The following is a 144179-nucleotide window of genomic DNA, read 5'->3' as shown; positions in this document are numbered from 1 at the left end:
ATACATTATCCCACCGCACACCATATTCCCGGTAATAGGTGTCACGCTGGGAATGGGGAGAACCCAGCGTAAAATGACGGGAAAGGGAAAGAAGCCCTAAATCTAGGGAAGGGGAGAGTGGAGACCCCTAAACAGAACTAATGACAAACCCTAACTGCCCTATCGACCCTAAATAGGTTCGCCGAGCAGGATACCTAGCCCTAGCAGACCCTAAGTCTAGGCCCTAGGAAGGGAGCGGGAGGGATGAGCACTAAGTCGGCCCCACTAAAGACTAAAGAACACACAGGGGATACTCACAGGGGAATACACTTAGCTCCAAGATGACACAGGAGAAAGCATGGCAACAATCCACGAAGAAACTCCAAGGTAATTCTAGTCGACCACTAGAATCCAAAGCCTGAATAGGTATAACATGCTATCACCAGCAACACTCTGAGAATCTGAGTGTATTTGAGGAAACAGAAAGGAAATGCTGACTAACAGCAGAAAGGTGAGGATAAAGCAGGGTCCTAAAGGGAAAGGTATAATCCCCAAGCAAGGTGAGGGTCACTGCTGGGTCCTAAAGAGAAAGGTATAGTAAAAAGATCATGGAGACGTTAGTAAAGCCAAACGCAGCAACCTTCTACCGTTGGACACCGCAAGACTGTTAGTTAACCCTGACACACTCGTGACAGTAGGACATCTTCATGCCATCACCCACATGGTTTCCAGACAAATCTACAGCTATCTCATTGTGTCTACGACAAAAGCGAGACTCATTGTTGAAGAGAATAGGTCTCCATTCCAGCCTCTAGTGCAGTTTTTCTCTGCATCAAGATAGCCTTCAAGAGCGGCGTAGTGAGTTCAATGGACCATCCATAGCTGGTCATCTAGCTTGTAGCTTAATGTCGTGCAAACGGGAGGTGATCATTTGATCGCTTCTATAATGCTTCAGAATACTTTACACTGACAGGCAAACTATTAGCCCACATATAGTCATCTACGGGGTTAACTGATCGGAGACCAATTCTATTGGGCTTTATGCCCAGCGCTGTTAATAGCAGCCTGTGTGCTATCATTTTGCAGCACATATTTTTCTAATGCGCTACCATAAAGAGGCAACAGTTAAATTATTATACAGCGGTCATTAAGGAGGAATTCTATCTATACTTAAAGCTTAACAATCCCCGATATTACTGACTCCTTCCAAAACCTACGGTAATCTGGCCATGCACCTTAGATAACTGTTGGCTTAACACACTGATCCTGACTCCCCCAAAAGCAGGAACATTTGGCTAGGCCGTGAGTTCCTGTGCTCTTCATGACTTGAGTAGAGTAAGTCCCTGCAGAATCATGTGGCAGCGGGTTATCTTCCCACAGAACTAAAGTATTGGGCAATTATATTCCAACCATCTGATCCTTTTATCCCCTGACTTAGCCTGTTACGTTAAAGCCAGGAGTCCCCCAATATAATAGATATAATTTGCGGGTTGAGCCACCTTTTAACTAATGAGTATTGTCCGGTCATACCAAGAAGCAACCCACTTCTCTATTTAACGGGACTCCCTCATAAAATTGTAAAGTACTTATTCAAACATGCAACTTTATTATTGGGATTTTTAATTCTATAGTTTACAGCTCATTGCCCAAAGTACTGGCCACCTAGGCAAGATCAGCTATAGAGCTTGTGAGCACTGCTCTGAAGCTGGCCGTATTACTGGATTACACCAGATCCAGCCTCCGTGCACTCTGTCGCTGCTGCAGAGGAAAAGCTACCTCTACTAGCAGCATCAGAGAAACCAGGTAACCCTCTAGTCACACCTGGGAACTTTAGGCCAATAGCCTTTCTAAACTGGGATCTGAATATTTTTTTCTAAATTGTTCACTAAATAGTTCCATCACAGAAAAAGAAACAGCCTTACCAACACCAGGTCAGAATACCAATGCACTAACAGGATGCAGCAGACCCCCATGATAAAGGCAGTATTCCTATCCCTAATGCCGAAAAGGCCTTTGATACGGTTTACTGGGCTACTTAGACAAAGTACTCATCAAATTTGGTTTGACTGGCTTTATCAAATCGTTTATAACGTCCCTATATTCCAACCCCAACGCCATGGTTCTTTCTTCCATTTCCTTATCATCCAACTTGAAAAGCTCGAATGGAACCAGCCAGGTCAACCCCAATAATTTTTGCGTTAATTATGGAGCACCTGGCAGAGTCCATTCGTCCCAATTCAGACATTTCTGGTCTTAGCGTTGGTAACTTTAAAACATGTTAGCTGATGACTTAATTACAGTTATATGAAAAAGTTTGGGCTCCCTTATTAATCTTAAGCTTAATGTTTTCTTAAAATTGGTGTTTTTGCAACAGCTATTTCAGTTTGATATATGTAATAACTGTTGGACACAGTAATGTTTCTGCCTTGAAATGAGGTTTATTGTACTAACAGAAAATGTGCAATCTGGATTCAAACAAAATTTGACAGGTGCATAAGTATGGGTACCCTTATCATTTTCTTGTTTTAAATACTCCTACCTACTTTTTACTGACTTACTAAAGCACTTTTTTTGGTTTTGTAACCTCATTGAGCTTTGAACTTCATAGCCAGGTGTATGCAATCATGAGAAAAGCTACTTAAAGTGGCCACTTGCAAGTTGTTCTCCTGTTTGAATCTCCTCTGAAGAGTGGCATCATGGGCTCCTCAAAACAACTGTCAAATGATCTGAAAACAAAGATTATTCAACATAGTTGTTCAGGGGAAAGTTACAAAAAGCTGTCTCAGAGATTTAACCTGTCAGTTTCCACTGTGAGGAACATAGTAAGGAAATAGAAGAACACAGGGACAGTTCTTGTTAAGGCCAGAAGTGGCAGGCCAAGAAAAACATCAGAAAGGCAGAGAAGAAGAATGGTGAGATCAGTCAAGGACAATCCTCAGACCACCTCCAGAGAGCTGCAGCATCAACTTGCTGCAGATGGTGTCACTGTGCATCGGTCAACTATACAACGCACTTTGCACAAGGAGAAGCTGTATGGGAGAGTGATGCGAAAGAAGCTGTTTCTGCAAGCACGTCACAAACAGAGTTGGCTGAGGTATGCAAAAGCACATTTGTAGAAGCCAATTTCTTTTTGGAAGAAGGTCCTGTGGACTGATGAAACCAAGATTGAGTTGTTTGGTCATACAAAAAGGCGTTATGCATGGCGGCAAAAAAACACAGCATTCCAAGAAAAACACTTGCTACCCACAGTAAAATTTGGTGGAGGTTCCATCATGCTTTGGGGCTGTGTGGCCAATGCCGGCACCGGGAATCTTGTTAAAGTTGAGGGACGCATGGATTCCACTCAGTATCAGCAGATTCTTGACAATAATGTTCAAGAATCAGTGATAAAGTTGAAGATACGCAGGGGATGGATCTTTCAGCGAGACAATGATCCAAAACACTGCTCCAAATCTACTCATGCATTCATGCAGAGGAACAATTACAAAGTTCTGGAATGGCCATCCCAGTCACCAGACCTGAATATCTTTGAACATCTGTGGGATCATTTGAAGAGGGCTGTCCATGCTCGGCGACCATCAAACTTAACTGAACTGGAATTGTTTTGTAAAGAGGAATGGTCAAAAATACCTTCATCCGGGATCCAGGAACTCATTAAAAGCTTCAGGAAGCGACTAGAGGCTGTTATTTTTGCAAAAGGAGGATCTACTAAATATTAATGTCACTTTTCTGGTGAGGAGCCCATACTTATGCAGCTGTCAAATTTTGTTTGAATGCAGATTGCACATTTTCTGTTAGTACAATAAACCTCATTTCAAGGCAGAAACATTACTGTGTCCAACAGTTATTACATATATCAAACTGAAATAGCTGTTGCAAAAACACCAATTTTTATAAAACATTAAGCTTCAGATTAATAGGGGTGCCCAAACTTTTTCATATAACTGTATCTACTCCACAGATATAGAAATTTCTCTTCATGCCGTCATCTTCTATAATCTTTTGCTGACATTTCATTTTATAAACTAAATGGCAATAAACCTTAAAAATTATATGGTGACCTTTCCGCTTGTGATCAACACAAGATTGCCAATTTTGCCAATGTACAAATGATAATTTACATTGATTTATATATTTACATCTTGTCACAACAACCGTGACTTTATTGGGTCACAGCTGTTTTATTTACCGTATTTTTCGGACTATAAGACGCACCGGGCCATAAGACGCACCCCAAATTTTAGGGTGGAAAATAGGAAAAAAAAAATTTTTTATAAGATGGGGGTCCATCTTATAGTCTGAATAGGTATCTTACTTGGGGGGGCGGTGGAGCTGGGGTCACAGAAGGCAGGGTCGTTGAGGAAGCCGGCGGAAGTGGAGGCATGCTGGTACCTGGTGGCTGGGGGCCTGGCGCTGGGGGCTTGGTTCCCTGGTACCTGGGGGCCTGGTGCCCTGGTATCTGGGTTGCTGGGGGCCTGGTGCTGGTGCCTGGTGCTGGGGGCCAGGGTGCTGGTGGCCTGGTACCTGGGGTGCTGGTGGACTGGTGCCTAGTACCTGGAGTGCTGGTGGCCTGGTACCTGGGGTGTGGCCATTTTCCTGTAGAGCACAGCTTCAGGAACATGGCCGCGGCCACCGGAAGCCGCTCACTCTGCTCTGCAAACTTTGCTCACAGAAATACACCAGCCCCGGTACCCGGCCAGGCCCAGCCCCCAGCCAAATACCGGCCCGCCTCACCTCTTCTACCGCCGCTGCCCTGCGATCCCGCTCCAGCACCACCGGTAAGTTGTGTTCGGACCATAAGACGCACCCCCCATTTTCCTCCCAAATTTGGGGGGAAAAAAGTGAGTCTTATGGTCTGAAAAATACGGTATACCATAACATTTATACAGCAGTGATCAAAATTATACCCTTATCTGGGTGTATGATACTTTAATATATAATCATATTTTATACAAAACAATAAAAGTTACATTTTATTCACAAACTTTATTCCCCTCCTCTCCTCTTTTCCTTATTAATCTATAGTCTTATAGGGGTGTACACTAATATGAATAAATGTCCGATGAGATTTGACAATAAACTTATTGCAAATTTGAGACAACATCGTCACATTGGGCACACTATGGCAACCACACTCCATTTTCCACACCACCTCTACTTTAACAAATCCTACCTCTTGTATTTGATCTGACTCCCTCTCCGGCACCTATCTCTTCCTTCCCCTCTTTCTTCCTCCTTATTGCTTTCCTCACTATTTTCATCTCTATATTTTATATAAGTCAAACATTTGTATGAATTTTTTTTTAAATACTATTGCATCATTTATCTTTTGAAACTTTAACAAAAATTTACAGTTTAAAAGAAAAAAAATTCCACAAGGCCTTAAAAAAGTTGTCCAGTACTTTATATTACCCCCCCAATGAATCCCCCCAGGGCCCCTAAGGATTTTTGTAAATACCTTACGTTGCTGTTTCTGCCTGTGAGCGGGGCTATCCTTGGCCGCTCACAAGCATCACGTGACCCCATGATGACGTCACGACAAATGAGGCGTGACTTAGCGCTGGGGTCCCCACGGTGGCTGCTGAGTTGTGGGCTGGGTTACCCCCCGCATCACACCCAGCATCCAACGCTTTCCCAATGAATGGGGAATGGCAGAGCGCAGTGGATGCCGGGTGTGACGTGGGGGAGTAACCCCGCCCAAAGCCTGGCATCCACCGTGGAACGCAGAGGACAGAGACCCCCGGCTGCTGCCAGCACTTGTCATGACGTCAGCGGATGTCAGAGTCAGCTACAGCCGGGGGTCACGTGATGCCTGTGAGCAGCCAGTGATAGCGCCGCTCACAGGCAGTATCTGCAGTGTAAGGTAATTACAAATATCCTTAGGCGCCCCAGGGGGATACATTGCGGGGGTAATATAAAGTACTGGACAACCCCTTTAATTCTCCCTATCAATGTTCAGGCTCATAATAAATTGAAACTTGAATCGCTTTTCCTATTTAGGTGGTCGGAAGAAGTCATTCCATACTTGGGGATTATACTATCAGCTTCTCCCATGATTATTAAGAAACATTTCTACCATCTTTATCATTCACATGAATCTGAACTGGACAGGTTCTCACACCTAGCCCTTTCTTGCCTAGCAATAATCCAATCCTTATCAAATTAATCTCACAGATGGATGCAGTTTGAAAACTTTTTTGCTAAATTTGGTTTCGCCAGGCGGACTCTTCAGTCTGAATACATCAAACCTACCTCCTGTTCCCCTATACTCCCAATTATGTTATCTACTGTTTCCCTTTGGAGAACCTGGGAAATGTGTCCTCTATGTGAGATCTCAATTAGAGAATTAGAGCCCCATATCCCTTATCAATTCTGTCTACATGGGAGGTAAGCAGTCTGAGGACTTGGCAGATATTAGCAAGGATTCCTTGTTTCTTTAGTTAGACACAATTATTAAAAAGTAATAGCGCCAACGTGGATCTTTCTATCCATACTTGCAGATCAGACACATCTTATTGGCCTTCTATTATCAACACACATCCCCTCTTTCACCCTTCCACCATTACCTCCTTATTGAGGATACGTCTGAAAAAGTTTTGTAAACCTTCTATAAGATACTGAATTCCCATTTTCACCATGAAAGTGTTCTCACTACCAATATCCATTCAAGAGTCATGGTTCATCAGGACTGGTCCCTGTGGTCCCCTCCCCCCCTAGTGGTCCCTATTATTATGCTGTAATGTCCTATCCCCACCTTCTCCGCATCTCTCCCCCTCCTATTATTTCCACTTTTTCACATGCTGGATGTTTTCATCACTCAATGTTGTGGTAACTTTCATCTATAATTTGTCTACACTTTTGCGTTCTCTGTTCATTGTTTGTATATTTTTCTTTGTTTAGAAAAATCAATAAAAACTTATTGGAGAAAGAAGCGCTCCAAGCTAACGTTTCCCTAATCCATCCTAAATATCTATGTGATGGAGGCAGATTAAAATACTCACCAATCACCGTCTTCTCCCTTCCTCTCTTCTCTCCCTCACTGCTCCTATACTCATGTATGCCTGATTCAGCCGAGCATGCATGTGCTTTCCATGGGAGGATAATGGGCCTGTCCCACAAAATTCAGTCAATTCAGATGATTTTCCTTTAATGTGAATGGGCACTAAAGAGCTGGACCACATGACCGCTATGGGGCCCATGAACAGGAGGAGCCTAGTGCCGAATGCTTATACCGTATATGTACATTATAAGTTATGATGGCTTATAAGGAGTAGACTCACATGCTGAGACCACTCCATACCCAGTGGGTGCCGGCTGTTTTACACAGCAGACAGCCACTCGTAATTGCTGCAATTCAAGCTAGCTCTGATTGCAGCTGTTTACCCCTTAGCTTCCATAGTGACCAGCAATTATGGTAACTAAGCAGCTAGACAGGGGGTCTCTGTGACCACCACTGGGTTGCTTAATGGCAGCCAGGGGCCAATAAGAGGTCCCATTTCGGATCTTTGCTATGGGGTCTGTGGATTTCTATGTACACCCCTATATGACCTGATAAGAATTATCCTGAGGGTTAAGCAGGTGGACTAACATGTTCAGTGTCCTCCCAGTATTCCTCTCTCTGCATATCATACCATGAGTATCCACCTTAGTACATGCCGTATTCTGAAAATCTTATTTATCTGTTTTCTTTTCTAAAAGTGTTTATTTTACATCAACATGAAACATATGAATGGGAAATATGTATTAACTGATTAGCTGCAGTGGTCACACAATGGCCCCTGCGGGAAGGAGAAGCCAGGAGGTCGGCGGGGACACTGACAGCAGCAGTACTGGGGGTCTGAAAGGTAAGTATGAGATTATTATTCCAAGGCATCTGATATTCATAAAATGTATATATATATCTCCTATGCTTTAGACACATATACACACCTTAAGAGTGTTAGATGGTTAATAATAATAATATAATATATATTTTTTCACAATGTGTATTATAATATATAATAATATAACATTTTAGAATATGTATATAACAGATTGGACAGTCGGCCATCATGACAGCGCGTTGTTGGTCTCACATGTGATGTCACAGTGACATAGAATGCTGTGAGGTTATACAATCTATGCACTCGGTGACATCAGCGCCATTTTCAGAGTTGAAGTTTTCGCTGAGACTCTACCTTGGTTTTGGAAGTGCGAGCTAGTTTGTTTCATACATCTAGTGCTTTACTTCTACAGCTTCTTATTGATATTTTGGCACCATAACATCCGTGCCATCAGAGAACTTAGTTCTCATTTTCTATCACTCTACCATCTCAGCCCCGGGAAACTGAACCATGACTTCCAGGGAGCTGCATCAGCTTATTGCTGACAACGAGACTTGGCTGAGCCGACCAGAAAATCAGGGTAAGTGAGAGAATATTCCCACCTTATAGGAGCTTTTCTGGGAGGAGATTTCCCTGGGGTAAGCGGTTTCAGTGCACTCAGTGCATCCTCCACCTTCCCATTCATAGTCCTTGGGGGCTGTGTTAGTCGCAGTCTGGTTCCACCCCTGCTCTGTGATGTCTGTAGCGAGGGGATCCACTGAGCAGGTCTATTTAGCCCAAACATTAATCAATTTTTTCTCCTCTCCCTAAACCCTAAAGCAACAGCAGGTTCACTCCGTTTGGTTCGAAAGTGTTTTTTTTTTATAAACTTTTGCATATTTCTAGTAAATTGTATTTCTTTATAGGTCAGGCTATGATTGTCCAGCAATTGAGATCTTCTCAAAGGGATCAGAGAAGACCAATTACTACTGGTGGACACAGAACAGACGCCACTGCTGTCACTGCGAGAGGCAGAGAAGCCAGAACTCCTCTCCGGCAAAGAGGACAAGAGAGCAGGGAAAGAAGCCGCTCTCCGCTTAGACCAGTCCCTGCAGAGCCCTCCAGAGAAACATCAGAGAGCAGAAGGGATGACAGTGGATCCTCAGACACCGTCACTGAGTTTGAATTCAGACGGCCATTTCCCGTTCTGCCCAGCCGCAGACTCAGGGAGTCTCCAGCTGCAAGTGGATCTCCTGTACAATTACTGCAGGCAAACCGTCTGTTCAACATCATCTTTCAGCAGCAGAGAATGGGAGTGATGACGCCTCCGCCACAGATGCGGCCACCATCACCACCTGCACAATATAATCTGCAGGAAAGGCAGCAGACTTGGCGAGCTCAGCAAATTAGGAACCTCCCAACAAGAGCTGTAACATCTCAGGAGGAGTCGTGTGTCATCTGCATGACGGATTATGAGACCGGAGAGGAATTCACAGTGCTACCATGCAATCATTGTTTCCATCAGGGTTGCATCTCTACCTGGCTCAACTCCAACCTTCGGTGCCCCCTGTGTCGCAAACACTGCTTCCTTCTAAAATTCAGTGGAACATCTTAAATGTTCATGGAAGAAGTTAAGAGTTTGGCAGTGACACTAGAAGAGTCCATCTTGTACGTCAGCCCAGGTAAGAGAGAACATATAGATTACATCTGCATTCATTTCAAATGCTAAAAAAAATAATTCACCTTTGCTTCTGTTCTGTCTTTTCTTTAGTTTACCATCAGCTTTGGGAAACATCGGACCAGTACTGAGTTCTCAGATGAGGATCAATGAAATAGCGGTCTTCTTTCTGTGATATTATTGAGACGCTGAAGAAGAAACTGCTCCTGCACATGACGATTTTCGGATGAACCCCCTTCTCTCTTTTCTGTGAGGGGATTTTGAAGATGCTCTGGAAAGTAGATAGAGAGGAAACCAGGCTCTCCAATATAAGCCGAAAGTTAGAAGTTTATTACAACAATCATCAGCAAACGTCTGTGTGCAATGGGCCAACGTTTAGGTCACATGACCTTGTTCATAATATATATATGTATATACATTAAAAAATGTTATACCAATTATATTGATTCTGTGTCTTTCGCCTTATTTGCATGGTATGCATACTGGGAACTCCATAACATTGTGCACAGAGCAGGTGGATTGATGATAAATGTCTATTCTAAAAAAAAAAAGCTGTGCAAACGTCAAAAAGAATGAACATATGTACTGAAATGTCAAAGGGACTTGCTGTGCATATGATCCGTCTGTTGTCACTTCTTTTAACTTCTTCAGGCTTCAAAAGCTATGAAGAGGCTAAATGAAGCGATTGGTCTTTTCTTCTAGAAGCTTCTGCTTGGAAGTCGCCACTATTTTATATATAAACTGATTTCGCAGTGAAACTGCCGCAAAAAAAATGAACACAAAGACATCACAAAAGTCACTTCAGGTAAAACTCGATGGACACCATGATGAGGATATCTGGCTGTGTGTCTACTGATCACTGCTTGTAACCCCTTTTTCTCCATAGGGATAGTGTAGTGATAGACGGGTGGGATATTAGTATTAATGTATGTATGTTTTTAGCTCAAGTGGGTGGGAAGTATAATTAGGTAATTGGGAATTAATCGTATATTAGTACTGTCTGCTATTGTTATTAGTGTGCACTGTGTTAGTGTGGTGATTAGTAGTATATGAACTGTAGACTTGTGTGTAATAAATATCCTTTATTCATACACGGTTTTGTCTCAGTTAGAATATAGCAATTAACACAAGTGTCCCAGGTAAGTCACTGCATACCACTTCAACAATAAATATAATCCCACAACTGCAATATTAAAATCAAATTATAGACACAGAATAGAAATATGCGCAGAAATAAAACATCAGAAATTTATTTGATAATGCTTTGATTTGAGAGTCTTCAGTGGTTGATTCCTTTTAATGGCTAACTGAAAAGATAGTAACAAACTGCAAGCTTTCGAGACTACTCAGGTCTCTTCATCAGGCTAGTATACCACAAAATCTGAAGAGTCACATATTTATTCACAATAAGACACAGAAATAATGCAATAGATGCAACAGGTGACGGAAAGCAGAGTTATTATGGGAGAGAAAAACAGTTCTGGCTACAAATATTTTAGCAGTTAATAGATAAGGAGTGTGAAGGTTTTATTGTCCTGTGACTAGGTCCAGTGTTATGATGGCCTCACAAGTCTGAGGGGCACATTCCTTAGTTGATGTAGAATGACATAAATCCATGCGACACATTCATTCCTGCTCTGAAAGTGTTAAAGGTCACCATTAGTTTATATTCTGAGATTCTTCTTTCTCTTTGAGATTTGAAATGACCTTTTAATACCAGTAATTTCATGTCTTTTATGCTATGATAAGGGGAACAAAAATGCTTGGCTACAGGTAGATCTATTCTTTTTTCTTTTATTGTGTGGCGATGATGATTCATTCTTGTCCTAAGTTTTTGCCCTGTCTTCCCTACATAAAGACCCCCAGATGGACATTTGGTACATATAATTAAGTACACTACGTTAGATGTGATACAGCTGAACGTACCTGGGATCTTATAGTCCTGATGTGAGTTGGGTATCATCATCTCGTCTGTGGTCATTATAAACGGACAGGTTTTACATTTTTTCTGGTTGCAAGGAAAGGTACCTGTAGCTGGAGGAGATGACAGAAAGCTTCTGACAATGATGCTTCTTAGATTTGGGGGCTGTCTGAAACACAGAAGTGGGGGGTCTGGAAATATGGATTGTAATCGGGCATCTTTTTGTAGTAAGGGTTGTAGTTTCTGTGTAGCTCTCCTTAGCGCCTCCAGATTTGAATTGTAGATGACTACTAGAGGCACCCGGTTGCTTTCTTGTTTGGTTTTGTAATGTAGGAGGTGATTCCTTGGTATTCTGGTGGCTCTTGTAATCTGGTTCTCAATTGTTCTTGGATGGTGGCCCTGATTCAAAAAGGTCTGAGACAAAGAAGGTGTTTGTCTTTATCCATAGGGTTGGAACATATCCGATTGTATCTGACGGCTTGTCTGTAAATAATTTAAGGTATGTAGGACGGTCGATTGGTTTCCTGTACAAGAATGTCTCTATTTCATTGTTCTGTAGCTTGATGATGGTCTCCAAAAAGTTAATTTCAGTACAGGAGTAGTTGAGTGTTAGGTTGATGGTGGGATGAAATCGATTAAAGTATTCATGGAACGTCTTCAGCTGTTGCTCAGACCCCGTCCAGATGATTAAAATATTGGCAATGAAACGATAGTAGGCCAGAGGCCTGATGGGGCATGAGGACAAAAAGTCACTTTCAAGCTTGGCCATGAAAAGATTTGCGTACTGTGGAGCCATTTTACATCCCATCGCTGTACCAGTTTCCTGTAGTTATATGTTGGTATCAAATTCAAAGTAATTGTGGGTGAGGATGAATTCTGTAAGTTTGACCACAGAATCAGCAACAATTCCTGTATTTTCTATGAAGATTTTGCAGGCATTTAATCCATCCTACATAGCTACATAGTTTATAAGGCCGAAAAAAGACAAGCGTCCATCCAGTTCAGCCTATTTCTTGTGCACTGCAGCTATTCCGCAGCGTTTATCCAGGGGAAGGCAAAAAAAAAAAAAAAAAAACCATGCGGTATAGACCAATTTACATCATTGAGGAAAAATTCACTTCCCGACTCCAATCTGGCAGTTAGATTAAATCCCTGGATTAATTAACTATCACTAAGCATAAGATGTAATTTTATTGTTCTCAAGAAAGGCGTCCAGGCCTCTCTTGAACTCATTAAGTGAGTTGGACATCACCACTTCCTCTCCCAGAGAGTTCCAGAGTCTCACGGCTCTGACCGTAAAGAATCCCCTTCTATGCTGGTGCAGGAACCTCCTTTCCTCCAGACGCATTGTGTGCCCCCTCGTCTTTGTCACCATCCTTGGTATAAACAGGTCATGGGAGAGATCTCTGTACTGCCCCCTGATGTATTTATACATGTTTATGAGGTCTCCCCTAAGCCTTCTCTTTTCCAATGTAAATAGGCCTAATTTTGACAACCTCTCTGGGTATTCTAGTCCCTCCATTCCCTTTATTACCTTAGTCGCCCTCCTTTGTACCCTCTCTAGCTCCAATATGTCTTTCCTGAGTACCGGAGCCCAGAACTGTGCACAATATTCTAAGTGCGGCCTTACCAGCGCTTTATACAGAGGAAGAACAATGTTCTCATCATATGCCCCTATTCCTCTTCTGATGCATGCCATGACTCTATTTGCCTTCGCAGCTGCTGCCTGACACTGGGCACTCCAATTTAATTTGCTGTTAACCAAGACGCCCAGGTCCTTCTCCATGTCAGATTTCCCCAACGGTTTCCCATTAAATATGTATGGGTGACTGCTGTTTTTCTTTCCCATGTGCATGACCTTACATTTATCAGCATTGAACCCCATATGCCATTTTTTGGCCCAACTCCCCAATTTATCTAAATCCTCCTGTAGCTGTGCCCTATCCTCATCTGTATTAACTACTTTACAAAGTTTAGTATCATCTGCAAATATTGCTATTTTACTATGCAACCCTTCCACTAGATCATTAATAAATATATTAAATAATATAGGGCCCAAGACAGACCCTTGAGGCACCCCGCTAGTATCCCTGACACACCCTGAGCTTACTCCATTGATAACCACCCTCTGCTTTCTATCACTCAGCCAGCTATTTACCCACTTGCACACATTATCCCCCAGACCAAGCATTCTCATTTTATATACCAACCTTTTGTGTGGCACGGTATCAAACGCTTTGGAGAAGTCAAGGTATACAACATCCACTGACTCTCCCCGGTCCAGCTGTGAGCTCACCTCCTCGTAGAAGGCAATCAGGTTTGTTTGGCAGGAGCGATCCCTCATGAATCCATGTTGATATGGAGTTAGACAGTTATTATCATTAAGATATTCTACAATAGCATCTCTAAGAAATCCTTCAAACAATTTACCCACAACAGACGTTAAGCTGACTGGTCTATAGTTCCCAGGGTCACTTTTAGACCCCTTTTTGAATATTGGTGCCACATTTGCTTGGCGCCAGTCTAGTGGGACATTCCCTGTCCATAAAGAGTGCTTGAATATAACATACAGCGGTCTGTCTATCACATTACTTAATTCTTTTAGTACCCGGGGGTGTATGCCATCTGGGCCTGGTGACTTGTCTATTTTGATATTATTTAGGCGTTTCTGAACTTCCTCCTGGGTTAGGTGGGTGATATTTAGCGGAGGGTTTACTTTATCACTCTGCATTTCCTCCGATAAATTGTTTTCTTTTGTGAAAACAGTGGAACAGAAGCTATTGAGTAGGTTCGCTTTACCCTCATCGCCCTCTAGGATTTTACCCAGGTTATTTTTCAATGGGCCAACTCCATCAGTTTTAATCCTTTTACTGTTTATGTAGTTAAAGAACAGTTTGGGATTCGTTTTACTTTCCTTGGCAATTAGTCTCTCTGTCTCCTCTTTTGCTATTCTTATTTGTTTCTTACAGATTTTGTTTTTTTCCCTATAAGATATTAGCGCTTCCTCGCTGCCTTCTTGTTTAAGTTTACCGAAAGCCCTTTTTTTGTTTTTCATTGCCCTTTTGACTTCCTTATTTAGCCACATTGGCTTCCTCCTATTCCTAGCCCTTTTATTCCCATAAGGTATGTACCTTCTACAGTGACTATGTAGGACTGTTTTGAAAATATCCCATTTTCTATCCGTGCTCCTATTACTAAAGATACTATCCCAGTCTATAAGGTGAAGGGCATCTCTTAGCTGATCAAACTTTGCCCTCCTGAAGTTCAGTGTTTTTGTGACTCCGTTGCTGGACACCCTACTGAAGCACATGTGGAATTGTATAATGTTGTGGTCACTATTTCCCAGGTGCCCCCCGACCGGCACCTCAGTTATTCTGTCTGGCCTGTTAGTTAATATTAAGTCTAAAAGGGCCGTCCCTCTAGTTGGTTCCTGCACAAGTTGTGACAAATAATTGTCTTTGATAATTGACAGAAACCTGTTTCCTTTCTGAGATCTACAGCTTTCGGTTTCCCAGTCTATATCGGGGTAGTTGAAGTCCCCCATAATAATCACCTCGTTATTTTTTGCTACTTCGTCTATTTGTCTCATTAATAGACTTTCCGTGGCTTCTGCTATATTTGGTGGTTTATAACAGACTCCTATGATAATTTTATTATTGTTTTTTGCCCCATGTATCTCCACCCATAAGGACTCGACCTCCTCATGTCCCTCCCATACATCCTCCCGTATTGTAGGCTTTAGACACGTCTTTACATATAGACAGACTCCACCCCCTTTCTGACTTATTCGATCCCTTCTAAACAGACTGCAACCCTGTAAGTTAACTGCCCAGTCATAGCTTTCATCTAACCATGTCTCGGTTATTCCCACTATGTCATAGTTACCTGTAGATATTTCTGCTTCCAGTTCATCCATCTTGTTTGTCAGGCTTCTGGCATTTGCTAGCACGCAGTTGACACGATTTTGTTTTGTTCCAATCTTCTCCCTGTGGATTGTATTAGAAATTTTCTTACCTCCCTTCCAAGTATCTTGTCTTGGAACTTCTTTGTCGCACTTCATATCTTTCATTAGTATGTTCTCTGGCTTCATGTTCGTGTCCGGCGTTTTTCTTCCCATCCCCTCTTCTTCTAGTTTAACTCCCTCCTGATGAGTGTTGCGAGTCTCCTGGCGAATGTGTGTTTCCCGGGTTTGTTGAGGTGTAGTCCGTCTCTGGCAAGGAGTCCATCATAGAGGTAATTCACACCGTGGTCCAGGAATCCAAATCCTTGTTGTCTGCACCATCGTCTCAGCCAGTTGTTCACATCAAGGATCCTGTTCCATCTCCTGACGCCATGCCCGTCTACTGGAAGGATAGAAGAAAAAACTACCTGCGCATCCAGTTCTTTTAATTTCTTCCCCAATGCTTCAAAGTCCTTGCAGATTGTCGGTAGGTCCTTCTTTGCCGTGTCATTAGTGCCAACATGTATCAGAAGAAATGGGTGGACATCCTTGGAACTGATGAGCTTCGGTATCCTATCGGTAACATCCTTGATCTTAGCCCCTGGGAGGCAGCATACTTCTCTTGCGGTTATGTCCGGTCTGCAGATAGCTGCTTCTGTTCCTTTCAGTAGTGAGTCTCCCACCACCACCACTCTTCTTCCCTTCTTGGCTGTCCTTTTTCTTGTCGCTTCTGGGTGTTTCTGGGTGCTCTTTTCTTTTTTGCTTGCTGGTAGTTCCTCATCCTTAAGTGTGCCATCTTCATCTTCATCCTCCACAAGTCCTTAAGCTGCCAGGATCAAGGTTGGCTCCACTGTGGGGAGCTGAGGCAGGAGCAGGACTGTGTTATACAGCCACACTTCTGCCGCAGATCTTGTAAGAGCCCTGACAGGACCTGCCTGATGATAATGTGTCCTATAGAGCAGGTCTTGGTACCGGACTGCCCTGTACATATTTACCACTAGCTGGGAACCAGTTACTTACTGTTACGGGTCTGGGTGGTGGAACCTCTGTGCCGAGGTGCAAGGAGGGACCCAGAGGGGCGTGACTAAGTATCCACCCAAACCGACCCTGGTCGCACGGCAGCAAACGACACCGTGACCAGGAAGGATCCGGGCTGAGGGACCAGGTGCTACTCTGGGGACGACCTTGTAAGAGAGCAGGTGGCTCCCACGGGTCAGATGGCTGGGACTGACCGGTATGGCGGATGGACACGGCAAGCAGGCGGAAGTCTCTGGTAGCAGACAGGTGGTCACAGTTCGAGGAAGCAGGGCAAGTAGCAGTCTTTAGGTTTACCAGGAAGGTGGTCACAGCAAGTGACGGCCGGGTCTCCAGGCAGGTTGGCAGGAAACAGGCAGGTGCTCCCAGGTGAGCGGGCAGACAGACGAGGCGGGTACCTGGCGGGTAACTGGTGGGCGCTCCTAGGTGAGCCGGCAGACAGACGAGGCAGGTAGCTGGCAGGTAACAGGTGGCCACGGCAAGTGACGGCTGAGCGGGTAAGAGTCTCTTGGCTGGCAGGCAGGTGGTCACGGCAAGTGACGGCTGAGCGGGTAAGAGTCTCTTGGCTGGCAGGCAGGTGGTCACGGCAAGTGATGGCAGAGCAGGTAAGAGTCTCTTGGCTGACAGGCAGGTGGTCACGGCAAGTGACGGCGGAGCCTCCAGGTAGGCTAGCAGGCGGGTAGCAGGTGAGCGCTCCCAGGTGAGCGGGCTAGCAAGTACGGCAGGTAGCAGGCAGGTAACTGGCAGGTGCTTCCTGGTCCGCAGGTGGACTTGCCCATAGACAGACTGGCAGATGCAGGAGACAGACTGTCGGGCTGAAGGGAAGACACGCAGGCAGACAGGACTGGTAGTCAGGCTGGAAACGGGACCTTAGGGCTGAAGCAGAGGTGAGTATGCTTTGCAAAAACTTTGCTCGGGCACCTCCATTTTGGAGAAGGTGCCTTATATATGGGAGGTCCTCCGCAAATTGGCCGGGGACTCCTTAGGACGGCGCGCGCGGTCCCTTTAAGAGAGGGGGAGCACGCGCGCGCGCCCTAAGCACACTGCCAGGGAAAGAGCGCACGCCGGCAGCAGTGGGGAGAGAAGCGCTGGAGGACGCCGCGCCAGGAGTGGGGAGGTGAGAGGGAAGGCGTCTCTGCCTAGCAAGGGGCAGAGACGCCGATGCTACACTTACAAGGTCTAGTTTCGGATGTGTTTCCAGGATCTGTAGTTATCAGCATTTTATCTTTAAGGCCGAGTTATAATATCACTGTAACACTCTCGCCCTGTACCTGTATACCTGCCCTGTGTGCTGCACAAAAGTATATAACAAAATGTGTGTACACAGATATCTATCTCCTGAATGGTATTACTGCTAGATCTCCTGTACATAGAAATATGAGGTTCTTAGCGCACATTTTGAGCAAATTGTGCGAGCCCATCTGCCAACGTCAAGGCGACCTCTTCAGATGGGTCCCTACACTAACATTATACTAACTTACTAACTGGGACTAGTTTTTTGTATTATTATTATTACCACCATTTTTACTATTTATTATTATTGCATTAATGCAATTAATTGTAACTGTTATAAAACTAATTAAAAAAATGTAATTCTAATTTTTTTTTATTATTCTTGTGATTCTAATAATGGTATTACTAAAATCCCTATGCCTAAAGCTGTTGATCCAGAAGAAGGCAAAAACCCCAGGACACCTTCAGCCAATTTGTGTCACAGGGGAAAAATTCCTTCTTGACCCCGGGAAAAGGCGATCAGTCCTAGGACCCTGGATCAAACCTAATAATGTTGTTACAAGTTATATAATATTACACTAATTATTGTACTACTGGAGTTATTTTAATTTGTATTTATAAATCTATTTGATATGGTTATTATTACATTGTGCTATCTTATTACAGTATTATTATTCTTTCCTATCACTACTAATACTGCCCTATACCTACAGTGTTGATCCAGAAGAAGGCAAAAACCCCAGGACACCTTCAGCCAATTTGTGTCACAGGGGAAAAATTCCTTCTTGACCCCGAGAAAAGGCGATCAGTCCTAGGACCCTGGATCACACTGCTATTCTACCTACTACTATTACTACTGTTATTTTATTACTTTCTTACTATTATCACTAGTATTATTACTCATATTACACTAATACGGATATACTACCACTATATTACTACCATCCCTTTCCCCCTAGGGATCTTAAGGTGCAGTTCTGTCCTCCTCTTCCTATTCTGTCCTCCTCCTCTTCCATCCTCCTCCACTTCCGTCCTCCTCCTCTTCCGTCCTCTTCCTCTTACGTCCTCCTCGTCTTCCGTCCTCCTCGTCTTCCGTCCTCCTCCTCTTCCGTCCTCCTTCTCTTCCGTCCTCCTCCTCTTCTGTCCTCCGCCTCTTCCGTCCTCCGCCTCTTCTGTCCTCCGCCTCTTCCGTCCTCCGCCTTTTCTGTCCTCCGCCTCTTCCGTCCTCCTCCTCTTCCGTCCTCTTCCTCTTACGTCCTCCTCCTCTTCCGTCCTCCTCATCTTCCATCCTCCTCCTCTTCCGTCCTCCTTCTCTTCCGTCCTCCGCCTCTTCCGTCCTCCGCTTTTTCTGTCCTCCGCCTCTTCCATCCTCCGCCTCTTCCGTCCTCCGCCTCTTCCGTCCTCCTCCTCTTCCATCCTCCTCCTCTTCCGTCCTCCTCCTTTTCCATCCTCCTCCTCTTCTGTCCTCCTCCTCTTCCGTCCTCCGCCTCTTCCGTCCTCCGTCTCTTCCGTCCTCCGCCTCTTCCGTCCTCTTCCTCTTCCGTCCTCCTCCTGAGACGTAATAAATAGCATTAAAGCTGCAGTAATTGTTTATAATATATATATATATATATATATACACTGCTCAAAAAAATAAAGGGAACACTCAAATAACACATCCTAGATCTGAATGAATGAAATATTCTCATTGAATACTTTGTTCTGTACAAAGTTGAATGTGTTGACAACAAAATCACACAAAAATCATCAATGGAAATCAAATTTATTAATCAATGGAGGCCTGGATTCGGAGTCACCACCAAAATTAAAGTGGAAAAACACACTACAGGCTGATCCAACTTTGATGTAATGTCCTTAAAACAAGTCAAAATGAGGCTCAGTATTGTGTGTGGCCTCCACGTGCCTGTATGACCTCCCAACAACGCCTGGGCATGCTCCTGATGAGGTTGCGGATGGTCTCCTGTGGGATCTCCTCCCAGACCAGGACTAAAGCATCCGCCAACTCCTGGACAGTCTGTGGTGCAACATGACGTTGGTGGATGGAGTGAGACATGACGTCCCAGATGTGCTCAATGGGATTCAGGTCTGGGGAACGGGTGGGCCAGTCCATAGCTTCAATGCCTTCATCTTGCAGGAACTGCTGACACACTCCAGCCACATGAGGTCTGGCATTTGGCACAACCCCCATCTGTGGACGTCTGGCCCTCATCCCACTCTCATGGAGTCGGTTTCTAACCGTTTGTGCAGACACATGCACATTTGTGGCCTGCTGGAGGTCATTTTGCAGGGCTCTGGAAGTGCTCCTCCTGTTCCTCCTTGCACAAAGGCGGAGGTAGGGGTCCTGCTGCTGGGTTGTTGCCCTCCTATGCCCCCCTCCACGTCTCCTGGTGTACTGGCATGTCTCCTGGTAGCGCCTCCAGCCTCTGGACACTACGCTGACAGATGCAGCAAACCTTCTTGCCACAGCTCGCATTGATGTGCCATCCTGGATGAGCTGCACTACCTGAGCAACTTCTGTGGGTTGTAGAGTCCGTCTCATGCTACCACGAGTGTGAAAGCACAACCAACATTCAAAAGTGACCAAAACATCAGCCAGAAAGCATTGGTACTGAGATGTGGTCTGTGGTCCCCACCTGCAGAACCACTCCTTTATTGAGTGTGTCTTGATAATTGCCAATAATTTCCATCTATTGTCTTCCATTTGCACAACAGCATGTGAAATTGATTGTCAATCAGTGTTGCTTCCTAAGTGGACAGTTTGATTTCACAGAAGTTTGATTTACTTGGAGTTATATTCTGTTGTTTAAGTGTTCCCTTTATTTTTTTGAGCAGTGTGTATTTTCTCATGTCCATGTATTTACTACTAAAAGTAATTTTTTACATTTAGGTTTCATTAAGTGTTTTTCACCGGCTATTACAGACTTATTGTTTCCCTGCACATTCAAGTTTTGTGTTTTCTTTGGGCATAGATCAGCTAAAAGGCACTCAGGAAAAAAAAAACAGATGAAAGATCTACAAACTCTCCCTTAAGACTAAGGAGCTCACTGATAGATTCTCGGTTAGCTAATTTTGCAGCCAGCAATAGACAGTGCAGCACAGATGCTACAGAAGGCAACATTTTTAATGAAACTAAATTACAGAAATCAATTTTAGCCCCAAATACTTGCATTAAAGTAAAAAAAATGGCCGTAAAGCAGGACAACCGCTTTAACTCCTTACCAACATCTGCCGTACATGTATGGTATAAGTCAGTAGCGGGTGTATGGAGCAGAGTCAGCTCGCCCCGTACATGGCAGATAATGGCTGTGACAAACAACCAGGACCTGCCTCTAAGAGCTGTGAGTGGAGCGAAGATCTGCCCACCACTGTTAACCTGTTCAGTGCTGCTGTCAATCTCTAACAGCAGCATTAACAGCGCGCCGGCATTGGGACGCATCGTTCCATGCGCCCACCGGCGCTCCTGTGACGCGATCACAGGGCGCAGATGGACTGCTATGACATCCGGGGGTCTGCTGAAGCCTCCGTGCCTGTCATCATAAAGCTTCATTTGGGCTGTAAAGAAGACCGTGATTTTGCTATATGGAGCATTACTGTGGTATCGCTGTATATAGCACAAGCAATCAGATGATGTATACAAATACAGTGAAAAAAAAATATATATATATATATATATATATATATATATATATATATATATATATATGTGTATTTATTAAAACCCCACACATTCACACATTCAACTCACCTCCCACTAAAAATAAAGATAATAAAAATATACACATTTTGTGGTATGGTCTCTTTCAGAGAAATACAATCAATCCAAATATAAAAAACAAACGATCAGTGAACACAGAAAAAAATTCAAAAAGCCAAAATTGCATTTTTTTTGTTCGCCACAATACTACAGAAAATCCTGTAAGAAGCGATGACCATGTCATATGTGTCCCAAAATGTTATTGACGCGCCCTGGGCCTATGTGATGCAGCGTTGCGCACGCAGGGACTACCCGGAGCCGGATCTGATAGGGGTAGTAGTCTCGTGGCGGTGACCCGGTCCGTGACCAGGGAGTCAGACTAAGTGGCGGTATATTAGCAGTAGATGTAGAACGACTACGCCACCCGTTGAATGCAGCTATGGAGCTGCCGCTGCAGGGCAAACCGCTGAGGCCGGTGGGAGGATGGTGCAGCGTGGATGGTATAACCCCCAACGGGAGGGGTATGGCCTCAGGGCAGCCGACGTGGATGATGGGGGTAGCAGGAATCACTCAGAGACGATACGGTGTAGTTCAGGGTCTTTACTGGTGACAAAGATAGACCCTCCCGGAGTACTGGCTAGCGGTCGGGGCCTGGTCAGTCCTTGAGCAGATGGGATCCCCCTTGGCCAGGCGGAGTTGTAGGCCTCCCCAACTAATTGTACTCTTCTGGCTACCTTGCTAGAGGCGGGTAAAGGTAGCCCACGTCCCTGAGTGTACCGTGTGGTGCTCACCCGTATGGCCGGTGACTCGGGGCCTTCTAGTAGCTTCTGCTACACGACGGCGGTGCTGGTCCCACACGTGTGACCGAGCCTTCGGGTTTCTGGGCCAGAGGACCTGAAATCCCCTGCCGGTCGGTTTCTGCTGCTGGGTAGGAGTTAGTCCCCACAGCCTCGGACTCCGGGTCCGGTAAGAAATCTTCAATCAGGGCGAGCTCTACAGCTTCCAGCCCTGATCTCCTCTTAGCACGACTCCCACAGAGCTCCTGATCTTTCTTTCCTATCACTGCTTCTCTTCTTCTCTCTACTCTTCTTCTCTAACCCTGCCTCAGCCCCAGGTTTATATAGGGGAAGTCCTTCCCCTCCCAGGACTGGGCAGGAGGTGTGGCATGCATAGGATTCCTGACCAAGAGACCTCCCACCTGCTCTCAGACATAACACTGCTGTTACTGTGGAAACCAGACCCCTGGGGTGCCACATTCCCCCCTAGTGAAATTTAGTACTCCGGGACTAAACATATTTTAGAAAAACATAACCAATACAAACAGAAACGGTACAATAGAAAAAAAAACATATTAGAATGGTCACGGCGTGTCCGCAACCGGGTGCAGTTTTTGAAGAAAAGCAAGGTGTCCATTTCACCAAAACAGGGAGACGTAACCAGGTAGGGGTCTGTCCTGCCCCGAGTCCTTAACAGTCTTTAGTCCATTCCTAAGTTACGCTCCAACCAATTGTACAAGGATTCCCGGTAAATCCACCAAGGACTCCTAAAAATAACTAGAAACACATAATTATTTACAAGTAACAGACAGGTGACCACAAATAAAACAATTTAAACACTTCAAATTCTCCAACGTGCGGGTAACTGGCCTTTAGTGGCCCTAGTGGACCTACGGAGCTGACTGTCTGGCCCTGAACTACAGGGTGTAGGAGCTGTCAAGGGTAAACTGGGCAGCTGTCTACAGGCTCTTTGGCTCACTAGGGGTATGGCAGGCTCACTATAAGCAGAGGGTTGATCCTCCTGATCTGCTTGTGTGGAGTCTTCTGCCTCCTGGACTGGCCTATCAGGAGGTCCTGCATAGGAGCTGCCTTTTTGGTGAAACCGGGTATGAACCTTCGGTAGTAGCCTACCAACCCGAGGAACTGCCTCACTTCCTTTACACTGGAGGGGCTTGGCCATTCCTTAATTGCGGTGATCTTATCAGGGTCGGGAGCCACTCCGTCAGCACTCACCACGTGTCCCAGGTACTGCACCTTTGGCTTCAGGAGGTGACACTTGGAGGGTTTCACCTTTAGGCCGTAACTTGCCAGAGCTTCAAACACTTCCGCCAGGTGCTTCAGGTGGTCCTCGTAGGTTTTGGAGTAGACGATGACATCGTCCAGGTATAACAGGACCGTCTCAAAGTTCCAGTGTCCCAGACAGCACTCCATCAATCGCTGGAAGGTTCCTGGTGCGTTGCAGAGTCCAAACGGCATGCAGGTAAACTCACTAAGTCCCATCGGGGTGGTGAATGCGGTCTTTTCCCGATCCGCCTCTGCTACAGGAACCTGCCAGTACCCGCTAGTGAGATCCAAGGTGGAGAAGAAGTTAGCAGATTTTAAAGCAGCCAAAGACTCCTCTATTCTTGGTAAGGGGTACGCATCTTTGTGTGTGATACGGTTTATTTTCCGGTAATCTACACACATTCTCATGGTGTTGTCTTTCTTTTTGACCAAGACTAGTGGAGCTGCCCAGGGGCTACAGCTTTCCCTGATTACCCCAGCCTCCTTCATGTCTCTAAGCATCCCCTTGGCGTGTTGGTAGTGTGCAGGGGGTACGGGTCGATACCTCTCTTTTATGGGAGGATGGTCTCCCGTGGGGATGTGATGTTCTACCCCCTTGACTCGCCCGAAGTCTAACGGGTGTTTACTAAACACTCTCTCGTACTCTTGAACCACCCGGTAGACTCCCTGTTTCTGGTGGGAGGGAGTGGAGTCAGTACCCAAATGTAGTTGCTGACACCAATCCTCCATTTGTTGTTTAGAGCCGTTACCTTCCTCCGGAGAAGATGGAGGCAAGGGTTCTACGGACTGTATAGAATTCTGATTGATGGTATACAATTTGGCTAGCGTGGCATACCGGGGCAGGTACACTTCCCTCTTCTCGATATTTATTATGCGAACGGGCACCCTCCCATGGCGTACATTGACCACCCCCCGTGCTGTCAAAATGGTGGGCCTACTGTCTGAGTAAACTGGTTCTACCATTGCCTGGTAATCTCTACCTCTCAGACCAATAGCCGCCCGGCACCAAATCATCATTTCACTTTTTGGGGGCATGGCAATAGGGAAAGGGTCACACATTCTCACGCTACCAATCTCACCGCCGGAGAGTTCCACCTGTTGCCGTCGCATCAGTGCCCGGATCTCTTTTTGGAGCACTCGCTGCTGGCCGGAGCTGGCGTTCTTGGCAACCTGCTGTAAAATAAAAATCACCTCTGCAAGACAATTTTCAATTACATTAGTTCCTAGAGTTATCTTAGGGTGACTCTCGCGCTTATCAATGTCCACAATGATCAGTCCCTGGGCTGCCAGCTCGACTCTACCGATTTTAATGGTCACCTCTTTAAATCCGATCTATGGCACGGGCTGACCATTGCTGGCGATGATACTCAAGTCGTCGTCAGGGTAGCGGGTTATATCCGAGTCATTCCAGTACTGCTTGAAGAGCACGTACGGGATGGTGGTGACCTGTGACCCAGTGTCCAGTAGGGCACTCATAGGAATGCCATCCAGTACCACAGGCAAGACTGGACGTCCTCCCACATATTTGTCACGCCAGTTTGATGGGCCTGATGATCTTTTTCCTAGGGGTTGGCCCTCTACCCTAGGTTGTGCCAGTTTAAAGGACAGTACCTTGCCATATGTCCGGGTTGATTGCAGCGGCGGCAGATAGGTTGTCCGTCCTCGTTGTATCGGTCGCTGGGTCTTCCTCTGGCCGGTGGGGTCCTCCTTGGTCGGCGCCACGGGATGTCCTCCGGTCCGGATGCCAGCTGGATCTTCCCTGGAGTAGAAACCTGTAAAGACTGCACAGTTCGGGTTAGCGCAGCAACGCTTTTAGCTAGCTCTTGGACCTGATGGTGCAGGTCGGGAGCCGGGTCATTGTTCAAAGCCTGCGCATCAGCTCCCACAGGCCCTGCCGACAAGGGCGCCGCCTCTTGGTGGTAAGTGGTAGTGGGGCGTCTGTGGGTCACAACGCCACCTGGTGCCAGTTCTCGGAGCACCCGGATGGCTCTGTCCTTGAACTGTGCAAATCCCAGATGAGGGTCCTGTAAGGCCATTGCCCGCAACTGGGTTCGGTGGGCATTGCAATATAAACCCTCTATAAATTGTTCAGTCAACAGCCGGTCCTCGTCTCCCACGCCGTCAGGGTCGGTCTGCTTAATGGCTCTCAGGGCCTCTTGTAGGTTTAGTGCATAGTCCCTTATACTCTCTTGTGCTCGCTGCTTGCACCCGTAGAATCTAAGCTTGATCTCGGCTGAGGTGCGGGTATCAAAGGTATCCTTCAGCCGGGTTAGTATCCCTGTGACAGTCCTTCCCCCAGGTGGCCAGGACTTTACCTCCCTTTGGGCTGCCCCAGTTAATTGGGCCACCAGGATGCTCACTTTTTGCTCTTCTGTGTGGGGGTACACCTGGAAGAGGCTATCCAGCTTTTCTCTAAAGTCATGTAGAGTATGTGACTCCCCTGAGTACTGGGGTAGCCAGGCCGCTCCCGGGATATAGGGCATGGTGAAAGGCATGACTGCAGCAGCGGTGGCGCTGGCGGGGGTTGAGGCAGTGAAGCTCTCCTCCGTATCCGACATCTTCCTCCCCCCTAGTGGACCGTGGCCTACCTTGCGATGATCCTCTTCCGTAGGCCGCGGCTCCGCAGTGGATCGTCAGGGTTGAGGACCTTCCGTCGCGCTCCTGTGACGTTGGCGTCTGCTGGGCTCCTTCCAGGACCTTACGCAACGTCCGGACATGAGGCGGGGCTTCAGTTCTCGCGCGCTTTCGGAGTCCACGCCCCTCTTCTTCCCGCGCGGCGTCTTCAAGATGGCGTCCAACGGCGGGAAAACTCCACGGATGGCGGGAAGAAGGCAGAAGATGGCGCCGGATGGCGGGAAAACTTCGCGGATGGCGGGAAGAAGGTAGAAGATGGCGCCGGATGGCGGGAATCTTCACCACTGGTAAGTTTGAACAGTCTTTTTCAGGCACGCAGTACCCGGTGGTTGCGGGCACGAGATCCTGCCGACTACGCCAAAAATTGACGCGCCCTGGGCCTATGTGTTGCAGCGTTGCGCACGCAGGGACTACCCGGAGCCGGATCTGATAAGGGTAGTAGTCTCGTGGCGGTGACCCGGTCCGTGCCCAGGGAGTCAGACTAAGTGGCGGTATATTAGCAGTAGATGTAGAACGACTACGCCACCCGTTGAATGCAGCTATGGAGCTGCCGCTGCAGGGCAAACCGCTGAGGCCGGTGGGAGGATGGTGCAGCGTGGATGGTATAACCCCCAACGGGAGGGGTATGGCCTCAGGGCAGCCGACGTGGATGATGGGGGTAGCAGGAATCACTCAGAGACGATACGGTGTAGTTCAGGGTCTTTACTGGTGACAAAGATAGACCCTCCCGGAGTACTGGCTAGCGGTCGGGGCCTGGTCAGTCCTTGAGCAGATGGGATCCCCCTTGGCCAGGCGGAGTTGTAGGCCTCCCCAACTAATTGTACTCTTCTGGCTACCTTGCTAGAGGCGGGTAAAGGTAGCCCACGTCCCTGAGTGTACCGTGTGGTGCTCACCCGTATGGCCGGTGACTCGGGGCCTTCTAGTAGCTTCCGCTCCACGACGGCGGTGCTGGTCCCACACGTGTGACCGAGCCTTCGGGTTTCTGGGCCAGAGGACCTGAAATCCCCTGCCGGTCGGTTTCTGCTGCTGGGTAGGAGTTAGTCCCCACAGCCTCGGACTCCGGGTCCGGTAAGAAATCTTCAATCAGGGCGAGCTCTACAGCTTCCAGCCCTGATCTCCTCTTAGCACGACTCCCACAGAGCTCCTGATCTTTCTTTCCTATCACTGCTTCTCTTCTTCTCTCTACTCTTCTTCTCTAACCCTGCCTCAGCCCCAGGTTTATATAGGGGAAGTCCTTCCCCTCCCAGGACTGGGCAGGAGGTGTGGCATGCATAGGATTCCTGACCAAGAGATCTCCCACCTGCTCTCAGACATAACACTGCTGTTACTGTGGAAACCAGACCCCTGGGGTGCCACATTATCAATAAAGTCCTCTTGCCCTTCAAAAAATAAGCCCCCACACAGCTCTATCAACCCGAAAAACGAAAATGTTACGGGTCTCAGAAAAAATGGTGACACCATCAAAAAAAAGTTTTTTCTTTTGCCAAAACTCTTGGAGAAGTTTGGTCTTGCTGTAATCACACTGAGGAGTAGGATCCTATTACCAGGTCATTTTTACCACACTATGTACGCCGTTAAAACCCTTCCCAGAAAAACAGGGTCAGGCTTTTTTTTTCGCACTTTTACTGCACTTGGAATGTTTTTCCCGTTTTCTAGTACTATGTGGTAAATGAATGGTGTGATTTATAAGTACCGCTCATCCTACAAAATAACAAGACCTCACACTATGTGGACAGACATGAAAAAGTTATAACCCTTGGAAAAAGCGAAGGAAAAAACAGAAAAAAACATCAATTGGTTCTGTTGGGAAGGGGTAAAGCTGAAGAAACGCATGTAACAGCAGAATATGGAGGAAGGTCAGATATCACAGGCTGGTGGATACTACCTGCTCCATCGCTGGCAGAGTAACCCATCCCCATGGTGGCCGCTGATATCTTCTCTTGTAGAAACGGATCCAAAATCTATAAAACATGGGGAACAGTCAGCAGAGGGTTTGGTGATTGGCTCATATTGGCGATATACTCAGGGGCATTACTGGGCACAGGGAAGATTGGGAATGAATAGCGTATTGACTGTTAGAGATGTGATCTCTTCCATTAAAGGGGATGTCTAGTTGGAACAAGTTATCACTGATCTCTGGATAGGTGATGACCTCTCCCAGTGGGAGCACCTCTTTATTATGTGGTATATATGGAGGATATGATATCATGCAGAGTTCTAGCAGTATTACACTTCGGTCCGTTCTGCGTGCATCTGGACCATTCCCTATGGAGGAGCGGAGCTGGGGATAAATATCAGGATCTCGTCGCTGGATCCATCCAGATGGGAGATGTAACGAGTGCGGCACCCCCCACTGGTGTCTCAGCGTATCATGTGTTGGGGAATAATAACTTATTGTCTGGTAAATGTGCTGATTCCTGTCAGTTGTGGTCGCTGAGTGCGTGTGATGGGATGTGGCTCCGTCCGTTATATTATATCACGTCTTATACCTATAATCTCTCGCTGATCGCAGGTGTCTGTCTTCACACTCAGATGAGATGGAACAAACTGACCATATAGAACTTTTTTTTTTTTTTCCAAATTCAAACCGAGCAATCCTATTGGCTGAGTATGAATGCAGTTACCATGGTGACAGAAGTAGCTGCAGATTTAAAGGGACAAGATACTAATATTGTACTAAAGTGTATTTTATTATATACTTCACATAACTGACTGGGTACACCTTGGTGCTGGTGGGATGGCTTTTTTTAAATCAAAAACCATGTTTACTAAGTACCCTATATTATATACAGTACAGACCAAAAGTTTGGACACACCTTCTCATTTAAAGATTTTTCTGTATTTTCATGACTATGAAAATTGTACATTCACACTGAAGGCATCAAAACTATGAATTAACCCATGTGGAATTATATACTTAACAAAAAAGTGTGAAACAACTGAAAATATGTCTTATATTCTAGGTTCTTCAAAGTAGCCACCTTTTGCTTTGATTACTGCTTGGAACACTCTTGTCATTCTCTTGATGAGCTTCAAGAGGTAGTCACCGGAAATGGTTTTCACTTCACTGGTGTACCCTGTCAGGTTTAATAAGTGGGATTTCTTGCCTTACAAATAGGGTTGGGACCATCTGTTGTGTTGTGCAGAAGTCAGGTGGATACACAGCTGATAGTCCTACTGAATAGACTGTTAGAAGTTGTATTATGGGAAGAAAACAGCTGCTAAGTAAAGAAAAACAAGTAGCCATCATTAATTTAAGAAATGAAGGTCAGTCAGTCCGAAAAATTAGGAAAACTTTGAAAGTGTCCCCAAGTGCAGTGGCAAAAACCATCAAGCGCTACAAAGAAACTGGCTCCCATGAGGACCGCCCCAGGAAAGGAAGACCAAGAGTCACCTCTGCTTCTGAGGATAAGTTTATCTGAGTCACCAGCATCAGAAATCACTGGTTAACAGCAGCTCAGATTAGAGATCAGGTCAATACCACACAGAGTTCTAGCAGCAGACACATCTTTTAAACAACTGTTAAGAGGAGACTTTGTGCAGCAGGCCTTCATGGTAAAATAGCTTCTAGGAAACAACTGCTATGGACAGGCAACAAGCAGAAGAGACTTGTTTGGGCTAAAGAACACAAGGAATGGACATTACACCAGTGGAAATCTGTGCTTTGGTCTGGTGAGTCCATATTTGAGATCTTTGGTTCCAACCACCGTGTCTTTGTGCGACGCAGAAAAGGTGAACAGATGGACTCTACATGCGTGGTTCCCACCGTGAAGCAAGGAGGAGGAGGTGTGATGGTGTGGGGGTGCTTTGCTGGTGACACTGTTGGTGATTTATTCAAAACTGAAGGCATACTGAACCAGCATGGCTACCACAGCAACTTGCAGCGGCATGCTATTCCATCCGGTTTGCATTTAGTGGGACCATCTTTTTTTTTCAACAGGACATTGACCTCAAACACACCTCCAGGCTGTGTGAGGGCTATTTGACCAAGAAGGAGAGTGATGGGGTGCTACGCCAGATGACCTGGCCTCCACAGTCACCAGACCTGAACCCAATCGAGATGGTTTGGGGTGAGCTGGACCGCAGAGTGAAGGCAAAAGGGCCAACAAGTGCTAATCATCTCTGGGAACTCCTTCAAGATTGTTGGAAGACCATTTCCGGTGACTACCTCTTGAAGCTCATTAAGAGAATGCCCAGAGTGTGCAAAGCAGTAATCAAAGCAAAAGGTGGCTACTTTGAAGAACCTAGAACATAAGACATATTTTCTGTTGTTTCACACTTTTTTGTTAAGTATATAATTCCACATGTGTTAATTCATAGTTTTGATGCCTTCAGTGTGAATGTACAATTTTCATAGTCATGGAAATACAGAAAAATCTTTAAATGAGAAGGTGTGTCCAAACTTTTGGTCTGTACTGTATATTCACTATTGCTTTTTACTTACTTATAGCAGGGTATATGCTCATATTGTTTCTATCCTAAGTTTGTCTATTTTCTAATAGAGACATGACCAGTCCTCTTTAGAATTTTATAGTGACCCCATTGAGGTCATGGACTGATATTGGGGATTGCAGAGTTGGGGCAAGGTGACAGGTGACTGTAAGTGACATCAAATGAAGGCTATGGTGCATACATAGTAAATCAGTCGTGTTATTCCACAGAAATGCTGTTCTATAAAACACAAAATATATTCATATGATGAGGAGTTGTGTTGTGTTTTCATCATTTACATTCTAGCGTGGTGATCACATAAAATGTAAAATTCCTATTCAATAATAACTGAATGACAGTAGCCTGTATCCCTGGAGGACAAGTCATTTACCGGTTCACCGGGTTTGATGTTCTAATGCATTTAGATGTTTCAGTATTTGTATATATGTATATATTTTTTTTTCCCCCTTAAGGGTATTCAAGCGCAAACGGTGGCAAACTTCTTCCTCGCCTTTGAAGCACAGCTTTCAATTATTCCTGTCGTAAACAAGGTAAAAAGCTTCGAGCCGAGCACGATCAGACTCCTTCAGTCCCGCAGCAGGTAAATCTGTGAACATCGCCGGCACTCCTGCTGTTCCTAGTACCGATCCCTCTGAGCGGCTGTGCAGTAATGAAGGCAGGATTCACCCCAAACTTGCTCGTCTTTTTTTTCGATTTCCAGTTCTGGTAATTAGTGATACACATGTGTATATCCAGTGGTCAACTCAAAACCTATGTATGGAAAATCAATTGTTTGCTGTATGCATCTCATTTGTAGGATGCACACTATTCATTTCAATATGGAGCGGAGTAGGAGGAGACTTTCATTACTGTTCCCTTTACTTCCTCCCTGCTGATAGGAAATGCCATGCTGTTTGCTTGTGTCCTGTGATTACAGCAGCCTGCAACAGTTTTCAAGCGTGCACTCCCCGGCTCAGGCATCAAGCAGTAAATGATAACATTAAAACGCTGCTACCCCTTTGTTAGTCACTTTTTTATCTTCTTCCCCCTTCTACGAATGCTATAGTCCGTTATTCTAGAACTGCTCTGAAAATGGTTCTCTCTGGAGTGTTGGGATTTGGGTTTAGGGTAGGTTATGGGAATTGAAGTTCAGATACTTTGTTCATATTTTTACTATGGAATTACTATGTCATGTACAGTTATATGAAAAAGTTTGGGCACCCCTATTAATCTTAAGCTTAATGTTTTCTTAAAATTGGTGTTTTTGCAACAGCTATTTCAGTTTGATATATGTAATAACTGTTGGACACAGTAATGTTTCTGCCTTGAAATGAGGTTTATTGTACTAACAGAAAATGTGCAATCTGCATTCAAACAAAATTTGACAGGTGCATAAGTATGGGCACCCTTATCATTTTCTTGTTTTAAATACTCCTACCTACTTTTTTCTGACTTACTAAAGCACTTTTTTTGGTTTTGCAACCTCATTGAGCTTTGAACTTCATAGCCAGGTGTATGCAATCATGAGAAAAGCTACTTAAAGTGGCCACTTGCAAGTTTTTCTCCTGTTTGAATCTCCTCTGAAGAGTGGCATCATGGGCTCCTCAAAACAACTGTCAAATGATCTGAAAACAAAGATTATTCAACATAGTTGTTCAGGGGAAGGATACAAAAAGCTGTCTCAGAGATTTAACCTGTCAGTTTCCACTGTGAGGAACATAGTAAGGAAATGGAAGAACACAGGGACAGTTCTTGTTAAGGCCAGAAGTGGCAGGCCAAGAAAAACATCAGAAAGGCAGAGAAGAAGAATGGTGAGATCAGTCAAGGACAATCCTCAGACCACCTCCAGAGAGCTGCAGCATCAACTTGCTGCAGATGGTGTCACTGTGCATCGGTCAACTATACAACGCACTTTGCACAAGGAGAAGCTGTATGGGAGAGTGATGCGAAAGAAGTCGTTTCTGCAAGCACACCACAAACAGAGTCAGCTGAGGTATGCAAAAGCACATTTGGAGAAGCCAATTTCTTTTTGGAAGAAGGTCCTGTGGACTGATGAAACCAAGATTGAGTTGTTTGGTCATACAAAAAGGCGTTATGCATGGCGGCAAAAAAACACAGCATTCCAAGAAAAACACTTGCTACCCACAGTAAAATTTGGTGGAGGTTCCATCATGCTTTGGGGCTGTGTGGCCAATGCCGGCACCGGGAATCTTGTTAAAGTTGAGGGACGCATGAATTCCACTCAGTATCAGCAGATTCTTGACAATAATGTTCAAGAATCAGTGATAAAGTTGAAGTTACGCATGGGATGGATCTTTCAGCAAGACAATGATCCAAAACACCGCTCCAAATCTACTCAGGCATTCATGCAGAGAAACAATTACAATGTTCTGCAATGGCCATCCCAGTCCCCAGACCTGAATATCATTGAACATCTGTGGGATCATTTGAAGAGGGCTGTCCATGCTCGGCGACCATCAAACTTTACTGAACTGGAATTGTTTTGTAATGAGGAATGGTCAAAAATACCTTCATCCGGGATCCAGGAACTCATTAAAAGCTACAGGAAGCGACTAGAGGCTGTTATTTTTGCAAAAGGAGGATCTACTAAATATTAATGTCACTTTTCTGGTGAGGTGCCCATACTTATGCACCTGTCAAATTTTGTTTGAATGCAGATTGCACATTTTCTGTTAGTACAATAAACCTCATTTCAAGGCAGAAACATTACTGTGTCCAACAGTTATTACATATATCAAACTGAAATAGCTGTTGCAAAAACACCAATTTTTATAAAACATTAAGCTTAAGATTAATAGGGGTGCCCAAACTTTTTCATATAACTGTATGTTATTTGAAAGATGGAATATTTGTAGTTGGAGTTTTTCAATAAAAATTATTTGATTAAAAAAAAATTATGAAATTAAAATTCCTCTGTTCTTGAGAAAGCATAGGATTTTTACTAAGAGGTAAATTGCACGTTCCTTGTTTTCCAGGCACTTTACATTTTTGCTAGTTTTGTACGATTACACAATCCCTTTTATAGGCCAGTGCCAGTTGTACATCTCTCCCTAAACTCTTGTTCACACTATATTTTAAGCCAGTTTTATTATATGGTTTCTAGATGTTGTCCAGCTTTGATAAATAATTAGTATTTATACTTTTGCTTTTAGATAGACTTGAACAATGCAGATCCGGAAAGGGTGGAGAAACAAATTGAGAAGATGTTTGACGTTCCCGCTAGTGACTGTATCCGGGTACGATGCGCTCCAGATCAAAATCATTCCTGTAGGCAAATTTAACTCCGCTGTCTGTACCTTGTCTTTTATTTTTTTCTACAAAATGTGGCTGGAAAAGGGGCAATGTAGCGAGGAATTTACATCAATTTTTGGTGTTAAAAAAAAGCAAAAAACTTTTGTGACGCATCATTTTTGCGCAAAAATGTGCAGCTTCCTATTTTACAACACTCTTGCAACTTTTAGAAATTGGGCTTGGTAAGCTACACAGGTCTAAGAACGACGGGTGACGTTAAAAGTGGATAAAGATACACGGTGGCTCAGTGGTTAGCATTGTTGTTTTTCAGCACTGGGATCCTGGGTTCAAATCCCACCAAGGACGACATCTGCAAGAAGTTTGTATGTTCTCCCTGTGTTTGCGTGGGTTTCCTCCGGGTTCTCCGGTTTCCTCCCACACTCCAAAGACATACTGATAGGGAATGTAGATTGTGAGCCCCGATGGGGACAGTGATGATAATGTCTGTAAAGTGCTGTGAAATTAATGGTGCCATATAAGTGAGTAAAATAAATAAAGATAGATGGAAGTGCTACATAAACATTTATCAAACATCGTACAACACTTTGATACATTTGGCACAAATAATGGTAACACAACCACAAGCAAAACTGACCTGAGAAAGTCCCTTTATGATACATTTTTCAGAAAGAATTTGAAAGATTTAAAGCGTTAGAAATGAAGAAGATTATCCAATATCACAGAAAAAGGAAAAGTCTCCAGATGTCTTTATGCCGGATGCCGGTCTGTGTCCATACCTAAAGAAGAGCTGCCAAAAGAATGGGGAAGGAATCCTTTAGTAAACATAAATATCCATTGGGGTTTTAGGTGTTAAAAAAATGATCATATGAAAGATTTTGTGATCTGCGGTTACATGATTGTAATAACAACATTAAAGCCCCATTCAGATGTACAGGTTTTATCCATGAGAAACTGAGCAGAACGATATATAGGTTTGTGGGAGAAGATTCAGTATAAATTGTAATTTATTCATTAGATTTGAGAGTCCTCAGTGGTTGATACCTTTAATGGCTAACTGAAAAGATGGTAACAAATTGCAAGCTTTCCAGACTACTCCGGCTTCTTCATCAGGCAGACCTGAGACCTGAGTAGTCTGGAAAGTTTGCAATTTGTTACCTTTTAATGGCTAACGGAAAAGATGGTATCAACCACTGAGGACTCTCAAATCTAAATACTCTTCTATCTACTGGCTAATACGGTACAAAGATAGATGTTTTTCCTGTATCAATTTATTCAGTGGAATCCTGCTGTTTGTACAGATGAGTCCAGTGGGCGGTCCTACTAGTGATTGACAGCTATCTTTGCCTGCATGGTCATACAGGGAACTGTCAATCACTTAGTAGGACCGCCCACTGGACCAGTGTACATACGGCAGGACTTTTCACTGCATAAAATGCCAGTTTTGCTGACTCTCTTCCCACAGATATGTCTATCAGTCTGATCAACTTCTCTGCTCTACAACACCCCCGTACAGATCTTATACCATTTCAGCATGACAGGTTCCTTTAATCACCTGCAGATGACATAAGTAGCCATGTTCTGTGTGGCTTACGGAGGGGCTTGATTGCTTGTCAGCTTCAAACAGGTTTCATTTCTTCTGATTCGTTGTAGCCGAGTTCTAAACTGTATTAAGAAATTCATTTCTCTGTTTATTTCTATTAGATGTCGGGGAAGCTTGGAACAAATGTGGAAAGTGTTCTTCAAGAAGTTGTCAGGAGGCTTCCACCGAGAGTACGGACTAATGCGGCTCTATCCATCTTCTCTTTATTAAAGGGAACCTGTCACCTTGGAAAATGCTATGTACCTGCAGGTATAGGGTTAATCTGCAGATAAATATTGTTACAATGCTGCCCTGCCGCCTTATTGATAGTGTAGGTACCGGGAGAAAATTAACTTCTTTCCTCCCTGCAGCCGCCGGCCTTCACTCATCGTTGTGCACGGAGCGGCTACAGTCTTGGATCACAGCACCGCTCGCTATATCAGGGGCGACGGCTGTAAACCCGGCCCGGATTTTGATTGACAGCTTGCTCTGCACAGATGCGCTGCAGAACCACTTAGAATCTGAGTGAAGGAGTATTATGTTCACAGATAGAGAATATGGCTCATCCACGTGCAGATCTGCTCCACGTCCGATTACATATTTGTGGGAGAAACCCTAGTGGCAGCCTCATATTTCTGACATGGATCCTCTAGCACTATTTGTGAAACTGCGGCTCCCAGCATAACTTGATGAGAGACCGTCAGTCTGCTGGGACCTGTAGTTTCACTACAGCAGGAATGTCACAAGCTGCGGACCTCCGCTCACTCCAGCACTGGTCGGCATTTTCAGCACGTGAACGTACGCTATGCTTTCTGGAGACACAAGGGTGTAGATAATTTTATCAAATCCTTGACTGTAAGTTTGCTGAACCCTAAGTGGATTATATTGTTCCCACAGTTTCAGTTTTGGACCATTTAAGGGGAATTTAAAGGGTTCTGGCCACTGATTTTCCTTAAAGGGGATCAGTATCCCTGTATGTCTTTGTATATACTTGATAAAGACCTATAACAGGTCGAAACGTTATGTGATGGCGGAATAAACTTTATCTTTTGGAATTCATCACCCCGGACTGAACGCTGTTTACTTACCTTTATCCCCTTTAACAGGATGTCTTATTCTTGTGTTTTAGTCCCAAGATTGAAAAGGGCAGCCCTCTTAAAGCCCTGCTGTTTGACTCCACGTTTGATCACTACAGAGGCGTCGTAGCAGCATCGCCCTGTGTGGAGGTGACGTGTGTAAAGGCAATAAAATCGTGTCTGCCCACTCTGGCAAGTGCTATGAAGTCAATGAGGTTGGCATACTGACCCCAGAGGAAGTGCCAGCCGAAAAACTAAGTTTTTTTTTAATAATTTTATTAGCCTTTCCCTCTGTCTTCACCAATCAGCCCTCTGTATTGATGATCAGATCAAATATGTAGACAGGGATTGTCTCACGCTGCATCTCCTTCCTGATTGTATCACTGAGAAGACAGAAGCTGCCCCAACCCATTCTCCAAGAAATGCAGAACCCAATGCATCTGCTGTCCGTGATCCGCTTATTGTCAGAGGACATCATTAGGGACTGCATTTTCTCATTGCTTAAGAAATTGTTGGGGGATCCTGCTAATTGCTGAATAATAAAACTGCAGCACCGCTCCATTTAAAGCAGTGTTTCCCAAACTCAAGTCCTCATGGCCCCCAACAGGTCAGGTTTTCAGGATTTCCTCAGTATTACACATGTGATGAAAGTATCATCAAGGAATCAGGAATTCTCTCACCTGTGCAATACTATGGAAATCCTGAAGACATGACCTGTGGGGGGCCGTGAGGACTGAAGTTTGGGAAACACTGATTTTAAAGGGACTGTCAGCACAGAATGACTGTTGAAACCAAGTACAAGCGCTCCGTGGATCACGGCGTGGGCCAATCCTTTATATACACCTTCCCACCTGCTTGTTTTACCTCTGTCTCCTTCTTTCTCTGGTTCTATGAAGCCAGAGCTGTCAATCAAAGAAGAGGAGGGTGTGGATAGAGGGAAAACAAGCAGCCGGGAAGATAGATAGATAGATAGATAGATAGATAGATAGATAGTTAGATAGATAACATTGCAATGCAATATATTGGTAAAAGCTAAGCACATATACTAAATGAGAACAGATACTACACTTGATGTTAGCCAAAAGGCCGAGAAGCGATAACCTGAATTCGTTTTGGCCTATGACTGCACCCTGGCTTCAAGAAGGCACCCATTGTAGGGATAGGGACAAAGACTCCCCTTAGGAGGACATGTTGTTCATCAATAGTCACCTTAAAACCCACAACTTTACTGCTTGTTGCAGCTGCAGCCCACACATGCATTTTTAATCTGCATGAGTCTGCCTATTTTCAAACATTCTCCCCTCCCCCCAATGTCCCATGCACCTGCAGACAAGGGGATGGGGAGAGGATAACTAATTAGTGAACAAACAAGCAGCGGTCCACCTTCTTCCTAGTCTGCAGGCTCCCTGCAGACTGTAGCTGACTGCAGCAGCACAGCCAGATAAAGGCCAGGAGCCCATTATGACACGTGCAATGATGTTCCATTCTTCCATTCTTGCATTATTCCATTGTTCCATTGTCCCATTCTCTTGCATTATTCCATTGTTCCATTCACTCATTACATCTATTGCAAGCAATCTATCTGCCTGGGTGAAAACCAATAGGATGCTCTGATTGACAGACATAGGTAGCACTTTAAAACAACATCTCAGACCAAACTTTTTTTTATCTTTTTTTCATCCACAGATAGAAAATTAAAAAAGTCAGTGCTCCACCAGAGGGAGCCAGCATTTCACTAAAGAAATCGTAACGGCCCACACATTTTTTTTAAATGCGTGGTACTCAGCAACACCCACCTGATGGGACAGTTGAATTAAAAGAGTAGCAGCTGATAACAAGGCCACTGACTAGGTATATGGTGTATGTGCAACGGGGTAGCAAAGGACAAATGCATTATTGCAGCTTATCTCAGGAAGGAAGGGGTAGATAGATAGATAGATAACATTACATTACAATACAATATATTGGTAAAAGCAAAGCACATATACTAAATGAGAACAGATACTACACTTGATGTTAGCCAAAAGGCCAAGAAGAGATAACCTGAATTGGTTTTGGCCTATGACTGCACCCTGGCTTCAAGAATGCACCCATTGTAGGGATAGGGACAAAGACTCCCCTTAGGAGGACATGTTGTTCATCAATAGACATCTTAAAACCGACAACTTTACTGCTTGTTGCAGCTGCAGCCCACGCATGCATTTTTAATCTGCATGAGTCTGCCTATTTTCAAACATTCTCCCCTCCCCCCCAATGTCCCATGCACCTGCAGACAAGGGGATGGGGAGAGGATAACTAATTAGTGAACAAACAAGCAGCGGTCGACCTTCTTCCTAGTCTACAGGCTCCCTGCAGACTGTAGCTGACTGCCGAAGCACAGCCAGATAAAGGCTAGGAGCCCATTATGACATGTGCAATGATGTTCCATTCTTCCATTCTAGCATTATTCCATTGTTCCATTGTCCCATTCTCTTGCATTATTCCATTGTTCCATTCACTCATTACATCTATTGCAAGCAATCTATCTGCCTGGGTGAAAACCAATAGGATGCTCTGATTGACACACATAGGTAGCACTTTAAAACAACATCTCAGACCAAACTTTTTTTTATCTTTTTTTCATCCATAGATAGAAAATTAAAGAAGTCAGTGCTCCACCAGAGGGAGCCAGCATTTCACTAAAGAAATCGCAACGGCCCCACATTTTTTTTAAATGCGTGGTACTCAGCAACACCCACCTGATGGGACAGTTGAATTAAAAGAGTAGCAGCTGATAACAAGGCCACTGACTAGGTATATGGTGTATGTGCAAAGGTGTAGCAAAGGACAAATGCATTATTGCAGCTTATCTCAGAAAGGAAGGGATAGAAAGATAGATAGATTGGATGGATGGATGGATGGATGGATGGATGGAGGGGCATATACACCTACCCAGGATGGATGGATGAATGGAAAAGCATATACACCTACCCAGGATGGATGGATGAATGGAAAAGCATATACATCTACCCAGGATGGATGGCTGGAGGGGCATTTACACCTACCCAGGATGGATGGATGCAGGGGCATAAACACCTACCCAGGATGCATGGATGGACGCATGGGGCTGAAGGGGGGTCAGGATGGACACATGGGGACATGGATGGACGCATGGAGCTGAAGGGGGGGCAGGCTGGACATGTGGGGACATGGATGGACGCATGGGACTGAAGGGGGGGCAGGCTGGACATGTGGGGACCTGGATGGATGCATGGGGCTGAAGGGGGGGCAGGCTGGACACGTGGGTACCTGGATGGATGCATGGGGCTGAAGGGGGGGCAGGCTGGACATGTGGGGACCTGGATGGATGCATGGGGCTGAAGGGGGGGTAGGCTGGACACGTGGGTACCTGGATGGATGCATGGGGCTGAAGGGGGGGCAGGCTGGACACGTGGCGACCTGGATGGACGCATGAGGCTGAAGGGGGGGCAGGCTGGACACGTGGGGACCTGGATGGACGCATGGGGCTGAAGCGGGGCAGGCTGGACACGTGGGGACCTGGATGGACGCATGGGGCTGAAGGGGGGGCAGACTGGACACGTGGGACCTGGATGGACGCATGGGGCTGAAGGGGGGGCAGGCTGGACACGTGGGGACCTGGATGGACGCATGGAGGTGAAGGGGGGCAAGCTGGACACGTGGGGACCTGGATGGACGCATGGAGGTGAAGGGGGGCAAGCTGGACACGTGGGGACCTGGATAGATATATGGGGTGGGGTGGGATGCATATATGGGGGGCTAGGATGGATATATATAAATCAAAACTGTTATATATATATGATATAGATATAGATATATATAGATATATGGGACAGAATGGATATATGAAGGGGGGCAGGCTGGACACATGGAGGCCAGGATGGATATATAGGAGGGGCATGGGTTGCAAAGGATGCTCACCAGAGGGATATATTCCTGAAAAGGAGTCAATCATAATCAGTGTCCCGGGATTACGGCTACAAAAATGAATTAAAGGGTTATTCCCATCTTCATAGATATTGTAAAAACCTGCACTTTTGCAATTTACTGCTTCTTGACATTTGCAGCCGTTCTTGAGATATTAAGACTTTTCTTTTGTTTACAGATCGTTGCCTAGGAGACCGACCACCGCTGCTGTCTCGATAGTAACCACTGTGCTAAAGTTGGCTGGGATTGGGAGGTAACAGCGCGCTCCAGCAAACCTGGCCCAGATTACTGATATATCCATTATATGATGCATCTACCTTAAAAGCCTTGATTTGCTCGGTGATGGCAGAACACATGAGAACTATGCGGCTTTCCTTCTTTTCCTCGTCCACCGAATCCTTATCTTCAGACAGTGTCCGGTGTTGAGACGCCTTTTTCTTCTCCTCTTCTAACGTCTTCTGCTTCTGCTGAAACAGTTTCATCATCTTGTAGACCTCTCGGAAGAATTCATCCACTTCGGCTTCCATGCTTTCTCCGTTCAGGTCAAGGAAAGCGCCGTCGATCCACCTGGAAGCGTGAGATTTTTCAAGACATATTTTGATAAATTTCATGTTTTTAGCTCATCTATTACTGTTTATTCTGCTTTTTTTCTCTTCTACATCTATGGCTATGGTTGTCCCATAAATAATGTTTAATCACCTATCCACAAGGTTGTTGATAAATGTCTGATCACTGGGAGTCCGACTGCTGCAGCCTCCAGCAGTTTTGAAAGCGGTGGTCCTAGATACAGCTTTGTGAATGAAGCATGTGTGCATCTATGGGAGTGATGGCTATGCATGCGCATGACTGCTCCCATAGACATGAATGGAGCACTGGCTATGCATGCGCACGATCACTCCATTCACACAGCAGACTTTGGAACCTCTGTCCTCAGGATTACTGGAGGACCCCTACCGATCATACATTTATCTCCTATTTTGCAGAAGGGATTGTCCGGCCTTGGGGTACAAGTCTACAGTCTATGTAACTGCAGACTTTTAAATTCTTCACTGCGAGGATTTTCCGGTGCCGGGAACGGGCTGTTATGTGACCACAAGTATGTGATTTGCATACTTCAGACCACATTCCGACTAGACGTGTCTGGCTCCACTCAATGTGCCTGCATTGAGCAAGGCCGGATATGTCTAGTTGGGATGTGACCGTATATATGCAAATCACATACTTGCTGTCACACGCCTGTGCTCCCGATGCTGGAGAATCCTTATAACGCGCACAGTACACATGCTGTGAGGATTCACATGACTGCAGTCACATGGAGTGACTGCAGACTTGTGCCCCAAGGCCGGACAGCCCTTTAATAACACATAATCCCCTTGTAATATATGCAAGACTTTTGGCGCTTGGTTATTTCCAGGACCGAAGAACAGTGATGGGGACAGAACGATTGGTTATTAGATATACTTTGTCCCTATAACGTTACAAGGGGCGAAGTGCTGTAGATAAAGATGATTTTTGCTGCCATAAATGATTCGTTCCCAACGAATTAGTGTTTTGCTTGTTCATCGGGTGATTACTGGCACATTTACACGGGCTGATAATTGGGAATGATCATCAGCTTGTTTAAATGCGCCATTTACTCTCCACTTCAGATCACGTCTGGTGTTAATAAATAACGGCATGCCAAGAGTTAACTCAGAATTCCCCAATGGGGTGCACATACTTTTTTTCAGTTTTTTGCCATTTGTAAATCAGTGCAAAAAGTTTCTGGTAAGGTTCGATGTTGACTTTTGAAGAATCCAGCTGAGGGTATGTTGTAAGGTCCCATTTATACAGCGCTTCTTCTTTGTTAATATAAGCCACCGCCTCCTCTGCGTCTGCTATTCGCTTCTGTACAGTCCTCACATCTGTCACTTACTGAAACCAGGCACAATAAACACAGATAAGTAAAGGGTTAACCGGACTGCCTCCATTAAAGAAAATGAGTTAGACATTCACAAGTTACAGTATGAGACTGACTTCTCACCGGTGAACTTTACTTCTCATTTGCAGAATACAGACTCCTATATGCTCCACTTTATAGACAGCTGATGTCAGAGTTGTAACTTTCAGGCCTTTCAGGTCTATTGGACACAAATCGTTTCAGGCCTATTGGACGCAACGCGTTTCAGGCCTACTGGACGCAATGCGTTTCAGGCCTATTGGACGCAACGCATTTCAGGCCTATTGGACGCAATGCATTTCAGGCCTATTGGACGCAATGCATTTCAGGACTATTGGACGCAATGCATTTCAGGCCTATTGGACGCAATGTATTTCAGGCCTATTGGACGCAACGATTTTCAGGCCTATTGGACGCAACGATTTTTAGGCCTATTGGACGCAACGCGTTTCAGGCCTATTGGAACAACTCGTTTCAGGCCTATTGGACGCAATGCGTTTCAGGCCTATTGGACGCAACGTGTTTCAGGCCTATTGGACGCAATGCGTTTCAGGCCTATTGGATGCAACGCGTTTCAGGCCTAGTGGACGCTTTCATACGCCAGTGCTCAGGTGTGACGACTGCCTCTGACCTGCCTTTGTTTGACTGCACTTCAGGTTAAGCACTAGGGACTGCCTCTATAAAGACTGTTCTGGCTGATAATGGTGGTCAGTCGGGTTTATGTTTTTTTCATAGTTTTTTTTTGCATAGCAAAAATAATGCTGCAGTCAAGGGCGTAACTACAGTGCGTGCAGGGGTTGCAGTTGCATCTGGAGCTAAGGGGGGCTCAAAAGGTCTCTTTGACTCATATGAGAAGATCACTACTATTAAAGACCTGCAATAGTTGGGGGCCCTAATGGAGATTTTGCATTGAAGCTTCAGGTTACACTATTGGCTGTAGTCTCAATATTCTTGATTCTTGCCTTTAAAAAGGGATAGAAACCCCCCCAAAAGAAACAACATAAAAAAAGCCTAATGCAACTCCAAACCGGAGTTAGGGAGCATTTTATAACTACTTCCCAGGAACGCTCGTTTAAGGATAATTGTGCAGTATAAATAGGCTGCCAATCACCGACGAATGGCCAAACACTTGATCGTCGGGTGAAATGATCTTTTGTGTTGCACAAAAAAATTATCGTTCACGACAACCATGATGCGTTTTGGGTAAAAAGGATCTGTACAAATATGAAAAGAGTCTTAAAGTAATGAAAATAAGAAGAGGGAAAACTATAACACAGCCTGTGACTATCATACCTGCTGCATCATATCCAGCTCAGAGTACTCTGCAAATTCTTCCATCCGACGCAAAAGTTTCTCCAGTTCCAGCATAAGTTTCTCTCTTTTCCCCAGCAGCTCGCCCTCTCCTTTACACTTGGCATTTTCAATCAGCTTTTAGAAAGGAACAGTTATCAAAAAACGCTCCCAGAGCGCCCCGTTTAATTACCTGGACACTGCAGGGGGCTGCTGCTTCATTGGGGCTGGCACCCGAGACCCCATTTTCAGAAATGAGCCCACATACCTGGCCATTTTCATCAAACACTGGGTTGATATTTTTTGGCCACAGTAACACTGTTGAGTTCAGGATGATATCTTCAGGTACAAATAAATGAACATCTAGAAGATAACTCATCCTCCGCTGACACTCCTAAAATTAAAAAAATGAAACTCACTATGTATTAATGTATCTAGCATCTACAATCACAGGGGTTGCACCAATTATATTTTTTCCAAAAACTTAGGTTATAAAATTATACTGATGCTCCACAACTCCAGTTCCCTCCATCAGTTTGTGTTCTTCCTGCTCTATGTGGACATGTGATTTCTGTAGCCAATCACTGGCTGTAGCAGGTTACCACCGTAGTCACTGATAGGCTGCAGCAATCACATGATCATGTTGGGGATCTGATCACTGAAACCTGGAGGGGGACTGGTAAGTATAGCTAGTATGACATGACCTATATATGGAAAAATACATATTAACCAGGACACAAGAAATATCGGAATAATCCTATATATTATGTTTTACACTAATTATACCCAGGGACATAAGTACAGCAATTCGGGACTTTAGCTCTACCAGGCTTTTATTCTTTGCCTGCTCCACAAGCGCAATCTCCTCTATTACATCTTCATTAGTTTCAGGAGCCTTTAACGCTTGTTCCTTGATTTTCTCAAATTCCATGCAGATCCTAAGCGAAGCAAAGATTATTACACACAGGGGCATCTCACTAAATTAGAATATCATCAAAAAGTTACTTTATTTCAGTTTTCAGTACAAAAATTGAAACTCCTATATTATATAGAGTCATTATGACGCGCCCCTGGGCCTGTGTCGCGCTGCGTTGCGCACGCGGGAGCTTACCCGGAGCCGGATCTGTTTAGGGTTGTAGTCTCGTGGCGGTGACCCGGTCCGTGCCCAGGGAGTCAAACTGGACGGCAGTCTGTTAGCGGTAGAAAATGGTTGATGACTACGCCACCCGTTGAATGCAGCCAGGGGGCTGCTGCTGCAGGGCAGACCGCTGAGGCCGGTGGAAGGATGGTGCAGCGTGATAGTATAACCCCCAACGGGAGGGGTATGGCCTCAGGGCAGCCGACGTGGATGATGGGGGTAGCAGGAACCACTCAGAGACGGTATGGTAGCGTTCAGGGTCTTTACTGGTAACAACGATAGACCCTCCCGGAGTACTTGCTAGCGAACGGGGCCTGGTCAGTCCTTGAGCAGATGGGATCTCCCCTGGCCAGGCGTAGTTGTAGGCCTCCCAAGCTGACTGTACTCTTCTGGCTACCTTGCTAGAAGCTGATGTAAGTAGCCCACGTCCCTGAGTGTACCGTGTGGTGCTCACCCGTATGGCCGGTGACTCGGGGCCTTCTAATGGCTTCCGCTCCACGATGGCGGTGCTGGTCCCACGCGTGTGACCGGGCCTTCGGGCTTCTGGGCCAGGGGACCTGAAATCCCCTGCCTGACGGATTCTGCTGCTGGGTAGAAGTTAGTCCCCACAGCCTCGGACTCCGGGTCCGGTAAAGAATCTTCTTAGTCAGGGCGAGCTCTTTAGCTGCCAGCCCCTGACTCCTTGTGACTCTGCTGCTTCCTATGCTGCTCTTGTCTCTACTCTTCCTGGACTCCCCCACCCTGCCTCAGCCCCGGGTTTATACAGGGGAAGTTCTTCCCCTCCCAAGGCTGGGCAGGAGGTGTGGCATGCACAGGATCCCTGACCAAAGGACCTCCCACCTGCTCTCAGACGTAATATCTCTATCACTGTGACAACCAGACCCCTGGGGTGTCACACTCCCCCCTAGTGAAATTTAGTACTCCGGGACTAAACACTTTTTAGAAAAATATAACAAGGTATATCAAAGAACAATAAAATACAATAAGGAAACACAATAAGATGGTCACCGATGTCCGCAACCGGGTGCAGTCTTTGAAGAAAAGCAAAGGTGTCCATTTCACCAACACAGGGAGACGTAACCAGGTAGGGGTCTGTCCTACCCCGAGTCCTTAACAGTCTCTAGTCCATCCTGGGTTACGCTCCAACTATATACAAAGGATTCCCGGTAAATCCACCGAAGACTCCTAAAAACAACTAGAAACACAAAATTACACACAAGCAACAATAAACAGGTAAACGTTGTAAAACAACTTAAACATTTAGATCCTCCAACGTGCGGGTAACTGGCCTCTAGTGGCCCTAGTGGACCTACGGAGCTGACTGTTTGGCCCTGAACTACAGGGTGTAGGAGCTGTCAAGGGTAAACTGGGCAGCTGTCTACCGGCTCTTTGTCTCACTAGGGGTACGGCAGGCTCACTATAAGCAGAGGGTGGATTCTCCTGTTCCGCTTGGGTGGAGTCTTCTGCCTCCTGGACCGGCTGCTCTTCCAGCTCTACCCGTTGCTCCGTAGGTTCTTGGGATGATGGTTGGAGGAAGGTGAGTACGGGTACCACAACTGCACCATTGACTTGAGTCCAAGACCGAGGGAAGTCCCCGAGCACGGTACTAACCATATCTTCCCTTTCTTCCACGGGTCGATGGTCTTCCTGTTCCTCCTCAGGGTTCCTCAGTTGTTCGGGGCACTTCTTCAGGTGGTCCCGGGATACAATGGCTGTGGTTTCCCCTCCGTCTTTACTGATGGTACAGACCTTCGGGTTCTCGTGGCTTGAGGGCAGTACGGTGTACGGGTCCTTCTCCCACTGGTCGTCCAACTTGTGGAGCCGTCTCTTCCTCTTCAAGACCTGCTCTCCGGGTACCAGGGGAACAGCGGGAGCATACTGGTTGTAAGTCTTCTCTTGTCTTTCCCTAGCCTGACAGAGACTTCGCTCCACGCTCTCTTGTACTCTCCGGTACTGCTGCTGCCTCTCTGTGTCCCAGTCTGTTTCTGGTGAAGTGTCCTCGGGCGTCAGGACTCCCATTTCCAGGTCAACAGGTAACTTACCAGGTCTTGCCCTCATTAGGTAAGCCGGGGTACAGTTGGTGGAACCTACCGGGATGTGGTTGTATAGGTCCACCAGATCGGGCAACTTCTCAGGCCACAGACTGCGTTCTTCCAGGGGCAACGTTTTTAGAAGATCCATTACCACCTGGTTCATTTTCTCACAAAGTCCATTAGTTTGCGGATGGTAGGGTGTCGTCCTTATCTTCCGGCAGCCATACAGATTGCAGAATTCCTGGAAGACCTCCGCTTCAAAGGCAGGTCCCTGGTCCGTCAGCACTTGGTCCGGGTACCCGTGTGGACGGCAAAAGTGCTGCTGGAAGGCTCTAGCTGCTGTTCGAGCCGTTAAGTCCTTGACGGGGACGACAACCAGAAACCGGGAGTAATGATCCACGATGGTTAACGCGTAGACGTAGCCACTTCCGCTGGGGGTCAGTTTTACATGATCCAAGGCTACCAGTTCCAACGGTTGCCGGGTGACGATGGACTGCAGGGGAGTCTTCTGGCTGGCCCGGTCCTTCCTTCTCAGATTGCACGGGCCACAGTCTCTGCACCACTTCTCGATGGTTCCCCTCATGCCTACCCAGTGGAACCGCTCGCGCAGCAGGAACTCCAGCTTTTTCCACCCGAAGTGTCCAGCTCCGTCGTGGTATGCCTCCATCACCATGGCTGCGTCTCTTCGTGGCACCACTACTTGCCAGAGTAGTTCATGCGTCCTGGAGTTAACCATTCTGCGGCACAACTTCCCCTTGTAAAGGAACAGTCGACTCTTCTCTGCCCATAGTTGTTTGGCTTCCTCTGGAGCGTCTGATTCCAGGCTAACCTCCGGGCGAGTCAGCATCTCCTTCACCAGTCGGACGGCAGGGTCGCTGTCTTGCGTTTCCGCCCAGTTGTAGTGAGGTAAGGGGTTCAACGTAGCAGCCTGCTTACTCCTTACCCGGTGGGAATACTGGATAGTCCCATGACGGTGGAACGCAGGGAGTTCAACTTCTTCCAGTCCCTCCGGATCTTCTCCTCCGTCCGGCAGGTTGGGCATCCTGGACAGGGCGTCCGCGTTGGTATTGGAGCGTCCTGCCCGGTATTTAATTGTGAACTCGTAGTTGGACAGACGGGCCATCCACCTCTGCTCCAGGGCACCGAGTCTTGCCGTGTCCAGGTGTGTCAGCGGGTTGTTATCCGTGTACACGGTGAACCGGGAAGAAGCGAGGTAATGCTTAAAGCGCTCAGTGATTGCCCATACTACGGCCAGGAACTCTAACTTAAATGAGCTGTAATTCTCGGGGTTCCTTTCGGTGGGTCGCAGTTTTCGGCTGGCGTAGGCGATTACTCGTTCCTTCCCCTGCTGGATCTGGGACAGTACGGCTCCTAGCCCGATGTTACTGGCGTCGGTGTAGAGGATAAAGGGCTGGCTATAATCCGGGTACGCCAGGATTTCGTCCCCCGTGAGGGCCATCTTCAGCTGGCGGAAGGACTCTTCTTCCAGCTCTTCCCATTTGAAGGGCGGCTTCTGGTTCTTGGCCTTCCGGGACTGGCCTATCAGGAGGTCCTGCATAGGTGCTGCCTTTTTGGTGAAACCGGGAATAAACCTTCGGTAGTAGCCTACCAACCCGAGGAACTGCCGCACTTCTTTTACGCTGGAAGGGCTTGGCCATCCTTTGATTGCGGTGATCTTATCGGGGTCGGGAGCCACTCCGTCAGCGCTCACCACGTGTCCCAGGTATTGCACCTTTGGTTTCAGGAGGTGACACTTGGAGGGTTTCACCTTTAGGCCGTAACTCGCCAGAGCTTCGAACACCTCCGCCAGGTGTTTCAGGTGGTCCTCATAAGTTTTGGAGTATACGATGACATCGTCCAGGTACAACAGGACCGTCTCGAAGTTTCTGTGGCCCAGACAGCACTCCATTAATCGTTGGAAGGTTCCTGGGGCGTTGCAGAGTCCGAACGGCATGCAGGTGAACTCGCTAAGTCCCATCGGGGTGGTGAATGCGGTCTTCTCCCGGTCCGCCTCTGCTACAGGAACCTGCCAGTACCCGCTAGTGAGATCCAAGGTAGAGAAGAAGTTAGCAGATCTTAAAGCAGCCAATGACTCCTCTATCCTTGGTAAGGGGTACGCATCCTTGTGTGTGATACGGTTGATTTTCCGGTAATCTACACACATCCTCATGGTGTTGTCTTTCTTTTTGACTAAAACTAGTGGGGCTGCCCAGGGGCTACAGCTATCCCGGATTACCCCAGCCTCCTTCATGTCTCTAAGCATCCCCTTGGCGTGTTGGTAATGTGCAGGGGGTACGGGTCGATACCTCTCTTTTATGGGAGGATGATCTCCCGTGGGGATGCGGTGTTCTACCCCCTTGACTCGCCCGAAGTCTAACGGGTGTTTACTAAACACTCTCTCATACTCTTGAACCACCCGATAGACTCCTTGTTTCTGGTGTGAGGGAGTGGAGTCAGTACCCAGATGTAGTTGCTGACACCAGTCCTCCATGTCTTTCTTAGAGCCGTTACCTTCCTCTGGGTGAGATGGAGGCAAGGGTTCCACAGATTGTATAGAATTTTGATTAGTGGTATATAATTTGGCTAGCGTGGCATACCGGGGCAGGTACACTTCCCTCTCCCCGACATTTATTATGCGAACGGGCACCCTCCCATGGCGTACATTGACCACCCCCCGTGCTGTCAAAATGGTGGGCCTACTGTCTGAGTAAACTGGTTCTACCATTGCCTGGTAATCTCTACCTCTCAGACCAATAGCTGCCCGGCACCAAATCATCATTTCACTTTTTGGGGGCATGGCAATAGGAAAAGGGTCACACATTCTTACGCTACCAATCTCACCGCCGGAGAGTTCCACTTGTTGCCGTTGCATCAGTGCCCGGATCTCTTTCTGGAGCACCCGCTGCTCGCCGGAGCTGGCATTCTTGGCAACCTGCTGTAAAAGGAAAATCACCTCTGCAAGACAATTTTCAATTACATTAGTTCCTAGAGTTATTTTTGGGTGACTCTCATGTTTGTCAATATCTACAATGATCAGTCCCTGTGCGGCCAGTTCGACTCTACCAATTTTGATGGTCACCTCTTTAAATCCGATCTGTGGCACGGGCTGACCATTGCTGGCGATGATACTCAAGTCGTCGTCAGGGTAGCGGGTAATATCCGAGTCATTCCAGTACTGCTTGAAGAGCACGTACGGGATGGTGGTGACCTGTGACCCGGTGTCCAGTAGGGCACTCATGGGAATGCCATCCAGTACCACAGGCAAGACTGGACGTCCTCCCACATATCTGTCGCGCCAGTTCGATGGGCCTGGTGATCTTTTTCCTGGGGGTTGGCCCTCTACCCCAGGTTGTGCCCGTTTAAAGAACAGTACCTTTCCATATGTCCGGGTTGATTGCAGCGGCGGCAGATGGGTCGTCCGTCCTCGCTGTATCGGTCACTGGGTCTTCCTCTGGCCGGTGGGGTCCTCCTTGGTCGACGCCACGGGATGTCCTCCGGTCCGGATGCCAGCTGGATCTTCCCTGGAGTGGAAACCTGTAAAGACTGCACAGTTCGGGTTAGCGCAGCAACGCTTTTAGCTAGCTCTTGGACCTGATGGTGTAGGTCTGGAGCCGGGTCATTGTCCAAAGCCTGCGCATCAGCTCCCACAGGCCCTGCTGACAAGGGCGCCGCCTCCTGGTAGTAAGTGGTAGTGGGGCGTCTGTGGGTCACAACGCCACCTGGTGCCGGTTCTCGGAGCACCCGGATGGCTCTGTCCTTGAACTGTGCAAATTCTAGATGAGGGTCCTGTAAGGCCATTGCCCGCAACTGGGTGCGGTGGGCATTGCAATATAAACCCTCTATAAATTGTTCGGTCAACAGCCTGTCCTTGTTTCCCACTCCATTAGGGTCGGTCTGCTTAATGGCCCTCAGGGCCTCTTGTAGGTTGAGTGCATAGTCCCTTATACTCTCATGCGCTCGCTGCTTGCACCCGTAGAATCTAAGTTTAATCTCAGCTGAGGTGCGGGTATCAAAGGTGTCCTTCAGCCGGGTTAGTATCCCTGCGACAGTCTTCCTCCCAGGTGGCCAGGATTTTACTTCCCTTTTGGCTGCCCCAGTTAGTTGGGCCACCAGGATGCTCACTTTTTGCTCTTCTGTGAGGGGGTACACCTGGAAGAGGCTATCCAGCTTTTCTCTAAAGTCATGCAGGGTATGTGACTCCCCTGAGTACTGGGGTAGCCAAGCTGCTCCCGGGATATAGGGCATGGTGAAGGGCATAACTGCAACAGCGGTAGCGCTGGCGGGGGTTGAGGCAGTGGAGCTCTCCTCCGTATCCGACATCTTCCTCCCCCCTAGTGGACCGTGGCCTACCTTGCGATGATCCTGTTCCGTAGGCCGCGGCTCCGCAGTGGATCGTCAGGGTTGAGGACCTTCCGTCGCGCTCCTGTGACGTCGGCGTCTGCTGGGCTCCTTCCAGGACCTTACGCAACGTCCGGACGTGAGGCGGGGCTTCAGTTCTCGCGCGCTTTCGGAGTCCACGCCCCCTTCTTCCCGCGCGGCGTCCTCAAGATGGCGTCCAATGGCGGGAAAACTCCACGGATGGCGGGAAGAAGGCTGAAGATGGCGCCGGATGGCGGGAAACTTCACCACTGGTAAGTTTGAACAGTCTTTGCTTTTCAGGCACGCAGTACCCGGTGGTTGCGGGCACGTGATCCTGCCGACTACGCCAAAGTTGACGCGCCCCTGGGCCTGTGTCGCGCTGCGTTGCGCACGCGGGAGCTTACCCGGAGCCGGATCTGTTTAGGGTTGTAGTCTCGTGGCGGTGACCCGGTCCGTGCCCAGGGAGTCAAACTGGACGGCAGTCTGTTAGCGGTAGAAAATGGTTGATGACTACGCCACCCGTTGAATGCAGCCAGGGGGCTGCTGCTGCAGGGCAGACCGCTGAGGCCGGTGGAAGGATGGTGCAGCGTGATAGTATAACCCCCAACGGGAGGGGTATGGCCTCAGGGCAGCCGACGTGGATGATGGGGGTAGCAGGAACCACTCAGAGACGGTATGGTAGCGTTCAGGGTCTTTACTGGTAACAACGATAGACCCTCCCGGAGTACTTGCTAGCGAACGGGGCCTGGTCAGTCCTTGAGCAGATGGGATCTCCCCTGGCCAGGCGTAGTTGTAGGCCTCCCAAGCTGACTGTACTCTTCTGGCTACCTTGCTAGAAGCTGATGTAAGTAGCCCACGTCCCTGAGTGTACCGTGTGGTGCTCACCCGTATGGCCGGTGACTCGGGGCCTTCTAATGGCTTCCGCTCCACGATGGCGGTGCTGGTCCCACGCGTGTGACCGGGCCTTCGGGCTTCTGGGCCAGGGGACCTGAAATCCCCTGCCTGACGGATTCTGCTGCTGGGTAGAAGTTAGTCCCCACAGCCTCGGACTCCGGGTCCGGTAAAGAATCTTCTTAGTCAGGGCGAGCTCTTTAGCTGCCAGCCCCTGACTCCTTGTGACTCTGCTGCTTCCTATGCTGCTCTTGTCTCTACTCTTCCTGGACTCCCCCACCCTGCCTCAGCCCCGGGTTTATACAGGGGAAGTTCTTCCCCTCCCAAGGCTGGGCAGGAGGTGTGGCATGCACAGGATCCCTGACCAAAGGACCTCCCACCTGCTCTCAGACGTAATATCTCTATCACTGTGACAACCAGACCCCTGGGGTGTCACAATTACACACAGAGGGATCTATTTCAAGTGTTTATTTCTGTTAATGTTGATGATTATGGCTTACAGCCGATGAAAACACAACAGTCATTATCTCAGTAAATTAGAATACTTTATAACAACAGATTGAAAAATGTTTTTAAAATCTGAAATGTCCTACTGAAATGTATAGTCAGTAAATGCACTCAGTACTTGGTCGGGGCTCCTTTTGCATCAATTACTGCATCAATGCGGCAATGTGGCATGGAGGCGATCAGTCTGTGGCACTGCTGAGGTGTTATGGAAGCCCAGGTTGCTTTGATAGCAGCCATCAGCTCGTCTGCATTGTTGGGTCTGATGTCTCTCATCTTCCTCTTGACAATACCCTATAGATTCTCTATAATAGATTCTCTATGGGGATTAGGTCAGGCGAGTTTACTGGCCAATCAAGCACAGTGATACTGTTGTGTGTAAACCAGGTATTGGTACTTTTGGCAGTGTGGACAGGGGCCAAGTCCTGCTGGAGAATGACATTTCCATCTCCAAAAAGCTTGTCAGCAGAGGGAAGCATGAAGTGCTGTAAAATGTCCTGGTAGATGGCTGCGCTGACTTTGGTCTTGATAAAACACAGTGGACCTACACCAGCAGATGACATGGCTCCCCAAACCATCACTGATTGTGGAAACTTCACACAAGACCTCAAGCAGCTTGGATTGTGGCCTCTCCACTCTTCCTCCAGACTCTGGGACCTTGATTTCCAAATGAAAATTGGAACTCTGGGACCTTGTGGAGTGTGTCAATGACTGCCTTCTGGACATCTGTCAAGTCAGCAGTCTTCCCAATGATTGTGGAGCCTACTGAAACAGACTAAGGGACCTTTTTAAAAGCTTAGGAAGCCTTTGCAGGTGTATTTGTTAATTATTTTAATTTACTGAGATAATGACTTTTGTGTTTCCATTGGCTGTAAGCCATAATCAACAACATTAACAGAAATAAACACTTGAAATATATCACTCTGTTTGTAATGACTCTATATAATATATGAATTTAAATTTTTGTACTGAAGAAATGAAAAAAATTAACTTTTTGATGATATTCTAATTTAGTGAGATGCACCTGTATATTATATACTGGAATGTGATGATATTTTATGGTATCATAAGTAAAGTAATGTGAGATTCTTAACTTTTACTGTAGCATCAGCATCTATAACTCACTGTATGAAATCATAGCAGAAGTAACACTTGACCTCGACCCCAAGGGCCCCTGAATGGCACATGGCAGCTAGAGGCCCATTACAGATTATTTTTTTCTATTGTGAAACCTCCTTGAATCCAGGATTTTACTCACTCTTCATTCTCCAATCTGTGATTTGTCACCAGTCTATCTAGTAATATATTTGCAAAACTTTTTGCTTTGTCAGCCAGGCCTTGCTTTAAGTCATCGTAGTCGAGGTGTACCATGGTGAAGTAAGCGCGGGTGGGCAGTCCCATGATATCTCTGGCCAGGGTGTGAAATTCTTCTATAAACTGGAATACAAATATAAATCAGTCTCGTTTACCCTTGAGATTTCTGATTTGACCCTCAATTATTATCGGACACGTTGCACCCCTCGCTCTGTAGGACTTAGGACAGTATTGATTCTAATGGGAATGGTAAGAAAATGATTCCTGCAACTTAGTCCTCGTTGCTGCGTCCACCCGACTACAGCTGTGATCAGCTTATTGTCAAGGGACCCTTCAAACGAATCAAAGGGGGTCCCCGTAAAGTGAACCTGTTAGGTCCTTCAGGCATGCCAAATTCCTGCATTGACATGCACGGTATATATCTGGCAAAAATGTTTCTACCTTAAAAGACTAAACTTTTTATGTGCCGGCTGTCATATGCAAATTGGTCATGTGAAATTAAGTATTATACACCTGTCTTGGGTATCCGAGCTCTGCTTCCTTCACTTCGGTCTGCTGCCCCGTGTTGTGCTCCACGTCAGGTTTTACAGGTTGTCCTGTGTAGCTCAGTGACATAATCTCCTAAATCCTATTTATGGACCATTAGGACACACACCTGGGTCTTAGGATTGAGTTTTTAGACTTTTGTTTGGTGTGCTCCACCTTCTGCGTTAACTTTCTTCCATTCCTACTGGGTTACGCTACATCCATCCTGCAGCTCCCAAGATTCCTGAGTGCCAATTCCTTGCTGCTCATGTGCCTTCCTGCTTGCCACACCAACACCCGGGGTCCGTGTGCCCACCCAGACCCGAGGCTTAGAAGATCCACGTCGCCAGGTGAGACTAAGATGCCATGATTTGGGTGTGATCACAGCATCTGAGGTGGGATTTGTTTGTGGGAAGTGACGTCCCGCTGGACTAGTCCTAGATAACTTGCATATGATGAACGGCGCATAAGCAGTCGATTTTTACTAGAAACATCAAAGCCAGTGTTGCTGTGCAGGGATGAGTCAATTTAATGACGGTTCGAGATAATATGCAAGAAGGTCCAATATGTAAAAAAAAAAAACACATTATGATCACACATACAGTACAGACCAAAAGTTTGGACACACCTTCTCATTTAAAGATTTTTCTGTATTTTCATGACTCTGAATATTGTACATTCACACTGAAGGCATCAAAACTATGAATTACCACATGTGGAATTATATACTTAACAAAAAAGTGTGAAACAACTGAAAATATGTCTTATATTCTAGGTTCTTCAAAGTAGCCACCTTTTGCTTTGATGACTGCTTTGCACACAGTTTCTACTTTCTCCGCGGCTGAACCATCCACCAGCCAGCTGAAGCTTTCAACTATCAAATAATATAACACAGAATTTATAGTTGTATCTAGACTCATCTTAATATCGGGCGGAGAAAACTTTCAAAGAGGATTATACAGCTGATCGGACATGGATTTTTGAAAGCGAGTTCTCTGGCTTCATCAGGTCTAAGAGATCAATTTGATAATCTACATTTATATGGTGAAATCTAGAGACAGATCCTCTTTGCAGTGCTTGTTAGACCAATGATATATAGTATTTCTGCATGATAATGTCTGATAGATGAGGATCACACCTCTGGGAACCCCTAACACTGAGTTCAATGGCTTTTGGAAAGGTATCAGGATCAAAGCGTCCACAGGAATATCACGCTGCAAGCGCCGGCAGGAGATTTCTGATTGTGATTGTTCCATCCCTTTAATACTAGATTCACGTCCAGCTTCCCATATGTTCCATCGCTTTAATACTTAGGATTCACGTCCAGCTTACTGTATGTACCATTCTTTTAATTATTCGCGGCCAGCTTACCATATGTACCATCCCTTTAATGACTCACGTCCAGCTTACCCTATGTACCATCCCTGTAATGACTCATGTCCAGCTTACCGTATGTACCATGCCTTTAATGATTCGCAGCCAGCTTACCGTATGTACCATCCCTTTAAAGACTCACGTCCTGCTTACTGTATGTATCATCCCTATAATTATTCACGTCCAGCTTACCGTATGTACCATCCCTTTAATGACTCACATCCTGCTTACTGTATGTACCATCCCTATAATTATTCACGTCCAGCTTACAGTATGTACCATCCCTTTAATGACTCACGTCAAGCTTACCGTATGTACCATCCCTTTAATGATTCACGTCCAGCTTACCATATGTACCATCCCTTTAATGATTCACGTCCAGCTTACCGTATGTATCATCCTTTTAATGATTCACGTCCCGCTTACCGTAGGTTTGGAAATGCCTGAATGGCTGGTGTAGATTGTGGCTGACGGCCTCCTTCAGCTTCAGCGCGGCAGAATCAAAGATGTAATCAGGGAGTTTGGCCTCGATGATCTGAACCGTGTTACTACCAGAAAGCCACGGCTGCACCGTCTGAATGTTCTGGACAAAGAAGAACGTTCTATAAAGTGACATGAATACTGCAGAAGTCTCTAATATAAACCCCCTGAACATCCACCTATTTTGATATAAATAAATCAAAAACTCCATACAAAGCTCCATATCCTCAGCATAGACATGAAATAAAAGCTGCCATGCTGTGTATCCTCAGTGGCCACTAAAGGGAGCTTAAAGGGCATCTGTCACCCCAAAAATTCAGATTTAACCACTTATACATTTAAAGCGCACCTGTCAGCAGGATTGAGCTCAGTAAAACACATACATTGTTAGGTGGGTGCCACTACACTGATTAAAATGATAACTTAGTTGATTAAATCCGTCCTGTGGTTCTTGTGTAACATTTACTTTCAGTTTGGAGATAATGATACGCTCGTGCTCCGGGGCGGCCTGTGGGGGGCGCTCTATCTGGTGCTCTGCTTACATATTCATCTGTATGCTCTTATGACAGCTCACTGTACCTTCACTGACCTGCCTTCTCTTTTACATAATGCATCTAGTAGTGCGGGGCTAGGTAAAATAGGAGGCAGGTCAGTGGACGATCAGTGAGCTGTCATAAGAGCATACACATGAATATGTAAGCAGAGCACCAGATAGAGTGCCCCCACACGCCGCCCCGGAGCATAAGCATATCATTATTTCCAAACTGAAAGTAAAGATTACACAAGAACCACAGGACGAATTTCATCAACTAAGGTATCATTTTACTCTGTGTAATGTCGCCCTCCTGACAGTGTATGTGGTTTACTGAGCACACTCCTGCTGACAGGTGCACTTTAATAGGGGACTGGAGTGGAGAGCCATCCCTTCATGGGGGCCCACCGGAGGATTCTCCATTTCTCCTGTTGGCCAGTCCGAGCCTGTAAAAGTGTTTATGCTACCCAACTCTTCTACTTATAATTCTCATATATTTTTGCAATGTGTATTACAAAGTCAATATACTCGTTGTCCTATCCCTGCATGGGGGCCCACCGGAGGATACTGCTGCGGACGCTCATATACTAGGTGACAGCCAATAGCAATTGTAAATCAGCCAGTACTATATTTTTTTTTTGCTGTCATATTCCAAAATGGTTGCAGCAAATTTCCAATTTTTTTTACTGCAGTTTTTACCTGTGAGCCACACATGTACCTACTATAAAAAGTAAGTTGTCAGCATTGAAAAAAAAATCCTGATACCTGAAGGGTCTTGGAGATCCGAGTTAATATAAATAGTACAACTTCTTCTACGTCCTGGAAGCTTGGATAGAAATCCATTTTCTCGTCATCAAATGTAAGTTGCATTTTGAAGATTGGTAAAAATTGCCCGTCTATAAGGTCAAATAAACGGACATAAGTTTCTACAGTTTTCTGCAGAAGGTCTCTCACCTGTGGGGGGAGAAATCAGCAAGTATATATTAGTGTTTATAAGGAGAAAAAATACATGACTACGAGAGTGGTGCAGAAAACAGGGAGACGGACTGGGCCATAAGAGAAGAAAGCTGAGTGACAACATTTACTGTGGGTGGGAAATCCTTAATCCCTTCAGGACCGGATCATTTTTTGTTTTGCATTTTTTCCTTTCCGTCTTCAAAAAGCCATACATTTTTCATTTTTCCATTGATATAGCTGCAAGAGGCTATGTAATGTGCTGTAGCTTAAACCCTTCCCAACATATGACATATTGTTATGCCATGTTCCTGTAGATGTGCAAAATTTGGACCTGGGCCCCCACCAGCATGTTGGTCAGATGTATGGGCCCTTATAGCATTCTAGATCCGATAATGATGCGCGTGTTCGCCCTTGCCTTGGATGTTTCCTGTAATAATCTCCCCCATCGTAGCTCTAGCCCCATCCTATAATAATGTCTCTCATTCTAGGCCCCTTCCTGGTATAATGTTCCCCTTCCTGCGCCCCTTCCTGTTATAATATCCCCTATCCTGGGCCTCTTCCTGTTATAATATCCACCTTCTGTGTATAATACCGCCCATCCTGAGCCCCTTTCAGCAATAACGTCCCAATCCTGGGCTCCTTCCTGGTATAATGTCCTTGGTCCAGGGCCTCTTACTGTAATAATGTCCCCCATCCTGGCCCCTTCCTGTAACAATGTCCCCTATCCTAGTATAATATCCCACATCCTATAACAATGTCTTCCATCCTGGTATCCTGTCCCCCATCCTAGGCCCCATTCTGGTATAATGACCTCCATCATTGTGCCCTTCCTGGTGTAATGTCCTTCATCCTGGCCCATGTCATGGTATAATGATCCCCATTCTGGTATAATGCTCCCTATCCTGGGCTGCTTCCTTGTACAATGCCCCCCATCCTGAACCCCTGCCTTGTATAATGCTCCCCATCCTTGGCCCCTTCCTTGTAAAATGCTCCCCATCATGCGCCCCTTCCTTGTATAGTGCTCCCCATCCTGCGCCCCTTCCTTGTGTAATGCTCCCCATCTTGCGCCCCTTCCTTGTATAATGCTCCCCATCTTGCGCCCCTTCCTTGTGTAATGCTCCCCATCCTGCGCGCCTTCCTTGTGTAATGCATCTCATCCTAGGCTACTTCCTTGTATAATGCTCCCCATCTGGCACCCCTGCCTTGTGTAATGCTCCCCATCCTGCGCCCCTTTCTTGTATAATGCTCCCCATCATGCGCCCCTTCCTTGTATAATGGTCCCTATCCTGCGCCCCTTCCTTGTGTAATGCTCCCCATCCTGCGCCCCTTCCTTGTATAATGCTCTCCATCTTGCTCCCCTTCCTTGTGTAATGCTCCCTATCCTGCGCCCCTTCCTTGTATAATGCTCCTCATCCTAGGCTACTTCCTTGTATAATGCTCCCCATCTTGGGACCCTTCCTTGTCTAATTCTCCCCATCCTGGGACCCTTCCTTGTATAATGCTTCTCATCCTAGGCTACTTCCTTGTATAATGCTTCCCATCCTGGGACCCTTCCTTGTCTAATTCCCCCTATCCTGGGCACCTTCCTTGTATAATGCCTATGGGCCCTTGTAGCATTCTAGATCCGATAATGATGCGCGTGTTCGCCCTTGCATTGGATGTTTCCTGTAATAATCTCCCCCATCGTAGCCCTAGCCCCATCCTATAATAATGTCTCTCATTCTAGGCCCCTTCCTGGTATAATGTTCCCCATCCTGCACCCCTTCCTGTTATAATATCCCCTATCCTGGGCCTCTTCCTGTTATAATATCCACCTTCTGTGTATAATACCGCCCATCCTGAGCCCCCTTTCAGCAATAACGTCCCAATCCTGGGCTCCTTCCTGGTATAATGTCCTTGGTCCAGGGCCTCTTACTGTAATAATGTCCCCCATCCTGGCCCCTTCCTGTAACAATGTCCCCTATCCTAGTATAATATCCCACATCCTATAACAATGTCTTCCATCCTGGTATCCTGTCCCCCATCCTAGGCCCCATTCTGGTATAATGACCTCCATCATTGTGCCCTTCCTGGTGTAATGTCCTTCATCCTGGCCCATGTCATGGTATAATGATCCCCATTCTGGTATAATGCTCCCTATCCTGGGCTGCTTCCTTGTACAATGCCCCCCATCCTGAACCCCTGCCTTGTATAATGCTCCCCATCCTTGGCCCCTTCCTTGTAAAATGCTCCCCATCATGCGCCCCTTCCTTGTATAATGCTCCCCATCATGCGCCCCTTCCTTGTATAGTGCTCCCCATCCTGCGCCCCTTCCTTGTGTAATGCTCCCCATCTTGCGCCCCTTCCTTGTATAATGCTCCTCATCTTGCGCCACTTGCTTGTGTAATGCTCCCCATCCTGCGCGCCTTCCTTGTGTAATGCATCTCATCCTAGGCTACTTCCTTGTATAATGCTCCCCATCTGGCACCCCTGCCTTGTGTAATGCTCCCCATCCTGCGCCCATTTCTTGTATAATGCTCCCCATCATGCGCCCCTTCCTTGTATAATGGTCCCCATCCTGCGCCCCTTCCTTGTGTAATGCTCCCCATCCTGCGCCCCTTCCTTGTATAATGCTCCTCATCCTAGGCTACTTCCTTGTATAATGCTCCCCATCTTGGGACCCTTCCTTGACTAATTCTCCCCATCCTGGGACCCTTCCTTGTATAATGCTTCTCATCCTAGGCTACTTCCTTGTATAATGCTCCCCATCCTGGGACCCTTCCTTGTCTAATTCCCCCTATCCTGGGCACCTTCCTTGTATAATGCCTATGGGCCCTTGTAGCATTCTAGATCCGATAATGATGCGCGTGTTCGCCCTTGCCTTGGATGTTTCCTGTAATAATCTCCCCCATCGTAGCCCTAGCCCCATCCTATAATAATGTCTCTCATTCTAGGCCCCTTCCTGGTATAATGTTCCCCATCCTGCACCCCTTCCTGTTATAATATCCCCTATCCTGGGCCTCTTCCTGTTATAATATCTACCTTCTGTGTATAATACCCCCCATCCTGAGCCCCCTTTCAGCAATAACGTCCCAATTCTGGGCTCCTTCCTGGTATAATGTCCTTTGTCCTGGGCCTCTTACTGTAATAATGTCCCCCATCCTGGCCCCTTCCTGCAACAATGTCCCCCATCCTGGTATAATGTCCCACATCCTATAACAATGTCCCCCATCCTGGTACAATGTCCCTCATCCTATAACAATGTCTTCCATCCTGGTATCCTGTCCCCCATCCTAGGCCCCATTCTGGTATAATGACCTCCATCCTTTTGCCCTTCCTGGTGTAATGTCCTTCATCCTGGCCCATGACATGATATAATGACCCCCATTCTGGTATAATGCTCCCTATCCTGGGCCGCTTCCTTGTACAATGCCCCCCATTCTGAACCCCTACCTGGTATAATGCTCCCCATCCTTGGCCTCTTCCTTGTAAAATGCTCCCCATCATGCGCCCCTTCCTTGTATAATGCTCCCCATCATGCGCCCCTTCCTTGTATAGTGCTCCCCATCCTGCGCCCCTTCCTTGTGTAATGCTCCCCATCCTGCGCCCCTTCCTTGTGTAATGCTCCCCATCTTGCGCCCCTTCCTTGTATAATGCTCCCCATCTTGCGCCCCTTCCTTGTATAATGCTCCCCATCTTGCGCCCCTTCCTTGTGTAATGCTCCCCATCCTGCGTTCCTTCCTTGTGTAATGCACCTCATCCTAGGCTACTTCCTTGTATAATGCTCCCCATCTTGCACCCCTTCCTTGTGTAATGCTCCCCATCCTGCGCCCCTTCCTTGTATAATGCTCCCCATCATGCTCCCCTTCCTTGTGTAATGCTCCCCATCCTGCGACCTTTCCTTGTATAATGCTCCCCATCTTGCGCCCCTTCCTTGTGTAATGCTCCTCATCCTAGGCTACTTCCTTGTATAATGCTCCCCATCTTGGGACCCTTCCTTGTCTAATTCTCCCCATCCTGGGACCCTTCCTTGTATAATGCTTCTCATCCTAAGCTACTTCCTTGTATAATGCTCCCCATCCTGGGACCCTTCCTTGTCTAATTCCCCCCATCCTGGGCACCTTCCTTGTATAATGCTCCCCATCCTGGAACCCTTCCTTGTCTAATTCCCCCCATCCTGGGCCCTTTCCTTGTATAATGCTCCCCATCCTGGGCCCCTTCATTATATAATGCTCCCCATCCTGGGCCCCTTCCTTGTCTAATTCTCCCCACCCTGAGCCCCTTCCTTGTATAATGCTCCCCATCCTTGGCCCTTTCCTGGTTTAATGTTCTGTCGTTCTTTTCCAATACATTAAATAAACAAAAATAAATGATTCTTCTTACCTTCCTCCGCTCCCACGACATGCGGCGCCTTCTTCTGTAGCTGATTTCAGTGTGCCGGTAGAGGCAGCGCATGACGTCACTTCCATGCGTCGCTCGTGACTGGCACGCCGACATCAGCTACCGGCCTTTGGCTGGCGGCATGCATTGCAGCTCAGGGACCCGGCATGTTCCTGCGCAGCAATATACTTCAGCCGGATGTGCGTCCTCAGACTGTGGAAGTGCCATACATATATGAGATGGGAATACCACTCTGAGTCTATGTTTGATCCAGAGATACAATAATGAACATGAATCCTTATATATCACAGATCTTGCTGCCGACTTTACCTGGTTGGACATAAGTGTCGAGACGCAGTTATAAAAGGAATCCAATTTGTCCGCATTAATCAACTGCAGGGCATCTTGATTGGCAAATAGATTGATCACGTTGGGGTACCAAGTGTTCAGCAACTTTTCTTCTGTCTTGGCACAAGCCAAGGATCCGCTGTTCCTCAAGGATTCACATTCTACAGGACCCCTGGACCTGACAAAGAATAAAGCACTTTATCATATTAAACCTGACAGGGCACACCTGTGAAGTGAAGACCATTTCCGGTGACTACCTCTAGAAGCTCATCAAGAGAATGCCAAGAGTGTGCAAAGCAGTCATCAAAGCAAAAGGTGGCTACTCTGAAGAACCTAGAATATAAGACATATTTTCAGTTGTTTCACACTTTTTTGTTAAGTATATAATTCCACATGTGTTAATTCATAGTCATGAAAATACACACTTATACAGTATACATATATATACACCCATATACATTATACATACACATATACAGTATACATATATATACACACATATACAGTATACATATATATACACACATATACATTATACATACACATATACAGTATACATATATACACACATATACAGTATACATATATATACACACATATACAGTATACATATATATACACCCATATACATTATACATACACATATACAGTATACATATACACACACATATACAGTATACATATATATACACACATATACAGTATACATATATATACACACATACAGTATACATATATATACACCCATATACATTATACATACACATATACAGTATACATATATACACACATATACAGTATACATATATATACACACATATACAGTATACATATATATACACACACATATACAGTATACATATATACACACATATACAGTATACATATATATACACACACATATACAGTATACATATATACACACCCATATACAGTATACATATATATATACACACATATACAGTATACATATATACACCCATATACATTATACATACACATATACAGTATACATATACACACACATATACAGTATACATATATATACACATATACAGTATACATATATATACACACAAATATACAGTATACATATATATACACACATATACAGTATACATATATATACACACATACAGTATACATATATATACACATATATACAGTATACATATATATACACACATACAGTATACATATATATACACATACAGTATACATATATACACATATATACAGTATACATATATACACACATATACAGTATACATATATATATAGACATACAGTATAAATATATATACACATATATACAGTATACATATATATACACACACATATACAGTATACATATATATACACCCATATACATTATACATACACATATACAGTATACATATATATACACACACATATACAGTATACATATATATACACCCATATACATTATACATACACATATACAGTATACATATATATACACACAAATATACAGTATACATATATATACACACACATATACAGTATACATATATATACACACACATACAGTATACATATATACACATATATACAGTATACATATATACACACATATACAGTATACATATATATACAGACATACAGTATAAATATATATACACATATATACAGTATACATATATACACCCATATACAGTATACATATATATACAGACATACAGTATAAATATATATACACATATACAGTATACATATATACACACATATACAGTATACATATACACACACATATACAGTATACACATATATACACCCATATACATTATACATACACATATACAGTATACATATATATACACACACATATACAGTATACATATATATACACACATATACAGTATACATATATATACACACATACAGTATACATATATATACACATATATACAGTATACATATATATACACACATACAGTATACATATATATACACACATATACAGTATACATATATATACAGACATACAGTATAAATATATATACACATATATACAGTATACATATATACACCCATATACAGTATACATATATATACAGACATACAGTATAAATATATATACACATATACAGTATACATATACACACACATATACAGTATACATATATACACACACACACATATACAGTATACATATATATACAGACATACAGTATAAATATATATACACATATACAGTATACATATATACACACACACACATACAGTATACATATATATACAGACATACAGTATAAATATATATACACATATACAGTATACATATATATACACACACATATACAGTATACATCTAAATACACACATACAGTATACATATATACACCCATATACAGTATACATATATATACACACACATATACAGTATACATATAAATACACACATATACAGTATACATATATACACCCATATACAGTATACATATACACACATATACAGTATACATATATATACACACATATACAATATATATACACATATACAGTATACATATATATACACACATACCGTATAAATATATATATACACATATATACAGTATACATATATACACCCATATACAGTATACATATATATACACACACACATACAGTATACATATATACACACATATACAGTATACATACATACACACATATACAGTATACATATATACACACTTATACAGTATACATATATATAAACACATATACAGTATATATATATACACATATACAGTATACATATATATACACACATACAGTATAAATATATATACACATATATACAGTATACATATATACACCCACTAGATGGTGGCCCGATTCTAATGCATCGGGTATTCTAGAATAGGTATGCGGCCGACAGGGCGCAATCAGCAAAGCGGTGTTTAAATTTGGCGCCAAAATCGCTGATTGGTCGAGGCCGGCAACCGTGACCAATCACCAAAGCGGTGTTAAAACTTGGCGGCTATATCGCAGATTGGTCACGGCTGGCGGTCGCGACTAATCAGCAGAGAGGGGTTTAAATTTGGCGCCAATAATGCTGATTGGTCGCGGGCAGCGAACACGACCAATCAGCAGAGCGGGGTTTAAATTTGGCGCCAATAATGCTGATTGGTCGCGGGCAGCGAACGCGACCAATCAGCAGAGCGGGGTTTAAATTTGGCGCCAATAATGCTGATTGGTTGCGGCCGGCGGTCGCGACCAATCAGCACAGCGTTATTTAAATTTGGCGCCAATAATGGTGATTGGTCACGGCCGGGACCAATCAGCAGAGCGGTGTTTAAATTTGGCGCCAATAATGCTGATTATTTGCGACCGGTAACCGTGACCAATCAGCATAGCGGTGTTTAAATTTGGCGCCAATATCGCTGTATATGTATACTGTATATGTGTGTGTATATATATGTATACTGTATGTGTGTGTATATATATGTATACTGTATGTGTGTATATATATGTATACTGTATATGTGTGTGTATATATATGTATACTCTATGTGTGTATATATATGTATACTCTATGTGTGTATATATATATGTATACTGTATATGTGTGTGTATATGTATACTATATATGTGTGTATATGTATACTGTATATGTGTATATATATGTATACTGTATATGTGTGTATATATGTATACTGTATATGTGTGTGTATATATATGTATACTGTATGTGTGTGTATATATATGTATACTGTATGTGTGTATATATATATGTATACTGTATATGTGTTTGTATATATATGTATACTCTATGTGTGTATATATATGTATACTGTATATGTGTGTGTATATGTATACTGTATATGTGTGTATATGTATACTGTATATGTGTGTATATATGTATACTGTATATGTGTGTATATATGTATACTGTATGTGTGTGTATATATGTATACTGTATATGTGTGTATATATATGTATACTGTATATGTGTGTATATATATGTATACTGTATATGTGTGTGTATATGTATACTGTATATGTGTGTATATATGTATACTGTATGTGTGTGTATATATGTATACTGTATATGTGTGTGTATATGTATACTGTATATGGGTGTGTATATATGTATACTGTATGTGTGTATATATATGTATACTGTATATGTGTGTATATATATGTATACTGTATATGTGTGTATATATATGTATACTGTATATGTGTATATATGTATACTGTATATGTGTGTATATATGTATACTGTATGTGTGTATATATGTATACTGTATGTGTGTATATATATGTATACTGTATATGGGTGTATATATGTATACTGTATATGTATGTATATATGTATACTGTATGTGTGTATTTATATGTATACTGTATATGTGTGTATATATATGTATACTGTATATGTGTGTATATGTATACTGTATATGTGTGTGTATATATATGTATACTGTATGTGTATATATGTATACTGTATATGTGTGTATATATGTGTGTGTATATATATATGTATACTGTATATGGGTGTATATATGCAAAAAAGAAGCAAGACAAAAATATATCTCATACCCTACCATAATTATATATAAATGTAAAGCAAAGTTGCATAATAAATATAGGGTACTTAGTGAACTATTTTTGATCAAAAAAAGTATACAAGCCGTCCCACCAGCGGCAAGGTGACCCTAAATTGGGACGGTACCTATACTGCCTATATTAAAAACCTTACTGTATATCAAAGTTGAAGTAATGCATATAAAAGGGTAGACAAATAGGACCGGGTCCCAACTCCAGACCACCTAGGCCCGTGGTAAGCTACATATATACCAATCAGCTCAACAAAGGGGATGCCACACCCTTAAGTTGGGACCCGGTCCTATTTGTCTACCCTTTTATATGCATTGCTTCAACTTTGATATACAGTAAGGTTTTTAATATAGGCAGTATAGGTACCGTCCCAATTTAGGGTCACCTTGCCGCTGGTGGGACGGCTTGTATACTTTTTTTGATCAAAAATAGTTCACTAAGTACCCTATATTTATTATGCAACTTTGCTTTACATTTATATATAATTATGGTAGGGTATGAGATATATTTTTGTCTTGCTTCTTTTTTGCTAGTGTGAACATGCCTCTGTTTCTTGTATGTCTGCCATCTTAGACCTCAGTTCACATTGTCTGGTTTTTTGACTTGTTTGCATTCTGTGCAATTTAAGGGTGTGGCATGCCCTTTGTTGAGCTGATTGGTATATATGTAGCTTACCACGGGCCTAGGTGGTCTGGAGTTGGGACCCGGTCCTATTTGTCTACCCTTTTATATGCATTACTTCAACTTTGATATACAGTAAGGTTTTTAATATAGGCAGTATAGGTACCGTCCCAATTTAGGGTCACCTTGCCGCTGGTGGGACGGCTTGTATACTTTTTTTGATCAAAAATAGTTCACTAAGTACCCTATATTTATTATGCAACTTTGCTTTACATTTATATATAATTATGGTAGGGTATGAGATATATTTTTGTCTTGCTTCTTTTTTGCTAGTGTGAACATGCCTCTGTTTCTTGTATGTCTGCCATCTTAGACCTCAGTTCACATTGTCTGGTTTTTTGACTTGTTTGCATTCTGTGCAATTTAAGGGTGTGGCATGCCCTTTGTTGAGCTGATTGGTATATATGTAGCTTACCACGGGCCTAGGTGGTCTGGAGTTGGGACCCGGTCCTATTTGTCTACCCTTTTATATGCATTACTTCAACTTTGATATACAGTAAGGTTTTTAATATAGGCAGTATAGGTACCGTCCCAATTTAGGGTCACCTTGCCGCTGGTGGGACGGCTTGTATACTTTTTTTGATCAAAAATAGTTCACTAAGTACCCTATATTTATTATGCAACTTTGCTTTACATTTATATATAATTATGGTAGGGTATGAGATATATTTTTGTCTTGCTTCTTTTTTGCTAGTGTGAACATGCCTCTGTTTCTTGTATGTCTGCCATCTTAGACCTCAGTTCACATTGTCTGGTTTTTTGACTTGTTTGCATTCTGTGCAATTTAAGGGTGTGGCATGCCCTTTGTTGAGCTGATTGGTATATATGTAGCTTACCACGGGCCTAGGTGGTCTGGAGTTGGGACCCGGTCCTATTTGTCTACCCTTTTATATGCATTACTTCAACTTTGATATACAGTAAGGTTTTTAATATAGGCAGTATAGGTACCGTCCCAATTTAGGGTCACCTTGCCGCTGGTGGGACGGCTTGTATACTTTTTTTGATCAAAAATAGTTCACTAAGTACCCTATATTTATTATGCAACTTTGCTTTACATTTATATATAATTATGGTAGGGTATGAGATATATTTTTGTCTTGCTTCTTTTTTGCTAGTGTGAACATGCCTCTGTTTCTTGTATGTCTGCCATCTTAGACCTCAGTTCACATTGTCTGGTTTTTTGACTTGTTTGCATTCTGTGCAATTTAAGGGTGTGGCATGCCCTTTGTTGAGCTGATTGGTATATATGTAGCTTACCACGGGCCTAGGTGGTCTGGAGTTGGGACCCGGTCCTATTTGTCTACCCTTTTATATGCATTACTTCAACTTTGATATACAGTAAGGTTTTTAATATAGGCAGTATAGGTACCGTCCCAATTTAGGGTCACCTTGCCGCTGGTGGGACGGCTTGTATACTTTTTTTGATCAAAAATAGTTCACTAAGTACCCTATATTTATTATGCAACTTTGCTTTACATTTATATATAATTATGGTAGGGTATGAGATATATTTTTGTCTTGCTTCTTTTTTGCTAGTGTGAACATGCCTCTGTTTCTTGTATGTCTGCCATCTTAGACCTCAGTTCACATTGTCTGGTTTTTTGACTTGTTTGCATTCTGTGCAATTTAAGGGTGTGGCATGCCCTTTGTTGAGCTGATTGGTATATATGTAGCTTACCACGGGCCTAGGTGGTCTGGAGTTGGGACCCGGTCCTATTTGTCTACCCTTTTATATGCATTACTTCAACTTTGATATACAGTAAGGTTTTTAATATAGGCAGTATAGGTACCGTCCCAATTTAGGGTCACCTTGCCGCTGGTGGGACGGCTTGTATACTTTTTTTGATCAAAAATAGTTCACTAAGTACCCTATATTTATTATGCAACTTTGCTTTACATTTATATATAATTATGGTAGGGTATGAGATATATTTTTGTCTTGCTTCTTTTTTGCTAGTGTGAACATGCCTCTGTTTCTTGTATGTCTGCCATCTTAGACCTCAGTTCACATTGTCTGGTTATATGGGTGTATATATGTATACTGTATATGGGTGTATATATGTATACTGTATATGTGTGTATATGTATACTGTATATGTGTATATATGTATGTATATATGTATACTGTATGTGTGTATTTATATGTATACTGTATATGTGTGTGTATATATGTATACTGTATGTGTGTATCTATATGTATACTGTATATGTGTGTATATATGTATACTGTATGTGTGTGTGTATATGTATACTGTATATGTGTGTGTATATGTATACTGTATATGGGTGTATATATGTATACTGTATATGCGTGTATATATATGTATACTGTATGTGTATATATGTATACTGTATATGTGTGTATATATGTGTGTGTATATATATATGTATACTGTATATATATGTATACTGTATATGTGTGTGTATATATATACTGTATATGTGTGTGTATATGTATACTGTATATGGGTGTATATATGTATACTGTATATGTGTGTGTATGTGTATACTGTATATGTGTGTATATGTATACTGTATATGTGTGTATATATGTATACTGTATATGTGTGTATATATGTATGTATATATATATATGTATATGTGTGTATATGTATGTATATATATATATGTATACTGTATATGTTTGTGTATATATATGTGTATACTGTATATGTGTGTGTATATATGTATACTGTATATGTGTGTATATGTGTATACTGTATATGTGTGTGTATATGTATACTGTATATGGGTGTATATATGTATACTGTATATGGGTGTGTGTATATATATGTATACTGTATATGTGTGTATATATGTATACTGTATATGTGTATATATATGTATACTGTATGTGTGTGTATATGTATACTGTATATGTGTATATATATGTATACTGTATATGTGTATATATATGTATACTGTATATGTGTGTATATATATATACTGTATATGTGTGTATGTATGTATATATATATATATGTATACTGTGTGTATATGTATGTATATATATATTTATACTGTATATGTGTGTGTATATATGTATACTGTGTATGTGTGTATATGTGTATACTGTATATGTGTGTATATGTGTATACTGTATATGTGTGTATATTTATACTGTATATGTGTGTATATATATGTATACTGTATATGTGTGTATATGTGTATACTGTATATGTGTGTATATGTGTATACTGTATATGTGTGTGTATATATGTATACTGTATATGTGTGTGTATATATATGCATACTGTATATGTGTATATATATGTATACTGTATATGTGTGTGTGTGTGTATATATGTATACTGTATATGTGTGTATATATATGTATACTGTATATGTGTATATATATGTATACTGTATATGTGTGTATATATGTATACTGTATATGTGGGTGTATATATGTATACTGTATATGGGTGTATATATGTATACTGTATGTGTGTATATATGTATACTGTATGTGTGTATATATGTATACTGTATATGTGTGTGTATATATGTATACTGTATATGTGTGTGTATATATGTATACTGTATGTGTGTATATATGTATACTGTATATGTGTGTGTATATATGTATACTGTATATGTGTGTATATGTATACTGTATATGTGTGTGTATATATATGTATACTGTATGTGTGTATATATATGTATACTGTATATGTGTGTATATATATGTATACTGTATATGTGTGTGTGTATATATACAGTATATGTGTGTGTATATGCTGTATTACTGTATATATGCGTGTATATATGTATACTGTATATGTGTGTGTATATATATATGTATACTGTATGTGTATATATATGTATACTGTATATGTGTGTGTATATGTATACTGTATATGTGTGTATATATGTATACTGTATATGTGTGTATATATATGTATACTGTATATGTGTGTATATATGTATACTGTATGTGTGTATATATATGTATACTGTATATGTGTGTATATATATGTGTGTATATATATGTATACTGTATATGTGTGTATATATGTATACTGTATGTGTGTATATATGTATATATACAGTATATATGTGTGTATATATGTATACTGTATATGTGTGTATATATGTATACTGTATATGTGTATATATATGTATACTGTATATGTGTGTATATATGTATACTGTATATGTGTGTATATATGTATACTGTATGTGTGTATATATATGTATATATACAGTATATATGTGTGTATATGTGTATACTGTATATATATATACTGTATGTGTGTGTATATATGTATACTGTATATGTGTGTGTATATATATGCATACTGTATATGTGTATATATATGTATACTGTATATGTGTGTGTATATGTATACTGTATATGTGGGTGTATATATGTATACTGTATGTGTGTATATATGTATACTGTATATGTGTGTGTATATATGTATACTGTATATGTGTGTGTATATGTATACTGTATATGTGTGTGTATATATATGTATACTGTATATGTGTGTATATATATGTATACTGTATATGTGTGTGTATATATACAGTATATGTGTGTGTATATGCTGTATTACTGTATATATGCGTGTATATATGTATACTGTATATGTGTATATATATGTATACTGTATATGTGTGTGTATATATGTATACTGTATATGTGTGTATATATATGTATACTGTATATGTGTGTATATATGTATACTGTATGTGTGTATATATATGTATACTGTATATGTGTATATATATGTATACTGTATATGTGTGTGTATATATGTGTGTATATGTATACTGTATATGTGTGTATATATGTATACTGTATGTGTGTATATATATGTATATATACAGTATATCTCTGTGTATATATGTATACTGTATATGGGTGTGTATATGTATACTGTATATGTGTGTGTATATATGTATACTGTATGTGTGTATATATGTATACTGTATATGGGTGTGTATATATGTATACTGTATATGGGTGTGTATATATATGTATACTGTATATGTGTATATATATATATATATGTATACTGTATATGTGTGTATATATATATGTATACTGTATGTGTATATATGTATACTGTATATGTTTGTATATATGTGTGTGTATATATATGTATACTGTATATGTGTATACTGTATATGTGTGTGTATATGTATACTGTATATGGGTGTATATATGTGTATACTGTATATGTGTGTGTATATGTATACTGTATATGTGTGTGTATATATGTATACTGTATGTGTGTATATATGTATACTGTATATGTGTGTGTGTGTATATGCTGTATTACTGTATATGTGTGTGTATATGTATACTGTATATGTGTGTGTATATATGTATACTGTATATGGGTGGGTATATATGTATACTGTATATGGGTGTGTATATATATATATGTATACTGTATATGGGTGTGTGTATATATATGTATACTGTATATGTGTGTATATATATATATATATGTATACTGTATGTGTATATATGTATACTGTATATGTGTGTATATATATGTATACTGTATATATGTGTGTATATGTGTATACTGTATATGTGTGTATATATGTATACTGTATATGTGTGTATATATGTATACTGTATATGTGGGTGTGTATATGTATACTGTTTATGGGTGTATATATGTATACTGTATGTGTGTATATATGTATACTGTATATGTGTGTATATATGTATACTGTATATGGGTGTGTATATATATGTATACTGTATATGTGTGTGTATATGTATACTGTATATGTGTGTATATATGTATACTGTATATGTGTGTGTGTATATGTATACTGTTTATGGGTGTATATATGTATACTGTATGTGTGTATATATGTATACTGTATATGTGTGTGTATATATATGTATACTGTATGTGTATATATGTATACTGTATATGTGTGTATATATGTGTGTGTATATATATATGTATACTGTATATGTGTATATATATGTATACTGTATATGTGTGTATATATATGTATACTGTATATGTGTGTGTATATATGTATACTGTATATGTGTGTGTATGTATAATGTATATGTGTGTATATATATGTATACTGTATATGTGTGTGTATATGTATACTGTATATGTGTGTATATATATGTATACTGTATATGTGTATATATATATGTATACTGTATATGTGTGTATATATGTATACTGTATATGTGTATATATATGTATACTGTATATGTGTGTATATATATGTATACTGTATATGTGTGTATATATGTGTGTGTATATATATATATATGTATACTGTATATGGGTGTATATATGTATACTGTATATGGGTGTATATATGTATACTGTATATGTGTGTATATGTATACTGTATATGCGTGTATATATATGTATACTGTATGTGTGTATATATGTATACTGTATATGTGTGTATATGTATACTGTATATGTATGTATATATGTATACTGTATGTGTGTATTTATATGTATACTGTATATGTGTGTGTATATATGTATACTGTATGTGTGTGTATATATGTATACTGTATATGTATGTATATATGTATACTGTATGTGTGTATATATATGTATACTGTATATGTGTGTGTATATATGTATACTGTATGTGTGTGTATATATGTATACTGTATATGTGTATATATGTATACTGTATATGTATACTGTATATGTATGTATATATGTATACTGTATGTGTGTATTTATATGTATACTGTATATGTGTGTGTATATATGTATACTGTATGTGTGTGTATATATGTATACTGTATATGTATGTATATATGTATACTGTATGTGTGTATATATATGTATACTGTATATGTGTGTGTATATATGTATACTGTATGTGTGTGTATATATGTATACTGTATATGTGTGTATATGTATACTGTATATGGGTGTATATATGTATACTGTATATGCGTGTATATATATGTATACTGTATGTGTATATATGTATACTGTATATGTGTGTATATATGTGTGTGTATATATATATATATGTATACTGTATATATATGTATACTGTATATGTGTGTGTATATGTATACTGTATATGTGTGTATATATATGTATACTGTATATGTGTGTGTATATGTATACTGTATATGGGTGTATATATGTATACTGTATATGTGTGTGTATGTGTATACTGTATATGTGTGTATATGTATACTGTATATGTGTATATATGTATACTGTATATGTGTATATATATATGTATACTGTATATGTGTGTATATATGTATGTATATATATATGTATATGTGTGTATATGTATGTACAGTACAGACCAAAAGTTTGGACACACCTTCTCATTTAAAGATTTTTCTGTATTTTCATAACTATGAAAACTGTACATTCACACTGAAGGCATCAAAACTATGAATTAACACATGTGGAATTATATACTTAACAAAAAAGTGTGAAACAACTGAAAATATGTCTTATATTCTAGGTTCTTCAAAGTAGCCACCTTTTGCTTTGATGACTGCTTTGCACACTCTTGGCATTCTCTTGATGAGCTTCAAGAGGTAGTCACCGGAAATGGTCTTCCAACAATCTTGAAGGAGTTCCCAGAGATGCTTAGCACTTGTTGGCCCTTTTGCCTTCACTCTGCGGTCCAGCTCACCCCAAACCATCTCGATTGGGTTCAGGTCTGGTGACTGTGGAGGCCAGGTCATTTGGCGTAGCACCCTATCACTCTATTTCTTGGTCAAATAGCCCTTACACAGCCTGGAGGTGTGTTTGTGGTCATTGTCCTGTTGAAAAATAAATGATGGTCCAACTAAACGCAAACCGGATGGAATAGCATGCCGCTGCAAGATGCTGTGGTAGTCATGCTGGTTCAGTATACCTTCAATTTTTAATAAATCCCCAACAGTGTCACCAGCAAAGCACCCCCACACCATCACACCTCCTCCTCCATGCTTCACGGTGGGAACCAGGCATGTAGAGTCCATCCGTTCACCTTTTCTGCGTCGCACAAAGACACGGTGGTTGGAACCAAAGATCTCAAATTTGGACTCATCAGACCAAAGCACAGATTTCCACTGGTCTAATGTCCATTCCTTGTGTTCTTTAGCCCAAACAAGTCTCTTCTGCTTGTTGCCTGTCCTTAGCAGTGGTTTCCTAGCAGCTATTTTACCATGAAGGCCTGCTGCACAAAGTCTCCTCTTAACAGTTGTTGTAGAGATGTGTCTGCTGCTAGAACTCTGTGTGCCATTGACCTGGTCTCTAATCTGAGCTGCTGTTAACCTGCGATTTCTGAGGCTGGTGACTCAGATAAACTTATCCTCAGAAGCAGAGGTGACTCTTGGTCTTCCTTTCCTGGAGCGGTCCTCATGTGAGCCAGTTTCTTTGCAGCACTTGATGGTTTTTGCAACTGCACTTGGGGACACTTTCAAAGTTTTCCCAATTTTTCGGACTGACTGACCTTCATTTCTTAAAGTAATGATGGCCACTCGTTTTTCTTTACTTAGCTGCTTTTTTCTTGCCATAATACAAATTCTAACAGTCTATTCAGTAGGACTATCAGCTGTGTATCCACCTGACTTCTGCACAACACAACTGATGGTCCCAACGCCATTTATAAGGCAAGAAATCCAACTTATTAAACCTGACAGGACACACCTGTGAAGTGAAAACCATTTCCGGTGACTACCTCTTGAAGCTCATCAAGAGAATGCCAAGAGTGTGCAAAGCAGTCATCAAAGCAAAAGGTGGCTACTTTGAACAACCTAGAATATAAGACATATTTTCAGTTGTTTCACACTTTTTTGTTAAGTATATAATTCCACATGTGGTAATTCATAGTTTTGATGCCTTCAGTGTGAATGTACAATTTTCAAAGTCATGAAGATACAGAAAAATCTTTAAATGAGAAGGTGTGTCCAAACTTTTGGTCTGTACTGTATATATATATGTATACTGTATATGTGTGTGTATATATATATATGTATATGTGTGTGTATATATGTATACTGTATATGTGTGTGTATATGTATACTGTATATGTGTGTATATGTGTATACTGTATATGTGTGTATATATATGTATACTGTATATGTGTGTATATATGTATACTGTATATGTGTGTATATATGTATACCGTATATGTGTATATATATATGTATACTGTATATGTGTATATATATATATATGTATACTGTATATGTGTGTATGTATGTATATATATATATGTATACTGTGTGTATATGTATGTATATATATATATGTATACTGTATATGTGTGTGTATATGTATGTATATATATGTGTATATGTGTATACTGTATATGTGTGTGTATACTGTATATGGGTGTATATATATATGTATACTGTATGTGTGTATATATATGTATACTGTATATGTGTGTGTATATGTATACTTTATATGGGTGTATATATGTATACTGTATATGTGTGTGTATATATGTATACTGTATATGTGTGTGTATATGTATACTGTATATGTGTATATGTGTATACTGTATATGTGTGTGTGTATATGTATACTGTATATGTGTGTATATGTATACTGTATATGAGTATATGTGTATACTGTATATGTGTGTGTGTATATGTATACTGTATATGTCTGTATATGTGTATACTGTATATGTCTGTATATATGTATACTGTATATGTGTGTATATGTATACTGTATATGTGTGTGTGTATATGTATACTGTATATGTCTGTATATGTGTATACTGTATATGTCTGTATATATGTATACTGTATATGTGTGTATATATATGTATACTGTATATGTCTGTATATATGTATACTGTATATGTGTATATATGTATACTGTATATGTGTGTGTATATATGTATACTGTATATGTGTGTGTATATATGTATACTGTATATGTGTGTATATATATGTATACTGTATATGTGTGTATATGTGTATACTGTATATGTGTGTGTGTATATGTATACTGTATATGTCTGTATATGTGTATACTGTATATGTCTGTATATATGTATACTGTATATGTGTGTATATATATGTATACTGTATATGTCTGTATATATGTATACTGTATATGTGTATATATGTATACTGTATATGTGTGTGTATATATGTATACTGTATATGTGTGTATATATGTACACTGTATATGTGTGTATATGTATACTGTGTATATGTGTATACTGGATGTGTGTGTATATATGTGCACTGTATATGTGTGTATATGTATACTGTATGTGTGTATATGTATACTGTATATGTGTGTGTATATATGAATACTATATATCTATGTGTATATGTATACTGTATATGTGTATACTGTATATGTGTGTGTGTGTATGTATACTGTATATGTGTGTATATATGTATACTGTATATGTGTATACTGTATATGTGTGTATATATGTATACTGTATATGTGTGTGTATATGTATACTGTATATGTGTGTATATATATATGTACACTGTATATATGTGTGTGTATATATGTATACTGTATATGTGTGTATATGTATACTGTATATGGGTGTATATGTGTGTGTATATATGTATACTGTATACATATACAGTATACATATATACACATATACAGTATACATATATACACCCATAAATAGTATACATATATACACCCATATACAGTATACATATATATACACACATATACAGTATACATATATACACACATATACAGTATACATATATACACACCCATATACAGTATACATATATACACACACATATACAGTGTACATATATACACCCATATACAGTATACATATACAGTATACATATATATACACACACATATACAGTATACATATATATACACAAATACAGTATACATATATATATACACATATACAGTATACATATATAAACACATATACAGTATATATATATACACATATACAGTATACATATATATACACACACATATACAGTATACATATATATACACAAATACAGTATACATATATACACACACAAATACAGTATACATATATATACACACCCATATACAGTATACATATATACACATATACAGTATACATATATATACACAAATACAGTATACATATATACACACACAAATACAGTATACATATATATACACACATATACAGTATACATATATACACACATACAGTATACATATATATACACACCCATATACAGTATACATATATACACATATACAGTATACATATATATACACACACATATACAGTATACATATATACACCCATATACAGTATACATATACACACACACATACAGTATACATATATACACACACATATACAGTATACATATATATACACCCATATACAGTATACATATATATACACACATATACAGTATACATATATATACACATATACAGTATACATATATACACACATATACAGTATACATATATACACACATATACAGTATACATATATATACACACATATACAGTATACATATATATACACCCATATACAGTATACATATATATACACACATATACAGTATACATATATACACACATATACAGTATACATATATACACCCATATACAGTATACATATATATACACACATATACAGTATACACATATACACACATATACAGTATACATATATACACACATATACAGTATACATATACACACACACATACAGTATACATATATACACACACATATACAGTATACATATATATACACCCATATACAGTATACATATATATACACACATATACAGTATACATATATATACACATATACAGTATACATATATACACACATATACAGTATACATATATACACACATATACAGTATACATATATACACCCATATACAGTATACATATATATACACACATATACAGTATACACATATACACACATATACAGTATACATATATACACACATATACAGTATACATATATACACACATATACAGTATACATACACACACACATATACAGTATACATATATACACACACATATACAGTATACATATATATACACCCATATACAGTATACATATATATACACACATATACAGTATACATATATATATACACACATATACAGTATACATATATATATACACCCATATACAGTATACATATATATACACACATATACAGTATACATATATATACACACATATACAGTATACACATATACACCCATATACAGTATACATATACACCCATATACAGTATACATATATACACACATATACAGTATACATACACACACACATATACAGTATACATATATACACACACATATACAGTATACATATATATACACCCATATACAGTATACATATATATACACACATATACAGTATACATATATATACACCCATATACAGTATACATATATACACACATATACAGTATACATATACACCCATATACAGTATACATATATATACACCCATATACAGTATACATATATATACACCCATATACAGTATACATATACACACACACATACAGGATACATATATATACACACCCATATACAGTATACATATATATACACACATACAGTATACATATATATACACACACATATACAGTATACATATATATACACACACATATACAGTATACATATATACACATATACAGTATACATATATACACCCATAAACAGTATACATATATATACACACATATACAGTATACATATATATATATATACACACATACAGTATACATATATATATACACACACATATACAGTATACATATATATACACACACATATACAGTATACATATATATACACACATACAGTATACATATATACACACACATATACAGTATACATATATATATACACATATACAGTATACATATATATACACACATACAGTATACATACATATACAGTATACATATACACACACATATACAGTATACATATATATACACCCATATACAGTATACATATATATACACACACATATACAGTATACATATACACACATATACAGTATACATATATATACACACATACAATATACATATATACATATATACAGTATACATATATATACACACACATACAGTATACATATACACACATATACAGTATACATATATATACACACATATACAGTATACATATATATACAGTATACATATATATACACATATACAGTATACATATACATACACACATACAGCATACATATATATACACACACATACAGTATACATATACACACATATACAGTATACATATATACACACATATACAGTATACATATACATACACACATACAGTATACATATATATACACACACATACAGTATACATATACACACATATACAGTATACATATATACACCCATATAAATTGTACATATATACACCCATATACAGTATACATATATACACACACATATACAGTATACACATATACACACACATGCAGTATACATATATACACACACATATACAGTATACATATATACACCCATATACAGTATACATATATACACACACATATACAGTATACATATATACACCCATATAAATTGTACATATATACACCCATATACACACCCATATACAGTATACATATATATATATACACATATACAGTATACATATATACACACACATATACAGTATACATATATACACATATACAGTATACATATATATACACACATACAGTATACATATATACACACACATATACAGTATACACATATATACACACATACAGTATACATATATACACACACATATACAGTATACATATATACACCCATATACAGTATACATATATACACACACATATACAGTATACATATATACACCCATAAACAGTATACATATATATACACACATATACAGTATATATATATATATACAGTATACATATATATACACACATATACAGTATACATATACATACACACATACAGTATACATATATATACACACACATATACAGTATACATACATATATACACACATATACAGTATACATATATATACACACACATATACAGTATACATATATACACATATACAGTATACATATATACACCCATAAACAGTATACATATATATACACACATATACAGTATACATATATATATATATATATACACACATACAGTATACATATATATATACACACACATATACAGTATACATATATATACACACACATATACAGTATACATATATATACACACATACAGTATACATATATACACACACATATACAGTATACATATATATATATACACATATACAGTATACATATATATACACACATACAGTATACATACATATACAGTATACATATACACACACATATACAGTATACATATATATACACCCATATACAGTATACATATATATACACACACATATACAGTATACATATACACACATATACAGTATACATATATATACACACATACAATATACATATATACATATATACAGTATACATATATATATATATATATACACATATACAGTATACATATATATACACACACATACAGTATACATATACACACATATACAGTATACATATATATACACACATATACAGTATACATATATATACAGTATACATATATATACACATATACAGTATACATATACATACACACATACAGTATACATATATATACACACACATACAGTATACATATACACACATATACAGTATACATATATACACACATATACAGTATACATATACATACACACATACAGTATACATATATATACACACACATACAGTATACATATACACACATATACAGTATACATATATACACCCATATAAATTGTACATATATACACCCATATACAGTATACATATATACACACACATATACAGTATACACATATACACACACATGCAGTATACATATATACACACACATATACAGTATACATATATACACCCATATACAGTATACATATATACACACACATATACAGTATACATATATACACCCATATAAATTGTACATATATACACCCATATACACACCCATATACAGTATACATATATATATATACACATATACAGTATACATATATACACACACATATACAGTATACATATATACACATATACAGTATACATATATATACACACATACAGTATACATATATACACACACATATACAGTATACACATATATACACACATACAGTATACATATATACACACACATATACAGTATACATATATACACCCATATACAGTATACATATATACACACACATATACAGTATACATATATACACCCATAAACAGTATACATATATATACACACATATACAGTATATATATATATATACAGTATACATATATACACACATATACAGTATACATATACATACACACATACAGTATACATATATATACACACACATATACAGTATACATATATATACCCATATAAATTGTACAAATATACACCCATATACACACCCATATACAGTATACATATATATATATACACATATACAGTATACATATATACACACATACAGTATACATATATACACACACATATACAGTATACATATATACACACACATATACAGTATACATATATATACACATATACAGTATACATATATACACACATACAGTATACATATATACACACATATACAGTATACATATATCTACACACATACAGTATACATATATACACACACATATACAGTATACACATATACACACATACAGTATACATATATACACACACATATACAGTATACATATATACACACATATATACAGTATACATATATACACACATATACAGTATACATATATATACACATACAGTATACATATATACACCCATATACAGTATACATATATATACACACATATACAGTATACATATATACACATATACAGTATACATATATACACACACATATACAGTATACACATATACACACACATACAGTATACATATATACACACACATATACAGTATACATATATACACACATATATACATATATACACACATATACAGTATACATATATATATACACATATACAGTATACATATATACACCCATATACAGTATACATATACACACACATATACAGTATACATATACACACCCATATACAGTATACATATATATACACACACATACAGTATACATATATACACACATACAGTATACATATATACACACATAAACAGTATACATATATATATATATATATATATATACACCCATATACAGTATACATATATATACACACATACAGTATACATATATACACACATACAGTATACATATATACACATATACAGTATACATATATATATACAGTATACATATATACACCCATAAACAGTATACATATATATACACCCATATACAGTATACATATATATACACATATACAGTATACATATATACACATATACAGTATACATATATATACACACACATATACAGTATACATATATATACACATATACAGTATACATATATATACACACACATATACAGTATACATATATATACACATACAGTATACATATATATACACACATAAACAGTATACATATACACACATATACAGTATACATATATACACCCATATACACACCCATATACAGTATACATATATATATATACACATATACAGTATACATATACACACACATATACAGTATACATATATACACATATACAGTATACATATATACACCCATATACAGTATACATATATACACATACAGTATACATATATATACCCATATACACTGTACATATATACACACATATTCAGTATACATATATATACACCCATATACAGTATACATATATATACACACACATATACAGTATACATATATACACCCATATACAGTATACATATACACACATATACAGTATACATATATACACACATATACAGTATACATATATATATATATATATATATACACATATACAGTATACATATACACACATATACAGTATACATATATATACAAACCCATATACAGTATACATATACACCCATATACAGTATACATATACACACACATATACAGTGTACATATATACACCCATATACAGTATACATATATACACATACAGTATACATATATATACCCATATACAGTGTACATATATACACACATATACAGTATACATATATATATATATACACACACACATATACAGTATACATATATATACATATACAGTATACATATATACACCCATATACAGTATACATATACACACATATAACAGTATATATATATATACATATACACCCATATACAGTATACATATATATATACAGACATACAGTATACACATATATACACCCATATACAGTATACATATATATATACACACATACAGTATACATATATATACACATATACAGTATACATATATATACACACCCATATACAGTATACATATACACACACATATACAGTGTACATATACACACCCATATACAGTATACATATATACACATACAGTATACATATATATACCCATATACAGTGTACATATATACACACATATACAGTATACATATATATATATACACACACATATACAGTATATATATATATACACATATACAGTATACATATATACACCCATATACAGTATACATATATACAAACATACAGTATACATATACACACATATACAGTATACATATATATATATACACATACAGTATACATATATATATATATATATATATACACCCATATACAGTATACATATATATACACACCCATATACAGTATACATATATATACACACCCATATACAGTATACATATACACACATATACAGTATACATATATACACACATATACAGTATACATATATACACACATATACAGTATACATATATATACACATATACAGTATACATATATATACATCCATATACAGTATACAAATATACACCCATATACAGTATACATATATATACACCCATATACAGTATACATATATATACATCCATATACAGTATACAAATATACACCCATATACAGTATACATATATACACACATACAGTATACATATATATACATCCATATACAGTATACAAATATACACCCATATACAGTATACATATATATACACCCATATACAGTATACATATATACACCCATATGCAGTATACATATATATACACCCATATACAGTATACATATATACACACATATACAGTATACATATATATACATCCATATACAGTATACATATATACACCCATATACAGTATACATATATACACCCATATACAGTATACATATATATACACACATATACAGTATACATATATACACACAGTATACATATATACACCCATATACAGTATACATATATACACATATACAGTATACACATATACACACACATATACAGTATACATATATACACACATACAGTATACATATACACACATATACAGTATAGATATATACACCTATATACAGTATACATATACACACATATATACAGTATACACATATACACACACATACAGTATACACATATACACACATATACAGTATACATATACACACATATACAGTATACATATATACACACACATATACAGTATACATATATACACATACAGTATACATATATACACACACATATACAGTATACATATATACACATATACAGTATACATATACACACACATATACAGTATACATATACACACATATACAGTATACATATATACACCTATATACAGTATACATATACACACATATATACAGTATACACATATACACACACATACAGTATACACATACACACACATATACAGTATACATATACACACCCATATACAGTATACATATATATACACACACATACAGTATACATATATACACACATACAGTATACATATATACACACATAAACAGTATACATATATATATATATATATATATATATATACACCCATATACAGTATACATATATATACACACATACAGTATACATATATACACACATACAGTATACATATATACACATATACAGTATACATATATATATACAGTATACATATATACACCCATAAACAGTATACATATATATACACCCATATACAGTATACATATATATACACATATACAGTATACATATATACACATATACAGTATACATATATATACACACACATATACAGTATACATATATATACACACACATATACAGTATACATATATATACACATATACAGTATACATATATATACACATACAGTATACATATATATACACACATAAACAGTATACATATACACACATATACAGTATACATATATACACCCATATACACACCCATATACAGTATACATATACACACACATATACAGTATACATATATACACATATACAGCATACATATATACACCCATATACAGTATACATATATACACATACAGTATACATATATATACCCATATACACTGTACATATATACACACATATTCAGTATACATATATATACACCCATATACAGTATACATATATATACACACACATATACAGTATACATATATACACCCATATACAGTATACATATACACACATATACAGTATACATATATATATATATACACACATATACAGTATACATATACACACATATACAGTATACATATATATACAAACCCATATACAGTATACATATACACACATATACAGTATATATATACACATACAGTATACATATATATATATATATACACCCATATACAGTATACATATACACACACATATACAGTGTACATATATACACCCATATACAGTATACATATATACACATACAGTATACATATATATACCCATATACAGTGTACATACACACACACATATACAGTATACATATATATATATATATACACACACACATATACAGTATACATATATACAAATATACAGTATACATATATACACCCATATACAGTATACATATACACACATATAACAGTATATATATATATATATATATATATACATATACACCCATATACAGTATACATATATATATACAGACATACAGTATACATATATATACACCCATATACAGTATACATATATATACACACATACAGTATACATATATATACACACATATACAGTATACATATATATACACACCCATATACAGTATACATATAAATACACACATATACAGTATACATATATACACACATATACAGTATACATATACACACACATATACAGTATACATATATATACACACATATACAGTATACATATATACACACATATACAGTATACATATACACACACATATACAGTATACATATATACACATATACAGTATACATATATACACATATACAGTATACATATATATACACACATATATACAGTATACATATATATACACACACACACATATACAGTGTATATATATACACATATACAGTATACATATATACACCCATATACAGTATACATATATATATATACACACACATATACAGTGTATATATATACACATATACAGTATACATATATACACCCATATACAGTATACATATATACAAACATACAGTATACATATACACACACATATACAGTATACATATATATATATACACATACAGTATACATATATATATATATATACACCCATATACAGTATACATATATATATACACACCCATATACAGTATACATATATATACACACCCATATACAGTATACATATACACACATATACAGTATACATATATACACACATATACAGTATACATATATACACACATACAGTATACATATATATACATCCATATACAGTATACAAATATACACCCATATACAGTATACATATATATACACCCATATACAGTATACATATATACACCCATATGCAGTATACATATATATACACCCATATACAGTATACATATATATACACCCATATACAGTATACATATATACACCCATATACAGTATACATATATACACACATATACAGTATACATATATATACATCCATATACAGTATACATATATACACCCATATACAGTATACATATATACACACATATACAGTATACATATATATACACACATATACAGTATACATATATACACACATACAGTATACATATATACACCCATATACAGTATACATATATACACATATACAGTATACACATATACACACACACATATACAGTATACATATATACACACATACAGTATACATATACACACATATACAGTATAGATATATACACCTATATACAGTATACATATACACACATATATACAGTATACACATATACACACACATACAGTATACACATATACACACATATACAGTATACATATACACACATATACAGTATACATATATACACACACATATACAGTATACATATATACACATACAGTATACATATATATACATCCATATACAGTATACATATACACACATATACAGTATACATATATACACCCATATACAGTATACATATATACACATATACAGTATACACATATACACACACATATACAGTATACATACACACACATATACAGTATACATATACACACATATACAGTATACATATATACACCTATATACAGTATACATATACACACATATATACAGTATACACATATACACACACATACAGTATACACATATACACACATATACAGTATACATATATACACACACATATACAGTATACATATATACACACATACAGTATACATATATATACACCCATATACAGTATACATATATACACACATATACAGTATACGTATATACACACATATACAGTATACATATATACACCCATATACAGTATACATATATATACACATATACAGTATACATATATATATACACATATACAGTATACATATATATACACATATACAGTATACATATATATACACATATACAGTATACATATATATATACACACATATACAGTATACATACACATATACAGTATACATATATACACCCATATACAGTATACATATACACACACATATACAGTATACATATATATATATACACACATACAGTATACATATATATACACATATACAGTATACATATATATACACACATACAGTATACATATATATACACATATACAGTATACATATATATACACATATACAGTATACATATATATATACACACATATACAGTATACATATACACACCCATGTACAGTGTACATATATACACCCATATACATTATACATATATACACACATATACAGTATACATATACACACATATACAGTATACATATATATACACACACATATACAGTATACATATATATACACACATACAGTATACATATATACACACACATATACAGTATACATATACACACACATACAGTATACATATATACACACACATATACAGTATACATATACACACATATACAGTATACACATATACACACATATACAGTATACATACATATACACACACATATACAGTATACATATATATACACACATATACAGTATACATATATACACACATATACAGTATACATATATATACACACACATATACAGTATACATATATATATACATACATATATACACATATACAGTATACATATACACACACATATACAGTATACATATATATATACATACATACAGTACAGACCAAAAGTTTGGACACACCTTCTCATTTAAAGATTTTTCTGTATTTTCATGACTATCAAAATTGTACATTCACACTGAAGGCATCAAAACTATGAATTAACACATGTGGAATTATATACTTAACAAAAACGTGTGAAACAACTGAAAATATGTCTTATATTCTAGCTTCTTCAAAGTAGCCACCTTTTGCTTTGATGACTGTTTTGCACACTCTTGGCATTCTCTTGATGAGCTTCAAGAAGTAGTCACCGGAAATGGTCTTCCAACAATCTTGAAGGAGTTCCCAGAGATGCTTAGCACTTGTTGGCCCTTTTACCTTCACTCTGCGGTCCAGCTCACCCCAAACCATCTCGATTGGGTTCAGGTCTGGTGACTGTGGAGGCCAGGTCATCTGGCGTAGCACCCCATCACTCTCCTTCTTGGTCAAATAGCCCTTACACAGCCTGGAGGTGTGTTTGGGGTCATTGTCCTGTTGAAAAATAAATGATGGTCCAACTAAACGCAAACCGGATGGAATAGCATGCCGCTGCAAGATGCTGTGGTAGCCATGCTGGTTCAGTATGCCTTTAATTTTGAATAAATGCCCAACAGTGTCACCAGCAAAGCACCCCCACACCATCACACCTCCTCCTCCAAGCTTCACGGTGGGAACCAGGCATGTAGAGTCCATCCGTTCACCTTTTCTGCGTCGCACAAAGACACGGTGGTTGGAACCAAAGATCTCAAATTTGGACTCATCAGACCAAAGCACAGATTTCCACTGGTCTAATGTCCATTCCTTGTGTTCTTTAGCCCAAACAAGTCTCTTCTGCTTGTTGCCTGTCCTTAGCAGTGGTTTCCTAGCAGCTATTTTACCATGAAGGCCTGCTGCACAAAGTCTCCTCTTAACAGTTGTTGTAGAGATGTGTCTGCTGCTAGAACACTGCGTGGGATTGACCTGGTTTCTAATCTGAGCTGCTGTTAACCTGCGATTTCTGAGGCTAGTGACTCGGATAAACTTATCCTCAGAAGCAGAGGTGACTCTTGGTCTTCTTTTCCTGGGGCGGTCGTCATCTGAGCCAGTTTCTTTGTAGCGCTTGATGGTTTTTGCAGCTGCACTTGGGGACACTTTCAAAGTTTTCACAATTTTTCGGACTGACTGACCTTCATTTCTTAAAGTAATGATGGCCACTCGTTTTTCTTTACTTAGCTGCTTTTTTCTTGCCATAATACAAATTCTAACAGTCTATTCAGTAGGACTATCAGCTGTGTATCCACCAGACTTCTGCACAACACAACTGATGGTCCCAACCCCATTTATAAGGCAAGAAATCCCACTTATTAAACCTGACAGGGCACACCTGTGAAGTGAAAACCATTTCCGGTGACTACCTCTTGAAGCTCATCAAGAGAATGCCAAGAGTGTGCAAAGCAGTCATCAAAGCAAAAGGTGGCTACTTTGAAGAACCAAGAATATAAGACATATTTTCAGCTGTTTCACACTTTTTTGTTAAGTATATAATTCCACATGTGTTAATTCATAGTTTTGATGCCTTCAGTGTGAATGTACAATTTTCAAAGTCATGAAAATACAGAAAAATCTTTAAATGAGAAGGTGTGTCCAAACTTTTGGTCTGTACTGTATATACACATATACAGTATACATATACACACACATATACAGTATACATATATATACATACATATATACACACATATACAGTATACATATATATACACACATATACAGTATACATACATATACACACATACAGTATACATACATATACACACATACAGTATACATATATATACACACATACAGTATACATATATACACACATATACAGTATACATATACACACATATACAGTATACATATATATATACATACATATATACACATATACAGTATACATATACACACACATATACAGTATACATATATATATACATACATATATACACATATACAGTATACATATACACACACATATACAGTATACATATATACACACATACAGTATACATATATATATACACACATATACAGTATACATATATACACACATATACAGTATACATATATATACACACACATATACAGTATACATATATATACACACATATACAGTATACATATATACACACATATACAGTATACATATATATATACACACATATACAGTATACATATATACATACATATATACACACACATATACAGTATACATATATATATACATACATATATACACATATACAGTATACATATACACACACATATACAGTATACATATATATACATACATATATACACACATATACAGTATACATATATATATATACACACATATACAGTATACATATACACACACATATACAGTATACATATATATACACACATATACAGTATACATATATACACACATATACAGTATACATATATATACACACATATACAGTATACATATATACACACATATACAGTATACATATATATATACACATATATACAGTATACATATATACATACATATACACACATATACATATATATATACATACATATATACACATATACAGTATACATATACACACACATATACAGTATACATATATATATATACATACATATATACACATATACAGTATACATATACACACACATATACAGTATACATATATATACATACATATATACACACATATACAGTATACATATATATACACACATATACAGTATACATATACACACCCATATACAGTATACATATATACACACATATACAGTATACATATACACACATATACAGTATACACATATACACACATATACAGTATACATATATATACACACATATACAGTATACATATATATACACACATACAGTATACATATATACACACACATATACAGTATACATATATACACCCATATACAGTATACATATATATACACACATATACAGTATACATATACACACATATACAGTATACATATATACACATATACAGTATACATATATACACACATATACAGTATACATATATATATACATACATATATACACATATACAGTATACATATACACACACATATACAGTATACATATATATACATACATATATACACACATATACAGTATACATATACACACACATATACAGTATACATATATATACATATATACACACATATACAGTATACATATATATACACACACATATACAGTATACATATATACACACATATACAGTATACATATATATATATACACATATATACAGTATACATATATATATATACACACATATACAGTATACATATATACACCCATATACAGTATACATATACACACACATATACAGTATACATATATACACACACATATACAGTATACATATACAGTATACATATATACACCCATATACAGTATACATATATACACACACATATGCAGTATACATATATACACATATACAGTATACATATATACACCCATATACAGTATACATATACACACATATACAGTATACATATATATACACCCATATACATTATACATATATACACACATATATACAGTATACATATACACACACATATACAGTATACATATATACACATACAGTATACATATATATATACACACATATACAGTATACATATATACACACCCATCTACAATATACATATATACACACACATATATACACGCATATATACAGTAATACAGCATATACACACACACATATATATACTGTATATATAAACACACACACATATACAGTATACATATACACACACATACAGTACACATATATACACTCATATACAGTATACATATATACACACATATACAGTATACATATATATACACACATATACAGTATACATATATATACACATATATACAGTATATATATACACACACATATACAGTATACATATACACACATATATACAGTATACATATATACACACACACATATATATATACTGTATATATACACACACACACATATACAGTATACATATACACACACATATACAGTATACATATATACACACACACATATATATACTGTATATATATATACACACACACACATATATATACTGTATATATACACACACACATATACTGTATATATATACACACACATATATATACTGTATATATATACACACACACACATATACTGTATATATACACACACACATATACAGTATACATATATACACACACACATATACAGTATACATATATACACACACACACATATATATATACTGTATATATACACACACACATATATATATATACTGTATATACACACACATATATATATATACTGTATATACACACACATATATATATACTGTATATATACACACACACATATATATACTGTATATATACACACACACACATACTGTATATATACACACACACATATACAGTATACATATATACACACACACATATACAGTATACATATATACACACACACATATATATATATATATATACTGTATATATACACACACACATATATATATATATACTGTATATACACGCACACACACATATATATACTGTATATATACACACACACATATATATATATATATATATACTGTATATATACACACACATATATACTGTATATATATACACACACACATATATATACTGCATATACACACACATATATATATATACTGTATATACACACACATATATAGATATACTGTATATACACACACATATATATATATACTGTATATATACACTCACACATATATATACTGTATATATACACACACACACACACACATATACTGTATATATACACACACACATATACAGTATACATATATACACACACACATATACAGTATACATATATACACACACACACATATATATATATATACTGTATATATACACACATATATATATATACTGTATATACACGCACACACACATATATATACTGTATATATACACACACACATATATATATATATACTGTATATATACACACACATATATACTGTATATATATACACACACACATATATATACTGTATACACACACACACACACACACATATATATACTGTATATACACACACATATATATATATACTGTATATATACACACACACACATATATAGCTACAGACCCCGCTGCGTCCTCTGTGTCTCTGCACAGATATAAGTGTAACACGTCCTGGATCCAGCACAGGTGACAGTCTGCCATAGAGCTGACGTGCAGTACATACACTGTGTTATAGGGGGCGCTCACCTGTGCGGACCCCGCGCTCCGGCCGCTACTTCTCTGCTCATATAAGGTCTCTCTTTCTGCCATTAAATAATTCGGTTGTCATGGCAGCGGAGGCGGGGCGTTGGTAGGGGTCGTGTCTGATATAGGGCAGATTAGGGCGGGGATGTCATGCAGTGCTTGTCTCATCGCTGTAATTTCCTGCTGTTGCCACCTGGTGGACAGAATTGGTCAGTACACGCTGAGAATGCTCACATGGTGGGGGAGGGGCAGCTTATATATGTATATACACAGTCACAATGCAGTTAGGGTTATGTTCACACAGTGTTTTTTTAAATGTTTTTTTCCACATTATAAAACTCAGAGTTGTCAGGAAAAGCATTGCATGTATTTTTGATGTATGCCACACACTAAATACATTTTTGAAGATTTTTTTTAATCTTCCATCCTATACTCGGGCACTGACTGTATATTGTTGTGGCCCCGGGACTTGCTTAGATCCGCTGGGTGGCATTGCCAGCTACATTGCAGTAAATGGGTGACCTGAAATCCCACATTCATCCTGTGACCAGTTAGGGACTGTTTTTTCTTAAAGAAGGGGCTCGAGTTATTAATCCCAGACAATCCATTAATGGAGTTTCCAGTAGTATAATAATGATGATTTATCCTGGGGGTGGGTTATCAATATCAGATCGGTGGGCTCCGACACGCGGCACTGGCTCTACCCATCACTTGTTTGCAACGCTCAGATGTAAATAGTATGAAGATCTGAACATCACTGCTCCATTCACTGTACTGTGGGTCCTGCAAGTCAGCTAATATTCATGTAATAGGAGCTGATCTGCAGCACCAGGTAGCAGCCACTACACAGTGACCAGAGCTGTGATGTTCGGCTCCACAACAATGTTTACATCTGACCTCTGCCAGAGTTTCAAACAACTGAGTAGTTGAGGTGCCACGTGCCGGACCCCCACAAATCTGATATTAATGAGCTAACCAGGGGATAGGCCATCAATATGTTTGTCCTGGAAATTCCCTTTAAGGCCCACCTGCACATACTATGTATATAATATATATATGGCAAAGAGTGGGAAGGCGTTAATCACAGGCTCATAAAACAGACAAACAACACGAATATTGGTTCTATCTTTACACATTTGGGGTAGCCCTTAAGAGGGCCGTTAGGTCAAAGAGAGAGAGAGAGAAGAGAGAGGGGAGGGAGAGATACCGGGAGATACCAAGAGAGAGAGAAAAAAAGAGAGACCCAACCAGTGCAAGGCTAAGCCGGGCAGGCGGCAGCGGCTATTTATACCCACTGCTGATCTCTGATTGGTGGAAAATCTGGGTGTGGCTGCTCTGTGATTGCTCAGCATTATGACCTCACAGTGGCGATGACTCATACCTCCTGGGTGGTTCTTCTGGGCGGTTCTGTTTTCTGACTGGTGGAAATTCTAATCAGAATTATGACCTCACAGTGGCGATGACTCATACCTCCTGGGTGGTTCTTCTGGGCGGTTCTGTTTTCTGACTGGTGGAAATTCTAATCAGCATTATGACCTCACAGTGGCCGTGACTCATGTTTCATGGACTGTTCTATCTGGGTGACCTGAAACATGCTGATCTCTGATTGGGGGAAATTCAAGTCATCATCATGACATCACAATCAGCATGTTATTACTGCTGAGATGTTCAGTTTTTTCCTAAATTTCCTATGTTTTGTCCTAATTTATTAGCACATATATACCACTCATTCCTACAATCAAAGGATCAGGAAACCACTCTGAAATCAATATCCTACAATTTACCCCAACAGCAAAATAACAACTATACACAAAATACCAAAAGATATATCAGATTATTAATGACTAGTGTTGAGCATTCCGATACTGTAATATCGGTTATCGGCCGATATTCGCGGTATCGGAATTCTGATACTTAATTCCGATACTTTTAGAATATCGAATACCGGAATCGGAAGTTCCCATAATGCCTGCGCTCTGCAGTGTCTCTGAAGGATGACAAGCTGGATGGCAGCGCTCAGCTGCGATCCATTCTGTCATCAGAATGCCATCCTAGCGTGAGAGAATTCTCCTGATTGTTTAAAAGCCGGCGGGCGGTAAAAAGCCGCCGGCTTTTAAACAATCACACAACCTCACACTCGCTTCCTCGCAGCCTCCCACCCCGATCCTCCGCTCCCCTCGCCACCTCCCATCCCGATCGTAAGTTAGGACCGGGCGGGGAGCGCAGCACCAAGGAGCGGGGAGCGAAGGACCCGGGCGGGGAAGCCGGCAGTGAAAAGACTTCACCGCCGGCTTTCCCGTTCTGTGCTGCGCTTTCCCGCCAGTTATTTCAAATGAACAGCTGAGGTATCAGGTGATGCTGATCAGCTGTTCATTTGAAGTCGCCGCGGTGCCCTCAGAGGGTTCATGTGAGTTCATGCTTCACTGCATTGCATGAACTCACATGAACTTTCCCACGGCCGCACAGGTCAGCCTCACCTCCCAGACCGGTCATGATTGGTGTGTGGGTGTCTGTGCGGGTGTGCGTGATGTGTGTGCGGGGTGTCTGTGCAGGTGTGTGCGCGGTGTCTGTGCGGGTGTGCGTGATGTGTGTGCGGTGTGTGTGCGATGTCTCCGGGTGTGTGCGGGGTGTCTGTGCGATATGTGCGGGTGTGCGTGATGTGTGTGCGATGTGTGCGGGGTGTCTGTGCGATATGTGCGGGTGTGCGCGATGTCTGTGGGTGTGTGCGTGCAGGCAAACATAGGCCGATGTGACACTACTACTCCCATCGGCCTATGTCTGTCCCCCGTCCACTTGTGCCAGCAGGATCAGCTTGATGGGAGCAGTAGTTCCCATCAGCCTGATCCTGCTATTTAAACTACCCCATATGTTATTTTGGCCCTATACATGTTTTATTTTTTTTTTGTTTTTAGTCCCCAATAAATGTTAAATACATGTCATTGGTGGCCAGTGGTTGCCTACAATAAATTAGTTCATACATTACCTGTCCCCGCCGATCGCCACCTAAAATAAAGTAAAAAATAAAAAACTACACCTATACTCACCTAGACACCTAATTCCCCGAAGCCATCGATCTCCTGTAATAAAATTTAAAATAATAAACCACAACCTTATCCTTACCCCTCCGTAGTAGTCCACGAGTGTCCCACGAAGATCTCCAGTTTATAGCAGCCACATAGAATGTGACCGCTCTGAACCGCTGCGGCCGCTAGAATGATGGGGCCGTAAAGCAGCCCCGTCATTGCATAAGCGGGTTCGCCGGAGTTCAGGCAGCGCTGCTCCGGTTAGCTGCTTTACGGCCCCGCTGTACCGTGAGAAATTCCCACGGTACAGCAGTGCCGTAAAGGAGGTCACCGGAGCTGCGCTGACTGAATGCACTCCGGTGACCTCAGTCAGTGGCTCCCGCTGCCGGGAGCGGACGTGTTCCCGGCAGCGTGAGCTTACCATCTCCAGATGTGACAGCTGTGCATGGGAGATCAGCGCAGGAACGTGGACGGGTAACTATTTTTTTTTTTAGTAAACTAAGAATTAAATAAAATGGTGTGTTTTATTTCAAATAAATAATTTTTTTCTGGGTGTAGTGTGTGTTTTTTATTTTTAACACTTTGTAGGTTAGTAATGGGGGTGTCTTATAGACGCCCATCATTACTAACCTGGGCTTCATGGCAGCTGGCGCTGACATGAACCCCACCACTATTACCCCCTGCCACCGCACCAGGGCAGCGTGGAAGAGCGAGGCCAAGTGCCAGAATTGGCGCATCCTATGGATGCGCCATTTCTGGGGCGGCTGACGGCTGGTGTTTCTAGCCTGGGAGGGGGCCAATATTCATGGCACCCTTCCTGGGCTATTAATATCGGCCCCCAGCTGTCTGTCTGCCTAGCCTTTGCTAGCTATTAAAATAGGGGGGACCCCACATCATTTTTTTGGGGGGTCTCCCATTTTAATAGCTAGTAAAGGCTAGGTATTCAGCTGGGGGCTGATATTAGTAGCCTGGGAAGCTCCGTGGGTATTACCCCCTTCCCAGGCTTCAAACATCTGCCCCAGCCGTCTGCTTAACCTCCGCTAGAGACTAAAATTATGGGGGATCCCACGCCAATTTTATTTTTAATAAATCCTTTATTTTAACACTAAATGACACTTGAGGGGTTAATAAAGATGCAGTCCCTAAATTAATATTTATTTTTTAATTAATTTTTCCCAAAAATTCTGACGTGGGCTTTGCCATATTTTTGTATGCCAGCCAGGTACAGCATCCAGGGACGGGCTGCCCCCAACTCCCAGCTGCCTATTTGTACCTGGCCGGACAAAACAATATAGGGAAGCCCTTTTTTTTAAATTATTTCATGAAATAATTAAAAAAAAATTGACGTGGGGCTTCGCACTATATTTGTGTCCAGCCAGGTACAGCAGGCAGGAACGGGCTGCCCCCAACCACCAGCTGCCTATTTGTACCTGGCCGGACACAACAATATAGGGAAGCCCTTTTTTTTTAAATTATTTCATGAAATAATTAAAAAAAAATTGATGTGGGGCTTCGCCCTATATTTGTGTCCAGCCAGGTACAGCAGGCAGGAACGGGCTGCCCCCAACCACCAGCTGCCTATTTGTACCTGGCCGGACACAACAATATAGGGAAGCCCTTTTTTTTTTAATTATTTCATGAAATAATTAAAAAAAAATTGACGTGGGGCTTCGCCCTGTTTTTGTATCCAGCCAGGTACAACTAGGCAGCTGGGGGCTGGAATCTGCAGCGCAGGGAGACCCAAGCTTTCTGGGCCACCCCCGCTGCAAATTGCAGTCCGCAGCCACCCCGGAAAATGGCGCGTTCATAGAAGTGCCATCTTCTGGCGCTGTACCCAACTCATCCAGGGCCCTGGTGCGGTGGCTCACTGGGTAATAAAGGGGTTAGGGCCAGCTTGGCATTATCAGCTGGCCCTAAGCCTGAAATTCATGGGGTCACGCCAATATTAGACATGACCACCATGAATTTCTAGTAAAGTATTTAAAAAAAACACAACACCCAGAAAAAAGTCCTTTAATTGAAATAAACACACAATTCTTTATTGTTCTAAATTAAACCATACTTACTATCACGCCCATTCCAGCTGAAGCCAACGATCTCCTGCAATAAAAGAAAAATAATAAAGCAACCTCATCATTACCGTTCCATGGTTCCCACGACAGCTTCAGCTCTGCTACATCGAGATGACAGGCTGGACCGCAGCAGAACGCTGCCATCCAGCCTGTCATCCCGCGGACACTGAGAAGTGCAGGCTTGCTTGCGCTCCTCAGTGTCTCGCTGTGACGGCATAAAGATGAGCTGAGGTCATGTCCAATGAACTCGGCTCACCTCATGCACGTCACTGACAGCATGGGAGAATTCTAAGTGCTGAGTGCAGGAGAATTCCCCCACGCTGTAAGTGACGTGCATGAGGTGAGCCGAGTTCATTGGACATGACCTCGGCTCATCTTTATGCCGTCACAGCGAGACACTGAGGAGCGCAAGCAAGCCTGCGCTTCTCAGTGTCCGCGGGATGACAGGCTGGATGGTAGCGTTCTGCTGCGGTCCAGCCTGTCATCTCGATGTAGCAGAGCTGAAGCTGTCGTGGGAACCATGGAAAGGTAAGGATGATGTTGCTTTATTATTTTTCTTTTATTGCAGGAGATCGTTGGCTTCAGCTGGAATGGGCGTGATGGTAAGTAGAGTTTAATTTAGAACAATAAAGAATTGTGTGTTTATTTCAATTAAAGGACTTTATTCTGGGTGTTTGTGGTTTTTTTTAACTTTGACTATGGGGTTAGTAATGGGGGTGTCTTATAGACGCCTCTCCATTACTAACCTGGGTTTGATGTCAGCTGGCATTATAAACTGACATCAACCCCAACCCTATTACCCCACTGCTACCGCTACAGGGCAGTGGGAAGAGCGAGGCTAAATGCGAGAATTGGCGCATCCTATGGATGCGCCATTTCTGGGGTGGCTGACGGCTGGTGTTTCTAGCCTGGGAGGGGGCCAATATTCATGGCACCCTTCCTGGGCTATTAATATCAGCCCCCAGCTGTCTGCCTAGCCTTTGCTAGCTATTAAATTAGGGGGGACCCCACGTCACTTTTTTGGGGGGTCCCCCATTTTAATAGCTAGTAAAGACTAGGTATTCAGCTGGGGGCTGATATTAGTAGCCTGGGAAGCTCCGTGGGTATTACCCCCTTCCCAGGCTTTAAACATCTGCCCCAGCCGTCTGCTTAACCTCCGCTAGAGCCTAAAATTACGGGGAACCCCACGCCAATTTTTTTTTAAATAAATCCTTTATTTTAACACTAAATGACAAGTACAGTAATCAACACTGTCACTGTACTTCATATATATGTGACTGACATGTTTCTATCTATCTAATCTATGTATGATTCTCTATTCCTTCTATTCTAAATTGTCGGGTACCGCTGCTGAATTGCCTGCCGGCTTTTTTAAAGAGACAGTGCCTGAAAACACTATTATTTTTTTTAATAAATCCTTTACACTAAATGACAAGTACAGTAAGCAACACTGTCACAGTACTTCATATATATGTGACTGACATGGTTCTATCTATCTAATCTATGTGTGAAGCTCTATTCTTTCTGTTGTAAATTGTCGGGTACCGGTGTATGCCGCTGCTGAATTGCCGGCTTTTCGCGCAATACATTCTACATTATTCTTAGTTGTTTTACTTCATGTAGAATTAACCTGCAAGGAAAGAAAGGGTTTATTTTCATTCCGATATTTCTGTCCCATTGACTTGCATTGGTTTCCGGTATCGGAATAGGCGATATCCGATACTTTTTGGGTATCGGTCCGATCCAATCCGATACGATATTTCTTGATATCGGAAGGTATCGCTCAACACTATTAATGAGCAAATAAAAGACACAATCACATAAAAATAATTTTTAGAAAGGTGTAGAAAAAATGCTGTAAAGTAAGAACGCTTCAAAAATAGAAATGTTAATGATTTATTTAATCAATTAACAAAACACAAAGTGATACAAAGTGAATGAACAAACGAAAAATCTAGATCCAATTAATATTTGGTGTGACCAACTTTTCACTTTAAAACAGCATCAATTATTCCAGGTACACCTGCGCAAAGTCAGGGATTTTGTAATAATACAGTCAGGTGTCTGGTCATACACCATGGCAAGACTGAGCAAGAATACACAAGGAAGTTATACTACATCAGCAAGGTCTCTAAGGCACAAATTTCAAAGCAGATTGAGGGTTCAAGATGTGTCATTCAAGCACTTATGAAGAAGCAAGAAAATGTGCAACGTTGGGGTCAGTAGATGCAGTGGTCGGCCAAGGAAACTTAGTGCAGCAGATGTATGACACATTATGGTTACTTTCCTTCAAAAGCGGAAGATGTCCAGCAGTGCCATCAGCTCAGAACTGGCAGCAACCAGTGGGACTCAGCTTCACTCATCTACTGTTCAGTGAAGACTGGCCAGAAGTGGTCTTCATAGCAGAATTGTGGCGAAAAAGCCATATCTTCCACATCAAAACAAGGCCAAGTGACTCAACTATGCATTAAAACAGAGGAACCAGGGTGTAGAAAATCGGCAGGATGTGCTCTGGACGGTTGAGTCAAAATATGAAAAATTTTGTTGTTACAGACGAGATTTTGTTCACTGAAGGGCTGGAGAGCAGTACAATAATGAGTGTCTGGGCAATAGTGATGCATAAGCACCGTGGAGGGTCCTGTAAGTTTGGGGCTGCATTTCAGCAAATGGAGGTGGAAATTGGGTCAGAATTATTGGTTCCTTCAATGCTGAGATATAGAGGCAGACACTTATCCATCATGCAATATCATCAGGGAGGTGTCTGATTGGATCCAAATGTTTTCTTCAGCAGAACAACAACCCCAAACGTACAGCCAATGTCATTAAGAATTATCTTCAATGTAAAGAACAAGGAGTCCTGGAAATGATCTGGTCCCACCCAGTGGAGTAACTAGAGTCTGATAGGCCCCCACCTGCATGTCGGTCAGATGTATGGGCCCTTGTTGCGTTCTGGATCCTATAAAGATACAGTATATGTGTTCTCTCCCTATGTAGTAATGTCCCCCATCCTGGCTCCTTCTTCTAATAATCTCCCACATGCTGGGCCTTATGCTATAACATTTTCCCCCACTTGTGCCCCTGTCTGGTAATGTCCCCATTCTGGCATCATTTCCTTCATTCTGGTTTAATGTCCCCATCCTGGTACAGTGTCCCCATTCTGATATAATGTCCCCATTTTGGTATAATGTCTCTAACCTGGTATAATATCCCCCATGCTGGTGTAGTGCTCCCAATTCTGCTATAATGTCCCTAAAGCTTGTATAATGCCCCACATCCTGGTATAGTATCTCCAGTTGTGGCATAATGTCCCCCATGCTGCTATAATATCCCCCATACTGATATAATATCATCATTGTGATATAGTTTCCCCCATCCTGGTATAACATTATCATTGTGATATTATGTCCCCATTCTGATATAGTGTCACCCATCCGGGTATGGTGTACCCCATTCTGGTATAGTGTCCCTTATTCTGGTATAATGTCCCCAATTCTGGTATAATTTCCCCATTCTGATATAATGTCCCCATTCTGATTTAATGTCCCCCTTCCTGGTATATTGTCCCCATTCTGATATATTGTCCCCATTCTGATATAGTGTCCTTCATCTTGGTAAAATGTCCCTATACTAGTATAATGTCCCCATTCTGGTATAATGCCCCCATCCTGGTTTAAAGACCATCATACTGGTTTAATGTCCCTCGCCCTGGTTTAAAGTCCCCAATCCTGGTACAATACACTCCATTCTGTTACAGTGTCTCACATTCTGGCATAATGACCTAATTCTGATATAATGTCCCCATTCTGGTATAATGTACCCATTCTGGCATAATGTCCCCCATCCTGATATGGTATCTACTGAGCTGCCATCCTGGGGATGGGTTATCAATATCAGATCGGTGGGCTCCGACACACGGCAGTGGCTCTACCCATCACTTGTTTGCAACGCTCAGATGTAAATAGTTTGAAGATCTGAACATCACTGCTCCATTCACTGTACTGTGGGTCCTGCAAGTCAGCTAATATTCATGTAATAGGAGCTGATCTGCAGCACCAGGTAGCAGCCACTACACAGTGACCAGATCTGTGATGTTCAGCTCCTCAACAATGTTTACATCTGACCTCTGCCAGAGTTTCAAACAACTGAGTAGTGGAGGTCCCACGTGCCGGACCCCCACAAATCTGATATTAATGAGCTAATCAGGGGATAGGCCATCAATATGTTTGTCCTGGAAATTCCCTTTAAGGCCCACCTACACATACTATGTATATAATATATATATATATATATATATATATATATATATATATATATATATATGGCAAAGAGTGGGAAGGGGTTAATCACAGGCTCATAAAACGGACAAACAACACAAATATTGGTTCTATCTTTTACACATTTGGGGTAGCCCTTAAGAGGGCCGTTGGGTCAAAGAGAGAGAGAGAGAGAAGAGAGAGGGGAGGGAGAGATACCCGGAGATACCAAGAGAGAGAGAAAAAAAGAGAGACCCAACCAGTGCAAGGCTAAGCCGGGCAGGCGGCAGCGGCTATTTATACCCACTGCTGATCTCTGATTGGTGGAAAATCTGGGTGTGGCTGCTCTCTGATTGGTGGAAAATCTGGGTGTGGCTGCTCTGTGATTGGTCAGCATTATGACCTCACAGTGGCGATGACTCATACCTCCTTGGTGGTTCTTCTGGGCGGTTCTGTTTTCTGACTGGTGGAAATTCTAATCAGCATTATGACCTCACAGTGGCCGTGACTCATGTTTCATGTACTGTTCTATCTGGGTTACCTGAAACATGCTGATCTCTGATTGGTGGAAATTCAAGTCATCTTCATGACATCACAATCAGCATGTTATTACTGCTGAGTAGTGTTGAGCGAGCACTAAAATGCTCGGGTGCTCGAAGCTCGGGCCGAGCTCGCCGTGATACTCGGGTGCTCGACCCGAGCAACGAGCCCAATGTTAGTCTATGGGAGACTCGAGCATTTTTGCGGTGGCACCCCCGGCAGTCTTTTAAAAGCCTAACAAGTGCCCAAAACGATAGTGACAGTGCTCAAATGACATGGGAACAGCATGGGGATCGCCCCAGGAAGCATTTCTGACCCCCAGGTCACTGCTGTCAACAACGTGGTCAGAGGTATTAAGCCACTTTTACGGGCTCACAATAAAACGTTCAAAAACGAAAGTGAAACGTTAAGGAACATCCTTTCCAGGGAAAAGACTTGTGTATAAGTTAAAATAAATGACCAAAAACAAAACTACTCCTCCACACCTTCGGCTATGTTCACAAGTAGCATTTTTTATGCGTTTTTACACTTTTGTATTGCTTTCAACTATGACAAATGCATTCACCGGGAAATGTCATTTTAACATTTTACAACCTTATCTGGCCATGTGCTGTGTGACACATGCATAAAGTGCTGAAAAGACATGGGAACAGCATGGGGAAGACCCCTGGAAGCATCTCTGACTCCCAGGTCACTGTCTAGAAGTGTGCCCATCATAAGTGATCCTTGCCGCATCAGAAGATGCAGACTTGCAACTATCCCCATGCAAGTTCTAGTCCCAGGGCAGTGTTCAATTGTACCTCCCCCATTCCTTGCAATACAAGCGCAAGTATGCAGCCTGCCACCCACCCACCCCCAGGCTGCAATACCATACTGCTTGCTTGCTTGAACTTGAAATTGGGCCTTTTAGGCATGTGGAGGCGGAATCTGGCCACCACGTCATGGCTGTGTTGGCGGCCTGGAATCCATACTCAGTCCCCAGCCGCCCGGCGGCCGGGTGTCCATACTCGGTCCCCAGCCGCCCCGCGGCCGGGTGTCCACACACGGTCCCCAGCCGCCTGGGGGCAGCCGGGTGTCCATAAACGGTCCCCAGCCGCCCCTATTTCTCCTTGGAACATCCCCCCACACACTTTTCTTAGCCCGGCCTGCTTTAGGCAGCATTGGACGAGCCCACCAGAGAACCAGACTCCTCCGGTGGGCCCTGACTTCTCCATCGGTGGAGTTGAGAGTGCCAAGGTGAGGAGCATGATGATGATGACAGAAGTTAGCATCTGCTATGTTTTCTTTTAATGCAAGTGTAAGTGTGCAGCCTGCCACCCACCCACCCCCAGACTGCAATTCCATACTGCTAGCTTGCACTTAAAATGGGGCCTTTTAGTTTGGAGGAGGCCGAAGCTGGCCACTACCTCATGGCTGCTTCGGCAGCGAGGTATCCATACTCAGTCCCCAGCCGCCCCTATTTGTCCTGGTGTGCCTTATACATAAGATTAAGCGCGTATACCAAAACATTACCCGTGCCCTCCCCAGTGCATTTAGTGGGAAGGAGAGCCTATTCCGCTGTAGTGTGTGCATGCCAAACCCCTGTTCATGGTACATGCGAAGATGCCTCCCACCTTGCACCTGTCGTTGCAGACTTGCAACTATCCCCATTCAAGTCCTTGTCCCAGGGCAGTGTTCAATTGTACCTCTCCCATTCCTTGCAATGCAAGCGCAAGTATGCAGCCTGCCACCCACCCACCCCCAGGCTGCAATACCATACTGCTTGCTTGCTTGCACTTTAAATTGGGCCTTTTAGGCATGTGGAGGCGGAATCTGGCCACCACGCCATGGCTGTGTCGGCGGCCTGGTATCCATACTCAGTCCCCAGCCGCCTGGTGGCCGGGTGTCCCCGCTTGCTCCCCAGCCTCCAGGTGGTGGCCGGGTGTCCATACTCGGTCCCCATCCACCCCTATTTGTCCCGGTAACCTTTCCCACACTTTTCTTAGCCTGGCCTGCTTTAGGGCAGCATTGGCCGAGCCCACCGGACTATCAGACTCCTCCGGTGGGCCCTGGCTTCTCCATCAGGGGAGTTGAGAGTGCCAAGGTTAGCATCTGCTTTGTTTTGTTGTAATGCAAGCGCATGTATGTAGTAGCGGCTAGGCCTGAGGTGGTCAGCGTTTTGGCGCATATCCTACCTCCTCCGAAGATTGCTGGATGTTTTCCTGCTACTATCCAAGTTCTATGACTCCCATTAAAACAAAGCTTCAGGTGATAAATGATGGATGAGGTAGTGGCAAAGGAGAAAGAGCAGGAGGAACAGGGACCATTCACATCAATATCAGGCCAGTCAACCAGATATGTCTTGTAGGATATGTTTCTGTAACAAAAGGAGCGGTTCGGCTACACAGTTATAGGGCATACAGTGAGTGCAATACCTACCAAAAATTTCGAGGCACTCCAATGCCCCTTGGAAATGACATGGAGGTCAGAGGGCGTTAACTAAACCTTTTTTTCCATTTATAGCAACTGGGTCTCCTGTGCACTGTTGGCCTAAGCAGTGAATGGAAGGCTTTCCAAAAATTATGAGGAGCTGCAATGCCCCTTACAAGAGCCATGTGTGGCACCCCAGGGGTCTGGTCACCACAGTAATAGAGACATTACGTCGGAGAGCAAGTGGGAGGTTTCCTGGTCAGGATCCCTTAAACATGCAACATCCTCCTGCCCCAGTCCTGGGAGGGGAGAATTCTGCCCTTATAAACTGGATCTGGGGCGGGGTTGAGTGAATCAGAGAACAAAGAACAGTCAGAGTCAGAGTGAGAGCAAGGGAAAGTAACAGCAAGGAGTTCTGTAGGAGCTAGGAGCTAAAGACCAGGGGCTGGAAGCTGAGCAGAGCTCGCCCTGGCAGAAGACAATAGGAACCGGACACAGGAGTCCGAGGCTGTGAGGACTTATATATCCAGCAGCAGAAACCAGCCGGCAGGGGATTTCAGGTCCTCTGGCCATAGAAGCCCGGAGGCTCAGTCACAAGCAAGGGACCAGCACCGCCGTCGTGGAGCGGAGGCTAACAGAAGGCCCCAAGTCACCAGCCATACGGGTGAGCACTACACGGTGCACGCAGGGATGTGGGGTACTTCTACCCGCTTACAGCAAGGTAGACAGGAAGAGTGCAGACAGACGGGGAGGCCTACAACTCCACCTGGCCAGGGGAACTCCTGCTTGCTCACAGACTGACCAAGCCTCTTATGCTAGCCAGTACTCCCGGGAGGGTCTACCTTATAATCATCAGTAAAGACCCTGAACTGCACTGCAAAGACTCTGAGTCGCTCCTGCTGCGCTCGTGCACCATCACCCCCATCATCCACACTCACTGCCCTGAGGCTATACTCCTCCCGTGGGGAGTTATCCCATTCTCTGCTGCGCACACAACACCAGCCTCAGCGGTCTGCCTCACAGCGGTGGTACTCCCTGACCGCAATCCACGGGTGGCGCAGTCGGACAATTAACCTCAAAACCTAAGAAAGATTGCCACTGGTTTGACCAGCCTGAGCCACGGGACCGGGTCACCGCCACGGAGACTACAGACCCCAGAGACCCGGCACCGGGTATCCCACACATGTGTACACACGGCCCAGGGGGCGCGTCACATGCAGTACAGTATATTACAAACATAAGTCCCATTATTGGGGAGTGGGTCTCCCATAGTATTTGCTTATGCTTTCCAAGCAAAAGCTGCCAAAAATTAGGACAGGACGGAGCAACTTGCAATGCCCCTTACAAGAGCCACGCAGTACAGCATATTACAAACATAAGTCCCATTATTGGGGAGTGGGTGTCCCATAGTATTTGCTTATGCCTTGCAAGCAAAAGCTGCCAAAAATAAGGACGGAGGAACTTGCAATGCTGGCACCCTGGTGGTATAGTGGTGGTGGAGGCTGAGGATAAGGAGAAGAAGATAAAACAGCCGAAACGAGGAAGCGTATACCCATGTGTGGGTGTGAAGCGGTGCATGTGAATACACCTCCCGAAATAACAGAGTGGATTTGACTTTATGTTACTCTGCTGTCATTTGGTGGTGATGAGAAGTCTGGCCCAATCCAGCCCTTGTTCATTTTGATAAGGGTCAGCTTGTCAGCATTGTCAGTTGACAGGCGAGTGCGCTTATCAGTTATAATTCCCCCAGCGGCACTAAAAACACGCTCCGATAACACGCTAGCGGCAGGGCAGGCCAGGACCTCCAAGGCGTACAGAGCGAGTTCATTCCAAGTGTCCAGCTTGTAAACCCAATAATTAAAAGGCACAGAGGAATCACGGAGGACGCTGGTACAGTCGGCAAGGTACTCCCTCACCATCTTTTGAAACTTTCCACTCCTTGTGAGAGTACCCCGCGCCTCAGGGCCTGTAAGCTGGGCGGGTGTCAGAAAACTGTCCCAGAACGTTGACAGTGTTCCCCTGCCTCTGCTGGATTGGAGTTGCATCTCTCTCGCCTGTACGCCTTGGTTGGGCTACGAACTGTGACCTCTGCCGCTAGCGTGTTCAGATGGGAATTTTTTTAAGAGTTCTGCAGCAAGGGCCTTCTGGTACTGCCCCATTTTTGTAGACCTCTCCACCACAGGAATAAGAGACTGAAAGTTCTCCTTGTAGCGGGGGTCCACAAGTGTCACCAACCAGTAATGACTGTCACCCAACATTTTGACAACGCGAGGGTCACGGTTAAGGCAGCGTAACATAAAGTCAGCCATGAGTGCCAGACTGGTAACGGGCAAGATTTCTGTGTCCTCACCAAGATGACGACTGACCATGCTCTCCTCCTCCTCCTCCTCCTCTTCCTCCTCCCCCCTGTCCTCAGGCCACCCACGCTGAACCGACGGTATGTACAGGTACTACCGTCTACAACGCATGATAGCAGCTCCTGTTCTTCCTCCTCCTCCTCCTCCTCTCCCTCATTGTCCCCCAATGCACGTTGGGATGAGATGAGGCTGGGCTGTGTGTAATCGCCCGCTACGGCTTCTTGATCCATCTCATCATACTCTGGCTGCAATGCCTCCTCTTTAATTCTCTGCAGAGAGCGTTGCAAAAGACAGACAAGTGGGATGCTGACACTAATGATGGCGTCATCGCCACTCACCATCTTGGTGGCCTCCTCAAAGTTTGTGAGGATGGTACATATGTCAAACATCCAGGTCCACTCCTGAGGTCTTATGTGTGGAGTCTGACCTGAATATCGACGGCCTTGTTGCAGCTTGTACTCCACAACTGCTCTCTTCTGCTCACAAATCCTTTGCAACATGTGGAGGGTAGAGTTCCAACGTGTGGGGACATCACACACCAGTCGGTGTGCCGGAAGCTGCAAACGCTGCTGCAACACAGCAAGGGCGGCGGAAGCTGTAGCCGACTTGCGAAAATGAGCTGACAGGCGGCGTACTTTCACGAGCAGATCTGGCAACTCTGGGTACGATTTAAGAAACCGCTGAACCACGAGGTTAAGCACATGAGCCAAGCATGGTACGTGTGTGATCTCACCTCGCCTCAGAGCCGCCACCAGGTTACGGCCATTGTCACACACGACCATGCCGGGATGTAGGTTCAGCGGTCTCAGCCACAGATCTGCCTGCTCTTTCACAGCTGTCCACAACTCACAAGCAGTGTGAGGTTTATCACCTAAGCTTATGAGTTTCAGCACAGCCTGTTGCCGCTTGGCGGAGGCAGTACTGCAATGCTTCCAGCTTGTAACTGATGTGGTGCTATCTGAGAGGGAGGCTGAACATGAGGAGGAGGAGGAGGAGGATGCGCAGGAGCTGTACACTGTGGGGGCAACTCTGACTGACATAGGGCCCGCAATCCTCGGTGTGGGGAGGATGTGTTCCGTCCCAAGGTCCGACTGGGTCCCGGCTTCCACTATATGTACCCAGTGTGCCGTCAGAGAGATGTACCGTCCCTGGCCACAAGCACTTGTCCACGTGTCCGTTGTCAGGTGGACTCTCCCAGTAACTGCGTGGTTGAGGGCACGGCAGATGCTTTGGGACACGTGCTTGTGTAGTGCGGGGATGGCACACCGGGCAAAATAGCGTCGGCTGGGGACCGAGTACCGAGGGACGGCCACCGCCATAAGATTGCGGAAGGATTCCGTCTCCACCAGCCTAAAAGGCAGCATTTCCAACGCAAGCAGTCGTGAAATGTGCGAATTTAGGACTGTGGCCTGTGGGGCGTTAGCTGCGAATTTGCGCTTTCGTTCAAATGTCTGGGATATGGACAATTGAACGCTGCGGTGGGACGTGGACGTGGACGTTGATGCTGTTTCTTGAGAAACTGCCATAACAAGTGAAGACTGAGAGGAGGGGGCATCTTTACATGCAGTATGGACAGGGGATTGCCTTGCACACACAACAGGGGGTTCTATTGCACGCACAACAGTGGAAGAAGCAGTGGTGACACCCGCTGACACTGGTCGTGGACCCTGGGTTTCACTCCACAAAGTCGGGCGCTTTGCTGCCATGTGCCTGATCATGCTGGTGGTGGTCAGGCTGGTAGTTTTGTCACCCCTGCTGATGCTGGCATGGCAGGTGGAACATATGGCCTTTTTGGGGTTATCAGCAGAGTCTTTAAAAAAATTCCAGACTCTGGAAGACCTACCCCTTGTACTGGCAACGTCCCTCGTGTTGGTGTTACGGGGAATGGTTGCCTGCCTTCTGTCTGCGGCCACCACACTGCTTCTTCCTGCCTGTTGGGGTACTCTGCCTCCCTCCCCCTGTGTGCTGCTGGCCTCACTCTGCATGTCCTCCTTCCACGTTGGGTCAGTTACTAGATCATCCACCACCTCCTCCTCTTCCACTTGCGCACCACGATCCTCCTCCTCACTTCCTGGGAATTGTGTCTCGTCATCGTCCACCTCTTGTGACAGATTGCCAACGTCGACTTCCTGTGGCCGTGGCTGTTCAAATATTTGGGCATCGCAACATGGGATCTCCTCTTCCACCACTTCAAGCGTATCAGGCGAGGGGCCCAAATATGGAAATGGACCAGTGAACAGCTCTTCAGAGTGTCCAAGTGTGGGATCACTTGCTGTCTGACGACACTCGTCATGGTGGGAGGAAGGAGCATCAGGGTGAGGAGGAGTATGCAGTCAAGACTCACGGCTACTAAGAGTTGACCGTGTGGAAGACAGACCGGAGGTGGTGGTGCCCAGGTAACTGGAAGTATTATCTGCTATCCAATTAATAACCTGTTCACACTGATCAGTTCTCAATACTGGTGTTGTTCTGTGCTTCCCTAGTAATTCGGTCAAGAAGTGGGAGCGAGAAGATGTGGCTGTTGGTTGTGGCACATTTTCACCTTGGCCACGTCCCCGCCCTCTGCACGAACCATCACCAGAACGTCCACTTCCACGTCCCTTGCCACGCGCCTTGCCCATTGTAAATGAAGTAAAATAGCTTACACTTGCACTATCAATGGAAAAAGGGTAATAAAGAGTAGATTAGAACCGTGGAAGAGGAAAACCACAGTTATTGTTTACTGGGGTATACCACACTTTTTTAAATAGAGATATTTGCGGCTGAACAGTGAGCGACACACTCAAACTGCTTTTTTTTTAGATACCAAAGGCCCAAAACTGGATAGTACAGCGATTTGACCCGTGGAACTGCGAAACCACACTGGGATGTCGGGCCTACACAAGACTATTTTCAACAGATATATTTTTGTGTCACAACAGTCAGGAGACACTACTGTTTTTCTTTACGGAAAAAACTATCAAAAGCTGAATAATAGAGATTTTTTACTGTGGGATGGCAAAACCACAGTTATTGTTTACTGGGGTATACCACACTTTTTTAAATAGAGATATTTGCGGCTGAACAGTGAGCAACACACTCAAACTGCTATTTTTTAGATACCAAAGGCCCAAAACTGGATAGTACAGCGATTTGACCCGTGGAACTGCGAAACCACACTGGGATGTCGGGCCTACACAAGACTATTTTCAACAGATATATTTTTGTGTCACAACAGTCAGGAGACACTACTGTTTTTCTTTACGGAAAAAACTACCAAAAGCTGAATAATAGAGATTTTTTACTGTGGGATGGCAAAACCACAGTTATTGTTTACTGGGGTATACCACACTTTTTTAAATAGATATATTTGCGGCTGAACAGTGAGCGACACACTCAAACTGCTTTTTATTTAGATACCAAAGGCCCAAAACTGGATAGTACAGTGATTTGACCCGTGGAACTGCGAAACCACACTGGGATGTCAGGCCTACACAAGACTATTTTCAACAGATATATTTTTGTGTCACAACAGTCAGGAGACACTACTGTTTTTCTTTATGGAAAATATACCAAAACCTGAAGAATAGAGATTTTTTACCGTGGGATGGCAAAACCTCAGTTATTGTTTACTGGGGTATACCAGACTTTTTTAAATATATAGATTTGCGGCTGAACAGTGAGCGACACACTCAAACTGTTTTTTTTTTTAGATACAAATGGCCCAAAATGGATAATACAGAGGTTTGAACCGTGGAAGTGCAAAACAACACTTCTGTTTCTCTAGCCTACACCAGACTATTTTCAACAGTTATATTTGTGTCGAAAAATCAGAGACACGCTTTTTTTTTGGGGGGGACGACACACCAAAAGGTTAATAAGACGGGTATTTGTACAGTGTGAAGGAGGAAAAAAAAAGGAGGATTTAGATGAAAAAAGAGGATTTTTCCTGGCCCCCGACACCTGGTGCTAAGTCCAGCAATTTCGGCAACAGGAGCACACAGGACTGTAATGCAGCGTTTGCTGGTATAACCACTGTGTCTCCTATACAGCCTGCCTGCCTGGTATCTGGGATGGATATTAGTCCTGAAAAGGACTGTTTGTTTGTTCTGGCAGCCTTTACAGACCCTACACTAACTATTTCACAGTTTATATCTCTCCCTAAATCAGCAGCGCTGTCCCTACACTGTCTAATCTGGAGCGACTGTGTCCAAGATGGCGGCGCCCGGTTTTAAATACTCGAGGTGACGCTGTGCGGCCAGCCAATCACTGTAATGCCCACAACCAACATGGCTGCAGCATTACAGTGACTGGCTGGCAATCCCTGCATGTTCATTGGCTCTGTAAAGAGCGCCAAACATGCAGGGCGGAGACCCGAGCTCCCGCCCAAGTAACCCGGAAATGCTCGGTGCTCGCCGAACATCCCGAGTAGCGTGATGCTCGGGCGAGTACCGAGCAGTGTCGAGCATGTTCGCTCAACACTACTGCTGAGATGTTCAGTTTTTTCCTAAATTTCCTACGTTTTGTACTAATTTATTAGCACACATATACCACTCATTCCTACAATCAAAGGATCAGGAAACCACTCTGAAATCAATATCCTACAATTTACCCCAACAGCAAAAAAACAACTATACACAAAATACCAAAAGATATATCAGATTATTAATGAGCAAATAAAAGACACTATCACATAAAAATAATTTTTAGAAAGGTGTAGAAAAAATGCTGTAAAGTAAGAACGCTTCAAAAATAGAAATGTTAATGATTTATTTAATCAATTAACAAAATACAAAGTGAATGAACAAACGAAAAATCTAGATCCAATTAATATTTGGTGTGACCAACTTTTCACTTTAAAACAGCATCAATTATTCCAGGTACACCTGCGCAAAGTCAGGGATTTTGTAATAATACAGTCAGGTGTCTGGTCATACACCATGGCAAGACTGAGCAAGAATACACAAGGAAGTTATACTACATCAGCAAGGTCTCTAAGGCACAAATTTCAAAGAAGATTGAGGGTTCAAGATGTGTCATTCAAGCACTTATGAAGAAGCACAAGAAATTGTGCAACGTTGAGGTCGGTAGATGCAGTGGTCGGCCAAGGAAACTTAGTGCAGCAGATGTATGACACATTATGGTTACTTTCCTTCAAAAGCGGAAATGTCCAGCAGTGCCATCAGCTCAGAACTGGCAGCAACCAGTGGGACTCAGCTTCACTCATCTACTGTTCAGAGAAGACTGGCCAGAAGTGGTCTTTATAGCAGAATTGTGGCGAAAAAGCCATATCTTCCACATCAAAACAAGGCCAAGTGACTCAACTATGCATTAAAACAGAGGAACCAGGGTGTAGAAAATTGGCAGGATGTGCTCTGGACGGTTGAGTCCAAATATGAAAAATGTTATTACAGAAGAGATTTTGTTCACTAAAGGGCTGGAGAGCAGTACAATAATGAGTGTCTGTGGGCAATAGTGATACATAAGCACGGTGGAGGGTCCTGTAAGTTTGGGGCTGCATTTCAGCAAATGGAGATGGAAATTGGGTCAGAATTATTGGTTCCCTCAATGCTGAGATATAGAGGCAGATACTTATCCATCATGCAATATCATCAGGGAGGTGTCTGATTGGATCCAAATGTTTTCTTCAGCAGAACAACAACCCCAAACGTACAGCCAATGTCATTAAGAATTATCTTCAATGTAAAGAACAAGGAGTCCTGGAAATGATCTGGTCCCACCCAGTGGAGTAACTAGAGTCTGATAGGCCCCCACCTGCATGTTGGTCAGATGTATGGGCCCTTGTAGCGTTCTGGATCCTATAAAGATATATGTGTTCTCTCCCTATGTAGCAATGTCCCCCATCCTGGCTCTTTCTTGTAATAATCTCCCACATGCTGGGCCTTATGCTATAACATTTTCCCCCACCTGTGCCCCTGTCTGGCAATGTCCCCATTCTGGCATCATTTCCTTCATTCTGGTTTAATGTCCCCATCCTGGTATAGTGTCCCCATTCTGATATAATGTCCCCATTTTGGTATAATGTCTCTAACCTGATATAATATCCCCCATGCTGGTGTAATGCTTCCAATTCTGCTATACTGTCCCCAAAGCTGGTATAATGCCCCACATCCTGGTATAGTATCTCCAGTTCTGGCATAATGTCCCCCATGCTGCTATAATATCCCCCATACTGGTATAATATCATCATTGTGATATAATGTCCCCCATCCTGGTATAACATCATCATTGTGATATAATGTCCCCATTCTGATATGGTGTCACCCATCCGGGTATGGTGTACCCCATTCTGGTATAATGTCCCCAATTCTGGTATAATTTCCCCATTCTGATATAATGTCCCCATTCTGATATAATGTCCCCATTCTGATTTAATGTCCCCCTTCCTGGTATATTGTCCCCATTCTGATATATTGTCCCCATTCTGATATAGTGTCCTTTATCTTGGTAAAATGTCCCCATACTAGAATACTGTCCCCATTCTGGTGTAATGTCCCCATCCTGGTTTAATGACCATCATACTGGTTTAATGTCCCTCGCCCTGGTTTAATGTCCCCCATCCTGGTACAATGCACTCCATTCTGTTACAGTGTCTCACATTCTGGCATAATGACCTAATTCTGATATAATGTCCCCAATCAATATCAGATCGGTGGGCTCCGACACGCGGCACTGGCTCTACCCATCAGTTGTTTGCAATGCTCAGATGTAAATAGTTTGAAGATCTGAACATCACTGCTCCATTCACTGTACTGTGGGTCCTGCAAGTCAGCTAATATTCATGTAATAGGAGCTGATCTGCAGCACCAGGTAGCAGTCACTACACAGTGACCAGAGCTGTGATGTTCAGCTCCTCAACAATGTTTACATCTGACCTCTGCCAGAGTTTCAAATGACTGAGTAGTGGAGGTGCCACGTGCCGGACCCCCACAAATCTGACTAGCTATTGAACCCGTTCTAGGCCTGGGTGGCGAGCATTTTTATTGGTATATGGTCTCCCATGCTGGTATGTGCTGCCCCCATCCTGTCCCCACCATCCAATTCCGGTATGCGTGGCTCCCCTCATCCCCGATCCCGGTATGCGTGGCTCCCCTCATCCCCGATCCCGTTATGCGTGGCTCCCCTCATCCCCGATCCCGTTATGTGTGGCTCCCCTCATCCCCATTTCCAGTATGCGTGGCTCCCCTCATCCCCATTTCCGGTATGCGTGACTCCCCTCATCTCCATTTCCGGTATGCGTGGCTCCCCTCATCCCCAATCCAGATATGCGTGGCTCCCCTCATCCCCAATCCCGGTATGCGTGGCTCCCCTCATCCCCAATCCCGGTATGCGTGGCTCCCCTCAACACCAATCCTGGTATACGTGGCACCCCTCATCCCTATCCTGGTGTGTATGGTATCCCTCATCCTGGTATGCATGGCACCCTATCCCTCACTCCCAATCCCGGTATGCATGGCTCCCCTCATCCCCAATCCCGGTATGCGTGGCTCCCCTCATCCCCAATCCCGGTATGCGTGGCTCCCCTCAACACCAATCCTGGTATATGTGGCACCCCTCATCCCTATCCTGGTGTGTATGGTATCCCTCATCCTGGTATGCATGGCACCCTATCCCTCACTCCCAATCCCGGTATGGGTGGCACCCCTCACCCCCAATCCCGGTATGCGTGGCACCCCTCACCCCCCAAATCCTGGTATGCGTGGCACCCCTCACCCCCCAATCCTGGTATGTGTGGCCTCCTCAACCCCCCAATCCTGGTATGTGTGGCCTTTTCAATCCCCAAATCCTGGCATGTGTGGCCTCCTCAATCCCCAAATCCTGGTATGTGTGGCCTCCTCAACCCCCCAATCCTGGTATGTGTGGCCTCATCAATCCCCCATTCCTGGTATGTGTGGCCTCCTCAATCCCCCATTCCTGGTATGTGTGGCCTCCTCAATCCCCAAATCCTGGTATGTGTGGCCTCCTCAATCCCCTAATCCCTGGTTTGTGTGGCCTCCTCAATCCCCCATTCCTGGTATGTGGGGCCTCCTCAATCCCCCATTCCTGGTATGTGTGGCCTCCTCAATCCAAGTGTCCTGGCATGGGTGGCTTCCTCATCCCCCCAATCACTGCACACATAAAACAATAAACACTTATACTCCCCTTCCTTCCTCACCTCTGCTCCAGCGCTGAGTCCTGTCTGCAGCAGCTCATGTCGGCATCTGAGCTGCGTGCGCTCTCAGAAGCCGAGGTGAGCTGCTGCCGACACATTCACTCCTCTCCACGCCGGGACTATGGGCGTGGAGAAGCGTGAATATGCTTTCTCTTTAGCGGAGGGCACTGACAGCAGGAGCCGGGGCTCAGCACTACTCCGTGCCCGCTACTAAAGAGAATGAATATTCCGTCTTCTCCACGCCCATGGGAGTGGCCTCAGAGAGAATATTCATGTCCCTTTAGCAGCGGGGACACGTGGTAGCTGCAGCTGCGGATACAGCGTGTGCTCCGCTCTTCCACTGCCGCAACCCGCTCCTCTGCCGCCGTAACCTCCTACTCACCTATCCTCCTCGTTCCCACACTGCTTGCTGTCCTCACGGGCCCCCTCCGGCCACGGACCCCATAGCAGTGGCGTGGTCTGCCACCATTAGCGGTACGCCACTGTCTTACCTGTAAAGGCTGGATGCGGTCTTCTGTCTGGAGCCAAACTGTGTGTCACGCATGCGCAGTCTATCGAGGCTTCGGACAGAGACCCGCATCTCCCGTTATATTATAGATATTAATGAGCTAACCAGGGGATAGGCCACCAATATGTTTGTCCTGGAAATTCCCTTTAAGGCCCACCTGCACATACTATGTATATAATATATATATATGGCAAAGAGTGGGAATGGGTTAATCACAGGCTCATAAAACGGACAAACAACACAAATATTGGTTCTATCTTTTACACATTTGGGGTAGCCCTTAAGAGGGCCATTGGGTCAAAGAGAGAGAGAGAGAAGAGAGAGGGGAAGGAGAGATACCGGGAGATACCAAGAGAGAGAAAAAAAGAGAGACCCAACCAGTGCAAGGCTAAGCCGGGCAGGCGGCAGCGGCTATTTATACCCACTGCTGATCTCTGATTGGTGGAAAATCTGGGTGTGGCTGCTCTCTGATTGGTGGAAAATCTGGGTGTGGCTGCTCTGTGATTGGTCAGCATTATGACCTCACAGTGGCGATGACTCATACCTCCTGGGTGGTTCTTCTGGGCGGTTCTGTTTTCTGACTGGTGGAAATTCTAATCAGCATTATGACCTCACAGTGGCCGTGACTCATGTTTCATGGACTGTTCTATCTGGGTGACCTGAAACGTGCTGATCTCTGATTGGTGGAAATTCAAGTCATCTTCATGACATCACAATCAGCATGTTATGCTGCTGAGATGTTCAGTTTTTTCCTAAATTTCCTACGTTTTGTCCTAATTTATTAGCACATATATACCACTCATTCCTACAATCAAAGGATCAGGAAACCACTCTGAAATCAATATCCTACAATTTACCCCAACAGCAAAAAAACAACTATACACAAAATACCAAAAGATATATCAGATTATTAATGAGCAAATAAAAGACACAATCACATAAAAATAATTTTTAGAAAGGTGTAGAAAAAATGCTGTAAAGTAAGAACGCCTCACAAATAGAAATGTTAATGATTTATTTAATCAATTAACAAAATACAAGTGAATGAACAAACGAAAAATCTAGATCCAATCAATATTTGGTGTGACCAACTTTTCACTTTAAAACAGCATCAATTCTTCTAGGTACACCTGCGCAAAATCAGGGATTTTGTAATAATACAGTCAGGTGTCTGGTCATACACCATGGCAAGACTGAGCAAGAATACACAAGGAAGTTATACTACATCAGCAAGGTCTCTAAGGCACAAATTTCAAAGCAGATTGAGGGTTCAAGATGTGTCATTCAAGCACTTATGAAGAAGCACAAGAAATTGTGCAACGTTGAGGTCAGTAGATGCAGTGGTCGGCCAAGGAAACTTAGTGCAGCAGATGTATGACACATTATGGTTACTTTCCTTCAAAAGCGGAAGATGTCCAGCAGTGCCATCAGCTCAGAACTGGCAGCAACCAGTGGGACTCAGCTTCACTCATCTACTGTTCAGAGAAGACTAGCCAGAAGTGGTCTTCATAGCAGAATTGTGGCAAAAAAGCCATATCTTCCACATCAAAACAAGGCCAAGTGACTCAACTATGCATTAAAACAGAGGAACCAGGGTGTAGAAAATTGGCAGGATGTGCTCTGGACGGTTGAGTTAAAATATGAAAAATGTTGTTATTACAGAAGAGATTTTGTTCACTGAAGGGCTGGAGAGCAGTACAATAATGAGTGTCTGTGGGCAATAGTGATGCATAAGCACAGTGGAGGGTCATGTAAGTTTGGGGCTGCATTTCAGCAAATGGAGGTGGAAATTGGGTCAGAATTATTGGTTCCCTCAGTGCTGAGATATAGAGGCAGATACTTATCCATCATGCAATATCATCAGGGAGGTGTCTGATTGGATCCAAATGTTTTCTTCAGCAGAACAACAACCCCAAACGTACAGCCAATGTCATTAAGAATTATCTTCAATGTAAAGAACAAGGAGTCCTGGAAATGATCTGGTCCCACCCAGTGGAGTAACTAGAGTCTGATAGGCCCCCACCTGCATGTTGGTCAGATGTATGGGCCCTTGTAGCGTTCTGGATCCTATAAAGATACAGTATATGTGTTCTCTCCCTATGTAGCAATGTCCCCCATCCTGGCTCCTTTTTGTAATAATCTCCCACATGCTGGGCCTTATGCTATAACATTTTCCCCCACCTGTGCCCCTGTCTGGTAATGTCCTCATTCTGGCATCATTTCCTTCATTCTGGTTTAATGTCCCCATCCTGGTATAGTGTCCCCATTTTGATATAATGTCCCCATTTTGGTATAATGTCTCTAACTTGGTATAATATCCCCATGCTGGTGTAATGCTCCCAATTCTGCTATAATGTCCCCAAAGCTGGTATAATGCCCCACATCCTGGTATAGTATCTCCAGTTCTGGCATTATGTCCCCCATGTTGCTATAATATACCCCATACTGGTATAATATCATCGTTGTGATATAATGTCCCCCATCCTGGTATAACATCGTCATTGTGATATAATGTCCCCATTCTGATATAGTGTCACCCATCCGGGTATGGTGTACCCCATTCTGGTATAGTGTCCCTTATTCTGGTATAATGTCCCCAATTCTGGTATAATTTCCCCATTCTGATATAATGTCCCCATTCTGATTTAATGTCCCCTTTCCTGGTATGTTGTCCCCCTTCCGATATATTGTCCCCATTCTGATATAGTGTCCTTCATCTTGGTAAAATGTCCCCATACTAGAATAGTGTCCCCATTCTGGTATAATGTCCCCATCCTGGTATAATGCCCCCCATCCTGGTTTAATGACCATCATACTGGTTTAATGTCCCTCGCCCTGGTTTAATGTCCCCCATCCTGGTACAATGCACTCCATTCTGTTACAGTGTCTCACATTCTGGCATAATGACCTAATTCTGATACAATGTCCCCATTCTGGTATAATGTACCCATTCTGGCATAATGTCCCCCATCCTTGTATGGTATCTACTGAGCTGCCATCCTGGGGATGGGTTATCAATATCAGATCGGTGAGCTCCGACACGCGGCACTGGCTCTACCCATCACTTGTTTGCAACGCTCAGATGTAAATAGTTTGAAGATCTGAACATCACTGCTCCATTCACTGTACTGTGGGTCCTGCAAGTCAGCTAATATTCATGTAATAGGAGCTGATCTGCAGCACCAGGTAGCAGCCACTACACAGTGACCAGAGCTGTGATGTTCAGCTCCACAACAATGTTTACATCTGACCTCTGCCAGAGTTTCAAACAACTGAGTAGTTGAGGTGCCACGTGCCGGACCCCCACAAATCTGATATTAATGAGCTAACCAGGGGATAGGCCATCAATATGTTTGTCCTGGAAATTCCCTTTAAGGCCCACCTGCACATACTACGTATATAATATATATATATGGCAAAGAGTGGGAAGGGGTTAATCACAGGCTCATAAAACGGACAAACAACACAAATATTGGTTCTATCTTTTACACATTTGGGGTAGCCCTTAAGAGGGCCGTTGGGTCAAAGAGAGAGAGAGAAGAGAGAGGGGAGGGAGAGATACCGGAGATACCAAGAGAGAGATAAAAAGAGAGACCCAACCAGTGCAAGGCTAACCGGGCAGGTGGTAGCGACTATTTATATCCACTGCTGATTTCTGATCGGTGGAAAATCTGGGTGTGGCTGCTCTCTGATTGGTGGAAAATCTGGGTGTGGCTGCTCTGTGATTGGTCAGCATTATGACCTCACAGTGGCAATGACTCATACCTCCTGGGTGGTTCTTCTGGGCGGTTCTGTTTTCTGACTGGTGGAAATTCTAATCAGCATTATGACCTCACAGTGGCCGTGACTCATGTTTCATGGACTGTTCTATCTGGGTGACCTGAAACATGCTGATCTCTGATTGGTGGAAATTCAAGTCATCTTCATGACATCACAATCAGCATGTTATTACTGCTGAGATGTTCAGTTTTTTCCTAAATTTCCTACGTTTTGTCCTAATTTATTAGCACATATATACCACTCATTCCTACAATAAAAGGATCAGGAAACCACTCTGAAATCAATATCCTACAATTTACCCCAACAGCAAAAAAACAACTATACACAAAATACCAAAAAATATATCAGATTATGAATGAGCAAATAAAAGACACTATCACATAAAAATAATTTTTAGAAAGGTATAGAAAAAATGCTGTAAAGTAAGAACGCTTCAAAAATAGAAATGTTAATGATTTATTTAATCAATTAACAAAATACAAGTGAATGAACAAACGAAAAATCTAGATCCAATTAATATTTGGTGTGACCAACTTTTCACTTTAAAACAGCATCAATTATTCCAGGTACACCTGCGCAAAGTCAGGGATTTTGTAATAATACAGTCAGGTGTCTGGTCATACACCATGGCAAGACTGAGCAAGAATACACAAGGAAGTTATACTACATCAGCAAGGTCTCTAAGGCACAAATTTCAAAGCAGATTGAGGGTTCAAGATGTGTCATTCAAGCACTTATGAAGAAGCACAAGAAATTGTGCAACGTTGAGGTCAGTAGATGCAGTGGTCGGCCAAGGAAACTTAGTGCAGCAGATGTATGACACATTATGGTTACTTTCCTTCAAAAGCAGAGGATGTCCAGCAGTGCCATCAGCTCAGAACTGGCAGCAACCAGTGGGACTCAGCTTCACTCATCTACTGTTCAGAGAAGACTGGCCAGAAGTTCTCTTCATAGCAGAATTGTGGCGAAAAAGCCATATCTTCCACATCAAAACAAGGCCAAGTGACTCAACTATGCATTTACACTAGGACTACTGGACTCGTGACCCCACCTAGAACTACTGAAAGGAGTCATTTTGACTCCTTGCTTGTTTTCGTTTATTTTTAGAGTTTCATTTGTGGTTATTTATTAATAATTATATTTTTTGTAATGTATTATTATTGTGAGATCCAACAGTAATGCTTTTGATTGTTTTTTTTCTGCTTTTCTTATTTTTCTACAGAAAATAACAATAATTATAATAGACGTTTTTCAAACATTTTTTTTTATTCAAGTGCACACATATAAACAACAACTGAAGAACAAAAAGCAGAGAAAATGTAGGTGGAGGAGCATAAAAATGAAAATATGGCGCAGAATTCACCTTCTAAACATTTGGTGTTTCGCATTTTAGGCATTGCCTTTGATTTATGGCAGTACATTGCCCACACAAAGACTTACCACAAGTCTTACAATTTCCGACAGATCTATTTTTCTTGCACCTTTCTTTGATCTGGCAAAATTTTGTTTGAACCATCACTTCTGAGCATGTAGAAACTTGGGACGTGGAACCCTTTTCCCTATCTGTGACATAAGGACCACTCAACTCTCTCACAAGCGTTTGCAAAAATGCCTTGCGTGACATTTTTTGGTGGGTAATCTCCTTGAATATTATCCATGCATTTATACCCACAAAGTCTAAGGCATTTTCAAATGCATGAACAGGCCATCTCCTTGTGCATGTTCGTGTGGTATATTTTCGTGCCATCTGATTCACTACATCTACTCCATATTTTGTTTCATTGTAAAACTTTACCGTTTCTGGAGTTTTTTTAGCGGAATCAGACGCAACAACAACATCTGGATGGACGGAACTCAAAATGACAACATTTTTGTTGGTCTTTCCTTGATATACTGTAAGTGTAAAATTGTCTTCATTTCTAAACACTTTAGTGTTGTACAATTCCTCTTTCATGGATTTTATTTCTTTAGGCACTTCTCGCCTTATCTTGTTCAGTGTTCCCACGATGGTTGTTCCTTTGCTTTTTAGCTGTTTAGCTAATTTTACTGAAGTAAAATAATTATCGGTTGTAACATTGCGACCTTTTTTCAAAAACGGGTCCAATAACTTCATTACCACATGGTCAGCTAAACGGTCCTCAGCACGGCGTGTGTCATCTTTGCCTAGATAAGGGAAGCCATTTGCCAGATATTTGCTCCTCTTATCAACAGCTAGCCAATATTTGTGGCCATATTTATCTGGTTTGGAAGGCATGTACTGCGTGAATGGACACCTAGTTTTGCTTGGGAAAAGTTGCTCATCCACCGTTATGTATGGGCCAGGTTTGTAACACGCAATACAATTTTCAATAAACCTGTCCCACACAGTAGAAAATAGAGCAAACTTGTCCGTTTGCAGTCTCTCCGATCGAGTAGATTTCTCATCAAATCTGAGAAACCTCATAATTTCAACAAAGCGGTCCCTAGACATTGTCGCTTTGCAAAACGGTATTCCCCAGTCATTACACCAAATACTGCTAATCGAGTGACGGTTCGTGCCAGATATTCCACGAGCATAGAATATCGCAATGAATGCATCTAGCTCCTCATCAGATAGAGTAAACTGTAAATTATTGTTCCTGCATGCTTCTGCAAGCGTACAGTTCTTTATATGTGTCAATATATATGAATCAAAAAATAAACGCCATGCGCTCAAAGGACTATCGATAATGATATTTCTTCTGGCGTATCCTGTAGGGCCAGGTGCTTCTCGAAGAATATTTTGGCTGTCACGCCTACCAGGCAAGTGTTCTCCAATTTCAACAGGTTTCCATTGAATACCATCCGCTGAAACTAGTATTCCTTCAGATTCGCCTTCTCTGGTGTTTGTTGTTGCATTACCTTCACCGCCATCGTTATCTGTTGTTCTTTCATTTCTGGGACGTTTTGCTGATTTTTTCTGTCCACGACCAGGAGGATGGTCACGAGGCAACATAACTGCATGAGCCCGATCCCCAGTTGATGTGCTTGGAATATCTGTAAAAAAGTTGATGAATATTTAGAATTTTTGTTTTGTAAGGGTCCGTGCACACTGGCTGGATTAGCGGCGGAATATCCGACTGGATATTCTCACCACAATCCGGCCCGTACCTGCCCGCTCAGGTACAGAGCGGAGTTTCATACCTGAAGCTCCGCTCCGAACCCCGGGCTGGAGCCGCTGTCTGGGACGGAGCCGTGCTCGCGCGTAAGCAAGCGCTGCTCTGTCCCTGACAGCGGCTCCAGCCCGGGGTTCGGAGCGGAGCTTCAGGCATGAGCGGGCAGGTACGGTCTGTATTGCGGCAAGAATATCCAGATGGCTATTCAGCCAGAATTCTGCTAGTGTGCACAGGCCCTAACTCAGTGTGTGGAAGAACAAATAAATACACATAACTACTTACCTTCTGGATTTGTTCCTTCTGAGTCTTCAGATTCACTTGATATGTTCTGAAGAATGAAATCTTCATCACTGTCAGAATCAAATACATGTTCCTGCAATTCGGATTCCGATTCATCCTCCGGTATGGATTGCAAAGTAGCCAGAATATCCTGAGGCTTTATCAAACGTCTTCTCTCCATATTCCTCACAAATTCCATAATTCTATATAGTTCCCTGCTGAAAAATAGAAATGAAATGAAAACTAAAAGAAATAATAACTGTTCTGCCACCTTCAAAAGTAGGTGGGCTGAATCAGTTGACAGACAGCTAAACTATTTCATAACAATTCATACCTGTATGAGTCTTCAGAGCTCGTATGTCTGCGTCTGTTCTCTTTGTCTCTTCAGCTGAACTGAAAGTAAAGTTACTATCCAGAATACTGTCTCCTGCTAGGACCTTAGAAAAACACCACCCTTCATTAGCATAAGATAAGAGCCTAGAGTAAACAAGCTATTTTGTTCAGCATTACACAGTAATACAAGCAGGTAAAACACAAGGAAAATGTGAAAAGTTGACATGTAAATTGAACTACATCTATATGAACATCAGGGTAAATAAGACAGAGTGAAAAAATTATGCACAAAACTTTATAGCAACATTTAGTGACAAAAGGACCTCAAAATATAGTAGGGAGTCAAAATGACTCCCTTCAGTAGTTCTTGGTAAATTTTGAAAAAAACGCGCAAATTTTTCACCAAAATTATTTATTCTCACAAAATCTTTTTTTACATCATATTTGAGGAAAAGTCACTGAGTTTCAAGCTGGAATTCTGAAAAATGTAGTCACAGAAGAGAAATAAAAAACGAAAGGAGTCAAAATGACTCCATCAGTAGTTCTAGTGTTAAGTGGGTTGCCCAGGACTTAAAAGGATTTTTCCTTTTGAGTAAATGAAAGTCATCAGTTGCAGGTTGTTATAAAGAAACAAACCGTGCTGTACTCACCTCCCCGAGGTCCACGATGAGTCTTTGCCGCTGCTCGCGGTGGCCGGCATTGGCTGATGTCACATTGACAGTGCAGCAGCCAATCGCTACGCTCAGTGGCTCTGTCAGTGTAAACTGAACACCGCGTAGTTGACATGACTTTCAGGTCGCAGCCAATGTTAGACACTGGAAGCTGCTGCAGACACTTGCCGGTGGACTCGGGGAAGGCAAATACGGAACGTTTTGTTTCATTATTACCATCTGCAGCAGGGGACATTCATTTATTGAAAGGGAACAGGTGGGCACTCTTCGTCTCTTGTTTTGATTTTGAGCTACACTTCCATCCAGTGGACAAGAATGTTAAAGCAGATGCTCTGTCTTGATATTTTGAAGTGACTATTTTCGTGGAAGAGGCTCAGTATATCATAGATCCGGCCAGGATTGTTGAAGCAGCCCTTGTCCTCCTAAAAGACATTCATCTGGGGAAAACCTTTGTTCCTAGTGCTAAAAGAAGGAAAATACTGTCATGGGGACAAGAATCCAAGCTAGCCTGCCATGTGGGAGTACTCACATCCACTGAGCTAATTGCACACCGCTTTTGGTGGCCATCGCTGTCCAAGGATGTTCAGGACTTTGTGACCACTTGTCCGCAGTGCCCAAGAAACAAGTCTCCCAGGAACAAGCCTGCTGGTCTCCTTCAGCCTCTGCCAGTTCTTTCCGCCCCCTGGCAACATATCGCTATGGATTTCATCATGAACCTGCCCCTCTCTGAGGGTTACAACACCATCTGGGTCATGGTGGAACAGTTCTCTAAGATGGGTCACTTTATCCCCTTGGTCGGCCTACCTTGGACTCCCAAGCTTGCCACATAGTTCTTCCAGCATAAGTTTCATCTTCATGCTTTCCCTCTCCACATTGTCTCTGACCGCAGAGTCCAGTTTACATCTAAATTTTGGAGAGATCTTTGCAAGCTGCTGAATGTCCAGCTGGATTTCTCCACCGCGTGCCATCCACAGAGCAATGGACAAGTGAAACCAGTTAACAAAACTCTTGAAAACTACAGTTTGCTTGCCCCTTTATTTCTGCTCACCAGGATGACTAGATACAACGTCTTCTATGGGCAGAGTTCTCCTACAGCAACCACATTGGACTCACAATAAAACGTTCAAAAATGAAAGTGAAACTGTTTTCCTGTGAAATATGTTAAGGAACATCCTTTCCAGGGTAAAGACTTGTGTATAAGGTAAAATAAATAACCAAAAACAAAAATACTTCTCCACACCTTGGGCTATGTTTACAAGTAGCATTTTTTATGCGTTTTTGCACTTTTGTATTGCTTTCAACCGAGACAAATGCATTCACCAGGAAATGTAATTTTAACATTTTACAACCTTATCTGGCCATGTGCTGTGTGACACATGCATACAGTGCTGAAAAGACATGGGAACAGCATGGGGAAGACCCCTGGAAGCATCTCTGACACCCAGGTCAATTCCTAAAAGTGTGCCCATTGGAAGTGATCCTTGCTGCATCAGAAGATGCAGACTTGCAACTATCCCCGTGCAAGTCCTTGTCCCAGGGCAGTGTTCAATTGTACCTCCCCCATTCCTTGCAATGCAAGCGCAAATATGCAGCCAACCACCCACCCACCTACAGGCTGCAATACTATACTGCTAGCTTGGACTTGAAATGGGGCCTTTTAGTTTGGAGAAGGCCGAAGCTGGCCACTACCTCATGGCTGCAACGGCGGCGAGGTCTGCATACTCAGTCCCCAGCTGCCACTATTTTCCTGGGAACCTTCCCCACACTTTTCTTAGCTTGGCCTGCTTTAGGGCAGCATTGGACGAGCCCACCAGACAACCAGAGACTCCTCCGGTGGGCCTTGGCTTCTCCATCAGGGGAGTTGAGAGTGCCAAGGTGAGGAGCATGATGATGATGATAGAAGTTAGCATCTGCTTTGTTTTCTTGTAATGTAAGCGTAAGTGTGCAGCCTGCCACCCACCCCAGGCTGCAATACCATACTGCTAGCTTGCACTTGAAATTGGGCCTTGTAGTTTGGAGGAGGCCATAGCTGGCCACTACCTCATGGCTGCTTCGGCAGCGAGGTCTCCATACTCAGTCCCCAGTCGCCACTATTTGTCCCGGTAACCTTCCCCACAGTTTCTTAGCCTGGCCTGCTTTAGGGCAGCATTGGACGAGCCCACCAGACAACCAGACTCCTCCGGTGGGCCCTGGCTTCTCCATCAGGAGAGTTGAGAGTGCCAAGGTGAGGAGCATGATGATGATAGAAGTTAGCATCTGCATTGTTTTCTTGGAATGTAAGTGTAAGTGTGCAGCCTGCCACCCACCCACCCCCAGGCTGCAATACCATACTGCTAGCTTGCTTGCACTTGAAATGAGGCCTTTTAGGCTTGTGGAGGCAGACGCCGGCCACCATGTCATGGCTGCATCGGCGGCCTGGTATCCATACTCAGTCCCCAGCCGCCCGGCGGCCGGGTCTCCACACTCGGTCCCCAGCCGCCCCTATTTATCCCGGTGCACCTTATACATAAGCACGCATACCAAAACATTACCTGTGCCCTCCCCAGTGCATTTAGTGGGAAGGACAGCCTAACCACAAACACGTGGACAAGTGAATGTGGCCAGGGATGGTCCATCTCACTGACGCCTTCACACTGGGTTAATATTGTGGAAGCCGGGACACAGTTGAACACTGGGATGCAACATGTCCTCTAGACATAGAGGATTGCGGGTCCTGGGTAAATCAGGCTTCAACACAAAGTTCAGAAGGTAGACAGCAGCAGTGGTCGGCCTCCTACGCAACGAGTAAATTATTCATGATTATGAGGCCATCCATATCCTTAGCTTTCTGTTCCTTGGAATGGAAGCGCATGTATGTAGTAGCGGATAGGCCTGAGGTGGTCATCGTTTTGGCGCATATCCTACCTCCTCCGAGGATTGCTGGATGTTTTCCTGCTACTATCCCAGTTCTATGACTCCCATTAAAACAAAGCTTCAGGTGATGAATGATGGATGAGGTGGTGGCAAAGGAGAAAGAGCAGGAGGAACAGGGACCATTCACATCAATATCAGGCCAGTCAACCATACATGAAAACCGATTCACCAACCATTTAATGTATGGTCTGCAATCCTTATGAAGACATCAAAACCGACAAAAAACCCATTTTGAGAGAGAGGAGTTTACAGACAATGAGGGGAAAGTAAACCTCTTATGACAAATGATCACCTCAATCTACCTGTTGATAGTCCCAAAATGACACAAAAGGGATTTATATCATAAAATATAAACTTTATTGAAACATATACATTAATATATTATTACACAATTCCATAGTATGAATAAAGAGAATAAAAAAGGGGGAAGGGAGGGGAAGGGGGGAGGACAGCTAAAGAAAGCAGGATGAGATGATAAACGTCCTGCAAAGGGACTACCATCCCCAGATCAGCATATTAAATGTAATAGATGTAAGTCTGTGCTGCCAGCTAGGTAGTACAAGATTATAGTCAAGTAAAAATCCTAGTCCAGATTCGGTCAGGTGATTTAAAGTCACAGAAATCCGCATTAGTGGGACCCTATGGTAGAGAAAGATATGGCAAATAACGATTCCCCATGTATAGGATGTCAGGTGTTGAAGGGGTTAAATGCAGGACACTAAGTACTACTTTCTATTGTTATGTTATAACAACACCCACATCAACGGAGCAGGGAGAGTGGCATCAAAAGATTAACATTACCTTGGGTCATGTTGGCAGAGTCTGGGGCAGCTTAGAGCGAGATGCTGGGGATGTGCAGTAGCCTCGACGCGCGTTTCGCCCGGAAATGGCTTAGTCAGGAAGCATATCCTACCTCCTCTGAGGATTGCTGGATGTTTTCCTGCTACTATCCCAGTTCTATGACTCCCATTAAAACAAAGCTTCAGGTGATGAATGATGGATGAGGTGGTGGCAAAGGAGAAAGAGCAGGAGGAACAGGGACCATTCACATCAATATCAGGCCAGTCAACCATACATGTCTTGTAGGATATGTTTCTGTACCAAAAGGAGCAGTTTGGCTACACAGTTGTAGGGCATACAGTGAGTGCAATGCCTACCAAAAATTTTGAGGCACTCCAATGCCCCTTGGAAGTGACATGGAGGTCAGAGGGCCTTAACTAAACCGTTTTTTTCATTTATAGCAACTGGGTCTCCTGTACACTTTTGGCCTAAGCAGTGAATGGAAGGCTTTCCAAAAATTATGAGGAACTGCAATGCCCCTTGAAACAGACGTGGATTACAGCATACTAAAAACCTTCTACCCATTATTGGGGAGTGGGTCTCCCTTAGTGTTCGCCTATGCATTGAAAAGCAAAAGCTGACTAAAATTAGGAGGAAATGCAATGCCCGTTGGAAGAGTCGTGGAGGTTAGAGGTAATTAAAAACAACATTTCAATGCCCCTTGGAAGAGCTGTGGAGTTCAGAGTGGTTTAACAAGATGGTTTTAATGCCCCTTAGAAGAGACGTGGAGGTCACAGTAGCTTAACAAGACGGCTTTAATGCCCCTTGGAAGAGACATGGAGTTCAGAGTGGTTTAACAAGACGGTTTTAATGCCCCTTGGAAGAGACGTGGAGGTCCCAGTGGAATAAAAAGACAATATCAATGCCCCTTGGAAGAGTGGTGGAGGTTCCAGTGGAATAAAAAGACAATATCAATGCCCCTTGGAAGAGTGGTGGAGGTTACAGTGGAATCAAAAGACAATATCAATGCCCCTTGGAAGAGTGGTGAAGGTCGCAGTGGAATAGAAAGACAATATCAATGCCCCTTGGAAGAGTGGTGGAGGTCACAGTGGAATAAAAAGACAATATCAATGCCCCTTGGAAGAGTGGTGGAGGTCCCAGTGGAATAAAAAGACAATATTAATGACCCTTGGAAGAGATGTGGAGGTCACAGTAGCTTAACAAGACGATTTTAATGGCCCTTACAAGAGCCATGCAGTACAGCATATTAAAAACATTATTCCCATTATTGGGGAGTGGGTCTCCCATAGTCTTTGCCTATGCCTTCCAAGCAAAAGCTGCCAAAAATTAGGACGGAGGAACTTGCAATGCTGGAAACACGGACAATGGTCACCCTGGTGGTATAGTGGTGGTGGAGGCTGAGGAGAAGGAGAAGAGCAAAAAACAGCCGAAATGAGGAAGCGTATACCCATGTGTGGGTGTGAAGCGGTGCATGGGAATACACCTCCCGAAATAACACAGTGGTTTTGACTTTATATTACTCTGCTGTCATTTGGTGGTGATGAGAAGTCTGGCCCAATCCAGCCCTTGTTCATTTTGATAAGGGTCAGCTTCTCAGCATTGTCAGTTGACAGGCGAGTGCGCTTATCAGTTATAATTCCTCCAGCGGCACTAAAAACACGCTCCGACAACACGCTAGCGGCAGGGCAGGCCAGGACCTCCAAAGCATACAGAGCGAGTTCATTCCAAGTGTCCAGCTTGGATACCCAATAATTAAAAGGCACAGAGGAATCACGGAGGACGCTGGTACGGTCGGCAAGGTACTCCATCACCATCTTTTGAAACTTTCCACTCCTTGTGAGAGTACCCCGCGCCTCAGGGCCTGTAAGCTGGGCGGGTCTCAGAAAACTGTCCCAGAACGTTGACTGTGTTCCCCTGCCTCTGCTGGATTGGAGTTGCGTCTCTTTCGCATGTACGCCTTGGTTGGGCAACAAATTGTGACCTCTGCCGCTAGCACGTTCAGATGGGAATTTTTTTAACAGTTCTGCAGCAAGGGCCTTCTGGTACTGCCCCATTTTTGTAGACCTCTCCACCTCAGGAATAAGAGAGTGAAAGTTCTCCTTGTAGTGGGAGTCTAAAAGTGTCACCAACCAGTAATTACAGTCACCCAACATTTTGACAACGCGAGGGTCACTGTTAAGGCAGCGTAACATAAAGTCAGCCATGCGTGCCAGACTGGTAACGGGCAAGATTTCCGTGTCCTCACCAAAATGACGACTGACCATGCTCTCCTCCTCCTCCTCCCCCACCCCCCTGTCCTCAGGCCACCCACACTGAACCGACGGTATGTCAGTTGTACAGGTACTACCGTCTACAGCGCATGATACCAGCTCCTGTTCTTCCTCCTCCTCTCTCTCATTGTCCCCAATGCACGTTAGGATGAGATGAGGCTTGATTGTGTGTAATTGCCCGCTACGGCTTCTTGATCCATCTCATCATACTCTGGCTGCAATGCCTCCTCTTTAATTCTCTGCAGAGAGCATTCCAAAATACAGACAAGTGGGATGCTGACGCTAATGATGGCGTCATCGCCACTCACCATCTTGGTGGATTCCTCAAAGTTTGTCAGGATGGTACATATGTCAGACATCCAGGTCCACTCCTGAGGTCTTATGTGTGGAGTCTGACCTGAATATCGACGGCCTTGTTGCAGCTGGTACTCCACAACTGCTCTCTTCTGCTCACAAATCCTTTGCAACATGTGGAGGGTAGAGTTCCAACGTGTGGGGACATCACACACCAGTCGGTGTGCCGGAAGCTGCAAACGCTGCTGCAACACAGCAAGGGCGGTGGAAGCTGTAGCCGACTTCCGAAAATGAGCTGACAGGTGGCGTACTTTGACGAGCAGATCTGGCAACTCGGGGTACCATTTAAGAAATCGCTAAACCACGAGATTAAGCACGTGAGCCAGGCATGGTACGTGTGTGATCTCGCCTCGCCTCAGAGCCGCCACCAGGTTACAGCCATTGTCACACACGACCATGCCTGGATGTAGGTTCAGCGATCTCAGCCACAGATCTGCCTGCTCTTTCACAGCTGTCCACAACTCACAAGCAGTGTGAGGTTTATCACCTAAGCTTATGAGTTTCAGCACAGCCTGTTGCCGCTTGGCTGAGGCAGTACTGCAGTGCTTCCAGCTTGTAACTGATGTGGTGATATCTGAGATGGAGGCTGAACATGAGGAGGAGGAGGAGGATGATGCGCAGGAGCTGTACACTGTGGGGGCAACTCTGACTGACATAGGGCCCGCAATCCTCGGTGTGGGGAGGATGTGTTCCGTCCCAAGGTCCGACTGGGTCATGGCTTCCACTATGTTTACCCAGTGTGCCGTCAGGGAGATGCACCGTCCCTGGCCACAAGCACTTGTCCACGTGTCCGTTGTCGGGTGGACTCTCCCAGTAACTGTGTTGTTGAGGGCACGGCAGATGTTTTGGGACACGTGCTTGTGTAGTGCGGGGATGGCACACCAGGCAAAATAGTGTCGGCTGGGGACCGAGTACCGAGGGACGGCCACCGCCATAAGGTTGCGGAAGGATTCCGTCTCCACCAGCCTAAAAGGCAGCATTTCCAACGCAAGCAGTCGTGAAATGTGCAAATTTAGGACTGTGGCCTGTGGGGCGTTTGGCTGCGAATTTGCGCTTTCGTTCAAATGTCTGGGATATGGACAATTGAACGCTGCGGTGGGACGTGGACGTGGACGTTGATGCTGTTTCTTGAGAAACTGCCATAACAAGTGAAGACTAAGAGGAGGGGGCATCTTTGCATGCAGTATGGACAGGGGATTGCCTTGCACGCACAACAGGGGGTTCTCTTACATGCACAACAGAGGAAGAAGCAGTGGTGATACCCACTGACACTGGTCGTGGACCCTGGGGTTCACCCCACAAAGTCGGGTGCTTTGCTGACATGTGCGTGATCATGCTGGTGGTGGTCAGGCTGGTAGTTTTGTCACCCCTGCTGATGCTGGCCTGGCAGGTGGTACAAATGGCCTTTTTGGGGTTATTAACAGAGTCTTTAAAAAAATTTCAGACTCTGGAAGACCTACCGGTTGTACTGGCAACGTCCCTCGTGTTGGTGTTACAGGGAACGGTTGCCCGCCTTCTGTCTGCAGCCACCACACTGCTTCTTCCTGCGTGTTGGGGTACTCTGTCTCCCTCCCCCTGTGTGCTGCTTGCCTCGCTCTGCTTGTCCTCCTGCCACGTTGGGTCAGTTACTAGATCATCCACCACCTCCTCCTCTTCCACTTCCGCACCACGGTCCTCCTCCTCACTTCGTGGCAATTGTGTCTCGTCATCGTCCACCTCTTGTGACAAATTGCCAGCGTCGCCTTCCTGTGGCCGTGGCTGTTCAAATATTTGGCCATCGCTACATGGAATCTCCTCTTTCACCACTTCAAGCGGAGCAGGCGAGGGGCCCAAATATGGAAATGAACCAGTGAACAGCTCTTCAGAGTGTCCAAGTGTGGGATCAGTTGCTGTCTGAGGACACTCGGCATGGTGGGAGGAAGGAGCATCAGGGTGAGGAGGAGTATGCGGTCGAGACTCACGGCTACTAAGACTTGATCGTGTGGAAGACAGACTGGAGATGGTGGTGCCAGGGTGACTGGAAGCATTATCTGCTATCCAATTAATAATCTGTTCACACTGATCAGTTGGCAAAAGTGGTGTTGTTGTGTGCTTCCCTAGTAATTCGGTCAAGAACTGGAAGCGAGAAGATGTGGCTGTTGGTTGTGGCACATTTTCACCTTGGCCACGGCCCCGTCCTCTGCACGCACCATCACCAGAACGTCCAGTTCGACGTCCCTTGCCATGCGCCTTGCACATTGTAAATGAAGTAAAATAGCTTACGCTCGCACTATCAATGGCAAAAGGGTAATAAAAAGGAGATTAGAACAGTGGAAGAGGAAAACCGCAGTTCTATTTCTCTGGCCTACACCAGAATCTTTTAAACAGATATATTTGTGTCTGAACAGTCAGCAAGACACTTAAACTGTTTTTTTTATGTAAAAAAGGCAAAAAGGTGGATTACACCCAGATTTGAACCATGGAAGAGGAAAACCACAGTTCTAGTTCTCTGGCCTACACCAGAATCTTTTAAACAGATATATTTGTGTCTGAACAGTCAGCGAGACACTCAAACTGTTTTTTTTTTATGTAAAAAAGGCAAAAAGGTGGATTACACCCAGATTTGAACCGTGGAAGAGGAAAACCACAGTTCTAGTTATCTGGCCTACACCAGAATATTTTAAACAGATATATTTGTGTCTGAACAGTTAGCGAGACACTCAAACTGTTTTTTTTTTAAATGGAAAAAGGGCGAAAAGGTGGATTACACCCAGATTTGAACCGTGGAAGAGGAGAACCACAGTTCTAATTTCCTGGTGTATACCAAACTTTTTTAAATAGATATATTTGTGTCTGAACAGTCAGCAGTAGATGAGCTGTATATTATAATATTCTGTAGCAGGTGAGCTGTATATATAATATTCTGCAGTAGATGAGCTGTATATTATAATATTCTGCAGTAGATGAGATGTACAGTACAGACCAAAAGTTTGGACACACCTTCTCATTTAAAGATTTTTCTGTATTTTCATGACTATGAAAATTGTACATTCACACTGAAGGCATCAAAACTATGAATTAACACATGTGGAATTATATACTTAGCAAAAAAGTGTGAAACAACTGAAAATATGTCTTATATTCTAGGTTCTTCAAAGTAGCCACCTTTTGCTTTGATGACTGCTTTGCACACTCTTGGCATTCTCTTCATGAGCTTCAAGAGGTAGTCACCAGAAATGGTCTTCCAACAATCTTGAAGGAGTTCCCAGAGTTGCTTAGCACTTGTTGGCCCTTTTGCCTTCACTCTGCGGTCCAGCTCACCCCAAACCATCTCGATTGGGTTCAGGTCTGGTGACTGTGGAGGCCAGGTCATCTGGCGTAGCACCCCATCACTCTCCTTCTTGGTCAAATAGCCCTTACACAGCCTGGAGGTGTGTTTGGGGTCATTGTCCTGTTGAAAAATAAATGATGGTCCAACTAAACGAAAACCGGATGGAATAGCATGCCGCTGCAAGATGCTGTGGTAGCCATGCTGATTCAGTATGCCTTCAATTTTGAATAAATCCCCAACAGTGTCACCAGCAAAGCACCCCCACACCTCCTCCTCCATGCTTCACGGTGGGAACCAGGCATGTAGAGTCCATCTGTTCACCTTTTCTGCGTCGCACAAAGACTCGGTGGTTGGAACCAAAGATCTCAAATTTGGACTCATCAGACCAAAGCACAGATTTCCACTGGTCTACTGTCCATTCCTTGTGTTCTTTAGCCCAAACAAGTCTCTTCTGCTTGTTGCCTGTCCTTAGCAGTGGTTTCCTAGCAGCTATTTTACCATGAAGGCCTGCTGCACAAAGTCTCCTCTTAACAGTTGTGGAAGAGATGTGTCTGCTGCTAGAACTCTGTGTGGCATTGACCTGGTCTCTAATCTGAGCTGCTGTTAACCTGCGATTTCTGAGGCTGGCGACTCAGATAAACTTATTCTCAGAAGCAGAGGTGACTCTTGGTCTTCCTTTCCTGGGGCGGGCCTCATGTGGGCCAGTTTCTTTGTAGTGATTGATGGTTTGTGCAACTGCACTTGGGGACACTTTCAAAGTTTGCCCAATTTTTCGGACTGACTGACCTTCATTTCTTGAAGTACAAGTTTTTCTTTACTTAGCTGCTTTTCTCTTGCCATAATACAAATTCTAACAGTCTATTCAGTAGGACTATCAGCTGTGTATCCACCTGACTTCTGCACAACACAACTGATGGTCCCAACCCCATTTATAAGGCAAAAAAACCCACTTATTAAACATGACAGGGCACACCTGTGAAGTGTAGACCATTTCCGGTGACTACCTCTTGAAGGTCATCAAGAGAATGCCAAGAGTGTGCAAAGCGGTCACCAAAGCAAAAGGTGGCTACTTTGAAGAACCTAGAATATAAGACATATTTTCAGTTGTTTCACACTTTTTTGTTAAGTATATAATTCCACATGTGTTAATTCATAGTTCTGATGCCTTCAGTGTGAATGTACAATTTTTAAAGTCATGAAAATACAGAAAAATCTTAAATGAGAAGGTGTGTCCAAACTTTTGGTCCGTACTGTATATTATAATATTCTGCCGTAGATTAGCTGTATATTATAATATTCTGCAGTAGATGAGCTGTATACTGTATATAATATTCTGCAGTAGATAAGCTGTATATATAATATTCTACAGCAGGTGAGCTGTATATTATAATATTCTACAACAGATGAGCTGTATATTATAATATTCTGCAGCAGATGAGCTGTATATTATAATATTCTGCAGTAGATGAGCTGTATATATAATATTCTTCAGCAGATAAGCTGTATATTATAATATTCTGCAGCAGATGAGCTGTATATTATAATATTCTGCAGTAGATGAGCTGCATATTATAATATTCTGAAGCAGGTGAGCTGTATATTATAATATTCTGCAGAAGATGAGCTGTATATTATAATATTCTGCAGTAGATTAGCTGTATATTATAATATTCTGCAGTAGATGAGCTGTATACTGTATATAATATTCTGCAGTAGATAAGCTGTATATATAATATTCTACAGCAGGTGAGCTGTATATTATAATATTCTACAGCAGATGAGCTGTATATTATAATATTCTGTAGCAGGTGAGCTGTATATTATAATATTCTGCAGAAGATGAGCTGTATATATAATATTCTGCAGAAGATGAGCTGTATATTATAATATTCTGCAGTAGATGAGCTGTATATTATAATATTCTGCAGCAGGTGAGCTGTATATTATAATATTCTGCAGTAGATGATCTGTATATTATAATATTCTGCAGTAAATGAGCTGTATATTATAATATTCTGCAGCAGGTGAGCTGTATATTATAATATTCTGTAGTAGATGAGCTGTATATATAATATTCTGCAGTAGATGAGCTGTATATTATAATATTCTGCAGTAGATGATCTGTATATTATAATATTCTGCAGTAGAAGAGCTGTATATTATAATATTCTGCAGCAGGTGAGCTGTATATTATAATATTCTGCAGCAGATGAGCTGTATATTATAATATTCTGCAGTAGATGAGCTGTATATTATAATATTCTGCAGTAGATGCGCTGTATATTATAATATTCTGCAGTAGATGCACTGTATATTATAATATTCTGCAGCAGGTGAGCTGTATATTTTAATATTCTGCAGTAGATGAGTTATATATTATAATATTCTGCAGATGAGCTGTATATTATAATATTTTGCAGTAGATGAGCTGTATATTATAATATTCTGCAGAAGATGAGCTGTATATTATAATATTCTGCAGTAGATGAGCTGTATATATAATATTCTGCAGTAGATGAGCTGTATATTATAATATTCTGCAGTAGATGAGCTGTATATTATAATATTCTGTAGCAGGTGAGCTGTATATTATAATATTCTGCAGAAGATGAGTTGTATATATAATATTCTGCAGTAGATGAGCTGTATATTATAATATTCTGCAGTAGATGAGCTGTATATTATAATATTCTGCAGCAGATGAGCTGTATATATAATGTTCTGCAGTAGATGAGATGTATATTATAATATTCTGCAGTAGATGAGCTGTATCGTAATGCGCCTGCTGTGAAGGAGGCGCGCAACTCAGGAGAAGGAGGACACCGCACGGGATCGCAGGAAGGTAAGAGGTGTGTGTGTGTGTGTGTAATGGTCTGGACACACAAGGGGGGGCCCAGCTGGACAGACCCACAAGGGGGGGCCCAGCTGGACAGACACACAAGGGGGGGCCCAGCTGGACAGACACACAAGGGGGGGCCAAGCTGGACAGACACACAAGGGGGGGGCCCAGCTGGACAGACACACGAGGGGGGGCCCAGCTGGACGGACACACGAGGGGGGGCCCAGCTGGACACACGAGGGGGGGCCCAGCTGGACACACGAGGGGGGGCCAAGCTGGACACACGAGGGGGGGCCAAGCTGGACACACGAGGGGGGAACCCTGGCTGGACACGCAAGGGGGGGGGCCCTGGCTGGACACGCAAGGGGGGGAGCCTTGGCTGGACACGCAAGGGGGGAGCCCTGGCTGGACACGCAAGGGAGGGGAGCCCTGGCTGGACACACAAGGGGGAGCCCTGGCAGGACACACAAGGGGGAAGCAAGGTGGACCCAGGCAAAGGGGGGTGGGCAGGATGGGTATATGGGGGGCAGGCTTAACCAAAGAAGCCCTTTAATGCAAACTACAGTAATTGTACATCCCAGTTAGAGTGGTGCACAGTAGATGTGCAGGAGCCGCCAGTCAATGCTCCACTATAACAGGGGTAGCGGATAACAGATATTTGCATATGGCTGTAGGTGGGCCCCTGGAGTCAATTCTCCCTGTGGGCCCCAGACACCCCAGTCCGACCCTGTCTGCAGTAGATGAGCTGTATATTATAATATTCTGCAGAAGATGAGCTGTATATTATAATATTCTGCAGCAGGTGAGCTGTATATTATAATATTCTGCTGTAGATGAGCTGTATATTATAATATTCTGCAGATGAGCTGTATATTATAATATTCTGCAGCAGGTGAGCTGTATATTATAATATTATACAGTAGATGAGCTATATATTATAATATTCTGCAGTAGATGAGCTGTATATATAATATTCTGCAGTAGATGAGCTGTATATTATAATATTCTGCAGAAGATGAGCTGTATATTATAATATTCTGCAGTAGATGAGCTGTATATTATAATATTCTTCAGCAGATAAGCTGTATATTATAATATTCTGCAGCAGGTGAGCTGTATATTATAATATTCTGCAGTAGATGAGCTGTATATATAATATTCTGCAGTAGATGAGCTGTATATTATAATATTCTGCAGTATATGAGCTGTATATTATAATATTCTGCAGAAGATGAGCTGTATATTATAATATTCTGCAGTAGATGAGCTGTATATTATAATATTCTGCAGCAGGTGAGCTGTATATTATAATATTCTGCAGTAGATGAGCTGTATATTATAATATTCTGCAGCAGGTGAGCTGTATATTATAATATTCTGCAGTATATGAGCTGTATATTATAATATTCTTCAGTAGATGAGCTGTATATATAATATTCTGCAGAAGATGAGCTGTATATTATAATATTCTGTAGTAGATGAGCTGTATATATAATATTCTGCAGAAGATGAGCTGTATACTATAATATTCGGCAGTAGATGAGCTGTATATTATAATATTCTGCAGAAGATGAGCTGTATATTGTAATATTCTGCAGCAGATGAGTTGTATATTATAATATTCTGCAGTAGATGAGTTGTATATTATAATATTCTGCAGTAGATGAGCTGTATATTATAATATTCTGCAGAAGATGAGCTGTATATTATAATATTCTGCAGTAGATGAGCTGTATATTATAATATTCTGCAGCAGGTGAGCTGTATATTATAATATTCTGCAGCAGGTGAGCTGTATATTGTAATATTCTGTAGCAGGTGAGCTGTATATTATAATATTCTGCAGTAGATGAGCTGTATATATAATATTCTGCAGTAGATGAGCTGTATATATAATATTCTGCAGCAGATGAGTTGTATATTATAATATTCTGCAGTACATGAGCTGTATATTATAATATTCTGCAGAAGATGAGCTGTATATTATAATATTCTGCAGTAGATGAGCTGTATATTATAATATTCTGCAGCAGGTGAGCTGTATATTATAATATTCTGCAGTAGATGAGATGTATATATAATATTCTGCAGAAGATGAGTTGTATATTATAATATTCTGCAGAAGATGAGCTGTATATTATAATATTCTGCAGTAGATGAGCTGTATATTATAATATTCTGCAGTAGATGAGCTGTATATTATAATATTCTGCAGCAGGTGAGCTGTATATATAATATTCTGCAGTAGATGAGCTGTATATTATAATATTCTGCAGCAGGTGAGCTGTATATATAATATTCTGCAGTAGATGAGCTGTATATTATAATATTCTGCAGTAGATGAGCTGTATATATAATATTCTGCAGCAGATGAGCTGTATATTATAATATTCTGCAGTAGATGAGCTGTATATATAATATTCTGCAGCAGATGAGCTGTATATTATAATATTCTGCAGTAGATGAGCTGTATATTATAATATTCTGCAGCAGGTGAGCTGTATATTATAATATTCTGCAGTAGATGAGCTGTATATTATAATATTCTGCAGCAGGTGAGCTGTATATTATAATATTCTGCAGCAGGTGAGCTGTATATTGTAATATTCTGTAGCAGGTGAGCTGTATATTATAATATTCTGCAGTAGATGAGCTGTATATATAATATTCTGCAGTAGATGAGCTGTATATATAATATTCTGCAGCAGATGAGTTGTATATTATAATATTCTGCAGTACATGAGCTGTATATTATAATATTCTGCAGAAGATGAGCTGTATATTATAATATTCTGCAGTAGATGAGCTGTATATTATAATATTCTGCAGCAGATGAGCTGTATATATAATATTCTGCAGTAGATGAGATGTATATATAATATTCTGCAGAAGATGAGTTGTATATTATAATATTCTGCAGAAGATGAGCTGTATATTATAATATTCTGCAGTAGATGAGCTGTATATTATAATATTCTGCAGTAGATGAGCTGTATATTATAATATTCTGCAGCAGGTGAGCTGTATATATAATATTCTGCAGTAGATGAGCTGTATATTATAATATTCTGCAGTAGATGAGCTGTATATATAATATTCTGCAGCAGATGAGCTGTATATATAATATTCTGTAGTAGATGAGCTGTATATATAATATTCTGCAGTAGATGAGCTGTATATTATAATATTCTGCAGTAGATGAGCTGTATATATAATATTCTGCAGCAGATGAGCTGTATATTATAATATTCTGCAGTAGATGAGCTGTATATATAATATTCTGCAGCAGATGAGCTGTATATTATAATATTCTGCAGTAGATGAGCTGTATATTATAATATTCTGCAGCAGGTGAGCTGTATATTGTAATATTCTGTAGCAGGTGAGCTGTATATTATAATATTCTGCAGTAGATGAGCTGTATATATAATATTCTGCAGTAGATGAGCTGTATATATAATATTCTGCAGCAGATGAGTTGTATATTATAATATTCTGCAGTACATGAGCTGTATATTATAATATTCTGCAGAAGATGAGCTGTATATTATAATATTCTGCAGTAGATGAGCTGTATATTATAATATTCTGCAGCAGGTGAGCTGTATATTATAATATTCTGCAGTAGATGAGCTGTATATTATAATATTCTGCAGTAGATGAGCTGTATATTATAATATTCTGCAGTAGATGAGCTGTATATTATAATATTCTGCAGCAGGTGAGCTGTATATATAATATTCTGCAGTAGATGAGCTGTATATTATAATATTCTGCAGCAGGTGAGCTGTATATATAATATTCTGCAGTAGATGAGCTGTATATTATAATATTCTGCAGTAGATGAGCTGTATATATAATATTCTGCAGCAGATGAGCTGTATATTATAATATTCTGCAGTAGATGAGCTGTATATATAATATTCTGCAGCAGATGAGCTGTATATTATAATATTCTGCAGTACATGAGCTGTATATTATAATATTCTGCAGCAGATGAGTTGTATATTATAATATTCTGCAGCAGGTGAGCTGTATATTATAATATTCTGCAGTAGATGAGCTGTATATATAATATTCTGCAGTAGATGAGCTGTATACTATAATATTCTGCAGCAGGTGAGCTGTATATATAATATTCTGCAGTAGATGAGCTGTATATTATAATATTCTGCAGTAGATGAGCTGTATATTATAATATTCTGCAGCAGGTGAGCTGTATATTGTAATATTCTGTAGCAGGTGAGCTGTATATTATAATATTCTGCAGTAGATGAGCTGTATATATAATATTCTGCAGTAGATGAGCTGTATATATAATATTCTGCAGCAGATGAGTTGTATATTATAATATTCTGCAGTACATGAGCTGTATATTATAATATTCTGCAGAAGATGAGCTGTATATTATAATATTCTGCAGTAGATGAGCTGTATATATAATATTCTGCAGCAGATGAGCTGTATATTATAATATTCTGCAGTACATGAGCTGTATATTATAATATTCTGCAGCAGATGAGTTGTATATTATAATATTCTGCAGTAGATGAGCTGTATATTATAATATTCTGCAGTAGATG

General features: G+C 41.8%; 1 protein-coding gene and 2 pseudogenes across 1 annotated transcript; all 3 read right to left on the bottom strand.

Moving 5' to 3' along the window:
- Positions 1–37315: 37315 nt before the first annotated feature.
- On the bottom strand, positions 37316–37433 carry LOC141192615 (U2 spliceosomal RNA; annotated as a pseudogene).
- An 846-nt stretch (positions 37434–38279) lies between these two features.
- Positions 38280–38375, bottom strand: LOC141192616 (U2 spliceosomal RNA; annotated as a pseudogene).
- Positions 38376–43397: 5022 nt separating this feature from the next.
- On the bottom strand, positions 43398–126635 carry LOC141192502 (uncharacterized). Its single transcript, XM_073662029.1, has 9 exons — positions 126440–126635; positions 126109–126323; positions 124488–125707; positions 57425–57613; positions 53693–53871; positions 44312–44447; positions 43778–43903; positions 43513–43647; positions 43398–43433 (listed from the first exon to the last, which is right to left on the bottom strand). Exons 2-9 carry the CDS (start codon positions 126302–126304, stop codon positions 43398–43400), a joined length of 2217 nt encoding a protein of 738 aa, XP_073518130.1. The 5' UTR covers positions 126305–126323; positions 126440–126635.
- Between the last annotated feature and the right edge of the window lie 17544 nt (positions 126636–144179).

The sequence above is a fragment of the Phyllobates terribilis genome, unplaced genomic scaffold (genome assembly GCF_046119375.1).
Source record: "Phyllobates terribilis strain yellow unplaced genomic scaffold, ASM4611937v1 Scaffold_63__1_contigs__length_7903474, whole genome shotgun sequence".
NCBI lineage: Eukaryota > Metazoa > Chordata > Amphibia > Anura > Dendrobatidae > Phyllobates > Phyllobates terribilis.
Note: the sequence above shows the minus strand (reverse complement) of the source record. Positions and strands in the feature narration are given on the sequence as shown.

Excerpts from the sequence above, each read along its gene's own strand:
- LOC141192502 (XM_073662029.1), bottom strand. The coding sequence starts at position 126,304 with ATGGAATTTGTGAGGAATATGGAGAGAAGACGTTTGATAAAGCCTCAG. Across the intron at positions 57,614-124,487 it reads CTAAAAAAACTCCAGAAACG|GTGAGAGACCTTCTGCAGAA; the intron begins GTAAAGTTTTAC and ends CTCCCCCCACAG. Across the intron at positions 43,904-44,311 it reads AGCTAAAGTCCCGAATTGCT|GAGTGTCAGCGGAGGATGAG; the intron begins GTACTTATGTCC and ends TTTTAATTTTAG.